A 144179-nucleotide genomic window follows, 5' to 3' on the forward strand; every position below is an offset into this window, starting at 1 on the left:
GAATGTTAATTTGTAGGCATCTTCCTAACAGCCTAAGCTAAAAATTGAATTAATAAGTGAGCCGGCCTCACTATCTTACTTCTTGTTACATGTATCTCATTAACCAGCATTAGGCTTCATTTGTTATTCAATCAAATGAATTTGCATTTATGGATTTCAGAATGTACTGCATGACCTGATGATGGTGTATGTATATATTAATTAGATTTTTCACTTAGAGTATTATGAATAATCGTGTGCCCTGATCTGATTTACATCTTTCCTATGGTGTAGTTACTATATTCAGAATATTTTTTTTAAAAAAAACATAATATTTTGATATTAATAAAAGCTGTTGTCATCTTCCAACATATTTCCACACTATGGAAAGAAACATGGTTATTAATATTATTAAAATATCAAATAGTCAGCATGCAAGGATGTGCTTAATTTCAAAACTAATACAGTAGCAACGATTTTTATATTATACTCTGGACCATTGATTCTCAACTTTGGAAACTTTCAGATGGGTGAATTTAAACTGCCAGAATTCTGGCGTTGCTGGCTGGGGAATTCTGGTAGTTGAAGTCCTCAAAAGTTAAAGTTGCCAGGGTTGAAAAATACTGCCCTGAAATAATTAATCAATGTCCAGAAGTTGTGGATACTCCAACACTGGAAGCTTTTAAGAAAAGTTTCCTGCCTGAGCAAGGGGCTCAACTAGAAGACCTCCAAGGTCCCTTCCAACTTTGTTATTTTGTTATTATGCTTTCCTTGGAATTTTTCAGTTTTCAGTTTTACTATCATTTATTGACCATTTCTTCTTCTTTGCAATTTGAGCCAAATAGATATCTCCATCTCTGTCCATTGCAATTGTTAGAGGCAATATCCCATCAAGCAGTGATTCCGTTCCATATCTACTCTTCTAAGATCTAATCTTAGTAAAAATTGTAACTGGGTATTTCTCTCTGCAGACAGATATCTTTTATAATGAATGCACAAAATATATTTTATTAATTCTGTTTTTTGTAGATCGCTGTTTGCATTTTTCCCCCCCTTCTTTCTCAGAGATGCCTTGCTAGGAAATGTGGCTGATGAAAGATGAAAGAGATAAAAGAAACCTACGTTGAGAATACAGGACATGAAAAACAGGAACAGTAATCAGTCTTACGTTTAAGCTGCTCCTTAAAAATATTCAAAAGGTTTGATGTGATATCCAAACTGGTCCTGCTGCTAGGGAATTTAAGAACCATTCATGATAGGTTTAATTATTGTTTTAAGAATGTCTCTATGTTATGTTGAATTTGTAGGTATTATTTTTCCTATTCAATTGTATTTGACTTTTGGAGACTGCTTACCCCCCAAAAGGGGGTAAAAATTTAGGTGCGTCTTATACACCGAATGTAGCCCTGCCCACCCACTGGCCCCCACCCTTTGGCCTGTGCCTCACAGCAGTTACCTCATTGCAAGCAAACAGCAAGAAAAAACAGCCCCTTTCAGCTTCAGCATAAGTTAATTAGCACAAGTTGATTAGATCGGCCTCCTGACTCTCAGCTGATTTGCTCTCAGCTGTTTTGTGCAGGGCTCTGCTGCTAGCTGCAAAGTGCTGGAGCAGATTTTTTTCCCCTAGCTATGCTGAAAAAACGAAACTGAAAGTAAAGCAGGCTCTTTGCTGCAACGTGACAAAATGAGGCAGGGAGAGATTTCTTTTTCTTTTTGCTCACCAAAAAAGGTAGATGCAAATTTAGGGCAAAAGAGGAGAGTTCAAGATTTTAAAACACAAAAGAAAAAAAAGCTCTATTTAACTAGGGAATTGTAATAATTGAGATACTATTAATTGTATATTGTGTTGAAAGTAGAAATGGTTAAGTTGTGGTTTGGAGGAATATATGGGGAAAATTATTTGGTTTATTATTATTGGTAAATATAATTAATTGATTTGTAAGAAATTGGATTGAATGCAAATAATTGGAATATTCATGTTCATATTGATTAATATACAAAAAGATAGTTATATAGCTAATTGATTTATATTAAAATGTTGAATTTGTATTAAACAATTGTAATATTAAATAATTAACCAATGTGAGGATGGATATAAAAATAGATGACAATGGGAAGGGGTATAATATAGAATAGAAGGGAAAAATTGAATTTGATTAAGATTAGAGCTGAGGATGAAGGGTAATATTGGTTTTTTTAAAAAAATAGATGAGGAATAAATATGGCAAAAAGGAAATATAGAAATTGTAAATTTAATTGAAACACTGTTTAAATTTGTGAACCAGCCAAATACTCTGTTCAAAGAAAATACATTGTATATTTGTATATGTGTTTGTCTAAAAAATAAAAAAAACAAAACTTTTTTTTTAAAAAAGAACCAAAAATGGTAGGTGCGTCTTATACTCCAGTGCGTCTTTTACTCCGAAAAATATGGTAGTTTGACATTGCCTCGTTCCTAGGGCTGAGAGAAAGTGGCTGGCCCAAAATCCCCCAGCTGACTTTGTGCAGAAGTAGAACTCATACTCTCTCTGTTTCTAGCCTGATGTCTTAACCTACACCAAAATGGCTCACATTTGTAGGCATTCTTTTTTACTTATAGGTAAAGGTAAAGGTTCCCCTCGCACATATGTGCTACTTGTTCCCAACTCTAGGGGGCAGTGCTCATCTCCATTTCAAAGCCGAAGAGCCAGTGTTGTCTGAAGATGTGTCCGTGGTCATGTGGCTGGTGCACATGAAATGCTGTTACCTTCCCACCAAAGATGGTCCCTATTTTTCTACTTGTATTTTTTTTGTGCTTTCGAACTGCTAGGTTGGCAGAAGCTGGGACAAGTAACGGGAGTTCACCCCATTAAGCGGCACTAGGGATTCGAACTGCTGAACTGCCGACCTTTCGATCAACAAGCTCAGTGTCTTAGCCGCTGAGCCACCGTGTCCCTCATTTTTTATTTATAGATTTTGGCTAATAGCAAGAAATGAATTGAGCAAAAATTCCCATGTCAAGATATTTCTGCTGCAGGCTGTATTCCCAAGAATTTTTCCCAGTAGTCTCAGATACTTGTTTTATTCCCAAGAAACAAAAGCAATTTTAAACCTCTAGCACATTAAATACTAATGATTCTAATTAATTCATAATTTGCAATAAGTGGACCACTTCTTCCAATTCTGCTCCAACACACCATTTGACTGATTGAGTGATTGATTATGTGCCATCAGGTTGTTTTAAACTATTAACAACCACACTGACATGTTTTCTTCACAATAATCTGTCCCTAAACTCATCCATTAGGCCTTCCAATGATGCACCCATTATGGCAGTAACTACCTCCATCCACCCTGCTCCTGGTAATCCAATTCTCCGTCCTTCCATCTTTTCCACTCTTACAGTCTTCTCCAAACTCCCAAGTCTTTGCAAAATGTATGAAATGTAGGATAATTCCAGTCAGGTCCTTTATACTTCAAGTGAGAATACATGAATTAAACCTTAGGGTATCAGAGATATTCTTCAGGTATCATGAAGCCTTTTTTGGAGCCTTTTTTATCGTGATGAATTAAACATTTACTATCATTTTATTTCTAGTATATGACTATATATTGTTTTCTGCCAACATTCTCTTTAGTTAAGGCCAGTAGTGGGTTTCAAATTTTTTTACTACCGTTTCTGTGGGCATGGCTTGGTGGATGTGGCATGGCTTGGTGGGTGTGGCTTGTGGGCGTGGCAGGGGAAGGATACTGTAAAATCTCCATTCCCTCCCCAATCCCCATTTCCTCTCGATCAGCTGGGACTTGAGAGCCAGAGAATAGATGTTGGCGGGACCAGTCAGAATTTTTACTACCGGTTCTCGGAACTACTCAAAATTTCCGCTACCGGGTCTCCAGAACTGGTCAGAACCTGCTGAAACCCACCTCTCATTAAGGCATTTTGTAATTCAATCTAAATCTGGTTTACTTATGATGGGTAAACCACAAAGATTGTTACAACAGGTAATATCTGGAAATCAGCAGCCAAATATCTGATTGGTATTGCATACAATATTTTGTATTCAAGCTTATTTTTGTGATCAAGGTATCTCCCCTTGCCAGGTAAGTGGTTTTTGAATGTGTGCATTAATTTATTGGTTCTCTTTTGCTTTTTAATTGGGGATAATGGTGAAGCAGTTTATTTTTCTGTAGTATGCATATTCAGTGTCCAAAGTGATTAACACAGAAGATGGGGAAAGTATTAATACTGTGGAATGATGTTGCAACTAGATTCATACACAGGCTGCTATTGAGATTATGCTCCATAATTTTATCGCCATATGTGGGGGTTGTTTTGTAATTTTAGGAATGATCCATTCTCTCACACAAATTTGGTTGCAGAAAACATAATGTATAACAATTTCTTAATACAAATATTTGAGCAAGAATTAATTTTGATTAATTTCAGAATGGATTAATAGGTGTTTTGCATCAATCACAACTTCTATTTGTTTAGAAAACACAGCTTCAACGATAACATCAATCAATGATTCAAAACTTTATTATGATTACAGACTAGCATAAATGATAACACGTTTGTCTAAACCAGTGTTTTTCAAACTTGGCAACTTTGAACTTCATGAGTACACTTCAATTTCCAGAATGATTTATTTAAATTGACCAAGAGCCAATTAGAACTTTTAGAAAGAAAGAAAGAATAGCAGAAAGAAAGAATAGCAGTATATGATCAAGATGCTCGTGCAAACTGTGAATGCAATGAATTAATTAATTACTGCCTTCTGACTTCATATGCAAGTCAAAGTGTAATTCAACACCTACGCATCTTTGATCAAAAATGTCTTGTAACAGTGTTTATGCAAAAATGGGATTTAACACAACAATTCAAATAAATGTTTGTGAACTGCTGTGTTGTCTTAAAATCCAAAGGTTCACATGAAATGGGTTGGAAGACACTAAAGAGAAAATATGCACAAAGATAAGAAGCACTGAAACTAAACTGATTCATCCATTTCTTGACCAGGTTACTTGGCTCCCATTTTGAAAGTTTGAACAAAGAAATATTTTTAGAGATGGCTGACCTTCCTACTGGACAAAAATAGAACTATTATTGATGTCCCACTTTTATATCATCCAGATAAAACAAACAAAATGCAATTAAAATGCAATTTAAAAAAAATCATTAAAGGTCTAGTTGAAGAGATGAACTTCTCTTTTTCTAAAAATGGAAAGCAAGGAATGTGGGCACTCACAGCTCTGTCTGTTTCCATCTGAATTATGGAAGTGGTATTATGGTGTTGTGTGGCAAACGCCGCCCCCCCCTCTTGACACATAGTATACATACAAAAGGGGTAGGACTTGCATAGAAACAGCATCTTTGAAAGGGCCTCAGCTATTGAATGGAATGCAATTCCCTTCTTTGGACTATGGCAAACTTATTTCTTCTTCTTGATGTTGTGAAAGCAATTAAATTAATACAGAATTCTTGTAGCGACAATGAGCAGAAATAGATCATGTTTCTTCTAGGTAAAAAGACAACCTCACTCAATTGACAAATAATGATGGTGCAGTTGATCTGTGACATTGTGTACATGGTGGGGAAGGACGGCAACAATAAATATATTATTGTGTAGCAGATCACCCTCTCCATTAGAATGAACTTAATCATCTGAAAATATATGGCAATTGTTCATTAAGTGAAACCTGATTTCCTTTCCTTTTGTTAAGGCTAGTCACACCTAGTATGGGTTTGCGGGTCAGATTAATCAGTTTCCTGCTCTTCTATTCCTATTATGTAGGTTCATTACTTGTCTCGGCTCAGAAAAAAATGTGCTGTAAGAAGAACAATGGCATAACCATTACCAGATGCTATATTATAACTGCCCACCTTTCTATTAATAAGTCTGCAAAACACACACAGCTGATTTCAAAGCAATCTTTCCTTTATTCATGTAAAAATGCTAAAATTAAAACAAAATAAGGTTGACAACATCTTTTAAGAACATTTAATTCTTTTCCAAACAGCTTAAACCTCTTCACATATTTTTCTCCATAAGAGAAATAAAGGGGTATCAAACAGAAATATTTCAGCAGACAAGTAATAGTAAGATCACTTATTAACAAAATACTCTTATCTCTTCTAGTTTTTAGGTAGTGAACATGAAAAATTACCAGCTAAAGAAATCAGTAATACTATATGTAATATGGTAGACCTCAACCTATGACCACAATAGGGACCAGAATTTTGGTTGCTAATTGATGTGGTTATTGAGTGAGTCATCACATGACCAGACCCAATTTTATGAGCATTTTTACTACAGTCATTAAATGAATAATATGATCATTAAATGATTATATTGTGGTCATTGTGATTATATGATCACAATGACCTTAAGCAAACCTGGCTTTCCCAATTGATTCTGCTAGTCAAAAACCTGGGAAGGTCATAAATTTTGATCAGATGACTGCAAAATGCTATGTTTTAAAGATAAGCTGGTTGCGAAACATAAGGTGTTGGGCTGACCATTTCAGGAGAAGGGTAATAATGTGGTACAGATCCTTCCTTCTAGCCACTAACATCTGTCCTATGACTATCAGGCATGGCTGCCTGCAAGAATAATACGACATACGTCTATATCCATTCACTGAGATGAGTAGATGAGCAGACTGGTATACATAAAAAAGTCTGATTGGGTAGGCATAAGAGATATTACTCTTTCTAAGATCATTCCCCATGGGTATCAAGTACTTCACAACAGCCATAACAGTGAGTGCAAATGGGACATAATGACAATTCTTTGAGAGATATTGGTTGTAACCAGATATATTGCTCCATGGGTAACCTGATTTCAGTAACTGCATATGAAGTAGGGCCATAGAATCAAATTAAAGGTACCACTGCTGTACCAAGTACCCTTCTGCAGATCTGACTAAACTTTTGGGTTTCATAGCTAAGTTGCTGTAGGAGTCTCCCAGGCTTTTAGTACATATGTCTGGGATCTGGAAGGGTTTATACTTTCAAGTCCTCTATAGATATGATGGACTTGCCCCTAATCTGTGGCCTGATACATATAGGCAGTCATATGTTAAATCCAGTTAGGAAATGAAATCACAACATCTTAAAATCAACTAGCTTTCAGCTTTCAGCTTAACAGAAGAGGAGCCAAAAATAAATTGCCTCAGCTCTTCAGCATTAGACGTCTGGAACTACTTTCAACTGGCACAAAATCCTTGAGTAGAAGTGTCCTTATCCTTGTTCATAAAGACTGGCTGTGTCCATTTTTATTCCTTTGGTGCTCGCCCTCACCCCTGGAACCAATCTTTAAAAGAAAACAGAAAGAATTAGAAATTACTTTTTGATTAGTGCAGCTGATTATAGGATTTTCCAGTTAAATTAATTCATGATTTACCTTTATCCTCCAGTTATTAATTTAATTAAAACTGCCGGAAACAAATTGTGTATTTAGTTGAATTCAAAAGACCTCTAATCTTTTTAACTTTTAGGTACATATTGCACTATGTGATTTTTTTTTAAAAAAAATAACTTAATGTACTTAGCTAGAGAGGATTATTGGATATACTATACAATACTATATAGTATACTATAAAAAGGGGATTCAGGATTAGTGCATAGTTTCATGTGTGTATATATAGACACACATATACCACTAAAATTTTCCTGTTTGTCAGTTATTAATCTTCCATTGGGGAAAAACAGCGTGTCAGAGGGCTCCAATTTTTGAATCAATGTATCTCAAATGGACTAGCTTAAGAAATACATCCAAAACACAGAACTCATTACTCTGGTGGCACTGAAATTTGGCTAAGTAGTGGCTGCTTCAAAGCTGTTCCACTGTTGCAATCAACACAGTAAGGTGATCATCATTTCTAACACTCTCTGCCAGGCTCTCTCATGGCCAAGCAGCTTCTTCAGAATCTGAAGAAGCTGCTTCAGCTGACGGTGTGGAATGTCAGACTCAGGAAGGACAAAGCCAGATATCGTACGAGGCTAATCAATCACAAACACCACCTGAGAAGCTAGATCTGTCAGAAGAAGATGACATAAGGCCTCCCAGTTCCCAGACCAGACAAGTAGAAATTTTTCAGCCAATTTTATTATACTTCCTTTTACTTGTTCTTCTTCTGTTTCAAATTTCTATAAAAGTTTGTATGTTTTAGCAATAACATGTTCATCATTTCTGCAGAGTTCCATTTCAAACCCAGTCTTACAGTGTTCAAAACCAAATATTCTTTTATCTACTTTAAATCTTTTTGATAATTATACATAAGAAAACCACTGACATATATATCCTGCCACCAAGTTTTCTCTCGATTTTAGTTTATATTCTACTTTTAAAAAAGCTAATAAATCAGACTAAGTTAACCATTTATGCTTAGGTATACCATTGCCACAAAGATATTTTCTGGCACATCCTAGGTTTATATCTGTTCCATATTCTCAGTATAGCATATCTAACAAGACGATTTTTAAAGTCTGCATTAACCTTAGCTTTATGGTACCATAAACATCTATGCCACCCAAATCATAAATCATATTCTTCTAATTCCTAAAGCCTCTGTTTTTCAGCAACAGTCATTCTTTCATCCATTGTACCTTCTGTGAAATATAAATCAATTTTATCTATTTTATAGAATTCTCCCCAAAGTTCATATCTCTTAAGATTTTAAATAAAAATGTCCAGTTCAAATTGTCAAAGGCTTTCTCTATAGCTAAAAAAAAAATTAAGGCAATATGTTTTTCATTGTGCTGTCCAAAGTATCCAACACAGTTTCAACACTATCTTTTAATTGACTTTTAGGTTAAAACCCAGATTGATCTTCGTGGATAAATTCTTGCAAAGTTATTTAACATCTATCACTTAGGAGCATTGTGAACAATTTATAATCATTATTAAGTAGTTATCTTGTTTTAAATTTCCTGTCAAAGTCAAATGACGTCTTCTTTAGATGTTAATATTCTATTTGCATCTTAGGCAGATTTCTGCCCTTTAAAATAAAATGGCATCTCCATGATTATGGCTACTTAGGGAATTTTATACACCTTTGAATGCCTATTGTGCAGAATGTTTTTTTTTAGCACATAGCATTCTAATTATTGGTTGAATGGCTAGCTGCACAGATTTTGAAATGCTGATAGAATGTCTAAGAGAATATGCCGACAATACTGTCAAATAATTGTCTCATTTCTAACAAACTACTCCAGAATCCCAAGCTCGTTTTATTTAGAGCTTTGATTTTACTGTAGATTATGTAGGATTTTTATATAGGTGGTCCTTAATTTACAACCACAATTGGAATCACAATTTCCACTGCTAGGCAAGGCAGTTAAGCCACACCCGATTTTCCATCCTTCATTGCCACCATTGTTAAATGAGTCACCGTTGTTAAATGAGTCAATGAATCATGTGACAGTTAAGCAAATCCAGCTTCCCTGGTGATGGCACAGTGGTTAGAATGCGGTATGTCAGGCTAGGTCAGGCTAGGTTCAATCCTGCCCGTCTCGGCATTCCATCCTTCCGAGGTTGGTAAAATGAAGACCCAATATACTGACATTTTTAAACTGTTCAGAGTGCTGCAAAGAACTATAGAGAGGTATATAAGTCTAAGTGCTATCGCTATTGCTATTTTGCTTGTTGGAAGCCAGCTGGGAAGGTTGCAGATGGTGATGACATGACCCCAGGATACTGCAATAATCATAAACACGTTAGTTGCCCAGTTCCTAAATTATGATCCTGTGACCATGATCACATGATCAATATCATGTAGGAATGGATGTAAGTGTGAGGACTGGTTGTCACTATTTTCAGTGTCATTGTAACTTTGAATGGTCACTAAATGAATGGTTGTGATTCGAGGACTACCTGTACTGTGTAAAAAGACCTTGAGCAATAGAGTAAAATATAAATCTATATATAAGGTTGACTCAGTTTTCCATCCTTCCGAGGTCAGTAAAATAAGGACCCAGATTGTTGGGGCCAATATGCTGAATCTGTAAAACTGCTTAGAGAGGGCTGCAAAGCTATGTGAAGCGGTATATAAGTCTAAGTGCTATCACTAAGTGCTATATGACTTTGTATGTGATTTGTTCCTTTGTACTCAACTACTTACATGCACATCACAGAAATGAAATTGAAATGCCAAATACTAATCTGTGAATTCTGCATTCTGTTTAAATTAACATTTTTTTGGGTCATGTTTTTTGTATACATTATTAGTCAAATCTTAATGAGATATCACATCAAATATTGGTGGGCAGCTTATTGCTCAAGCCTAACTCCTCAAGGAAAAGTCACATCACAGCAATTTCTGAATGTAAGGTAATAGGAAATTGACATTAAGGCTCTAATTCTATACTTACCTTACAGTAAATCTCCGTGGACTTAGTGGGACTAACTTCTAATTATACATGAAGAGCAAAGTTAAATTCTTAGCAAAAATTGGACGCAGAAAAGTTGTCTATTCAGGATCTGTACTTTAGAGAACCTGACACTTGTCAAATGTAAGTGAATTTTTCTTCCAACACTTAGTAAACATTCCTCATCTTCTATTCAGTATTACAAGGTACTAGAAAAGGGGCACAGTTTGACACAACAAATAGTTATGCCAACCCCCTCAACCATTTGCAAAAGTCAGGCAGTCATTGGAGACCTGGTTATGGATCAAAATGTCCTGCTTATACAAACAAGATGCTTAATCTTCCTTTTTAATCTTGATTTTGACTTTCAATATAAATTACTTAGTCTCAGGTGTCACCTTAAATTGATTTGTTATGCTAAATACCTGCCAAATAAATAATGAACTTCTGAATTAGTCTATATTCAATAAAACAAGAAGTGAGTTATTTCTAAAAATTCCTTTTATCAGGTGAGGATTAAATTATTTTTATGCTATGATGCTTGGGGCTGGGCCCCCTCTGAGATTCTGCTAGAGATACTTAACAATTCAAGTTTTCTCTGAATACATTTTCTGTTATTAAATGTCACTCACTTCAGCATTTTATCATGTTACTGTAGCTGCCTAAGTTAGAATAATATACATCAAGAGAGACAAAAGAAATCCCATTATAGGCAGAGAGTTCTCTCTTGGTGTTTCTTTACATTCACTTATGTGCTCTGAGATGACACTGTGCAGACTACGAGAAACTTCTTTTTCCTTTCCTATAAAACAAGAACTTGGTGTTTTCCAATGAAATATGTGGGTAGTACGACATAAAGAGAATAACTTCTTTCTAGACAGTGTATGGTTACATTTTGGGAATGTTAACATATGATGGTTTAGATGGATGATTCATGAAGGATAAGTCTATTGATGCCTATTTAAATATTAGACTAAAGTTTTCAGGACAAAAATCATAATGTCTTCTGTGAGCATCTATCTATCTATCTATCTATCTATCTATCTATCTCTATCTCTATCTCTATCTCTATCTCTTTATATCTATATCTATATCTATATCTATATCTATATCTATATCTATATCTATATCTATATCTATATCTATCTACAGTATCTATCTCTATATCCTATACATCTATCTATCTATCTATCTATCTATCTATCTATCTATCTATCTATCTATCTATCTATCTATCTATCTATCTATCTATCTATCTATCTATCTGAAAGTTGGACCATAAGAAAGGCTGAGCACCAAAGAATTGAGGGCTTTGAACTATGGTGCTGGGGAAGACTCCTGCGAGTCCCTTGGACTGCAAGGTGATGAAACTGGTCAGTCCTAGAGGAGATCAACCCTGACTGCTCTTTAGAAGGCCAGATCCTGAAGATGAAACTTTTCGCTACCAAATGAGAAGGAAGGAGTCACTGGAGAAGAGTCTAATGCTGGGAAAGATTGAGGGGATGACAGAGAATGAGGTGGCTGGATGGAGTCACTGAAGCAGTAGGCGTGAGCTTAAATGGACGCCAGAGGATAGTAGAGGACAGGAAGGCCTGAAGGAACATTGTCCATGGGGTCGCAATGGGTCACGACTTTGCAACTAACAACAAAAATCTATCTGTCTGTCTGTCTGTCTGTCTGTCTATCTATCTATCTATCTATCTATCTATCTATCTATCTATCTATCTATCATCCATCCATCCATCCATCTATCCATCCATCTATCCATCCATCCATCATCTATATATTTTCAAAATTTAGAGACCACCTCATCCTTTGATGACTCTGGATAGCTTACAAATAAAAATGGCAAATGACATAGGGAGGTGTAAGTAAAACAAGGGATCCTGGCTGATCAGAAAAACAATTCAGCAGACATATCAAATATAACAGTGTGAAAGCCACACACCTCCATCCATTCTCCTCCCACCCCCAGCTGCCAAACCAACCTATGGCAAGGCCTGGGGAAAAAACAGGCAGTTAATAGTTTTCTGAATGTTACAACTGCACAAATCTCTGTGGGGATATTGTTTCAACAGAGAAGGCCTGCTTCCTAGGTTCCCCAGAATGATGCTGCATAATCAATGGGATTTGGAGCATAGGCTTTTTCCTTGATTGTATTGAATGGGCATAAAGAATTGGAGATAGGCAGTCTCTCAGAAAACCAGGCTCTATGCCATGAAGGACTTTAAAGGTAATAACTAACACTTGTATTTGTACCTAGAAACCAACTGGCAACCAGTGCAGCCTACAAAGCAATGGAAGCAAGTGACCATTGCACAACACTCCCAACACTGCCACATTCTGGACCTGCTGTAGTTTACAGATATTCTTCTAGAAGAGCTCCACATAGAGTATATTACACTAATTCAATTATAAAATGACCAGGATAATTGAGAGACACCCCATCTCCCATTTAGGCAGTTAAATGAAGTGATAACACTGTTTTCCAAATTTAGCTATTGTTTATGGCAGATGAGCATAGTTCAAAGTGGAAATTGTGTTGATATTATTATATCTGTTCAGGTAGCCTCTGAGGCACTATATCACAAGAATTGTCAAAGGGGAAAAGCTAATGAAATCCCAATAGCCAGGAGACCGTACCCAAAACTTCTGTAATATAAAAAAATACTTAATTTCTTAATAGATAACATGCAAATTAAAAAAATTAACTTCAGTTCCAGGGGCAGGAAGGAATTTAAGAATATATTAGGAAATATATGAGATATCCACTTTGTACCTGCCAGTCTGTTTCCAGGGAGGGAGGGAGGGAGGGAGGGAGGGAGGAAAGAAGGAAGGGTTTATAGATTACCTCATAATAGCATGCAATCCCAAGAAAAATCAGTTTATTTAAGGCTTTAAATGTGTACCTCACCTGTTCAAAAATACATCTTGCCCTTGAAATCAGGATTTCTGTACAGCCATGCCCCATATACTGGTATCTTCTATGGTTAAATATCCTTTTTTAGTAGCAGAAGTCAACAGATCACAGCTAATTTTCTTTCCAGCTATGTCTCTTCTTTTCTGAAGTTTTATATCAAGATTAGAGGCAAACTTCCATTTTTTTAAAAAAAAATTTTTTGTGGTGGTGGTGTTGGTAAACTTAATTTTTATCCTGATTGGTCACTATAGAATAAATAACAATAATAGAAGATATTAAGGAATGATTTGTGGCCAGCCATTCTCTCTGTCAGGCTCAGGCAACAAGCTGGTCAGTTAATTCCTATTGTGACCAATGGATCAACACATGGTTAATTCAAACAAAAAGGCAGACCCTGCATTTGCAGGAAAACACTAGGAAAGAAAAAAATGGAAAATATAAAAAGTTATCTTTGTAGTGGTGGTGCCTTTGAGGCATTGTTCACTCCTGGAGACTGCCTAACAAGCCCCTGCAATTTATTTATTTTTTTGCAATTTTTTTTTTTAAAACACACAGACAAACATACAATACATCTTTTCGAAACAGAGCATTGATCCGGTCATAAATTTGTTCGGCTTTTTGTTCCATCTCTAACACAATTTTATTGTGCAAGTGATTTTCAGAACAGTCACTTCAAGTGTAAGTTGGTATGCAGCTGTATTCTTCTCCCAGGCGGGTGACCTTGAAAAAACATTCCGTGGAGATACAAGAACAGTGTCCTGGGGGGGGGGGGAATACAGCAGTTGCACTTGCTTTCCCCAAGCAGTAGTTACTTTTGCTTTCCCTCAAGCCACCCTCCCTCCCATGTTTTAGCCTCCATCTTTGTTGCTTTTCTCTGCACTCTTTCTAGAACAGTGATGGCGAACCTTTTCGGCACCGAGTGCCCAAACTGGAACTTGTGTGCGCACAAGTGTGTGCACCACAGCCCTGAAAACTCAAAGACCTTCTGGTTTCTGGTGCATACATGCACGCTGGCAGCTGAACTTCACATGTGCAGGAGCCCCAGAAATCTGAAGACCAGCTGGCTGGTGCACATGCGCGCACCGGCCACCTGGTCTTCAGGTTTGCAGTTCGTGCATGTGCGCTGGCCAGCTGATCTTCACATGTGCCAGAGAGCTGGAAACCCGAAGATCAGGTGGCTGGTGCCACATGCACACTGGTCAGCTGGTCCTTGGGTTTCCAGGCCTCCAGCATGTGCGAAAATCAGCTGGCTGGTGCGCATGTGTGCGCTGGAAACCAGAAGAGCAGCTGGCAATGGCAAGCATGCCACAGAGAGGACTTGGCATGCCACCTCTGGCATGTGTCATAGGTTCGCCATCACAGTTCTAGAGTCTCAATATCTTTTTTAAATAATGGCAACCAAAACTGGATGGAATATTCCAAGTGCAATCTTAGAACAGAACCTTGATTCTATCCCTCTGTTAATGCAACCTAGAACTGCATTGGCTCTTTTGGCACTGCTGGCTCATATTTAAGTGATTGTCAGCTAGGACTCCAAGTTTCCTCTCACAATTACTACTACTGAGCCAGGTGAACACACCTGTATTGGGCTCCACTTACAACCGAGCTTCAACACCTGAGCAAAAAGCCATGTTATTATCAAAGTCTATTCCAGAAGCCAACAGAATAAGGCTCATCAAGATCTCCATAGTGATGGGGGATGAAATGACACTGTTCCATACTGGAAATCTTTTATGGATGTTTACTTAGTTATTCTTCTGAGCCCTATCCTTAGTCCAAGGGATCTTATTATATTGCTGCCATAGCAATGTATCTCAAAATAGCAATTCTTTATTACTAGGTGAGGAAGTAAAATTATATTACTGATTGATAGAATACATTTTGTCTTTTTTTCTGGAAGAACCAAGTGGACCTCGAATCTCTAATTTGATAACACTCCCCCCCCACCCCATGAGGTAAGTGGGTTAGATTGAAAGATAGTAACTCATTCACTGAATTGCATGGGTCACTCAATCAAGTTCTTACTGGCAATAAGACTGCCCTAGATCAGGTAGGTATCCGGGTATCCTGCAGATATGTTCTGTTATTTACTCAATTGATAGCTCGCTAGACAATTTAAGGCAACTTACTTCCCAAAATAAACAAACAAATGATACAAAAGAGTAAAACAATAATTGAAATGTAATAATTATGTGCTTTATAAGAACTGGTGGGTCCATAAAATAGAAAAAGTAATATAAAATGATGAAGTTAAAATGTTCTGGGTCTTAGAATTCAAACAGATGGGTACATCGCATAACACCTCACCCTTAACAATTGTCAATAAGAAAGGCAAAAAAAAATCTGGATAATAGAAATGGCAGAACCTGGAGAGAACAAAATAGAATAGAAAGAGCTGGAGAAGATAACAAAATACAAAGACCTACAAATAGAAATAGAACAACAGTTGCAAAAGAAAACAAAGATAGTATGAATAGTAATAGGCACCTTGGTTGTAATCCTTAAAACAACTGTAGCATCACTTGGACACCATTGGCAAAATCACCATCAATCAATTGTAAAAAGGCAGCTTTACTTGGAATGATACTTTTAACACATTTATCTGCCCAGTGGTGGGATTCAAGTAATTTAACAATCGGTTCTCTGCCCTAATGATTTCTTCCAATAACCAGTTTGCCAAACTGCTCAGAAAGTTAACAACCAGTTCTCCCAAAGTGTTGCGAACTGGCTGAATCCCACCACTGCATCTGCCGATCTAAGATTTTTGGGTGGACTCAACAGGTGGATGTCAAATCTAGTCTAAACATCAGACTGACTGTGCAACGAACCATAATAATGATGATAATAATAATAATAATAATAATAATAATAATAATAATAATAATAATAATAATAACCATTCTCTGAATAGTTCAGTATTCCTTTACTCTGAAGTAACATGGTGAAGTGAAGGAATCCAGAGTCTTTTGAGACTGTTCAATTCTCACTGAAAATTTGTTTAGCATTTGAGTAGGGCAGTTGTGAGGAGGAGGAGGAGGAGGAGGAGGAGGAGGAGAGGAGGAGGAGGAGGAGGAAACCTTTAAGTTCCTAGCAATTAGTTCCAAAAAGAAATAACTTGATAGAAGTAATATCTTATAGCAAATACAGATCTTTCCACTGCTTTATCCTGTGGGTTGAATATGAAATACATTTAATAAAAAACTGGAGAAGGGATTTCTATATTATCCACTTGGGTTGTGCCAAACACACACACACAACACTCTTGATCTGGCAGATCTTCATATCTTGAAAGCATAAATATCTAGTGGGTGGTCAAGGGAGAAATGTTATTTAATGCCTTCTCAGTTTAATGATTTGTGTGTGAGAGAATAGCTACGTAATATTTTGAACTATATAGTCATTGAGTTGTATCTATCAGATTCATCTTATGCTCTTCTAACTTAAGAAGAAATGTGCATCCCCAGAGATTTCTTTGAGTTTACAGCCAAGCTAGAGCTGCAATACTGGTGAAAAAAAATCCAGAATATATATATATTTTACAGAAATATGACAAATGAGTTCCCATATTTCTGCAAAAAGTTGAATGCTAGACTGTACATACTTGCTTTGAAGCAAAAAGTCCTTGGTGCTCTGAGCTTGGCTGTTTTCTTGCAGACATTTCATTACCCAAACTAGGTTACATTACACTAGTCTAGTCTACAAGGAGAAAGCCTCAGAAAGTTTCAGAAAGTAGCTTAATTTTACTAGAATTGAGTCACTAATAAAGGAAAATTAAGTCCTGAGTATTAATTGGCTCCAGTTTCCAAGATACAGCTTCAGGTCAAAAATGCATCAAAATAATTCAAAATTATAAGGGGGATGTGCAATTATGCCTCATAACTTTTCTGCAAAATGTGATATAGCAATGAGAATGGTGCCACACCAATCATTATAAATTTATCTTTTTATTGATACCAATAACATAACTTTCCATTCATTTATTGGTTTTTCATGTAACATTTTCATGCTTTTTGCATGAAGTTCTAGCAGATTAAATGAGGAGGTTCCATCTTTATTCGGTATCTAAACTGTGCTTTTTGGCTTTTCTCTTGTGAACTGCAGTAGGATCATCCCTGGGGAAATTCCAGCACTAACTGGCAAGCATGGATGGACTCCATGTCCCTTGGTATCTTTTCTCTATTCCTGCAATATCCTGGTGGAATCTCTCCCCATGCTCACTGCCCCACAGTTCAAAGGGAAATAGTTTAAATGTAGACTATTTGTCTATATTAGACGAGTGTAAGAAGTGGTGAAATCCAATTTTTTTTACTACCGATTCTGTGGGTGTGGCTTGGTGGGCATAGTGTGGCTTGCTGGGTGTGGCAGGGGAAGGATACTGCAAAATCTCCATTCCCACCCCACTCCAGAGGAAGGATACTGCAAAATTTTCATTCCCACCCCACTCCAGGGGAAGGATACTGCAAAATCCCCATTTTCACCCCACTCTGGGGCCAGCCAGAGGTGATATTTGCTGGTTCTCTGAACTACTCAAAATTTCCGCTACCGGTTCTCTGAACTGCTCAAAATTTCCGCTATCGGTTCTCCAGAACCTGTCAGAACCTGCTGGATTTCACCTCTGGTTTGCACCAGGTGCTTTACAGGACCCACACAAATTTTCCACATGTTCTTCATAGTCATCTGCCTTGCTGTTGCAAAGGGAGGATAAATGGTACCATTTTCATTGTTCTATTGTACTTTGTTGAGAAGTTATGAGGCATCATGATAATTAGACACCTCCCTCTCTTGCAGGCAAATATGTTCACCTGTCTATATATCTTTAAAATGAAATATCTCGAAACCCCTCTATGGCAAGGCACTGGGTTATCTGCAGGATGGCACGTCCCTATTAGAATCTGCCTGAGCTGAGGTTTTACACAGAGCTTTCCCAGAGGTCTTTTGCAGCCTGACACCATGTATTATTCTAGCATGTTTTAATGTATTTGTAAGATTTTTGTTTGTTTGATTGATTATTGCATTTTTCTTCTTATCGTGAGCCTCCAAGAATCTTCTATGACTGCAGTGGGATATAAATTTTGTAAAGAAATAAATAAACCACACCTGCTCCCTCATAAAGAAGAAATATTTTATTTCATTAGCAAAGATGATGACAAATAGTTGAAAATGAGGCAGAGAAATGGTGCACTCCTAATAGTTGCAGTAAAGGGGTCTAAGAGGTTATTAGGCTCACCAAAGACCAAAACAGTTTCTCAGTAAATTTTAAATGAAACTTGAATGAACCCTGTCTAAGTGTACATTTCTGCATCTATCATGCACCATTTCTCTTGTTTTCCTGACAATCAATATTTTTAATCAAAATCTTATGAAGAAAATATTTAAACTTTCCTGTAAGCTATTCATTCTTATTCTGAGGCATAATATTGTTCAGATCAGAAAAATATATGAATTCTCAAATTTTAATCATAATAGAAATATTATTGCATTCTTTGATCAAAGGCAGCTAGCAAAGCTCTATATTCATTAATGATACAAAGAGAAATTTGTTTTTTTAAATCATGTTTGAAAAATGTGTTGAAATATGATTTTAAAATGCTTGAGATCTAATTACATTAATGAGTAGGTCTCTAAATGTAATTGTCTTTTAGAAGTCAGCCTCAGAAGGATTAAGGGAGAAGCAAGTGGAAGTTTGCTTATTTTCCTTGTTTCCATAGGGCAGATCCTAGAAGTTTGTAGAAAGTTTCTGAAATTGTCCCAACATGGTGATTGCACATGTTCAGAATACATATGGATATGTATAGGCAATCTTATATGTTATTTATATAAATCATATTGCCTCATTTTTATCTATTAGCAGAATGGGTTACAAATAGACAAGAGAATTCCTGCCTTTAGGTTTATGACCTAAATATATGCATTAAATGAAAGAAGAAGGGAAAAAAAGAAACAGCTTGGTAACAGTGGGGATGGGATGGGAACAAAATAAATCAAGATGGTGGATATGGCTGAACAAAGTAGCTTGTACTTTGTATACATGTGTACAAAGAGATGATGCTTTGGTCTCCCTTTTTTGATTGCCATCTTGATTTATTTTACTCCATCTATTGGTACAGCTAAGCTGTTCAGGGACCAAGTTACAGTTCTTCATATAACTAGCTAAGTTCTTCATATAAGAACTAGTTCTTCATATAACCAACTAGTCTTTGGACATGTGATGCGACATCCAGAAAAATACGGCATCCTTCATTTAATCCTCCAAGGAAAGATTGAAGGCAAGCAAGGTCCAGGCAGAAGAAGAACATTATGGCTTCAAAACCTAAGGGACTGCTTTGGACAAAACTCAGCAACACTTTTTCATGCAGCTGTTGACAAAAATAGAATTGCAACATGGTTGCCAATGTCCGATGACGGATATGGCCAAGAAGAAGAAGAAGAATATAACTAGCTGGGATGAAAACAATCCAACTTATATGATGGATAGCAGAAAGCAGAAGCTTCCTTCTCAGCAGAAGCCTAGTGGCACTACTATGGCAAAAATGGCTGTTGTGGAGGTATATGTGATCCCACTTGGAGTACAAATAGAGGTGGGCAGAGGAACAAATTATGTAATGGATTTCATTAGATGTTGCATTTGTTTTCTGCTCTACTTTTATAAATCCAACATTTTGAATTTTTAAAAAGGAATTTTTGAAACAGTTTTAGCTATATTTGAATATGTCTTAATAGATGTGCTGGCTTCATTCATTCTTTTCCATTTGGGCATTTTTTTGCATGTGTGCATGCCACCTTGTTAATCCAGTTTAGTGGAAAGGCAAACTATAAATAGAGTAACAATAACTGAATGACTGACTAAGCAGGTGTGAAAATTCATGGTTCTTCCACTTGTTGCTTGAGCACTTACTTCCAGTTATCCCATGATACTTTTACTCTCTCATAGCTTTCATGATTAAAGTTGGGGGGGGGGAAAACCCTTCAATTAAAGTGTGTGAACTTCATGACCCTCCAAATAAAACATCTCTCAGAGGAGGTTTGTTTTTTTATTTTTCTGGGTGGAGAATGTCAGTTTGGAGGAGCTGTCAACTTGTAAATAGTAAGAATAATAAATATGCAAGAGGCTAGAGAGGAAAAGGGGTTTTTTTTCTTTTCTTTTCTATTATCACAGACTTAAGAACAGGGGTCAGTGAATAAGAATGGCTTTGGTTGCAAAAGTGAATGAGCTGCTTTTCATTTTGTGTTGTCCTGAAGCCTGAGACGAGACCAGCTCTGTGTACTCAGTTAGCTACTCTCAGAACACTTGATTAGATTGTGCTAATTATGGCACTGGAATGAGGCAAAGAGTCACAGTTAAGCTGCTGTAGTTAAATATCACAGCATTCACCTTCTGCTCTGAAATTCCCAATGAATTTAGAAAGCATTAACTGAACTTTACTGCTTGCTAAAAGATTAACCACCCATCTTTGAGACACCAAAGGAAAAGAAAAGTAGAGAATGGTTCTGTTTTGTATATTAAACAGTAGGAATACTGGTTTTGTTGTGAGATATAAACCAAATCTGTTGTCTATGACAAATACCACCTGTATTTGTTAGCACAAGTAGCATAAAAACATTTTAAATTATTTTTAAAACTCAGGATTGCAACAGAGTTTAGAAATTTATTAAAATTTATTTATTTACCGTTAGTCATTAGTCACATGTTTCAGAGCATTTTCTCTGAAATAAAAAAATGAAGCTTTGCATTCCTAAAATATTTTTCCTGAACGCCATCACTCTGCTAAACAAATAATTACCTTAACATTGTCAAACTATTCACTAAGTCTGCATTACTATCCTTCCTATCACCCATCTCCTCCCACTTATGACTGCATGACTGCAACTTTGTTGCTTGTATCCTTATGATTTATATTGACTGTTTCCTAATATGATTTGATTGCTTATTTGTACCCTATGACTATCATTAAGTGTTGTACCTTATGATTCTTGATGAATGCATCTTTTCTTTTATGTATGCTGAGAGCATATGCCCCAAAGACAAATTCCTTGTGTGTCCAGTCACACTTGGCCAATAAAGAATTCTATTCTATTCTATTCTATTCTATTCTATTCTATTCTATTCTATTCTATTCTATTCTATTCTATTCTATTCTATTCTATTTTATCACTAATTGTGCAATGAATGTTATTATTTAAAATACATAGTTGAAAAATTAACCAATTAATTATTTAGAAGAACATTGAAGTCCAGCCATCTTTACAGTGTAATGCCTTGTCTTATCCCTTGTTTGTTATTCTGTCCTCTCTTGATTTGCACATTTTCTTGAGTCTTATTTATTAAAGTAAGCTTAGGGAAGAAAGACATCTTAAAAGAATCTTTGGACTATAATCATGTAATTCAACTGTATCTGAAGTATATGAAAACTTGATTTTCTTTTTAAAATCTTATCTCCACGCTTTAGCCGCAGAGGTCCAGAACAACTTATAAATATTGATCCTTCACATCCTGATTTTGGTTAAACTACATAATGTAAAAGGAGGGAAAGACAAGAAAATTCAGACACTATTTTTTAAAAGTTACAGTCCAGTTATAATAAAAATCAGCTGGGAGAGAAACAAGTCAGGATGCAGCCTGGAATGATCGACAGTTCTCTGGAAAGACACCAACTGACTGAAATGGAATGACCCTGGTCTTATTTTCTGTCACCGTTGTACTATCTGTTGCAATAGTTGCCACCGAATATCAGACAATATCAGACTATAAGATGCACTTACCTTTTTTGGTGAGGAAAACAAGAAAAAGAAATCTGCCTCTGCCTCCCAGCAATTTTGCCTCGTTGCAGCAAACAGCAAATAGCCTGCTTTACTTTCATTTTTGTTTTCAGCATAGCTTGATTAGCACAAGAGAAAAAAAAATCTGGTCTCAGCAATTTACCTCCTTGGAGCAAGCAGCAGAGGTCTGCGCAAAACAGCTGAGCAAAACAGCTAAGAGTCGGGAGGCCAATCCAATCAACTTGTGTTAATTAAGCTGTGCTGAAGCTGAAACGAGCTGTTTCTTCTTGTGCTTGCTGCAAGGAGGTAAACTGCTGGGAGGCAGAGGCCAAAGGGTGGGGGCCAGTGGGTGGGCGGAACTACATTCGTTGTATAAGATGCACTTGAATTTTCACCCCCCTTTAGGGGGGAAAAAGATGCATCTTATACTCTGAAAAATTCAGTAAGTTTCTTGTGCATTTGTTAATTTAGAGAAAGTGGATGATGAACTGGGTGCTTATTTTTGTGACAAGGCAAAGCTATCATTTCATAGTGTAGGGGGGAAGGATGCTTGACTTACTACTTCTTCCTCTTTTTCTGTATTCTACCTAAATAATTCTTACACCAAAAGGGATGAGTTTAGGATTTAATACAAATCATGATAGGCAATCTGTAGCAGCTGATACGTTATGAACTGCAACTTACAGCATCCTTCAGAAGTAGGGCAGCAAACAGAAAGCTGCTTGGAGATATTATTCAGCAATATATCAAGAGCTCTGATGTGGACTGTTGAATTTGCTATAATTTTAATATATTGTGATGGGAAAAGTCAAGCAAATGTCCAATCCAAAACTCTGGTTTAATGCAACATTTAATTAGAAGAAAGAAATTGATCCACAAAAGTGAGACTTATAAGAGGCTAATGTTATGATTATTAATTAGTTTCTTCAGGGCTGAACAAATAGTTCTTTAACTTTTAGTTGTAGTTTTTAGATTTCAGCTTCTGTTTAGGTTGGAACCTTACTAAACTATCAACGTGAAAAGTCAAGAATGAAAGGTAGTAAAAATACATAGTGCCAAGAATACCAGGGAACTGAACTTCATTAGAAAATATAGCTTTCAAAAGCCCAAAATTTTAAAAAGCACCCTTTATTAAACTACCAGCTAAAGACTAGTTAGAACATTTGTAATCAGTTGCAATGGATAGGAGCACTCAGCATAGTTGAAGAAGGTATGATGTTTATGACTGATTTGCAAGTGCACGTTGTTGTGGTAAAGAAGAAGCTATGAAGGTTTATTTAGCATTTTTGACATTTTGAAATTGTAATGAGAGTTGATATTATTTTCTTTTTTTAAAGGGTAACAATTTAAATAAATTGAAAATGGCATTTGTGTGTCACGTGTGCTATGTTGCAAGATTTATTTAACTGTTGACTCACTTTAATTTCAGTGCCTTATGAACCATCAGAAAAGTATCCTTCCGTAAAGGTCTACTCCAACACTCAGCATAGCTCAGTTACTATATTTGCTGACATTCTTTCTTTCCTTTAACTAGAGATATCAGAATAACGCCAAAAGAAAGAAAACATTTTTCCCTTCCTGTTACCTAAAAGTACTGCCTTTGATGCTTTTCTTTTCTCTATAGCCAGTTGCTGCTCCAGGAAATTCAGCCTAAAAAGACTTTAGCAAACTCCTCCCTTGCTATTTAACATTAAGAAAGGGAAAGTTATTTTTTGTTCAGTAATTTAGTCAGCCATCTCTCCAGCTCAATTTATCTGACTAATTAGATAAAAGAGGCTGGTCTATAGGCCAGCTGTGGATGCATTAGGAAAAAAAAGTATTAAAGATGATTTTTTTTTTCTTTAAGTCAAGCTCAATTCCTGGTGGCTAGATAGAAATATCCATATTGTTTATTTGGAACAATAGAAATTTTGTTTTTATTTTTTGCTTCCCAGTCTAATCAACAGCTCTGGAATTTCCTTGAGGTCTGCTTTCCAAGTCCTATCCAGATCACACTCATGTTTTAAATATTCCTTTATAATGGAATAAATGTACTTAAAAAGACATTGTGTAAGGAATTGAGTTCCTTTAAGATAAGAAAATAAATATATTGTGTAAGGAAAGCTAAGCATCAGTTAAGACAAAAAATTAAAATGATGAAAAATAGCCCCTTAAGAGACTTAATGACTCTATGAGATTGTGGATTCCAGATTCCATTCTCTTAAGTTTTTTAAAACAAAAAGGATCAGGTTGTGAAAAAAACAAAGGGATATGAAAAGATGTAATAGTTTAGATATAGCACTATATCTAGCCTACACTGACCATATTTGGGTACTTCATACTAATGGTAAAGCCGATTAAATGTTGTCCCCAATTTGGGTCTGAGCCTGGTGCCAAAGCCAATGAAGAATGTTAGACATAGGTTTTGTTTCTTTTTATTGAAGCGCTTTAGCAAAAGGGGCCCTGGCCAGCAACATGCCAGGACCCAGAACAAAGGATTCAATCCAGTGGTGGGGTTCAAGTAATTTAACAACCGGTTCTCTGCCCTAATGATTTCTTCCAACAACCAGTTTGCAAAACTGCTCAGAAAGTTAACAACCGGTTCTCCAGAACTGGTGCGAACTGGCTGAATCCCACCACTGATTCAACCTTAACCCTAAAATATTCTGCTGGCTCTATTTCAATCCTATTCCTAAAAGTTAAGTAACAGGCATCCTATAAGACTTTTAGCAAGTCTTCTATTGGCTCTGTCTTAATCATATTCCTTACCTTAGCAATAGGTCTTGTATGATGTCCCTAACAGTCAACTCTTGTTTTCTACATTGAAAGGAGCCCCGTCCACACTCCCTTTACCTTTATCTTTGTTATGCAGGTCTTGCAAATACATATCTCTTCCCTTTCTTCTGAGTTCATGCCATAACCTTGCATTTTTACAGCAAATGGCCCTATAGCAAATGTCCCATCAAATACATTTCAAATAAGTTCTCTATATTAATTTATGTATTCAATTGATTTAAGTTTATATCTTAATATTTAATAGTTAATAATGCTATAGGTAAGGTGGTTGTGTAAAACTAAAAACCACATTCCCCGATGCTTTAAAGCAATTATTTCATTTAAGACCTTATTCAGTCTGTTGTCAAACATCCAGGATTGTACAGTGATAAAATTCTTTAGAAACTCTAAAATGAAACTTGAGTTTCATTTTAAAGCTTGCTCATGCACCTCTTTGTCTGTAGTGTTGTTTTTATCTTGGAAGGCAAGTATTTCTATTTTTTCTGGTTCCTCTCTTGTGAATATGGGCTATCAACTGGTTAAATCAGTCATTTAAGAATAACCAGGTTTTCACACACAGAGTCCCAGTCACTTGAGTAGTGTAAATTGATTTTTAAAATTGTTTATATGACATCAATTGGTGTTACTTTTAGTGAGCATATGGATTTAAAAGTGTTGATACAACTGTGAATGACTGGGCTTAATTTAAAAACATAGTAGATAGAAAAACTGTAATTAAAATGAAAATGTTTTTGCCAAATTTCAAACTAGCAAATTTTGTAAGTCTGGCAAGTTTTACAATTATTTAATTTACAATTAATCAGTGGAATGGCTTGCCTCCAGAAGTTGTGAGTGCTCCATCATTGGGGTTGTTCAAAAAGAGATTGGATAGCCATTTATCCAGAATAGTATAGCATCCCCTACTTAAGCAGGGATTGGATAGAAGAAGTCTGTCAAATTCAAGGTCCGCGGGCTGGATCCGGCCCACAGGGTGTTTAGGTCTGGCCCGCGGGGGCCCCCTGGAAATAGTGAAGGACCAGCCCACGGTAGCTCTGCTAGCTAAAACAGAGCTAGGGAGGGCCGCTTGCTGCACATACCCCCAGGCTCCATTTTCACTGGCAGAGGGCTGCAGGAGGCTGTCACAGCCAAAAATGGAGCTCAGGAGCCCATTTTCACTGACAGAGCTCTCAGGCCACCACAGGCACTCCCGACACAAGGGACATCAACCGCCCTGGTCATGCCCACTCCACCCTCCACCCCCTGAGGTCAAACACAACCCTGATGCGGCCCTCAATGAAATCAAGTTTGACACCCCTGGACTAGAAGACTTCCAAGGTCCCTTCCTACTCTGTTTTTCTAAGTATTCATTTCTTTCTTCCTGCTTTTGCCTCTGAGTTTGCATAGTTCAAGTTATGCAGACTCTCACAGAGTCAAAAGATTCCCTCTTGTTTCTCAGCTATCCCCAAAAATGGCTTAAATAGGTGCATAGGGAAAAACACTATGTGGAATGTGCTACAAAAAGAAAAAAGAGATAATTTTTAATGCTCGTTGACCAATCTAAAGAACAGCTCATTATTATATGCGCCTTGGTGGCACAGCAGACTAAAGCACTGTTAAGTAACACCAGCTGCCTGCAATTACTGCAAGTTCAAATCTCACCAGGCTCAAGGTTGACTCAGCCTTCCATCCTTTCGAGGTAGGTAAAATAAGGACCCGGTTTGTGGGGGCAATAAGCTGACTTTTTATAAAAAAGAACACCGCTTAGGCGAAAGCCCTACTAAGCAGGTATATACAAAAGTATGAAGGCTATTGCTTAACTCATTGTAAGCCACTCTGAGTCTCCAGAAAAGGGCGGCATATAAATCGAACCCAATAAATAAATAAATAAATATGAGAAAAACTGAATGGAAAAGGCAATGTCTAAAGTATAAGGAAATTTTCATTTAGAGTATTTTAAAGTATTTTACCCATGATTTAATTATTGTATTGGTTATAAATAGATGTAAATTATCCAGTGCACCTTAATTAGCAAAGCAAATTAAGCTTAAAAAGCAGACAAGATAAATAGCAGAGGTCCAAAACAGACAGAATATGTACCATGAAGACACCAAGTCAACTCTTGTCTGCATATTTGCATTCTGGTAGCATGATAATTATGAAGGCATATGTGGCAAAGTATCCTACAGAGTGCTATAACTGATTGAAGGTTCTGTAGATGTTCTAATAAGCTTTTTTTTTTTGTCTCTTCTATTTCCATTGAAGAAGGATATGTGCCTACTGTGCTTCCTGATTGTCCATTTAACTGAAAGGAACCATCACAAATCTCCCTTTGCACGTCTATTGCTGAAAACAATATCCAGGGGAATATCCAGGTATAGATGCATACCTGGATATATATCTTAAAATCAGCCCCTATTACTAACCCTGAGATAAACAGATACAATAAGATAAAGGTAAAGGTTCCCCTGGCACATATATGCTAGTCGTTCCCGACTCTAGGCGGCAGTGCTCATCTCTATTTCAAAGACAAAGAGCCAGCGCTGTCTAAAGACTTCTCCATGGTTATGTGGTCAGCATGACTAAATGCTAAAGGCGCACGGAACGCTGTTACCTTCCCACCAAAGGTGGTCCTTATTTTTCTACTTGCATTTTTTACGTGCTTTCAAAATTCTAGGTTGGCAAAGCTGGGATAAGTAACGGGAGCTCACCCTGTTACGCAGCACTAGGGATTCGAACTGCTGAACTGCTGACCTTTCGATCAACAAGCTCAGTGTCTTAGCCACTGAGCCACCACATCCCTCAAAACAGATACAATAGGGATCACTTATAAATTATCTGACCAGGTTCACCAAGCTATTAATTGGTCAATTTGAATGTCCTGTTTGGAAGATATTCTTCTTAGATGAAATTCCTATCATTATTAACTTGGTTTGTCCTTAAGCGGTTGGGACAGAGAAGAATTGGGGACTGGAATTCAATCTTTTGATATAAACTGGAATATACTTTTCCCTATTTCCAATTATTTGGCATTATCTAGTTCTTAAATGATTAATGGCAAAGTATTGAAAGAAGCAGTTACTTCTCTAGGTATACTCCACATTCTTGGGTTATAACTAGTTCAGGGTGAGAATAACTCATTGCTATTAAACATATGAAAGATGATGGCATACTCACCTCTAAAATAAGCAAAGATTACTTGGTTTTTGATATTTGAATGTCTGGAAATGGACCACAGTAATGCAATTTAGATCTTATTAATAAAATGAAAAGAACAGAGAAGAGAAACGGTATTTTTTTTCCAAATAGTATAAATATATTTCACTGTCGCTTTGTCAAACATTTTCTGTTTCTCTGCTTAAAAACATTGGCAAATAAGCACTTCCAAAGAGACAAAGAGAGTAAGGCTCTGTAATTAAAATTGCAAGTGAGGAGCTAAATATGTTGATAGTCCAAAATTCAAGGTTTAAATATAATTTGCCCAAGATAATTTTCAAAGCCAGCAGTGTAAATTAGAGAATCTCCATATAATGACTTTGTGCTTAGCTGCATTTCCCAGTTGCCCTGTTGCCAGAACAGACTAGCAACTATTTTTGGATAGCAGAAACAGAGAACATAATTCTGTATTTACTTGGTCCCATTACAAATGTTGACTCTGGGTACATTTTGTGTTGGGGGTTTAAAATAGTTTTATTCTCTCTGAGATATCACAAAAGATATAACATTAGCATGACCAATAGAAGGCTATTGGTTTGAAGCCTGGAAGGGTGTTTTTTTTTTTTTAATGCAAATTTTCTTTTCCTAAGCTAGCTGCTCTCCCTGGGCTTTTTCTTTTTTAAATACAGAGACACACTCGTTCAACATTTTTCTGATCATTGAGCTCATTCATACTCCCTGGTTGCTCTGTCACAAGAACAAGATGACAACAGGTTCAGGGCAGAAGCAAACAAAGTGATGTTTTCCTCACCACTCTCCCAATGCAAATTTGACTTCAGATATGCTTTTTTTTTTTTTTTTGCTGTAGTTTTCCTCTTCTACTGCCTTGAGTGCTCTTGTCATGTCTGTTTACTTGCATATAAGCTAAAAGCATCAATTTATTAGCTACTTTGCAAAGGAAGCAATGCCTTCTTGGTTGGTTGATACCGTATATTGTATCTATATATCTAGAAGCTCTATAACAATCTATATCAGCACAGAACTTTCCAGAGCCTTTGGAGACAATACTTGGATAATTAACATGGATTATCCGACTAGAATATTGGAAGTTTGCTTAATAAATTTTGTGAGATCCAATTTCACAAATAGATTCCAACTCACAATGATCTTGAGCTTGCTGCAAATTATTTCTATAAGTAAATTAAATGAACACTACCCTTTGAACTTTTCCGTTGTTTAATTGTATCTGCTAATGTACAAGCATAACTATAATAATTAAACCATTGTCTAATTGTATCTGCTAATGTATAAGCATAACTATAAAAAGCAAGACCTTTTTCTGAACTCCAAACTTTTAAAAAATGTTTTATCAATGTGTTCTTAAACTCAGTTAGATTTTCCCTAGACAAGCAAAATTATCAATTTTCTGAGGCTATGCCTGACTACAATCCTTTAAAAGATATCCCTAGTTGTTCAACATATAATGTTATAGACTTAAAATAAGAAAATGGTTTATTAAAGTTACAAATCTTCATGGTCTCGATATCTTTAATAAAACATTTATCTGTTAATAATGGATGCTGTTTCTACAAGCGCTTTCAATAGGCTTGCTAGGAAGTGGAGAAAATGACCACTAAAAAGCTACTGATCGAAGCTATTTCATCCTTTTCCCTACCACCACCTTCCCAACCAAAATCAACACAGAAATATAATTACACTGGTAAATAGCTTATCGCTAAGAAAAGTTTTTTAAAATTAGCATGTTTAAGAAGCCTTCAAGACATGCAGCCAGAAAAAGTAATCTTGTGAGAGCATGAGGAGATATATTATAACTTCTAGCATATTGCATATAATAAATAGTGAACCACAGCCTGTGTTACACCCAAGATGCACACATGTTCTTACCCACACATATACACACAGACATCAGAATAAACTTTTTTTTTTTAATGTATGTAATGTCAGGACACCATAGGGCAGTCTTAATATTTGTTAGCGGAAATGATCCAAACAGAATAATATTGTATTATGGATGGATGGATAACATTAAAAATCTATGCAAAAGTATTCCGATCATGGTGAAATTATAGAGTGGTTGTACAGAAAGAATTCTGGTCCTTGTGCCTGAACTATGTCGCAACTGGAGATGCTTTCTAAGTGATGTCCTCCACCATGGAAAGTTAAGAGGGTGAAAGCTTCCCATACCACCAGGGAAAGGGACTTAATTACCACATTTTTCGGAGTATAAGATGCACCAGAGTATAAAAAGCCCCTTAGTTTTTGAGGAGGAAAATAGGAAAAAAAATTCTGCCTACCAGGTATTCATCTGGCTAGCATCCTTAGTCTGATCAGCTTCAGCACATTAGTTTGCTGGTTTTATCCCCTGGTTGGGGATAAAAAACAGTTTCTAAAGCACAGCTGATTGTTGGAGAGAGAAGCAATGAGAAAAGCAGGAAGATCACTTCACTTGCTAGCGCCTCGTTAGGGCTGGAAAAAAACTTCTAAAGCACAGCTGATTGTCAGGGAGCAGCAATGAGGAAAGCAGGCAAAGCGGAAGATCACTTCACTCACTAGCGCCTCGTTAGGGCTGGAAAAAAGCTTCAAAAAAGCTACATTTGGAGTATAAGACACACCCAAAATGTCAGCCTCTTTTAGGGGGGAAAAGTGTGTCTTATACTCCGCAAAATATGGTACATAAGTGGGAGCTGCAGTGAGAAGGTCTGCTGCCTGGGGCAAGCTGCATTAGGGAAGTGGGGGGTCTTTAACCGAGGCAATCACATGGTCACCTCATTTAATGACCATCACAACTTGGGACTGTAATGGGCAGGCTTTATAATGGTCATAAGGTGAGGACTACATGTAATAGGTTATGATCACCCTGCTTTTGGAAATACAAATCAGGAATTGGATTATTACTATATTTCAGGCTAATACCTACAAGAATTTTGACAAGGCTCACTATCAATCACTGCATGATAAGAATGCATAATATTCCTCTTGGCAACATCCTCAGTATCTATTAAATTATCAAGAACTATAGATTTGGGGGGCATGAGAGCTGTCTAAAGCAATTATGGTAGGAAGGTAGCAACATGGTAGGAAGAAATCCATAGTTGATTGGGAGCAATGGATTGTTTATGTACATGGCTCATCAACATTGCGTTGATCTTTTTTTTTTTTCCAAGCAAAGCGACAAAAAGAAAACTGACCAATACCATCAAAGTTTTCAGGGTATTTTTCTTTTGTTTTCCTTGTTTCCCTCCCTTTTTTATTGCTAGGCTTATTAATTTTACAGTTGTGATCTTTTACTTTTTTAGTCAACTGCTTTAGTATAATTAATTTACATGATTTTATTTCATATTTTTAAAAAATGTTCACTTAAGAGACTGAAAACAAATAACAAGAAGCTTAAAGGCAATCTTAGACTACAATTTCTACTTCATAAATCCTTTCATTTTTGTGATTTAATAGAAACATGGGAAGCTGGGATAACTGCAGAGCACTGGAGAGACGATAGTGCAATGAAAATAAGTTCACACACCCATCTCATAACCAACACAGGTAGTCCTCAATTAATGACCTGCCGGCTTCCCACAAACAAAGTCAATGTGGAGTCAGCTGGTAAAGTCACCAGTTGCTCCCAATCCTGATTGCCTTTTTCTGAAGAGAAAAAAACACTCCCCCCTCCCTATTTTCTGAAGAGGCACTGCTACAGTCCTGCTTACAGAATACAAGATTCTGAAGATCTCATACTCCATAGCATGTCCACACCCACCTACAAGTCACTCTCCATAGTACTCTCCTACCAGACCATACTCATGCTGGGTTGCAGCAACCATCCTCTACCTCCCCCACTCACCTGCTTACCACCTGCTTGTAAGTCACCTAAGAAAAAGCTTGGACAAACTTGCAAATTCCTGCCTGCAATCAGCCAGGAACTTGGTAGGAAATTGCTAGTTGCATTCATGTGACATCCTCACTTAATGATCCATGATCCTCATTTAATGATGGCAACTGCTGGGATTGTCATTGCTAAAAGGTGTAATGGTTAGAGTGCAGTACTTACTTCTACTGATCAGCGGCTGCCAGCAGTTTGGCAGATCGAATCTCACCAGGCTCAAGGTTGACTCAGCCTTCCATCCTTCCGAGGACCCAGATTGTTGGGGGCAATATGCTGACTCTGTAAACTGCTTAGAGGGCTGTAAAGCACTGTGAAGCAGTATATAAGTCTAAGTGCTATTGCTATTGCTAAGCAATGCGATCACGGTCTTCACACTTTATGATTTAACAGTGGAAATTCTGGTCCCAATTACTATCATTAAGTAAAGAGTACTATAATATTAGTACTGTATAGTAGAACATTTTGGGCTTTATTGGCTTCAAAATAATGATTGGGAGTGTGAGCTGTCTTAAGAAGTTCAATCAAGTCTTCCTATAAACCACATCAGGTCTGGACTATCCTCAACCTGAGGCATGGTTATCTGAGTAATGATGGCATGTTTATAGACAGGCCTACAGTTTTATATATCAAAATTGTCATATGCTCAGGATATATAAAAAGGTTTTTCTCAACAGATGTTCACACAGTAAATATCCACATTATGAATGGAAGCTTCCATCACTTGGGAAGAAACCCTGAGACCATGTATTCAAGTCCACCCTCAGCCACGGAGAGTTACTGTGTGATTTTTAGCCAGTCACTCTTTCCCAATCCAGCCCACCAGCAGAATTGTACTTCTGGGAAAAATAGGAGACAGAATCTTTGGTGTAGATCCTGCCCTAAGGTGATGAAAGTTGGGATAAAAATCTAATAAAAAATGAATAAATAACTAGCATTTCCCCTAAACAAAAATTATGGACATTGCCTAACATAATATCCTTCCTATCTCCAGCTTGTTAAAATATTGGATGTTATAGTATTTTTTATAGTATGAAAGTAAGAAGATTAAAAAACCCCAAATTTAAATTCTTTGCCCCTTATATACGCTTATACACCATATTATTCACTATTACTGAATCAAAATAAGGCTGTGTTTTTCAAAAACAATATCCAGGATACTCATTTCAAGGAAAGCTATTTCAGAAAATTAGTTTCTGACCAATTCAGTCTATTAGGTGAATTTTTTATTAGTGGGACTTGGGTTAAGTCAAGTTTTCAGAATATTTTTACATATACATCTCTATCTTTTTACAGATGCTTTAAAGGATCAAATGGAACTCCCTCCTTTCTGCTATTGTTAATGCCTTGGAAGCAGAAGAGAATAAGATAAACGACAAAAAGATAAATAACAAAAACATTTTGATGATAAAAGCATTTATCTGATTGTGGATGTAGTATATAACAAGTACAACAATAAAAACTAGCACTTATGTATGAAAAGGAATAAAAGAAATGTATTTTCAATCCATTGGATAATTACAGTAGGATCATAAATTTGTATTTCCAGTGTTGAAGAAATAATTTCTCGGCAATAATTAGGATGCAGAGAATTTTCCAGCTGTCATTTTCCATACGGTAGATATGCAGTTCAAAAGAATATATGCATCTGAAAATATTAAACTTTGTCTGAAAATGAAATTAATATATGTAATTATTTTTTCCCAGAAAACAGTAATTTTAGGATATTGCAAAGACATATGTTTTAATGAGGAAATATGTTGGTTGCATCTCCAGCTACACAAGGATTTATTTGTTCTTTTTCTGCACAAATGCAATGGAGTCACAAGTATTAGGCTAAATTGACATATAAATCTCTTAATGCATAATTACAACTTGTACATGCTACGCTTTTGTTGAATTCTGTAACTTGTATAATTGCATAGATATTGGATATTGATAGGATTTTTCCTAAGCAGTTTTATCCTGTTGTTGGTACTAATTTGCAAATTAGGAAATTTGCAATGGCTACTGTTTTGCATAATTTACCATCCACTGGTCATCTTCATAACTCTTATACTCTGCCTTAGGCATAAACGCCAGCTGGGTGACTTTGGGCCAGTCGCTCTCTCTCAGCCCAACCCAACCCAACTCGCAGAATTGTTATTGTGGGGGAAAATTGAAGGAGGATGGATGTATTTTTGCCGCCTTGAGTTACTCATAAAAATAACAAAAGCGGGATTTTAAAAGATCTAATAAATGAAATAATTAAAAGCAAAGCTAAGATTCTTAGACAGCTGAACTTTGCCAAAATAGAAGCTTCTCTTTTCTTTCCTTCTCCAGATATATTTATAATTTGAATATTTGAATAAAGTAATAAAGAATAAAGAAATTTGAATAAAGTAAAGTAATAATCTTTTTATTTATCATCATAAATAAGGGCTGATGCTTTACTATTAAATAATAAAACTCTCCATCCTCTAGAGAGAGAGAAAAGATATAAAGGAAACAAACAAGCAACTGTGAAAGCCGGGAAAAACAACAATATAATAATAAAAATATCCAATCATATAAATACTTATTAGGGAGAACTTTCACTTCAAAGTGTTGCAAGTGTAGCTTATTTTAAAACTTATTTCCTCAAGGGAATTTGGATTTCTTTCCAGCAATCAGCTAAAGATGTTGATGTGAAAAGTGAATTAAATATCTACCTGCATTTTGCAGAAATTGCCTTAAATGAGATTCCCCATCCTATCTCCATATTTTTCTCAGGTTGATCTATGCTGGGTGGAATAAAATAAAACAAAGCAGAAAAAAAGACTTAGCTCAAACATAAGCAACCTGTCTGTCTTGCAGCTGTAATGGCTGTCACATCCCAGTGCAAATTAAAAAAGTAATGGCCTTGAGCAAACATTTCCTTTCTATTGGCATAAATACAATGCTTGCACTGAGAAGCAGGGCTATTTCCAAAGCTGAGTATCTCCTAAACAGCTGCTATCTGGTGCCCTGTTTGCATTGTGACTTAATCTTTGGATGGAGGGAAAGAGAAAGAGCTCGTCCAATTTCTTCTGTTATTTTTGGCTGTGTGTTTTAAGGGTTTTCTCCTGCTAAAATGCTGAGAAAATGATGCAATGGTCCTCAGGGTAGCATCAGGGATGAAATGCTACTGGTTCCCTGCGGTTCAGCCAAACCAGTAGTGATAAAAACTACCAGTTCGGGTTCCTCCAAACCGGTATTTTTGATGATCAACTGTGCCGTGTGGTTTAGCTTTGCTAGAAAGCAGGAAATCCTGCTTTCTAGCGAAGCTAAATTACACAACACAGCTGATTCCCCCCCCCTCGCTGTTCTACTTACCTTCCCAAGCCTCCTTTTGGGACGTAAGGTGCATATGTGTGCGCGCACGCAACATGTGTTTGGAGCGTACTGTGCATGCGTGTGCGCGCAGTGCACATTTGGTGTGTACTACGCATACACATGCACAGCACTCATTTGGTGTGCAGTCCGCATGCGCAACCAGCAAACCATTAGCAAACGATTCAGATTTCACCACTGGGTAGCATTCTATAACACTAGTAAGATTTTTTTAAAAAACAAAACAAAACAGCACAGTAAAGCAATAATAAAATTTGTTAATATTTAATATTACTTCTTTCTTTACCCTCTATGTACAGTTTTGCAAAGATTTACTCTTGACACTATCAAAAAGTGTCCCACATTCAGAATCTCATCGCACTTTTATTCTTCACCAAACGTTTCAGTCTTCTATTTGCTAACTAAATATTTCTGATGCTTAGCGAATACATCTGGTTAATTGCATTTGAGCAAGCTAGGATCTATGATCGAGAGACAACCTTACACATCAATATACGGTTGCTCATATTGCACCTACTAGACGATTCATGCAATAGACTGACACATTCTGAATGCTTCTTATAGCATCAAACTTCAACGGCTTGATCACATTCCTTCATCCCAAGAGCAAAATAAGACCTTAATAAAATAGTCCATTTTCTCATCCCACAACTTCATCAGCCTATGTGCTGGTTTCTTTAGGACTTCTATCTACCACTTTCCACAGAAACAAGTAATCAAATTCTAAAACTTTGGCGTCAGAGCAAACACATGAATTTTTTTGACAGGAGTCACTGCTTCTGTGACCCCACACCCTCTAATACAGGGCTGTCAAACTCCCAGCCCACAGGCCGGATGCGTCATGCACTGACCGCGCCCATGCCCGGTTTTCTGAAGAGAAGAAAAGTCACAATACGTCATGTGATGCCATGAGTTTGACCCCCCTGCTCTAACACAAATATTGTTCAGTCCTAGCAATTGGTCATTCTCCTAAACAAATGACAACAGTTCCATAAATAGGATGCCAAAAATGACAGGGCATGGATATACTTTTTATTAATAACATATTTTTTTCTGAATAAAATCACCTATCTGCATCCCATCCAGATTACGTACCCAGGGGTGGGATTCTACTGGTTTGGACCGGTTCGGACGAACTGGTAGCTCTGACAATCAGCTGGGAGCGAACCGGTTTGCTCTGACGATCAGTTGGGCCCACACACCCCTGCGCTTTACTTACCTTTATCTTTGCAGCTGATTAGCGTGGCAGAGCGGATTGCCACGCCTCAGCTGTTTTAATTCCCTAGCACTAACGCGGAAGGTGATTTTTCATTGAACTGCACACACGCGCGTGTGAAGCACGCGATCACCGAACTGGTTATTAAACTGGAAGGATCCCACCACTGTACATACCCATTATATCTAGCTAATAGTTGGCAAACCTTCCTGTTGAAATTTTAGTACGGCTAAAGTACAGCTTTCCATTTTGTAACTTCCCTTACTGTTGCTCTTAATCTTTTCCAAAGCAAGTTTTTACAAGAAGTCTATTGTGCGATATGAATAGAACCCATCTGTGATGAAAAGCCACTGGAAGCCAAATGTTTTAACTGCAGCATTGCAAGACCATCATGTGATGCACTACTGAAAATGCATTTGCTATATAATCCACTCAAAATGAAAATGCAGAGATTTTTGTATGCCCCAAAACCTGATAAATAGGAAGTCACTCTATAATATTTCAACATATGCCTCCTCCCTCCACCTTATTCTTTTGCATACACTGCAACTCTGTGGATTGAATATACTGGAACTAAAAAGAAATACATAATACCTAGATTGGTTGATTGTACTTTTCCTAGCTTTTGCAAAGGTGTAGATTTATTGTACCTTCAAACTAAGAGCTGCACATGTTATCCTATGGTAGAATAACAGGAAAAGCAATAAACCATATACGTAGTACTCCATCATTTCTCTTTCATTCAATGTGAGACAGGTTTCTTCGTACCAATAAATGTGGCTGCAGGATTTCAACACAATTCCCATTACAAAATAGGGATTGCACTTTTGAATGATTCATGTTTTTTTAAAAAAAATGCACTGAACTCCAAAAGCTAGCACAGTCAGGATAATTGCAAGCCTTTTTCAATTTTTTGTCTATATTCATAGTTGTTCATAATGGAAAAATTGTTGGTAGAGGGGAGTCTTTGGCCATATTCATTATCATGCTATTCTATAGGGACAAGTTAAAAACACATGCTAATTAGGAATGTTGCTAGGTGTAAAGGGAAGATGTTCCATAAAATTGGGACAATGACTAAAAAACAGCATCTCCTAGCTTCCCCCCCCCCTTTACAGAAGTGATGAAAAGTGAAAAGCTTGGAAGGAAATGTGGTACAGCAATATGGCCTTTTACATAGTATCAGTAGGAAGTAAAGATATAAAAAATTATATTTATTTATTTATTTATTTATTTATTTATTTATTTATTTATTTATTTATTTATTATCAAATTTATAGACCGCCCTTCTCCCGAAGGACTCAGGGCAGTGTACAGACAAAGTAAAAAACATAGATACAAACATTAAAAACAATTTAAAAAGATATATATATAAGTTTGACCCCAAAGTTAAAAAACAATAACAAAACATATTAAAAACATTTAAAAAGTACTGTATCAAAATTATAATAAATTTTGATAAAATACAAGTTTCCATTGAAAATAATGGCATATTTTTCAAATTGAGATTTTCATCCCTGATTTAAAAAGTGATTTTGGTTTTTCATGCAATTAATCATCAAAATAAAAATTACTTGGGAACTGAGTTGTATTGAGATTAGGAAAATACCTACTGATATGAACCAGTTTGATCCTCTCTTATATTAAGGTGCAAGTTATCATTTAGAAATCCATTGGCTTCCATAATTTCCAAAATACCTGATCATAATTCAGGAACAGTATCTTTTGTATGTAATTCTCTAAACATGATATCATCTTTTAGTTCATATTTTCCTATCTACAAACATATTATAGATATCTTTATCAATAACTTTTCATAAATCAAAATATAACTCAAGGAATAAGTTTAGTTTGGATTGACCTTATTTGTTAAATTAGTAGCTTTTCCAAGATTACCATACAGGACTCTATGATTCAGGTAGGATAAGATGATCCTTCAAGTACCTGGATGCCAAACCAGTTGGTGCTTTATAAGTTAAAACCAGTATATTATCTTACATTTGGAAACTTACTGTATTATTTATTTTTATTTTATTATTCATATTTCTATGCCGCCCACTCTGGGTGGCTTACACCAAAGACAGTATACTAAATAGCATATTGTCCCCAACAATCTGGGTCTTCATTTTATCCACCTCGGAAGGATGGAAGGCTGAGTCAACCTTGAGCCGGTGAGATTTGATCCGCTGATCTGCTGAACTAGCAGTCAGCTGAAGTAGCTGCAGTACTGCACCCTAACCACTGCGCTACCTCGGCTCACTGTAACCAATATAAGGGCTGCAAAATTGGTATGACAAATTCCTCTTGGAAAGATAGACCACAGGACGGTCGCTACTCTCCTACATTTGTAGTAACCCTACTTCTAGCCTGACATCAGAAACATAACTTTGTAATACTCAGAGTTAAGTCTTTTAAGGCTATGCCTTGAGGCTTCTTTTAAATTTTTGAAAATCTTTTGACATTCTGTAATCCATCTGATCCACCTTAATTCTTGTTTTCTGATCTGACCACTAAGAGCACCAGTGGGACAGTGTAGTATAAATCAGCTGTAATACCTAAACAGTCCTAGGAAAGATTTTATTGTTTCAGCTATCTAATCTGAGATAAAGGCAGAAAACTTCTATGGGTTATGTTGTCAGTGAAATGTCTGCCTTGCCTTCATCTTCAGCAGGAGAATACCTTAAATCACTATTTTATGTGTGAAACTGAAAAGCCATCCACTATAATTCCTTCTCAAAGGCAGGGCCATTTAAACACTAGTTCACCAAATTTCACTAAGCCAACCAGTTCACAAGAAGAACTGGGAGGTGTGCAAAATAAGATCTACTTCAAAGGATGGAAGCTAGTAGTTGAAGCCACATACTTCATGCATAGGTGAGGATTAGTTACTTGGAATGTTGCCTTTGACTCACCAGGGTCTAAGCCAGGGGTCTGCAACCTTAAACACTCAAAGAGCCATTTGGACCCATTTCCCACAGAAAAGAAAACACCGGGAGCCACAAAACCCTTCCCGTGCCTGACTATTTCTTGAGCAGTCACAAAACTAGCATATGTAGTTGAATTAAACCTTCTGTTTTCTTCTGAAACTTTTCTTTTCTTGGATTTATCCATGCCTACTGGGGTTGAAAAGCTCAATAAATTGCGTGCTGGCAGGTGTCGCAAATTGGCGGTTGTGACGTATATTTTGAGTGACAGGGAGCCACAGCAGAGGGGTGAAAGAGCCACATGCAGCTCACCCTTGGTCTAAGCCATCAGAGCTAAGCCATCAAGTGCCGGGTCTGATATATATAGTTGATTTAAACAATGAAAGAAAAACACACAAATATTCTAAATGCAGATTGTTGTCTGAGTGTGTTTGAAGAAACTCCAAAATCTAAACTAAAGCAACTTGCTCATAGTTAGCTCTAAAGGCACCCCAGCAATTGCATTTGATTGCATTACAGGCATTTTGATAATAGGCCATGGCTGATGCCACAAATTGCTAATTAATTCTTCTGTAGTCAAATGTGCTGCTTAATTAAAGGGTGCACTGATTTATAAGTACATGTCCCAAAATATTATTCATTCTGCATCTGGTGGGAGAGAAAAGCAGATTGCTGCTGGGTTGCAACATTTCTCTTGAAATTATTTCATTACACCCTGCCACGCTCCTTCAGCACTGATTGTGACAGATTTGAGAATTATGAAGTCATAAATACAAAGAGTATGTCTGGAAAAATGCAGCTAATGGGAAATATTCACAAAACCTTCAGGGGAAAAAGTATTTCTGATTATAGCCAAAGCAAGATGAAAGGAAGAGAACAAACTGCAAAGAATAGATTTATGTGCCATCTATAAGAAATATAGCAAGTGCTACCAGTTACCAAGGATTTGTTAAGAACAAATTGGGTCAATTCAAACTAAACCCATTCCTTGAATTATATTTTGATTTATGAAAGGTTATTGATAAAGATGCCTATAATATGATGTAGATAGGAAAATATGAAGTAAAATATAAAATTGTGTTTAGAAAATTACGTACAAAAATACTGTTTAAAAGATCAGTAAAAGCTTGGAAGGAGATGCAGTCCAGAAAATTGGCCTGATGTTTACATAGTTCCGATAGGGATTAAAGATATAACAGTTTATATAATCTGACACTGCATCTATATTCTAATAAATTCTAATAAATTTTGATAGAATACAGGTTTTCATAAATGTAATGGCATATTTTTCATGTTGAGATTTCCATTCCTGATTTTAAAAACCATTTTGGTTTTTAATTCAATTAATCCTTCAATTTGTAAAAAATTGGGAACTGAGTTATAGTGAAATTAGGAATATACCTATTATATGGACTGCTTTGATCCTCTCTTATATTAAGGTGCAAGTTATCATTTAGAGATCCATTGGCTTCTATACTTTGTAAAATACCCAACCATAATTCAGAAACAAATATATAATCAAAAAACATTTAGAAATGTATATTTGTGAGGTGGGTGGAGAAATGCACTGATTACTATGTATCTTAATGAAGAAATGTGATGAAATGATCTTATGTCTAAAATTGTTCAAAAGCAGGGGAGATTCCCTCATCTCTGAAGCAAATATGAAGGCCTGGCTGCAGCCAATATTTAGGATGTTTTGTCAAGATGCTGCAACCCTACAGCAAATATTTCCCAAAGTCATGACATTCCTTTTAATCTGCATTTTACATTATACTACTTTGCTTACATTGATGGCAATAAGTACTATTGCAGATATCCCACCACCATAAGAATTAACAAATTATTCCATCTTCCTTTGCACGAATGAGTGAAATATTTATTTTAAGGAATATTTTTAGAAAATGTTGAAATCCTAATTTGACATATTTGATACCTCAATAAATACAGTAATTCTGTTAATGCTGTGAGCATTAATTTAAGAATGAAATCAGGCAAAGCAAAAGGTCAGGTTTGTATTTATTTATGTATTTTTACTGAAATGTCATGTCCCCCCCCCCATGTAAATTTGCTTTATATCCAGTCAAGAAATCTTTGTCCTATTATAATGTTTCCCATCTCCTGGATCCAAGATCATATCCTTGAATTACAGTGACATTATAAGCAAAAGTAGTAAGAAGATGTCCATATAGGGGTAAGTAGGCATTTTTAATAAAATATCTGATATTTATGTCAAATCAGCTAGAAATTAAGAGTTAGCATTCGGCCTCGTGAATTTTATATTTTTTTTTAATATGAAAGGCTCAATTTGCTTGATTTGACATGGGGCATATGGTCCCTTTGATATTAAACTTCAATAATGCATAACAATGAGTTTGCAATGACCTCATATGTACTTGGCAAGCTCCTAATCTAATTCCAGAAAGTGTCAATCAGTTAAAAAAAAAACCTTAGAATCTGACAGCATATTATACACCTTTCTACTGAGATATATTTTTCCTGACAACAATTGTATCTTTGATCATAACTGTGTTAAGGAACTTACCTTTCTCTCTCTCTCTCTCTCTCTCTCTCCCTCCCTCCCTCCCTCCCTCCCTCCCTCCCTCTCTCTCTCTCTCTCTCTCTCTCTCTCTCTCTCTCTCTCTCTTTCTCTCGTTGCAGTAGTGGGCACTGAATTATCAATACAAAAGTATTGTATTGTGTTTGGAGGGTTCAGTCCCTAAAACAGTGCAATACATTTGCACTGGTCTGTTCACAAGGTATATTTGTTGACCTCCTCTTTGTTTTCTGCAAAAATCTATTTGTCATAATCAAAGGGCTTTCAGTCTGCCTTTGCAACAAATGCAAAATCCCCTGACTCCAAGCCCAGAATGTTAGATCAGCAACATATCTAATGGAGATCAGAGTGGGTTAAAAAGTTTCATTAATGGTTCCCTACCTATGAACTGTAAACCTCTGCTTTCCCACAAGTCTACTGCAGTTGTTCCCTGAGGGCTATGGAAGATAATACAGATAAAAGTACTTAAGAAGAGCGATACATTTATGAATGAGCCAATATAGTATACCCACATTTTTAATATCTTCTGACATAGTCCAAGTTAAAAAGATTTAAAAGGTGTGCTTATGTGAGAATTCACGGATGCTTTTGATGGCGATGCAATGGTCTGAATCAAAAAAAAAAAAGACTAGGAGCCACTGAACCGGCCCTTTGGGATAGTATTAAGCATTTCATTTCATTTATAGCCGTAAGGTTTGGAATCTGTTCTTTTTTACAGTTCTTTAGATTACAAAAAGTGTATGCTTTTCCAGTGAGATTCAGATCTTGAGGCTTGAAGATACAATTTGATCAAGGCATTATTTCCCATCACTCAGATTTTATTTCCTGTCTCAGGTAGCAGCCTATATCCCTGGCAATCTGAGCAACGATGTGTGACTTCGTATAAATACTAAAGGAATCCATGATAAAGTTGTGTTTTGAATAATTTGGAGTTACATGCATTCTGTATCAAACCTGGCGCAAGCACCCACATACACACTAAGCACAACTGTGTGCTTGAGTTTTCCAGTGTGTCTATTAGCACAGTGTAAGGTCTACAGAGGAGTGACAAATTTGGTCAATGAGAATATTGGATTCATAGTCCATCTCAGCATTGTAAAAAGTGAAAAAGTGACAGCTTTTCAAATTCTGAGATAAGGACAGAGGTTGAAATTTGAAATGATAAAACATTCACCAAAATATGCACAAACCTCAATGAGGAAAAATGCTTGGAAAAGGGTTTACAGAATTTCATAGAAATGCTGACAAGTTTATGAGTAAAATTTACCTATTTAATTAATTAGTTTATGGCAAGTATGAACCGAACTTTCACTTGCTAAAATGAAAAATATGAATCAAATGAAATTTCTTGCTTTAACTCCACTCCAATAAAGACATCCTCTTCCACCATCCTGTTCTCTAGTGCTTAGTGATAAAATTTGATAATCCATGAATAATATGTTGTATGAACTATTGATGTTCATTCGTTATCTTAGTGCAAGGGTGTCAAACTCGATTTCATTGAGGGCTGCATTAGGATTGTGTTTGACCTTGGGGGGCCGGGGTGGGTGTGTCTGGGATAGACGTGACCAGCTCAATGTTACTTGTGTTGGGGGGCCCTGTGATAGCCCAAGTGCTCTGCCAGTGAAAACAGGCTCCCGAGCTCCATTTTTGACTGCCATGGCCTCCTTCAACCCTCACGCAGCCCTCCTGAACTCTGTTTTCACTGGCAGAGGGCTGCAGGAGTCTGTCACAGCCAAAAATGGAGCTCGGGAACCTGTTTTCGCTGGCAGAGATACCATGGGCCAGATCACTGTTTCCAGGGCGGTCTTGTAGGCCAGAACTAAGCACCCCGTGGGCCGAATCTGGCTCTCGGGCCTTGAGTTTAACATCCCTGTCTTAGTGTATAGCCTAAAATTCCATAAATATTATGGAAACCCAAGCTGACCTAACACAGGTATCCTAATTGGAAAATCCCTTCCATATATTTTGCAGAGGTAGTTTGATCTGGCAGTTAAGACTATAGAGCGCAGGTTGTCACTGAGCAAAAAAATAAGAGTTTAATGGTAACTGGTTTCTTCATATTTCTGTTCCATGGCATATACACTGTCCCCTCCAGGAGCATGATAGCATTTCATACATCATTTTGATCTTTTTGTTTTGTTTTTCTGTGAACATGTGCCATTATGCTAAAAAGCAAATTGAGAAAAGAAGAGAAAGGCAGAGGGAAAAATTATAGATTTTTGCTACAGCTGAATAGCAAACTCAAGTTTAATCAAGGTAATGCTGAGAGATGGCTTAAATGTGCTATGCATTCAGAACAAAGAGCTCATTTTAAAAAATTAAAATAAGGAATTTAATGACATGAATCTAGAAATGGATATATCAGTCTTTTTCCAGTGTAGTATAAGCTACCCAGAGATACTTAACAGTGAAATGGGCAGGAAAATAAATAAATGATAGGCAGACAAACAGACAGACGGACGGACGGACGAATAGATAGATAGATAGATAGATAGATAGATAGATAGATAGATAATAGATAGATGATAGATAGATATGTAAACAGACAAATAGACAGCCTCTTGATTGTCTTGGCAGTTGCTCTATAATGTACTGGAGTTTGGGAACAGACTTGGAGGTCAACCATGAAGCACTACAAAGATACCATGATTGTAACATCCAGCCAAAGAAACTAGAAGCTATGGCTGCTGACAGAACCTGATGGTGAGCCTTGTGCTATGAAGCGTTCACCAATTTTGAAGAGAGGAGCTGCCAAAAACTGATAAAAAGCCATGAGTGACTTCACAGAAAAACACCCATGGTTACTATAACAATGGACTTTTAGTTCCCCCATTGTGCTAGATTGGGACTGATAATTTACCTCATCTCACGGCTGTCTTTAGAAGAGCACTTGACGGCCGTAACTGGGAGAATTTTTCATCAGGTTCGCCTGATTCACCAGTTGCGTCCCTTTCTAGATCGGGACTCCCTACGCACAGTCACTCATGCCCTCGTCACCTCTCGTCTGGACTATTGTAATGCTCTCTACATGGGGCTCCCCTTGAGGTGCACTCGGAGGCTCCAACTGGCGCAGAGTGCGGCCACGCGGGTGGTTATGGGAGCGGCATGGAGTTCCCATGTAACACCTCTCTTGCGCGAGCTGCACTGGCTCCCGGTGGTCTTCCGGGTGCGCTTCAAGGTTCTGGTCACCAACTTTAAAGCGCTCCATGGCTTAGGACCTGGGTATTTACAGGACCGCCTGCTACCACCAATAGCCTCCCACCGACCAGTACGCTCCCACAGAGAGGGGCTCCTCCAGGTGCCATCAGCCAAACAATGTCGGCTGTCGGCTCCTAGGGGGAAAGCCTTCTCTGTGGGGGGCCCCTACAATCTGGAACGAGCTCCCCTCAGAGATACGGAGGATCCCGGATCTGCGCACCTTCCACCACGAGTTTAAGACTCTTTTATTTCATCAAGCTGGCCTGGTCTAAATCTTCTCCCTTTTAAGTGCAAATTTTAAATTTTAGTGTGTTTTAAAATATGGGTATTTTAAATTAAGGGTATTTTAAATTCTGCCAAATTCATTTAATTCATTTTATTTGATTTTAAATTTTTTGTATGTATGTGTTTTATTTCATGGCTGTTCACTGCCCTGAGTCCTTCGGGAGTAGGGCGGTATAGAAATTTAATAAATAAATAAATAAATAAAATCTGTGTCCACAGACAATCTGTTCAACAGTGTGTCTTCTTCAAATCTGAAGGTCAATCATGTACATGCTACTTCAGCTATATGTGTGTTTTGTTCAAGTTCCACACCAATCTATAGTTTTTAAATGACATGATGCACAAATTTTGTTAATCTGTACATCTCCTTATTATATGTGTTTTAATTCATTTATTTTGTTTGGTTCATTTAAAATGCAGACAACAATTATTTTCTGTTTCTAGATCAAACAAGTAACTTTGTTAGAGAAGACAATTGCAGTGGATAAGTGGTATGGAATTATATGTGATCAGCTGGAGATATTCTAATCAAAGTCATAAGCAGGTTTGATGTTCAAGAGTACAAAATGTCATTTGTGGAAGAAGCTTTTTGAGGATGGGAAACATATACAACAACTTCAAATGTCAGCTTTTCATACTACAGAAACACATCAGATAAAGTTTACCTTCTGTGGTGTATTTCTCCACAGGATCATCTTACGTGATCTGTTTTCTCTTCAGATTGGCCCAGTAAACTACCCAATTTTACCTGGCTAATGAAGGTAAGCAAGAGGGTGGAACAATCAGCATGACCTCCAATTTCAGTTCTGTACAAGAAATTTAATAGAATGTCAGACTAGGGATAACCAGATGTTTTGAAATTACTTGTAATGAGAAGAACCATTTTCTCTCATCATTTGTCTTGTTAGGTAGATATTTCTCTTTCTGGGCACAATGAGAATATATCTGCTGTGAACTCCGCATTGACGACAGGAAGGGTACCCAGCCAGTAAACACTCAGCTCCATTCAGTTACCCGACTCCACCCTGCAAGGGATTATGGGGTCATTAAAAAACTACAACAACAAAAATTATCTTCTATTATTTAACTCTGATGCTTCAATCTAACCCTAAATCCACTCCAAATCATTGGGTGCTATACCCTGGAACTGTCTGTAGACCAAATCATAAGGCCTGCCCCTCAAAAATCCCAATGCAAATAGCAGGAGACAATTGGGTCTCACTATCAAGAACAAAGTCCCCATTCTATGTGTTCTAAAAAAAAGTATCAGTATTTAGTTATTAATTTCAAAAGAATTCTCATTACTTAGCCCGGTCATAGCAATACCAGTATTTATCCTGTTAATGTAATATGATTAACTAATATGTACTGAATATGTCTCTTACACTTTTAATGAGATGACCAGAACTGTTGGATACCATAACCTTGTTAATAGTCCATCCACATAAGAAAATGTATTTATAATTACTGTTCCCCCTTAGGGACTTGTTGATTTTCTGCAAGAAGCTTTATTTGTGTTTATAATTGTTGATATTGATGCTTCAGATTATCTATATTTTATGCATGTCTTATTTTAGGGAATTCAGACTTGGAATAGGGACAAATGTTAGTGAACATTCTGAATGAAATTGATCAGGCAGCCAGCCAGCCATTTTCTATAAAATAGTTTTGCTGTTTATCAGTATTGAATGCAACTAAGAGGTAAAAGGTAAAGGTTCCCCTCACATATATGTGCTAGTCGTTCCCGACTCCAGGGGGAGGTGCTCATCTTTGTTTCAAAGCCGAAGAGCCAGCGCTGTCCAAAGACGTCTTCGTGGTCATGTGGCCGGCATGACTAAATGCCAAAGGCACATGGAACGCTGTTACCTTCCCACCAAAGGTGGTCCCTATTTTTCTACTTGCATTTTTTACGTGCTTTCAAACTGCTACGTTGGCAGAAGCTGGGACAAGTAATGGGAGCTTACCCCATTATGCAGCACTAGGGATTCGAAATGCTGAATTGCCAACCTTTCGATCGACAACTCAGCGTCTTAACCACTGAGCCACCGTGTCACCGTGCAACTACTCATTAACAATTAACACTATTTTTAAATGGTTAAAAAAAAATAGATCTACCAGCTAAATATTTCTGAGGAACCTCTTCTCTGCAACGATACATTTATCAGAGAAAGCAAGAGAGAGTCAGTGGTGCATTATGCCCGTGTAATTACTTTCTTTTTAATGAAGAGTATATTTAACCTTAGTGCAAAATAAACAAGATCATGCTGGCAAGCTATATTGCTGAACTACAGAATACAGGCTGCTCTCTTCTACATGAAGTATCAGACGTGTCTCATCACAGTTCCTCTGTTAAATCTGGCTTAAATTTTGTCTCTCCTTGTCAAAGCAGCCTTTTATCCGATGTTTTGGATCCTAAAATCCATTATCCCTAGCTGAAATGAAGTCATATGCATATTCTGAATGGATTTGATCTGGGGAAAAGAGAGGTTTGCACAGGGGAGGGCAAGACTTCTGTAAGGGCTGATGAACTTGTAAGTCAGATGCGCAGGTTGCAGTCCACAATAATGATAAGCAGCCTAAGAAAAAGTCTAGCTGGTACCTAAACGTAAGATAATACAATGAAGAAGTAAGACAGTAGAAATAGTTTTGCATAGCAGAAAGGCTGCCAACAACCTTATTTCTAGCAATTCTCATTTAAACTGATGAAAGGTAACTTGTCTTAAAAAATCTCTCAAAAAGAACACAATTTCAGATTGTTAGTGGAGTGTGATTTTGAGGTAGCCAAAATCACTGCATATAGAATCTTTGGCTTTTTACACATCCATTAAATCCCAAAGAAAGACACTATGAGAAAACATTTCTTGATAGCAACAGTACTTTATCCCCACCTAAGAAAGACTCCTTATTTGAAAAAATCCCTCTTGGGCATTTTCTCCCCTCCTGAAAAAACTCAGAGAAATTCCATCCAATTTCTTTGGCCACAGTTTTTCTTTCTGTGTGTGTTTGTGTTGTGTTGTGTGCATGTGTTGTGTGTGAGTGTGTGTGTGTGTGCATGATGCAATACACTTAGTTCTAACACTGAAGGCTGTGGCTCTAGCAATTACTAATACTACTCATCAAATCACTCCTAATAGGGTAACTATGAATGAGCAATCATAAGGTCATAAGTCATATCTCAAGCAATCTGCAGTGGATGGAATTATTCATTCTCTACAATATGTATGTAGTGATGCTGAGTCTCTCTACCAGAATTTTTTTTAAAAAAAATCCTTATAGATTATTGAGATCATTGATGATCAAAGATGGATGATTTAAACAATATTTTTTCATGGTTTTTGTCATGAAGGCATACTTTTAAAACCAATATCCTCCTATAGTGTTACTCTCCAATTCTAACCACTTGAAAATATTTATATATGTGGGGGCTAGATGGGTATGTGTGAGCATCAAACTGAGAAAGTGTGACTCAGTCTCATGCTATCCCTGGAATGGTCTCTTCTGATATTTTGTTTTTTCTGACATCCAAAATACATCAATTTCTCTGATATTTGAACTTAGCAATAACAATAGCATTATAGCACTTAGACTTATATACTGCTTCATAGTGCTTTTACAGCCCTCTCTAAGTGGTTTACAGAGTCAGCATATTGCCCCCAGCAATCTGGGTCCTCATTTTACCCACCTCGGAAGGATGGAAGGCTGAGTCAACCTGGAGCCTGATGAGATTTGAACCGCTGAACTGCAGCTAGCAGCCAGCTGAAGTAGCCTGCAGTACTGCATTCTAACCATTGCACCACCTTGGCTCATCTTAACACCAAACAGTATATACTAGTTTATATTCCTACCATTCTTGAGGATCTGCCTCTTAAAATGGTCACTATAGGAACTCAGATTAACATTTAGATGCCTCTAAAATCCTAGCACTTTTTTCATGGAATATTGCAGGTTGGAGTGCTAAATCCAAAGACTCTGCTTTCATGAATGATGTTGCTGAATTTGGCATGGGTTTACTTCAAGAAACGTGGCTAGATAACAGCTTGCTATAAGTGGCTATAAGTCTTTCTCACTTGCAGCAATTCCTAGAGCAGGACAAAATAGATTTTGTGGTGGCTTAAGTACACAAATCTCAACTAAGCTATATTAAAACATTATATAGTGAGACCCAATGGAGCACTATGCAATGTCTGTGCTGCTAAAATTTAATAATGCTCTATTATTTTTAGTCAATGTCTATCTTCCACCTTCGCAAAATAGGTCTCAATTCAGCAGCTTATGAACCAAATTGAAATTTGGAAGCATACCATAATTACCCTTATGTTAATTCCTCTGCTTGTGTAATAGATTTGGGTGACTTAAACGCAAAGGTTGGAGCAAAAAATAAGGTACTTTTTGCTCAGTTCCAGTAATTTAGTAATAGTAAACCTATGGGTTTTGATTACATGGTCTCGTGAGTCCATTAAAATGGAGTTTGACCTTAATCCATTATTTTTAATTCTTCAACAAGTGTTTTTTTTCTCTAGTACATGGTTTTCAAATAAACATGCTTATGACAATTTTGAAAGAATTCATCAAAAATTTATTTTTGAAATAAAATAATTGTATCTGGCAAAATGGAATCTGTAAGGCCTTGAGGGTAAGAGTTTCTATTTATTTACTAATATGCCAGCCAATCCACAACACACATGGTGTTATGTATGTAGATTTGAGCAGGCAGTTTGAATTAACTGACCGTCAGCTGATTGGCTGACCACCACAGCTGCAAGGTATATAAAGGGAGCTGTTTCCCCTGGTCAGTTGCTGGATTCTCACCCTACAATAAAGAGCTGTTGTCACTCACTGCCTGGCTTGCTGCGTCCTCATTCACCCAATTTAATATTGGCGACAAAGGTGGGATTTTGAGGCCAGAAGCCACGGAAAGAGCTGAAGCCTTGAGCCGATAAGTGAGCTGCAAACCTGAATCCAGCCAGGCGAGCAAGCGGACCACTTGGAGAATCTACCGACGATGTCTACCTACGTGCCGCCAGCACCTTTCAACCCCATGAAAGAGAAGTGGGGATCCTACATGTCCTGCTTCGAATGCTTCCTGGTGGCCAGCGACCTACAGGGGCTGCCCGATGTACAGAAGAAAGCCCTGTTCCTGAGCCATTGTGGAGCCAAGGTGTTCGATATGGCCGAGGCCCTATCGGAACCGAACTTGGTCCACACCATCTCGTGGCAGATGCTTCAGACACTGCCGAAGGACACTACACCCCAACGCCATTGAAGTACATCCAACGGTTCGATTTACAGCAACAGCTGCAGCAGGAGGGAGAATCGATCAACGAGTACATCGCTGCCCTGCACAAGGCCACAAACCAGTGCGAGTACAGAGACCTCGATGAGATGCTGCTAGAGCAACTAATCTGCGGAGTGAGAGATATTCGTTTGCAGAGGAGTTTCCTGCAAAGACAAATCTCATGCTACACATCGCACTGGACGAGGCAAGGGCTCAAGAATCCTCATCCAAGGCAGCCGAGAGACTACAGGGGACGACGCAGAGCAGAACGGCACAGAAGTCAGCCCCGGTTCACCAGGAAACCGTGGGAACGGGGAGCGAGGGAGAGTCAGACGAAGAGATCTGCAGGACTGAACAATACCGGCAGGACCGGCGAGGTCAGCGAGATGCCTGTGCGATTGTGGGGGACCCCATCCGTGCCAGACCTGCAAGTTCCGAGACTCCATTTGCCAGCAATGCGAGCAGAAGGGGCACATCACCAGAGTCTGCAGAGCCAAGCAAAACCACCATTACAAGCCACGGAGCAACACTAGCCAATCAGAGACCGCGCAGCGGACAAGAACCAATCCGAAGGGCGGCTACAGGAAAAGCGCAAAATCCGAGGATCTCGAGGCCTGCACCATCTGAATCGGCTGGACCTGCACATCCCCCGGGGAGAAGACCTACACGACGGTTGACATCGAGGGGCAGGAATGTGTAATGGAGATAGACACCGGATCCCCAATTACCATCATGTCCTGGGACAAGCTAAAGAAGGCCGTCCCCAGCATCCAGAGACAGCAACTGCGGTATCAGTGGCTGGGACTGCGCGATTACCAGGGGAACCGCATCCCCGTGGAAGGAATCAGCGAGTTCCAGGTGGAGTACTGGGAATTCTGGGAGAAGCTTCCCCTCACCATGGTCAGCAGAAAGCTCCCAAGCCTCCTGGGCATGGACTGGTTCAGAGCCTTGGGCATGGGATTCACCTGAGTCCACAACGTGCAAAGCAACCTGAAGGATGACCTGATGCAGGAGTTCCAGGATGTGTTCGACAAGCGGCTCGGCAAGTATGTGGGGACCCCTATTTCATTCAACCTCGACCCCAACATTGCCCCCATCAGGCTGAAACCAAGGAGGGTATCTTTTGCCCTGAAGCCCAAGATCGACGTGGAATTGGACAAATTGATAAAGCAGGGGGTGTTAATGCCAGTTGATCATGCTCGGTGGGAGACCCCAATTGTGACCCCCGTTAAGCCAGATGGGTCTGTGCACATCTGCACAGACTACAAGTGTACTATCAACAAGGCCATGCAGTAGAGTGCCTATCCGGTTCCGATCGTACATCACCTTCTGCATTCCCTAGGGCCAGGCAAGATCTTTGCTAAACTCGATCTTGCACAGGCATACCAGCAGCTGCCGGTAGATGGCACTACTGCAGAGGCACAAACTATAGTAATGCATAGAGGTGCCTTCAAGTGTACCAGACTCCAATTCGGAGTCAGCATAGCTCCAGGACTATTCCAGAGCACCATGGAGCGACTGTTACAGGGGATCCCTGGGGTGGTCCCGTATTTCGATGACATGCTCATCACCGCAGAAGACACACAGCAGCTAGGGGAGAGGCTGAGACAAGTCCTAGGGAAGTTCAGAAGTGCAGGACTCAGGGTCAAACACAACAAGTGCATGATTGCAGTCCCTTCCGTGGAGTTCTTGGGGTACAGGGTAGACAGAACCGGCATACACCCCACCGAAAGCAAGATTAGGGCGATCCAAGAGGCTCCCACCCCCAAAGATAAGGTTCAACTACAAGTGTTCCTGGGACTATTGAACTTTTATGCAATTTTTCTAAGGGACAAGGCAATAGTAGCGGAGCCCCTGCACAGACTGTTGGCCAAAAAGTCCAAATGGGTTTGGGGGAAGGCTGAAGCTACAGCGTTTGCTGCTGTAAAGAAACTCCTGTTGGCCAAGAGTTTCCTAATTCAGTACAATTCTACGCTTCCCTTAGTGCTAGTCTGTGATGCATCCCCTTTTGGCGTGGGGGCTGTCCTGAGTCATAGACTACCAAACGGTCTAGAGGCACCCATCGCCTACTACTCCCAGACTCTTTTAAGCGCCGAACGGACCTACAGTCAACTTGACAAAGAGGCCCTGGCAGCTGTCTCAGGAGTCAAGAAGTTCCACGAATACCTGTTCGGCAGAGACTTCAAACTCATCACAGACCATTGCCCCCTTCTGGGTCTCATCGCAGGGGACCGACCCACCCCAGCAGCCCTATCTCCCAGGATGACACGCTGGGCCATCTTCCTGGCAGCATACTCCTATCGCCTGGTACATCGACCAGGGGTGAGCATGGGCAAAGCCGATGCCCTCAGCCATTGCCCGTTACCGGACAGGATAGAGGACCCCTCACCCAGAGTTCGAGTCCTGCTGATTGACGTCTTGGACTCGGGACCCATCACTTCAGCAGAGGTAGCGAGAGCCTTAACCAGAGACCACGTGATTAGGAAAGTCACGAGTTGGGTCATGAGGAGGTGGCCGGAAAAGACTGAGGGCGGGGAATTCAAACATTTCGCTAACAAAAAGGGTGAGCTGACAATGCAAGGGGATTGTCTTTTGTGGGGCGATCGGGTTATTGTTCCCTTGTGCCTAAGGGAAAAAGTTTTAAAGCTATTGCATGAGGGGCACCCCGGGATTGTAAGGATGAAGGGGTTAGCTAGGAGTTATGTTTGGTGGCCCCTAATGGATAAAGACATCACTGAGTGGGTGGAGAAGTGCCAACCCTGCCAAGAGTCTAGGCCAGACCCCCCCCCACAGCACTGGTCAGGGAATGGGAACGGCCCCAGGGTCCCTGGTCCAGGATCCACATAGACTTTGTTGGCCCATTCCATGGGCAGTTATTTATGGTGGTAGTGGACGCCTTCTCGAAGTGGTTGGAGATCAGACTCATGAAAACCACTACCACCGACACCGTCAGTAGGGAGCTGTGGCAGTTGTTCACCACCCATGGCCTATCGGACACCTTAGTCTCTGATAACGGGCTCCAGTTCACGGCCACGTAGTTTGAGGGGTACCTAGCAGAATTGGGGATCAGACACGTCCTCTCCGCCCCGTTTCATCCGGCTAGTAATGGATTGGCAGAGAGATTTGTGAGAACAGCTAAGGAAGCCATCTCACGCCTAGGCCCCGGGGACTGGCAGGAAAGGATAGATAAATTCTTAACGGCCCAACACGCCACACCATGCACCGCCACAGGCAGGAGCCTGGCAGAACTTCTGATGGGGAGGAAGCTCTGAGGAGTCCTAGACAGGCTACACCCCAGTTATTCACCTGACAGCTTCAGAGGGGCAGAAAAAAGGCTGAGGGAGTTCACAATAGGGATGCCAATATTCGCTAGGAATTACGGGAATGGGCCCCTCTGAGAAACCGGGACAATCACGGAGGTAACAGGGCCCAAGTCGTATAGGATAGACATGGGAGATGGGAGGATTTGGCACCGACACATTGACCAGCTACGGAAGCGTTGGGCCGCCAACACAGAAGACGCATTCGACGAACCGCTCCCTAGCTACCAACAGGACTCTTGAACTAACTCAAACCCGAGTCTAGCGGAGGACTTAGCTGTCGGCCCCGAGATCCAGTGCTGCCCCATCGCGGAAGATCGACCAGCCGCAGAAGTCGCCGCCCACAATGAATTCTCGGAGGTTCCATTGGCAGAGCAGGGAGAAACAGGGAGTTCTTCCAACCTGCTCGATGCCACACCTCCTACTGAACTGCGCAGGTCAACTAAGGTGCGGACACACCCTGATCACCTGAGAGACTTTGTATGCTAATGTCCGCCCCAAGTGACTTCTGGGAGGGGAGGAGTGTTATGTATGTAGATTTGGGTGGGCAGTTTGAATTAACTGACCTTCAGCTGATTGGCTGACCACCACAGCTGCAAGGTATATAAAGGGAGCTGTTTCCCCTGGTCAGCTGCTGGGTTCTCACCCTACAATAAAGAGCTGTTGTCACTCACTGCCTGGCTAGCTGTGTCCTCATTCACCCAACTTAACACATGGTGACTTACAACATTAAAAATCCACAGTATAAACCCCCTACCCTCTACCTATACACAAGCATCCATCTCAAAATATTTCTCAGCATGGAGGGAGGGAGGGAGGGAGGGGGTAGGAAGGGATGGGTAAATGAATATTTAGCAAGGGTTTATACAAAAAATTCTATAATGATGGAAGTTGTGTGAAGTCTGTTATTTGTGGAACTCTGCCCAGCTGTACAAAAAAAAAAAATCATATATATCAGGTTTTCATTATTAGGTAGGAATTCCTAGAATGGAAATACAGTTAATATAAACAGGCCACTCCTACTTGCAAGTATATATAAGAAACAAAAGTCTAGATTATCATTATACAGAGGTATATGAGGAATGAAAGGTACTAGATTTAGACCCAATCAAAATACCAGTTTGGGAATTAATCTAAATGGTTCATTGCCTGGTATTGATTGTATTAACAATGTTCCTGAATTATGAAAATGATTTAGTCCTTGTCATTTCATATAGAATCCCTGGAAAACTTTAGGAAACTTTCTGCTTCTCTTGGAGGAGCCTAACAAAATATTTGGGAATGCTATTTATAAGAATACGCATTTTAAGAAACATTGCAAATCTAAAAGAAGTCATATAGAGAAACATGTAGATCATTAATTGAATGGATTAACAATTAAATATCTGTAATTCTGGAGGACCATATAAACCGATGCTAATTATTAATATTACCAAGAAATTTCTTCTTTCTGATAACTTCAGTGTCCACCACTTTAACTCATAATATAGATCCCTCTTTTTTAAATAGTTAAAAGTTGCTGATCCTTCAGAGGTGTGCTATTAGTATTCTGGCAGAGCATCATTTTCCCCCCATTTATAATTTAACCTGAGCCAAAGGGTTTTTTTTCATCAAATGTAAAAAAATGGGCATTATAAAAATGCATAGGTTTTAAATTGCTCAATGTTGGAATAGTTGTAAGAACTTGCCAAGGGAATAAATGTATATTTCTAACATTTTTCTCCCCATACAAGTTAAAACCAAATGCATTTATGCTCCTGTTCTATGGAATTGTTTTACTTCCTCATATTTAATTTTCAATCTCTCTCTCTCTCTCTCTCTCTCTCTCTCTCCCTCCCTCCCTCCCTCCCTCTTCCCCCCCCTTGTCATCCCTTTTAAAATGCAATCCTATGTTACGCTTAGCCATCTATTGACTATGGTTTATTGACATTAAGTGGAAAGCAAATCTTGTTTTATTTGGTAATGAGTAACAATTCTCTGAAAACATAGTTGCAGTTTCAATTTATATGGATACTATTTTGGCAGTCTACTAGCAATCTGATTTTTCCAAGGAAGAAAGAAATTAGTTGTTAAAACCTTAGCCCACTTCACTTTGAAAACTGAAATCCTAGGAGAGTTTCTTACATTCTGAAGGAAGCACAGTTAAACAGAAACGGACCAAAAAATCTCTGAAGAATCAAATTATCTTTATAGACAATTTAAAATTCCACTTGTTCTACTTAAAGACTTTTCTGCATCACAGCCTTAAAGCTGCTTCGTTTTAAAGCAAGCTGCTGGAAATAAAGTCAGTTTAAGAAATCCCTTTTTCGTTTTCAATTTGCTTTGGCCTAATGGCCTAAGGGATGGCCTAATGTTCTCCTGCACCATATGGATCAAAGCCTCTGATTTTGGTAAACATGTTTCTTTGCCTCTCCCACCTATGACAGGAAAAGTAGCAGCATTCTACTGGATAGCTCTCTTTCAAAGTGAAGTGGAACGAGGGGTGAAATCCAGCAGATTCTAACAGGGTCTGGAGAACCAGTAGCGGAAATTTTGAGCAGTTCAGAGAACCGGCAGCAGAAATTTTGAGTAGTTTGGAAAACCAGAAAATACCATCTCTGGCTGGCCCCAGAGTGGGGTGGGAATGGAGATTTTGCAATATCCTTCCCCTGGAGTGGGGTGGCAATGGAGATTTTGCAGTATCCTTCCCCTGCCATGCCCACCAAGCCATGCCCACCAAGCCACGCCCTCAGAACTGATAGTAAAAAAAATTGGATTTCACCACTGAGTGGAACCGTTAATAAGTATTTCTTGATTGTGGTTATTCACCCAATGGTGAGTCTGTAAGTATTAACTAGCCCATATTTCATAATTTTATGAAGGAAAATGCCATGAGACACTTGATCAAAGACTTTGCTAAGGTGTACAAATGCTATGTCTACAGCAGGGCTGTCAAACTCTCAGTGCGCGGGCTGGCTAAGTCATGCGCTGACCATGCCCAAGTTTAGAGAAAGGGGGGAAAGTCCTGATATGTCACGTGATACCGCTGTGACAACATGAGTTTGACACCGTTGATCTACAGCATTCTACTGATATGTTAAGTTAACAACTCTGTTAAAGGAAAAGTTGTGGTCAGTCTGGCACAATTTGCTTGCGACAAACCTGTGCTGGTTCCTGTTAATTTATAGCATGCTTTTCCAAGTTCTCACAAACATGATGCTTGGTAATCTGTTTAAAGGCCTTGCCCAGTGTAGATAGCCTCCTTCTTCCATTTTTTTGAAGATAGGAATAACAATTGTTCTCTTCATCTTTGGATATCTCACAGGACTTGTCAAAAATTATTGAGAGTGGTTCTGTTTTTTTAAAATATATCTTTATTGAACACAAGAATAAAAGATGAATGAGCAAGAAGAAAAAGAACTGAAGAAAGAAAAAGGAAGAAAATAAAGCAAGATAAGAATGCAAAAAAAGAGAAAATAATATAGAAAAAATGATTTCCTGCTTTCTTTTTTACAGGTACACATAAAAAAATAGATCAAACACTTACGCTGGAGTTCACCATAGTCTACATTATTTCTGTAATCCTACATAATTCTGATCATCAAATGCCAAAATCCAAAATTTTATTCAATTTCTTGCAAAAAGTTCAAAAGTGGTTTCCATGTAGAAGTAAATTTCATCAGTCTCTTTTGTTTTAATCAAAGCTGTGAATTTCACCAGCTCCCCACATCAGCGTCATCTTCTATTCTTCCATTGTAAATATTTGTAAGTCCTTCTATGTTGTATATATGGAAACTTTTGGGCTGTTATCATATATAAAAGCAAAATTCCCCCCAAAAACTTTTAACCTGTTTGTCCATTAATCCCCCCTCCCAAAAAATAAAAATTACTGAAAAAGATCACCTTCCACTATTTTCTTCAGTATGTGGGAAATAATCCATCTAGCTCTAAGGATTACAGTTTTTTAAAATTATCAAAGTTTCCATCCCTTTGGCTATATTAAAGTACAGTTCTTTTCTTTCCTAGAAGCATAACCATGTTCAGTTATGGTGCCCTTTTTCTTCTAGAAGAGGACAAAAAAATGAGTTCTGTGTTTTTATCTTCACCCATTACCACTTTATCACTTCCTCATTGTAATCTATTTATCCTTTCTTAGGATTCCATCTAGTTCTAACATATTTAAATAATGCTTTTTGGGATGGGTTTTTTTTTTTTTAAAAAAATCTAGCTGTCTTGTTCATTCTGAACTGCAAATTTTCTTCTTAATGATAATTTTATTTAAAGTTTAAATCACAATGATAAAACCTAATGCAAAGTAAACAAAGGGGGGGGGGATAAAAAAATAAGATGCAAAAAAAATAGAAAAATGGGGGGAAAAGAAAATTTGAATGTAGTAAAGAAAAGAAACCAAACATAGATTTCCCCCTTCATCACAACCTTACACAACCTCATTCTTCTTCAAGTACTAAAGTTACCTTTTAGATATCTCATCTAATTTCTGTAGCCTTCTGACTTAATAGTGATCAGTGCTGATCCAACTAATAGTAGAAGTTTTTGTAAATAGGGAATATCGTTTAAAATGTCTTGGATGTTGACATACCTGCTATCCAGATTTTTAAGAAATATTTTTTATTAAAAATTTTAATAGGAGCCATTGTGGCACAGAGGTTAGAATGTAGTATTGGTGGTTAACTTTGCCCACTGCTAGGAGTTCGATCCTGACTCGGTTCAAGGTGGCCTTCCATCCTTACGAGGTTGATAAAATGAGGTCCCAGATTGCTGGGGACACTATGCTGACCTTGTAAACCACTCACTGTGGTTGAGTGCTGTAAAGCATTATAGAGTAGTATATAAGTTTAAGTGCTATTGCTATTACTTCTAATAACAATAAGAAGAACTAATACAAATTAAATTAAAACAGAGAAAATGAAAAGCAAATAACAGGGAAAGCTACAAGTGTAATAAAAAAAAGAAAAAAGTAGAAAAAAGAAAGAGTTATAAAGAAAGTTATAAAGGTATAAAAAAAATCAACTTCTGATATTCTTCGCAGTACCCTACTATACAGAATTTCAATTTCCATCTTTCTTTCCAGTCTCTTAAGCAGAATTAATACTTAACTCTAAGCTCCCTAGACAATTCTTCTCTTTTACCAAAATTATCTTAAAAGATCAAGCATAATCAATGACCTCACTAATTCAGAGAGACGGATCCACAGCTACTATTATAATTCTGAATTATACAATGTGTCTTTTTAGGCACATGCTTGAATAGTTTCTACTGAATCAGACTAATCCAATAGAGTACCCACATCTATTCCTCCATAAATATTGGGACTTCAATTTCCATAATCCCAAGAAATTATAGGAATTGTGATCCAACTCATTTTGAAATCATTAGGTTAATTAAATAAGGCTGGTCTGCACCTTCCCAGATTTCAGGTAGTAATATTCCCAATTCTAGTTGGAAATGACTTAAACAAACCCTTCAAGCAGTAGGTTTCGTCACTGAGTAATGACTATTCTTTATTCTAATGAGGACTGCACTCAAATTATTATGACTACAGCTAAAGCTGTAAAAATCTGAACAAACAATACATTATGACAAACTTTACATATTGTATGGTGGCATAGGAGTTTGTTCAACAATATATTTGCCAACATCCAATACTGAGATGGAGCAAATACTATGTCCATTATCTATGTCTCCCATTTTTCAATCAGCTACGCAAGATTATAAAGAAGGAATATGAAAAAAGATTCTATGGAACTATTATACTTTTTTTTAAAAAAAACAGTAAATTGACAAAGAATAAGTGGCATATTTAGCTCTCATATCAAAGTTTGTATCACCTCTGGAGTGCCTTATACTGTATGATTCAATGATGTTCAGTGAGTGTTTTACCTCCATTAAAATATTCTACCTTATGTCTCAAGCATTTAATATATGGGGTGGATTTTTTAAATAAACTATCAGAGTTAAACAGCCACATTCACCTAGTCCTAAATCTGTCAAACTGACTTGGAAAAAAGTACCCTAAGAGAATTAATAAGCCTGGATTCAGGCCTAATTAGCTGCTCTGACACCCTTTGAATTAATAATTATAAATATACATTAGATCCACTCACAATATTATGAATATTTATCATGATTGGAAACCAAAAAGGCAAAAATTTAGCACCAAAGCAGAAGATGACAGCCATATCTCTCTTCCTCAATTCATTTATTGTAATTAGCCCTTCAAATCACAACTCATAGGATTTATGTATATTCCCAATTTTGCATAGGAAGCTATTTTCTACATGTCAACTTTTATTCTGTTCTTTGTTGAATGTTGTACTTTTAGATTTTCAGCAAATAATTAAATGTTAGCAAAGCAGTCTAAAAATACTATTTCATGCCAATTCCTCAGTGTGGGCCAAAAAAAATAATTTAGAGAGCTACACTTTTCTTTGGGAGGGGGCGGGGGTATGTGTAGTTTATTCCATCATTGTCCTTCACTTTCGTGGAGAATAATTTGCTTTCAAAAATTATTTTCAAAGGAGAGTTTCAGTGAAAAATGAAATAAAAATAATTTAATAAATATATACAAACTGGTCATATGTAACCATATATGCTTCATGAAGATATGGTAAAAAGTAGAAAGGATGCTTCAGAGATCAGTATTTGCTATGGTAATTGTTGGAATACTCAAGATTGACATCAGATACTGGATATCTGCTTTCCCCCATTGAATCCCACTCCCTGATGGGTCTGTTCCCCATGCAAAGCAGGGGTGAAATCCAGCAGGTTCTGACAGGTTCTGGAGAACCGGTAGCGGAAATTTGGAGTAGTTCAGAGAACCGTCAAATACCATCTCTGGCTGGCCCCAGAGTGGGGTGGGAATGGAGATTTTGCAATATCCTTCCCCAGTAGTGGGGAGAGAATGGGGATTTTGCAGTATCCTTCCCCTGCCACGCCCACAAAGCCACGCCCACAAAGCCAAACCCATAGAACTGGTAGTAAAAAAAAAATAGATTTCACCTCTGATGCAAACTGTGAAGTTCTGGGCTTGGAACCTGATATCCAGCCTGTTGTATATAAGATCAAAAGTTGGGGACATGTAGGTCTTTTACACAATCCATTTCATTCAAAAAAGATTTAGGAAAAAAAGTTCATCTAACTCAAAACTCCCCAGAACAGATCCATATAGGTTTCTGGATAAAATAGGAAGACTTTATTTTGCTACTTGAGTGGTATTCTACAGAATAAATACATGATAAAACAATAGAATATGATCCATAGGATTAAAACTAGATTCTGTATATAAAGAATGCAACCGCCCCTATCTTTGTGTGTGGTCTCCTGTCTAAGTACTAACCAGGACCAATGCTGCTTAGATTCTTGAGATCAGCCAACATCATCATCTTTTGAAATTAAACAGCAGTGAAAAAGACTTTTACTTACCATATATCAAGATTAAAGCATTTGGAAAAGACCCAGAGAAATTTCATTGCACTCTTCTTCAGAAATGATAACAGCTTCTTCCTCAGAGTAAAAGATGCTTCCTTTCAGTTAGTAAGGATAGCAAACTAATAAAATAAACTTTCAAAATCAAGTTATTACTATGCTTATGTACCACCCAGCAGATGTTGTTCTTACCCAAAGAGAAGCTGTTTCAATTATTAATGGTTTCCAACAGCTCAGCTTGAAACAATTTACCATTTGAAAGAGAAAAGTCGCTTTCATTATTCAAACTGCAGAAACATTTCAGTTATTAAAAATAGTCTTCCATTTGGAAAAAAAAAATCTGCACAATCTATCTTTTTCTTCAGATACCAGCAGGAGAATAAGAGTGGGAGAAACCTGTGTATTTGCTGGAGGTTAATTGATAACATACATAGAAAGGATAAGTCTACAAGAGATTTAAACTCAAGATCTGCTCACCGGCTCCAATACAATGTTTACAAGGTACTTTAACATTTGCAATGGAGCATTGCTTAATTTGCCCTGAAGTTGGAGAATACATCTGGTCAGATTTTTCATAGTAAATGAATTATACATTAAAGTAGCACACTAGCAAGATTTGGTCTGGATTTTCTCAGTGGTGTTAGCTCACTGGAAAAATCTTATTACCACAAGGGAATTTAGCTACACCTTGACTTCACATAATAGCAATTTCAGTTGAGCTAACTGCCGTGGAGAGGAGATGCTGACAAGTATTAAAATTCTGCTCCATAAAATTAATGGTCCATTACCACTAAAGAGAAACTTCTATTGGTAAACATATTAATGAATGGAGTATTAAATCTGACATGTTCCTAACTTTTTAAATACTGTCTGGTTCAGCTTAAAGTTGGGTTAGTGTCAACACTATTATTTCTTTTGCTATACAGCGCTTCTTGACCATTTTCTAGCAAACAGATCTTCTTTTCACTGTTAATTTGTTTGTTTTTAAATTAAAAAAAAAAACCAAGGTATGAATGAAGCCATGTGGTTGTATTCCTGTCTATACAGCACACTTCTATAAGTTTACTCTGTTGATTGTGGGAACTTAAATGTTATTGTCTAGATGTATTTTTGCCATGTTTTTTGAATGAAAGGCTGGTCATTGAGTGTCCTGGGACAATTACATACCAAACATAGTAAGAATGTTATCTAAATTAAGCAACAACTGATTCCAAGACCCAGTTCCAGTTTCTATCTACTCTCCTCTTTGCAATACTTCACTTAAGTGAGCATCTACACTCCTCTTTAAACCTGTTCTTTTTGTTAAACACAGAAAACTAGTTCTAGAATTTATTCCTTTCAGCCCATGTCCTATACATTACAAAGGGATGGAAATGTCATCTCCACCTTAAGCCTTGGTAGTACAGTGGTCTAAAGCACCCTGTTATTAACACAGCTGCCTGCAATTTCTGCTGGTTCGAATCTCGCCAGGCTCAAGGTTGACTCAGCCTTCCATCCTTTCTAAGGTAGGTGAAATGAGGAGCCAGATTGTGGGGGCAATAAGCTGACTTTGTATAAATATACAAAAGGATGAAGGCTATTGCTTAACGCATTGTAAGCCGCCCTGAGTCTCCGGAGAAGGGCGGCATATAAATCAAATTTTAAAAAAAAACATGATTACTCAAAGTTACACAATTGGTTAATCACCGTAGAAGCCCGGGAAAGTTGGGGTTCCTAGAGAACGCCTACAGGGTTAAATCAACTACATGTTGCTGGTTTACAAATTAAAAAAGCAACCTGTGCTATGATTAGCAGAGGCAGATGAAGTATGATTAACACAAATAAGTTTTTATCTTTAATGAAAAAAGACCCAGTGATTATATGTGCTATAATTGACCCAAAACTCTTGGTTACAAGTAATAACACTATAAATTACAACTGTATGCTTAGGGACAGTAGTTTCATACCTTAGTTGTGAACTGAGTACTGAAACCTCTGGCTATCTGCTCATAGAAAGAGACTGTTGGACTAATTATATCTGGGCTGATTTATTGGACTCTCAAGATGCTCCCAGGTTGTGTAGTACAGAACACATTCTAGGCTCTATAAGACAATTGCAGTCATGGAATCCTTCCCTGGGCTATGGAAGTCCACCCTGAATAGAAATATCTAACCATTCCTCATTAATGAGAGTTGTTATGAATATCACACTTTGCTTTCTTTTGTTGACTTATCTATTTGTTCTATGTTGCAACCAATTAAATACTCATTTTTATTTACATGTTACAGCTCTTTATAGCTGTAAATTTTCTGATCATTTATTAGGACAGACATTAAAGTGTTTGATATGCTATACACGTTTGTCAGGCTCTGCTACTTATTTTGAACCAACTAAACAAGATTACAAGTTATATCTTGCATGAAGTAAGGGATATAGTGCCACTTGCTTGTACTTCACAAAATTAACTAAGAGGAGCTGAGCCAGATAATCTGTGGATAATTAAGATTACTAACAGCAGATGTTGGGAAAAGTAGGTGCTCAGCTGCACAATGCTGCTTTGGGGTAGAAACATTTAATGGAGGCTGATTGGATTTTATATCATTTGATGCTAGACTGAAGAGAGTATATCTGTAATTGTGCTGACTTCTTTTATAATGCTAGGTTTTTTTTTTTTAAGTTTGCAGTTCAGCTCTGGTATTGTAAAAGTTGTCAATTTCTTAATTAGTAATGGATGGAAGCTTATCAAAAAGATATCCAACATAGAATTAAGGAGAAATTTCCTGTCAATGAGAATAATTAATGGAATGGCTTGGCTTCAGAAGTTGTGGATACTCCATCACTGGAGGTTTTTAACATTAGATTGTCATTTGATTATATTACAAATTATATTATATACATATGATTATATTACTTTGTTGTTTGTATGTACCCTACACTGAGAGCTTATGCACTGGAGACAAATTCTTATATGTCCAATCACACTTGGCCAATAAAGTTTTCTATTCTATTTGTCTAAAATGGGATTATAGGAATATGGGATTAGACTATAAATATCCAAGGTCCTTTCCAACTCTATTATTCTGTTAATTGATTGATAGGCTCCTACCCCCGCTTAACTTTTGTATTTAAATAAAAGCCAGTATTTATATATTCATAGGTATCATTTGGTTCTTGTTGATATGACATTTAAACCCTATATCCTCTTCAATAGGATTTAGAAAATGAGCAATCTGATAAAATAAACCATTTTAACCTAAGAGATGATTTGAACACATGGTTGTACTTTTGCAACACAACTAATTGAATTTCTGGGATCATGTAGTTTTCTGCAATTTATTTCAAATAATCTTTATAGTGTATGTACTCGAACTTTTCCATGCTTTGTGGCATGAATTAAGCTCTTTATGCTTTTTACCTGTTTGCATTTATGGTATTACTTCATGAGTGTCTCAGATTGAAACAATTGTGCACTCAATCCACAGAATGTTTTAAAGCTGTTAGTTGGATATATGCGCTTATATATGACAGTATTTTTAAAAATTTTCTTTGAATTCATATTATTCCTTTAGAACTTCTTTCAGTTCATGTAATCATTTTTTTAAAAAATGAAGCTCTGCTATTATCAGGCATAAACAAGGTAAATAAAATATTTATTATTACCATTATCAGTGTCTATAAAGAGAAATGTATCTCTGTCCTTGGGTTGCTTATCAGTATTTCTGTATCAAGAACAATTTCTATGGACAGCCACAATAGACAGTCAAGTACAAGATGGAAAACAAGGAATATCAACATCTCTTTTCATCTGAAAGGTCATTGGCCTTGTCTGGTGCTTGGAAGGGCTAATTCATCTTCCAGAGTAAATGCAGATCTATTCCTCAACTTAATCCTTAACATTACCTCCTTCAGTATGTTTTATTTCAGTTCTGTCAATGGGAAAATGCCCTGGCTAAAGCATATTTTACTTAACCTTGGTTTGTCTTGCTGTCCTTTATTTATTCATTTACTCTTAAAACTCTTAAAAACTAGATCTTTGTCTCTAAAGGCTCTCAAAGTCTCTCACAGTTAACCACTACAAAGAGATGGAAGACAAGAATATAAATTAGAACACAATGGCATGGTTAATTTAGTTTAAAAAAAATGTCAACCTATATTGCGAAGCTTAATTGTAAGTGTTCTGATCGGAAAGATAATAAATATTTATTGGACCTTATTCTCTCTGCTGGGCTCCATTAACCTTGGTTCATTGCAGGAGTCAGTTTTGCATCGGATTATGTAAACATAGCTTGGCCAATCTATGAATGTGGAAAGAGCAGTTTGAAGGTCACCGGCATGCAAACCCAGTCTGCTTTGGGAGTTCTGACTCAATCGTATCTTGGGAAGATAATTTCTGTTCTTTTTCTTTTTTAAAAAAAAAATTTGATTTATATGCCGCCCTTCTCCAGAGACTCAGGGCGGCTTACAATGCGTTAAGCAATAGCCTTCATACTTTTGTATATTTTATACAAAGTCATCTTATTGCCCCCACAAACCGGGTCCTCATTTCACCTACCTTAGAAAGGATGGAAGGCTGAGTCAACCTTGAGCCTTGGAGAGATTCGAACCAGCAGAAATTGCAGGCAGCTGTGTTAATAACAGGGTGCACTAAACCACTGTACTATCAAGGCTCTTTGTATGAGCCTTCCATATAATCCAGGAGGACAGTCTCCATAGGGTGCCTGCAACCCTCCAGCATAGTCTGTGTACCCTGAAGTTCACTCACAAACAATAAGAAAAAAGTAGTACCAACATCATGACCCTTAAGCAGACAAGAAAGTGACGCACAGATTTCATGTCCTTGGAGCTAGTGGAAGAGCAATGATTTGATTGCTTGGTATGTAAGGCAACCAACAAAATTAGGGTTGGGATCTTCTCCTACTCCAGCAAGCCTTGCTCCTCGTTTTTACAGAGATGCATAGCTCTACATTTAGATGGTGAGCTGATAGGTCCCAGGACAGTGCTTCATTAAGAGATTAGGAATGAGGAAGCACCTCTGCCTGTTCTGACAAGTTGTGGAGTCATTTTTCTCAAACTATAGCAAGAACAATCTGTGGTGGCAGTGGAGGCTGCAAGTCCCAGACCCTGATCTATGTTGGCTTTGTTCCCTTTGTACTTCTAGGTAATGGACAGTTGTGTGCTTGTTGTTGCCTTCTCTCCAGTGGATCCAGTCTAAACTGCTGTTTAGCAGCTTTTGTCTTCTTATTTGACATTTTGGGACAAATCCTGGCAATCAGTCATCATGTATTCCCAGATCACCTTCTTCTCCTTTCCTGGCACCTTTGCTGTTCTAAATGCTGTTCCAAATAAGAGCAATTCATGTCAACTGAACAGCTGTACTTCTGACTACTTACCTTAATTGTTGTGCATATATGGCCCTTAGGCTAATAAATTAGTCCCCATGCCATTACAACCATTTGAATCTGAAATCCCTGATTTCAAATCTCATTTATTTATTTTTATGTCGTGTGACCAACCTTTATGAAAGGTATACAGAACAGTGCCTGAAGGACAATTGAACCAAACAACAGTTATTTGGATACTCCTCTAGGATTATTTGACCAAAGAATCAACTTTTGTACCACTGCCTGATGTCTATTTATTACTTGGCATTCAGTGTTGCTCTTTAGGAATTGATTGTTTTCCTAAGCCTTGAATGGTAAGTTTTATTCACATAGTACATATACCTAATTTTCTAAAGAAAAGAGCTCTGAATGCCAATATAGTATTTTACTTAAATATGAAGTTATCATAAGTCACTTCAATAGCAATAATTCAGTGAAAGGGTTTACAACAATAACAAAGCTTGAAGAAAAGAAAAATACTTAATATTGCTTAGTGCAAAGGCCAGCATTTCTACCCAATATTACAGATTAAGGGATATTTTATTAGCACAGTTCAGTTTTCCCACTGAGAAAAATTTAAGCTTTTTTCTTTTTTGTCTACAGAGGAACAACATTTTCTTCCAAGAAAAAAACTTCAGTACATATGTCTATATAGTTGTTTTGAACTTGTAACTAATAGTAGGTTCCTTTCTTTTCTTTTAACAATTTTATGAAATATAGCTGCCATATACAATATTGATAATACATAATATAAAATAAAAAGCAATTTTGATTTATATCAGATATAGCAAAACTCCAGTTAAGATGCATAAAAGCAGTACATAAAGGTCCTGGATATGCCTTATGGCATGCTGAAATACATTAAAGATGCTGTAGAAGGGGGTTTTTTTTATATAAAGATGCTGACTTAGCACAGAGGTGAAAATTTATTTTTAACCTCTCTGTGAACTGGGGACATCTGCTTTGTCAGCTATTCTTTCAAACCAATTGGACAGAATTTATTACTATAGTCCTATACAAGCTATAAGTGACCTGCCACCTACAACAGCAAAGTTTTCTGGCCTCCTGATGTACTTAGTTCGAAAAAGGCATCAGCTATACTGAGTCAGCCTTGCTGATTAGCTGATCAAAGGAACCAGGTATATTGTTCCCCGGCCATATTTAAATTTAATTGAATTTAAATAGGATTAATTTAGCTTTCAAAAACTTAAATTCCCTGTAAAAATTAACTTAACATCCTTATTTCCAGACTCAAAGAAGTTCTGTAAAATCCAGCAAAAACAAAAACAAAAAAACCTCTGTAGTCATACATGCTGTTGCTCTTTGCTGGACACTTTAGATATGTTATGCTAAGCTTTCATTTTGAAAAGGTGAAGTGGTGTACTTAAAAATGTTACTGCGATGAACCCTTAAAGCCATTGTGCTGAAATAAATGTTAATCTTAATATTCCATTCCATTCCATGACCATGTGCATAACACTGCAGCAGTCATAAATGCCAGCTGTTTGAAAAACACCAAAATTTCAATCACACAACCCTGGGGATGCTACAATGGTCATAAGTCCAACGACCAGTCATAAAGCTACTTTTTTTGCCATGTGATAACTTCAAATGATTGCTAAACAGGGCAGTTGTTAAGTGAGGACTATCTGTAATTGGAAAACAGCCCAAGTCAGTTGATCTAATTTAATATTCCCATTATCAGATCACGTAGTAATAAATAATGCTATATTATTATTATGGAAAATTGAAATAGACACTAATTATAGATAATCTATACACTGGTTTTACTCAATGTTAAGTCTGCACAAAGTGGGTGTAATCTGTGCTTCTAGCACAAAGAACTGTGCAATTCACCTCAACACTCCGTGTGAAACTCTGTTTCATAAGGTGAGAGAGGAACAGTTTGCTTTGACCAGACTCTTCTGTTGGAAACAAGTGGCTTCCACATACACATGTACATTCAAGAGCCATGGTGGTACAATGGTTAGAGTGTAGTACTGCAGGCTACTTCTGCTGATCACCAGCTGCCAGCAGTTTGGGAGATCGAATCTCACCAGGCTCAAGGTTGACTTAGCCTTCCATTCTTCCAAGGTTGGTAAAATGAAGACCCAGATTGTTGGGGGCAATATGCTGACTCTGTAAAACTGCTTAGAAAGGGCTTTAAAGCACTGTGAAGCAGTATATAAGCCTAAGTACTATTGCTATTGCTACATTGTGCATTGCCAGAAAAACTGCTGAAAAATTAGAAAAGTGAAACAGTTCAATTTGTATTTAGAAATGTTGCTTCATACATCAGGTTATTAAAGTGAGTCCATCAGATCACTTTTCAATTTAATTATCTCAGCAAAGTTTTGCACAGTTCTAGTCAATATATTTCAGTAACTGTTAGAATACAGGCCAAAAATAGTTTGAGATCTGTTACTGAAATGCACTAAGGACTCAAGAGTGTGCATCATATCTAATAATGGGAAAGTCACATTGAAAGTTTCATATAGACCTTGAAATACTAGTTTTCATTTTGCCAGCTGTTTTCTCTATACATTGGAAATAATCCTTTCAGTTGCCCCCATGTGTACAAATGAAAACAACGGAGTGCTAAAACAGAAGCTCCTTGGAGAGATGGGTGTTTGAAGTATGTTCAACAGTTTAATAGTTGCATGCCTCCTGCTAGATTTAGAGAACTTCATTCCCAGCCTCACAAACTATTGGTTTTGCATTATTACCTTTTGTATATACCCCGGGAAAAAAGGGATGCTTTATCTGTAGAGTGGCAGATGTCCCAATTTTCCCCATTCTGCCCAATCAACTACTGTATATTCCAGTGGCTGCTGTTTGCCTGGCATACCTCTGAAATTGTAAAGTTGTGGTAATCATTCAAAGTGGCCATGGATAGAATGTGCTTCTCAGGACTGTTGCCTGTAAATACCGTCTATGAATTGGCATTCAAGCTGTTACTCCAAAGGAGTACTACTGTCAGTGCTTTGGAGATTGAATTACAGAACATTATTCCATGCCAGTGGTGTGCAGAATTTCCTGAGGCTGAAGACAGACATAAAATAAAAAGACCAGGTGTTCACAGCATGTTCACACCTGCCTCCAGAGCCTAACCTCACAACAAAATTGTCAAATGAGCCCGTCAATCTAATCTTCACCTGCCTATTCACTCATTCTTGTTCCTACTGCTTCCTCATCGTCTGCTACCTGGGGAAATCTGACAAAACATCCCCTACCGATTTCCAAATATGGGAAGAAGATTTGTTGCTTTCCCACCTGCAAGATATTTCATTCATCCTTGCCAGTGGAGGAAAAGTACTGATTGACTGAGACTTTGGCTGGCAAGCTTTTTATTTTGGTTCAATAGTGACACCAGACTGAAAAATTTGCAATGACCCTCTTATACTACATCAATCTTCAATCCTTACATGCTTCTGAAGTGAGCCAGTGATTTGTATAAGGCTGCCCATATAGAATGCAATTTTGCAATCTTTCATGGTAGTCATTGCAATCTACGTGGCACCTGAAAACTTCCCCATTGGATTTGAGTCCATCATTCCCTTTCTATTAAAAATAATAACAGCCCCAAAACTCTCTTTCTTGATTTCTTCCTAGCCTATGAGCAAAATAATTTGATTCAGAATCTTGATTGTTATGAGAGTATGCAATGCACAATTTGGCCTATAAAATTCAGTATCTCTCCTGGCTCTAGCCACACAATTAAGCTAGCTGAAACAATTGAATTCTGAAGAACATGAGGCATTTCACAATGATGTAATGTCAAGAAGCTGATATCAAGTGGTAATATTTTTTTCACAAAATATATGAAGTGTAGGAAAATCACAACTTAATATATACATATAAGATAATATTATATATACTGGTTTCAGGAGATGGGAAGAATGTAAATTACTGTTCGTAGTAAAAAAAACAAAAAACAAATGAAAGTTACTGCAATTGCAGGAATTTAAAAGTTAACACTGACAACAAGTAGAAAGTGAGATTACTTTCTTCCTAAATACCTGATTACACTATTCTCTAGTCAGGTTCAGTTCTAAGAAGAAATATGGTCTTTTTTGTCTCCATCATTAATAGTTGTCTTTGTTAACAAACCATCCTTATAAAGTACATTTTTCCCCATTACCATCACATCAGGTAGAAAAGCAAGCTAAGTTAATTCTTTCAGTCAGTCCCCTCCATTGACTTCTTTCAATATTGTCACATTCTTCAATGGGCTGGAAGATTCAGTCATAAAATTTCATGCAAGATTTAGAACCCTGGAAGATTAAGCTTGTAAATTGCATTTAGCACTGTTTCTCAACCTCAGAATTTGTGGAACAAAAGTATTTGAAGTCATACTAATATTCAGGTCAATTTTTTTAAAATGTTTTTAAAAAACAATTTAATGCAAAAATTGAGCCAGAGTTATAAAGAGATACTTATGAAACTGACATGAACCAAAAATAGAATTATTCATTCATTAACAGGGTCTAATATCAGTGTATAATCATCTTTAGAATATTATTAATGGCAAAGTTGTAAACTGCAATGCATTATGTATGAGTATTCTAGCATCTCTTCAGAAAGTTTCTGAATATGTTTAAATCTTGCATGTTTAGTAAGAATCAGAAGACAGGAAAGAGAGGGAGAGAGCAAGTACATAATATAAACTCCTTCTCTTTCTTGACAGTGTTGGTAGAAACAATAATAAACACCACAACATTTCTACACCTGCACATGCTAAATTATTGATCTCCTCTTGAAGATTTGACAAACACCATTTTGAAGGAACAACTTTGGTTTCTTGACAATTCTTTAGAATTATGACCCAATTTATGCTTTCTGTAATAATCACCACAGCAGAGCAGTAAAACTGTCTTTGCTGAGTATAGCAGATTTATATGATATCACTGCAATATAATCAATACAATAAGAAACAAATAACACACCTCCACGTCCCCATCTCAAGACATCTACTCAATGTATTTCTTGGGCTCTGCAGCCCCTTATGCTGGTTTTGAAGAAGGTTTATGTACATATTAGCCATTTTTATTACCACTCTATGATGCTGGCTTTCTCCCTTCCATTACAGTTTGAAATATCAGCCACTATGCTGTACAGTAATCAAAAAGCATTTTCCTTACTAGCACTTTTATAGCTAGGGGGAAAGGGATTTTAAGTAAATAAAGAAACCATTATTTTACCTGACTTCACAAAGGAATTGAGAAGTAAACATATGATTGTATATTATTGTACTAATTTACTTTCTCAAACATTAGATCAATAATAACTAATTCTGAAATGTGAGCATCCGTGCCTCAAAGATAATGTCTCATTGGATGAGTTTCATAAAAAGGAGAGGTGGCAGGTTTTTTTTAAAAAAAGTCTACTTCCTAATTTTAATAACTGGATGAAAAAAATCTTGCATTTCTTTCAGGTAGGACTTGACACTAAAAGAGTATTCTTCATACAAGGGGCACAGAGCAATTACATAAGGAAAGGAAATGTTCTTCCTTAAATGGTTCTTGTTTTCTCCTAAAATGTAATGGAAGCCGGCTTTATTTTATTTTTTATTTGGGGTTTGGGTGTTATTGATTTTTTTTTTTGTTCCCAGCTAGGTGGGAGCACTTAGCTTGACTGATCTTGACTGATCACAAAAGCTCAATCTCAGTTGGATTGATTCATATCTGGATTGGGAAATTCCACATTGTAGGTTAATTTAGAAAAAGAATCTTAGAAGATGTCAGTAGCTAACTACCTCCTTATTCATGCCAAGAATATTGCATCAATATATCCCTGGTGTCACTAGCAATTGAACCAAACTTGAAGGGGCCTTGTTGACTTATCGCAGTATTGTCAAACTTCAAAAACCGCTTTTTGCTGTTGCAAGTATTATCACTTCTCAGCTTGCCAACAAACTATGGAGGGAGGGAAGGGGGAGATAGAACGTAGGTTTCAGGCATCAAGATGCCAGGCGTGAGAACCAAGGATGTTTCGGCAGGTGTTTATCAGAGCCAGAAAGACTTTCTCACAACAATTGAGGAGACTCAGTTGAGCAATGTGACCTGCTCTAGTTGTGGGGGAGACAGAACCTGAACTTTGTCATTGGATTTGTGTGGGAAACAGCCAGATCTAGTTTTGTCCTCATCAATGCCAAAATGATGTACTCAGTAAACTTTTGTATTAAGAGATTTTGTATTAAGAGATGAGGGATGTGGTGGCTCAGTGATAAGACACTGAGCTTGTCGATCAGAAAGGTCGGCAGGTTGGCGGTTCGAATCCCTAGTGCTGCATAACGGGGTGAGCTCCTGTTACTTCTCCCAGCTTCTGCCAACCTAGCAGTTTGAAAGCATGTAAAAATGCAAGTAGAAAAATAGGGACCACCTTTGGTGGGAAGGTAACAGCGTTCCATGTGCCTTTGGCAGTTAGTCATGCCGGCCACATGACCACAGAGACATCTTCAGACAGTGCTGGCTCTCCAGCATTGTAACAGAGATGAGCACTGCCACCTAGAATCGGGAACAACTTGCACATATGTGTGAGGGTAACGTTTACCTTTTACCTTTATTAAGAGATTGGATCATCTCAGCCCTGCTTGGTTTGGTTGGGTTCATCAGTCAGAACTTTGACAAGTATGTCTCAACCTCAGCAACTGGCTAGAGAATTATGTAAGTTGAATGCCATACATCTTAAAATAGCTGATATTGAGAAACCCTGGTCTACAGCGGGGAAGAACCCAAACCCTTAGAGGCTATAAATGTATTAGGCCAAGTGATAGTTTACAAAGTCTCGGGCATTTAGGTGCCAAACTTTTTCATCAGACAAATTGTCTGACTCATGGCGTACATGGGTCATCTTAGAATACATTTGAACCAAGTCTCTTATATGGAGTCCATCTAATCGAATCCATCAACTAATATGAGTAGACTACCAAAGTCAGCCACATTTTTTCCTCTTCTCCAAAAATTCTTTAAAACTGGTTTGGTTGGTATTTTTGAGTCTATTTTATAATAGTGAGATAGTTGGAAGTACAAATACTGTTGTTTCTTTTACTCATCCATCTCTTTGCAATTTCCCCCACTTCCTAATCTCACAAAAGTTCAACATGAGTACTTTTGCGATATCTTTCTCTTGAATTTAACTGAAATAAAGGAGGGGAGAGGAAGCCACAGACTTCAAGAGAGATGATTATAACATGAAAGACTGAAAACGGTCAGATGGTTGCTTGTCTGTTAAAATTAATGAAAGAATCCTGCCTCCACATCTAAAATAATTTCATCAAAATTTTAATTCACTTCCTAATTAATTCATTTAAACTTCCTTAATATGTAGAAATGAAACATTCATGATTTAAAGGAGGACTGTGATAAAAATTGCACTTTGAAATAAAGCAGTGGTGAAATCCAATTTTTTTTAGTACCGGTTCTGTGGGCATGGCTTGGTGGGCGTGGCTTGGTGGGCATGGCAGAGGAAGATACTGCAAAATCTCCATTCCCTTCCCACTCCTGGGGGAAGGATATTACAAAATCTCCATTCCCACCCCACTCTGGGACCAGCCAGAGGTGATATTTGCCGGTTCTCTGAACTGCTCAAAATTTCCGCTACCAGTTCTCCAGAACCTGTCAGAACCTACTAGATTTCACCCCTGAAATAAAGGTTAGTATTGTGGTTGTGGAGTGGAGACCAATATGGAAACCAGACAACTGTCCTTCCTTCCACTGTAAACAGAATGGCATGAAAGAGGTAAGTATGTGGATAAAATAATAACTATAATTTACAGAACAGGATGACGTTAGCTAGCAGGATAGAATTCTTGTAGTGTGAAGAATTGCAGAGGCATCACAGTTAGGCTCCCCCCCCCCACCATTTCTTATCAAAATCATTCCAGGGTAAGGATCACACTGTGATTTTTAAAAATATATATTTTTTATCTTTCTTATGCAGTGCAACACCTGTAACCTTGCTTTGTTTTCAACTCTTCTGCAATTGCTTGGTGAGGAGCCCAGGGATCACTGTAATTTGTGCATGCCAATAATACATACTTTCTCCAATTGCTTTGGCTCCTTATTTAAGTAGGCATTTTTTTCCCAACACTAAGTAAATAAGTGCTGTTACCTTTCCATCAAATTAAATGAGAATGGTAAAAATCATGCAGAAAAGTGCAGAGGAACAATGAATAAATATTTGTTTTACCCTGCATGGTGGTGGCTATGATGCTTTGTTGAAAGGGTTGTTTCCAGTGAGTTTTTTTTTTTTTTAACACTACTTGGAGTGTGGTGATATGGCCAGTATACAAATATTGTAAGTAAACAAATAACACCAATCAAGTTTTTTTTTTTAAATGGGAAAGACTGCAGAGGAAACCAATACATATGTACACACAACATACACATAACCCAACACAAACGCAGGAAGATCTGAGAATAACAAACATATCACAGAAAGGAAATAGAAGTCCAGTTTATTAAAGAAGATTGCAGACAGCCGAAGTGATTTTAAAGAAGAATGCTAAGAATAATAAAATAAGGCTTTGTTATATATGTTCAAAAGAAAAAAACCTAATATATCAGAGGTGCTCCATGATGGTAATATGATTACAGGTAATGAAGAAACAGCAGAACTACTGTCCAATTAAGAAAGATCTATATATTTCACAAATATCTTGTGAAAAACAGGACGTGTGTTGGTTTCCTCTATAGTCTTTCCCATTTTTGAAGGAGTGGAATTGAAACTCGAGACAGATAGAAACATGGTCAGGGAATACGTATTTACTTGGAATGAGTTAAAATCTCCAGGATCAAAGAAATCACATCATAAGGCTAGCTATATATTCTCTTTGAGAAATCCTGGAGAAGTATTGAAGTCCCTGATGATTGGAGAACAAATATTGTCTGTTATCTTCTCAATAAATAAAAAGAAAAATTCAGAATAAAAAGAAGACATATTAAGATATGGGCCATTCAGTACAACAGATCCTAAAGACACATACTATAAGCATTTTGACAAGAATGTAGTCATTACAAGTGGTCAACATGGATTTGTCGAGAACAAATCATGCCAAAAGTATCTTAACTCATAATTCTAGTTCAGATAAATTGTTTAATAGAATATAGAAATGCTATAGACATCATGTATGTTGAGCATCAAATAATTTGAGAAACTACTCCATGACTTGCTCAGTGGCAAGCTAGATAAGAGTGAATTGGATGGCATGAAAATTAAATGACTATAAAAAAGGCTCAAAAGTGATATTCAGAGTGCTCATCAAGGGATGTTATCACATTGGAAAGAAGTATCAAGGAATAATGCCACAAAGAACAATCATAAAACTTCTGTTTCCCAATATTTTATTCATCACATGGATGAAATCAAGTCAAAGATGTTGATGGAGATGTGTTCAGAACTTAAAGAATGAATCCTTTTTAATTTAAAAGAGATTTATTTGTTTATAATATTCATATGGCTGTCACATCACAAACAATAAAAATGGTTAAACAAAAGCTAAGAAAAACTATGCACATAATCCATCATCTGCATCATTCATCCCCAGACTCTAACCTTACAACTTTTTATAGCTTTCTGAAAGACTAAGAGGGTGGGTGCTTACCAGATCTCAAAGGGAAGTACGGTATGTTCCACAATACAGGAGCTGCTTTGAAAGTGGGTCCCACTAGATAGTAAGATTTAAGGGAAGGGCCTGAAGCATATCCACACTCTCTGATCTGGTGGAATGTGCAGATACTCTCAGGAAGAGGTGGTCCCAAAAAAATAACTTGGTTATAACTTCGTCCCATGTAAGGCTTTAAAAGGTGGTAACCAGCATAGTGATATTGGTATTGTTAAAATGTGTACATTGCCTGACTTCTAGTGTGATTCTGCGCCATTCACAAATTTCAATAAAAGAAAAACAGGAAAAATAACCACATAATTGAAACAAAGGAGCAAAAAAATAGCAAACCCAAGCAATAATAAAAACCTACATATACTGTCAGTAGGGGCTTTAAGTATGCTAATCAAAGGTTGAAATGCTACCTTAGTTTTGCCAAACCATTTTCAGCCTGTGAAACCAAGTCTAAATTTCAGTGCAGCTGTCTATAGAAAAAAAATTACTGAAAAAATGTGAAGATATACCATAAAAGGGAAGGAATGTCTTGGAACCTGTTCCTTTGGTAACAAACTGGTCTAATGTTACTTGTAGTAAGAGAGATCAAACTGGAGTCCCGAGAACTGTCATGCCTTCTTTAAATGCCCTAGAAATAATTTTTCATAGATAGCCATAGCATAGCATAGCATAGACAGCATAGATGTTATTTTTTTTCCCTGCAGCTGAAATTAGTAAGGATTTTTATATGTCTTTCAAAATAATAATGGGCTAATGAGGCTAGCCTTGATTTTTCATTGTTACTTTCAATTGCACTCTTTAAGCTAGTCAAGTAAAATAACCCCAACATTTCAGTTCAACGTCAATTAAAATCTGAGACATATTTAAATATGTATGATACAATATTCAGTCCACCAGCCAAGGGGAAAAGAGAGGCCATTTTTCTTTAATTCACAAAAGAGTAACATAGAAGGTAGATTTTAACTTCGCTACAGTGCCATGGCAACTGCCTAGAGGAGAGGGATGCCAAGTGACAGCACACAAATCCTGACATCATTACCCAAATGATATCATAATATTCATGGCAACATGATGGCTGCGATCAAAAGCCTAGCACATATAGTGTTACAAAGTGGAAGAAGCTAGGTTTTTTTAGATTTTTGGTTCACATCACCTTTGCATGCCTTTTCCCATAAACCACTTCCATCTTAATTGTGGTGCTTACGTTTAAGTTCTTTGCTCTCAAATGCACAATTCTAAATGCATTTTTCCTTTACGTTTTATATCTTCGTGGCATGGGAATATTTGGGAAGTTGTAGCTGGGAATCTGGGGAGCAGCTGTATAACATTTCTAGATAACACTAGCTTGGGAATTTATCATTCATCTGCAAACCTGTAGCACTAAAGCTACTCTAACTGAACTGCATACAATAACATTGGTAGTGAGAGGTGAAGTAGTGCAGTTGAAATACCCAGTAAAAAGGAAGGGGATAAGTTATAAAACATAGAGATTTTATGTTCAAGAAGCAAAAGAAAAGAATTACTTTGTTTGATTACCTCTAACAACCATTTCACTTTTCCTACAGCAAATTGTAGGTATTTTATTATTTCACCCTTGTGCCTGTGTTCTTTTGCTCCTTCTTCATTGTAATGAGCAACAAAGACAACTGATGAAATTGTATTCATAGCTCACAGAAAAGTGAAAAGTGCAATATGCAGCAGCATCTCGGAGACGACTGTTCTGCCTCTGTGTCTTTTGCAGAGTAGACTCTCAGACTTCAGAGCATGTTGGGGAAAGGCTGGCCCTGCTGTGGCTAAGATAAAATGATATGCTTCAGGCAATACAATGAGCAGGATAATGCATGAAAGTAAGATTTGGTAACTGAACAGTGGAATGCTTTCTAAAGTATTGGTCCTACCAAAAAGACACAGGTGAGGCTCTTGGAGAGCACAATTTGTGTGTTATTATGTTAGCTTTCAAGGAGTCAATAGCCTATAAGTTGTTAGTACGGTAGTACATATTATTATAATTTACATAAAAATTGTAAATTTCTTATCTATCATTGTAATTTTAACATCTAGATTGTAATTTAAACTTCTGTCACCTGACCTGCTAGCAAATAGCTAGGAGTAGACTATATGGAATATTTTCCCATTGTTATAAGGAATTGTCTTTTTATTGTATTTTATGTGGAAGGGGGAAATTTCCGAATGGGTGGGGGTGAATACTATCTTTCAAGTTGATCCCCAACTTATATAAAGAGAAAGCCACATTACTGCCAAGAGCCAGGGAAGAAAATTAGTGATTTGAAAAAAAAATGGCCATTTCACAATACCTGTTTTGACAATGGTTGTACCATTTAAACAATAGCAAAAAGAGATAGCTAAATATATATATGACAAGAGGGAAAAACACAAATGAGATATAAAGTGTAGCAAGATTGAAACAAAATAGGACTGGGTTTACTAGAGTTGAAATTGTATTTCACTGCTTGATGTTTGATTTGGACAAAAGAATGGATTCGCTAATAAATAAGAGACTTTTACAGTCCCAACCTGAGCTTTGAATGACATGGATACTTATGGTATGGCATAACCAGTTGGGGGAGTGGTTAAGAAATCAGGCTACAACTAGGAGACCATGAGATCTAGTTAGGCACAAAACCATGTTGGTGACCTTGGCCAGTCACTTTCACTCAGCTCTGGGAAGGAGGCAATGGCAAATCACTTCTGAAAAACCTTGCCAAGAAAACTGCAGGGATTTTTCCAGGTGGTGTCTGAGAATCGGACAGAATTGAACAAAAGAATAAAAAATTAAAATTAATGTGGACTTTAAAAATAATTGTATTAGACATGCCATATTGCAAATATGGAATAGTTACAAACCCAAGTTGTGCCAAAAATATTTTTATAAATCTTATCTTGAAACATATCATAGAAGAGAACTGGCAGATAGAAATATGGGTGACATACCATGACTAATTGGAAAACTATCAAGGGAAATTTAAAATTTACTAACAGAGGCATATAATTGTCAATGCTTTTCCCATTTGGGGATTAAAAGATGGCCTAACTCCCATCTTTTAAATTTTTAAATCTTTTAATTCGTGATTTTATAAATTGGGTGTTTTAATCTGTGTTTCGGCCGAAATATTTAATAATTTTAAGGGATTTTTTAATATTTGTATTATCTTTATTTTATCTTGGCTGTTCACCGCCCTGAGTCCTTCGGGAGTATGGCGGTATAGAAATTTGATTAATAAATAAATAATAAATTTACAGTTATCTGAAACATTTAAAATGGATAAAAAGATATATGTTATGGAGCAAAGAAAACCAGAATATGAAATACAATTATATAATGATAAACATGTAATTGCTAAAATTTTGTTGACAAGTCAAATTTTTGGTTTAAATACATAGATGGATCAATGGAAAAGATGTAGTTAAAATGAATTTACATTGAATTTACATTACATCGATGAAATTTACATTGTGTTTGATCTCGATGGAAATTTTTATAAAATGATGTATTGGTACATGATGCCAGAGAAATTATCTAGAATGTATAAAGGTGTTTCAATATACTGAATATTGGAAATGTGATTTTAAAGATCAATATTCAATTGAAGCTGGAACTTTTCTTTTAGAAAATAAATAAAATAATAAATAATATTGAAGATTATTTCAATATATCATGATTGTGACATGATTACTTATGCCCAGTGATGGAAAGATTCAACATTACCAAGTATGGTTGGTGTAGTTTCAATGTTTAGATAGGATAGTTTATAGAAATAAGAGTAATATAATGTAACTTTAGAGAGAGGAGATAAAAAAACTTGTACTTACAGTATAACTGCTGTAAAGAATATTAGAAGCCACTTTTTCACTCCTTACTTTATATTAGTTTGATTAATTTTTATTTTCTTGTTTAAAGATTTTGATTAAAATTATACAAGAAATATGGCCATATCAATAATGAGACAATTTACTTCTTTCAACCAGCCACAACATCCTTATCAAGACTGCTTTTCTTTCTAAAAGTTCAATAGTATTTTTATATCAAGGTTGGATTTTTATGTATATTGTCACTTGAAACCCATGGAACCAGGATTCATTCATTAAGTATAGAAAGCACGGAATGCCAGAAGCACACAATTGCTTTTGCAGTCCCTACCTGTAAATAACATACTAGCAAAAGATACTATGTCAATGCCTGGGAGAGTTTTGATTGATCTAGTAGATTCCCACACATACTCAAATTCATTGCAAATTCTGAAATGGAGGTTTTATACCTCACGTCTTGAATTGTTTGTTTCCAGTTTCACAGAATGTCGCTGAAATTTATTCTGCTTTTGTTCTTGGTTATTCTCACACAATTTGTCAGGAAAAATGCTTTTAAATGAATCAAAAACAGAAAAATGCAAAGATTTTATGCTTGGTTCATCTGTTTATCATAATTAGGCTCTGTGTGTGTGTGTGTGTGTCTGTCTGTGTGTGTGTGTGTGTGTCTGTGTGTGTGTTTCCTTATTTTCAATATGAAATCATATGTCTGGTAATCTTCAGACTCCCAGCTTTTCCAGATTGAATTAATATGCAAAAGAGGATATCATCATATAACTATTTGTCTGGGTCTTTTCCATATCTGAAAACTTTGACAACCAGAAAAGCTGAGGAATGTTGGAAAGATGTGTAAGAAAAGGAGAACGTGGACCACTTAAATACCTTCTAAGAACAAAGTAAATTTTTAAAAATTAACACAAGAAATGTGAAAGCTCCCTGAGAAGATGGAGGGAAACAAGAGAGCCTTGTGGAGAGAATCAATTTTTGTGAAATTCAAGGACAGATTTCAGCACCCTTCCTTTCTTCTTTTGATTAAAGTAATGTAAGATTACCACAGATTCTACGTTAATGTTTGCTTTTATTCTGATTTCATCTCAAAATTTGTAAAAACTATAATTCAATAAAATTGTTTTGCATTAACATCATTAATATATTTCCATGCATTTTGACTGGAGATGGGATGGGCTTCCAAACTTCATGGCCAAGTCCACACACTGTAGCTTTCTTAGCAACATTTTCAGAAGAGGATTGCCGGTGCCTTCCTCCATGATATTTTGTTATTTCCTATCCTTAAGGAAAGACTGGAACCCCAGAATGTTCAATCTATCTTCTTAATAAATAAATACTGTTCAGTGTACAGTATTTATTTATTAAGAAGATAGATTGGGTGTCAAACTCAAGGCCTTGGGGCCAGATCCAGCTCGCAGGTGCTGAGATCTGGCTTGTGGTCCTGGCCTGGAAAAATCAAACGACTGGCCTACGGTGCCTTTGCCAGCAAAAACGGAGCTTGGGAGGGTCACGTGGGGCCTCCCAGACCCTATTTTCAGCCACAATAGCCTCCTGCAGCCCTCTGCTGTGAAAAAATGGAGCTCCATTTTCTCTGGCAGAAGGCTGAAGCAGGTCATTGCAGCCAAAAATGGGGCATGGGGGGCATGCGTGGCCCACCAAAACTCCATTTTCACTGGCAGAGGGCTGCAGGAGGCCATCATGCCCAAAAATGGAGCTCGGCAGAGCACTCAGGCCACCACAGACACCCGTGACACGAGTGACATCAAGATGGCCACGCCCATCCTGGCCATGCCCACCCAGGCCCCCGAGATCAAACACAACGCTGATGCGGCCCTCAATGAAATCGAGTTTGACATCCCTACTGTACACCATGCTGGCTCTCATTCATAAATAATCAGATTAAATCAAATTCTAGGTTTTTTTTTCCCATCTCCAGAAAGTTCATCGGTATAAATCTAGCCATTTTTGCTCTAATTTGGTTTCACATAAACTGCACCAATTTCTTTTACCTTGTGGAAAGCAGTAAACTCTTCTCAGTGAACTAGCTGAACATGCTGATTATCTGTGTGGCAGCAAAAAAAAAAAAAAAAAAAAAAGATTATTCATCCCTGTTCTTGCTGGATTGGGATTATTCAGTATTTATAGTAATAACTTTATTGTCATTGTACATGTATACACAGTATACCCATACAACGAAATTCACTTAATATCCAAAGACCAGGTCCAACACATATAACAATCACCAAACACACCCCCACCCATCACCAACAATAAAATAAATAAATAAATAAATAAATAAATAAATAAATAAATAAATAAATAAATAACTTTATTGTCATTATACATGTATACACAGTATACCCATACAATGAAATTCATTTAACACCCAAAGACCAGGTCCAACACACATAACAATCCCAAACACATTCCCACCGACCACAATTCTCCACCCCTAAACCACCCAAACATCCACACAACAGACCAAGTAATACTGTCCAACAGCTCACTGTTGGTGGCCCTTTAGTTCATTGTTGAGTGCAATTATAGCTCTGGGATAAAAACTATTCAGAAAATGTGTGGTCTGAGTTTTAATTGTTCTGTATCTTCTGCCAGAAGGCAACAGTTCAAAAAGATTGTAAGCAGGATGGGAAGAGTCTTTGAGAATATTATGCAACTTTCTCAAACAGCGAGATTCAAAGATGTCATCCGGGGCTGGTAGCTGGAATCCGATGATATTCTGGGCAGTTTTAATGATTCTCTGTAGAGCTTTTTTGTCCGCTATAGAGCTGCTCCCATACCATGCAAGAATGCTGTATGTCAGAACACTCTCAATGGTGCTGCGATAGTAGGACAGAAGATAGATTTATCTTCCTGAGCATTCTCATGAAGTACAGCCTCTTCTGAGCCTTCTTCACAATATATTATATTTTATATTATATTTTATATTATATAAAATACATTATATTTTAGATGTAACTACATGTTTCTGAGCCGTTGTATGCAGTATTGCAGGCTAACTCACTGCTCGTTGCCAGGAGTTCGATTCTCACTGGCTCAAGGTTGGCTCAGCTCTTCTGTCCTTCTGAGGTTGGTAAAATGAGGACCCAGATTGTTGGGGGCAATATGTGTAAACCATTTAGAGAGTGCTGTAAAGCACTATGAAGCAGTATATAAGTCTAAGTGCTATTGCTAAGCATTGTAAATCCTCTGATCTAAGCTTTAATTTCTATCTATCTATCTAAAGTCTATTCATTTACACAGTTTAGTTTTTATTAACATTATAGACAGAGACATATATAGGGGGACAAGGGGGACAGTGTAACCATGCAAATTCCACCCCGTATGTACTTACTAGTGATATCTCAGAGCAAGTTTGAAAGAATGACATTTATATAGTGATATCACAATCCAACTTTTGTCATCTGGGGAGTAATCATGGCTAGATATAGGTTCCTATGTGTCTATGTAATATGTATGTATGCATGTATGTACATTCATATACATATATGCTCACCTACAGGAAAAGTCACATCCACTTCCAACTAGCTAATTCACTTCTTTCAAGATCCAACAATCTACTGAGGAAAATTAAATAGAAAAAAAAATAAATTGAATAAGATATAAGTGAATTTAGGAGACCTGTTTTTGAAAAACCAGATAAGAATATCCATTCCTATTAGAAAAAAGAAATAAAATGGTGGGGATTATTTAGCTAAACAATGGAAAAGGAAAGAAAAGCCATATACAGTATACAAATAGGAAAACCTCCTGTTCCAAATTCACCAACAGGTTGTTTGTTTTTTTAATGGTGAACCTAAACCTGTGTAATAATAAACTAGAGAATTTTCTAGAGAATTCTTTCAAACATTTGTGTTAAATGAAAATGAGCCATTTGTGCCTGTTTTCTTAAATAAAGTAATATTTAAACAAAAACAACGCAACTACTTCCTTAAAGGTCTGTAAACAAAAGGCCACTGTTAATCTAATAACCTGCTTCTCTCTCTCTTTTCCTCTCTCCTTGTACTAACAAACTGAACTGAGAAGGTTCCTAATTGCTAAGAGATAAGGTAATTGAGTGGTCTCCAGGGTTCCATTCAGTATAACAAACTTCAATATAGGTGACAAATGTCGATCCATACCACAGGATTAATATGGTTGTGCTTGGCTTCCTCTTTAGCTATCCATTTGCTCTTTGGGTCTAAGTAACATTTTGATTACTTGGAAAGAACTGATGGAGTTTTGCAGTTAATGAGGCTGTCAGGTAATTTATCAAATGGAGCTTCCATGTTTGAAGGCAGGAAAGAAAGAAGGTTATGTGCAAGTTAGCAAAGTCTACCTAACTGCTCTGAATTTAAAAGAAAAGTGCACCTCTTGTATGGCTTCTGTTTTAACACAGTAGCTGGTCCTGAGTTCAGATGCTTCGTGTTAAAGAGCTCCTCAGTGAACCAAGAGGTAATACCGATTATCGTTTTCATCCTGTCTAAGCAATTAATTTGTCACCCACTGTACTATCTGCCAGATTGTTGGTAAACTTTCCAAATGACCACAGGAAACCGATAGCATCTCATAGGCTCCTGGGTAGGATCATTGTACAGTAGTGGCCAAAATTGTGGAAACCTTTTGGGAAAAGTGTATTTTCTAAAACTAGCTCTCTCTCTTTTTTTTTTTTTTTAGTAATACCATAAAATTATATATCAATGGGAAGATAATTTAATCAATAATGTAATGCAATAACTTTTATGAAGGATTTGCTATTAGAATAGGAGTTACAGTATAAAGAAGAAAAGTGAAACACATAGAAAAAATGAGATATACAAAAATTATCACCATAGAAAAAATGAGATATACAACAATTATCATGTCAGTTAATACTTAGTTGGATAACCTTTAGCATGAATTACGGCCTTACAACATCTTCCCATGGAGTGAACCAAGTCTTTTAGTTCTGGAGCTGTTATAATGTGAAACCAAGATTGAATGACTGTTTCTATTAACTGGGCTTTATTGCTGCGTCGCTTCTGACTAACAAGTTTCTTTAGTTGGCTCCATAGATTTTCAATTGGGTTAAGGTCTGGGCTATTCCCAGTCCAGTCCAGTAGTGGAATATGATTATCTTGATACTCCCAAAAAAAAAAAGTGGTGTTATTAGCCATAAAACCTCAAAACTACACTTCTCCCAAAAGGTTTCCACAATTTTGCCTACTACTGTACAGTAGCCTGCTTAAATAAATGTAACTTAGAAATCTTGGAGTGGATTTACATATGAAATATACTCTGAGATCAGATCTGCTATTGAAATTTCTTGAGCCTCCTCTTGGCATCAGGATGGTAAAATTCAAGGTTTTTGTAAAATAAGCATTACTTCAGCCACAAATTTTGCTTCTGCTCAGCAATTGATCAGAGTGCTTAGTGCTGCAAACATTCCCATATTCATAAGATATTCGTTTGAATGCATCTGCCCTCTACAGCTGCACATTATAAAAATTTGATTCTTTCCAGAATAAAATTAAACAGTAAGAATCACAGATGGCAATAAGATGGCAGTTTCATGGACAAATTATTGCGATTGTTGGGTTTTGTTGTATTTTTCACCTAAAAATACAAGTATGGGATGTTTGTAAGCCTCTCTGTATTTCGTATGTCTAATAATTTTATTAAACATATCAAAATATAAAATACAAATGAAAATAGTGGCAAAATGAGGAAGGGAAAAGTGGAGAGAGAGAAGTATTGTGTAAAGGGGAGAAAATAGAGAAAAACATCAACCCTGGCTCTTTTTAGCAGAGTAGAATAAAATAATAACATTTTATTTTTATATAAAATATTATTATTCAATCAATAATACTTTTTTTTTAACTTTTACATCTCAGGTACAAAATTTAAAAAACAGTTTCCAAATAGAAACATCATTGGGTGTATTCTTTTTTGATTATTAGAGAAATTAATTTGGTTCCATCATTTTTTCCAGCCATTCCTCCATTATGGAATTTAACATATCTTTCCATTTTTGTGTATAAAGCCTTCTTTCTGCTGTCAACATAAACATATGTTGTTCAAGTTCTTTATCCATTAAACCTAAAAGAGGTTAATGTTTAATTTTTATATTCATTTTCAGAATCTTATGTATGAAAATATGAATCTTATTCTAGTATTTCTTTGCTTTATCACAAGTCCTCCAAACACTCCCTGCACTTTATCAAAGGGCCACGTGTCTTCTTGGAGTGTTGAATTACACATGACACATCTGACTGATGGTCAAACGTAGCCATAAATCTCTACTTCAGGTTGAGGATTAGAAAATTGCTAGTTTTATTCATTCAGTTTAAACTACTCATCCAGCTGCTGGCCCAGAAATACAGCTTCCTCCCTTGAAACAGATTTATGAATTCTATAAAATAAAGAAATCCCTATCTCACTAAAAGGTGGAGAGGGGTAGAAGTATTGAATGGGGTGAAGCCTTCTAGGCAAAAACTCATATTAATCATTGGAAAGAGATGATCGGTCAGACCGAACTTTATTTCAGTCATTGACCAATAATGATAGGTCATTCCTCAGTTTTCAAATAAAACCATCAAATGTCTTGCACTTTTCATTTAAAAGTTCTAATAGCTTATCATGTGGCCACCTGTCATCAACAAATCCAAAAATAGGAACTGGAACATAATAGTATACATGCTGAAACTGTATCATTTAGCAGGGAAAGATTAAATAGATGTATGAAAATTATGAAATTATATTTCTTACTAGACTGTACTTTATGAAGCAGCTAAACATGAATATATTGTTCCACAACCTTTATGACAGACTCTATTTCTCAATCAAAAAATGCAGCAGAGGGAGAATTCCTTCATGATATTTTCCTTTGGGAGTTAACTGACACAACAATGGCAACTAAGACTGCTGTAGTTCACAGAAGAGGAACATCATACATAAGTACAGTATATCAGAGCCATTTACAGTTCTTTTTTAGGGAGTGATCTCATCAAATTCTGTTTTTCTCTAAATTTTAAATTTACAGCCCAGAGAAATTAATCAGACCAAGATGGAGGCAAACAATTTAATTTCTGAAATGGAAGAAAGGTCATTTTCATTTTTGGTTTTCTGGTAAAGGAAAGGTAAATAGCTAAAAATCATTCTACTTAAGGTCCTTGTATCCCAGGATTCATTATAAATGAAATACTCAAATTTACTTTTACCAGCATTCAATATATTTACTCAATACTATTAAGATGTTACTGTTGGGTCAGGCACAGTGGTGAAATCCAATTATTTTTACTACTGGTTCTGTGGGCGTGGCTTGGTGGGTGTGGTGTGGCTTGGTGGGCATGGCAGGGGGAGGATACTGCAAAATCTCCATTCCCACCCCACTCCAGGGGAAGGATACTGCAAAATCCCCATTCCTTCCCCACTCCTGGAGGAAGGATATTGCAAATCTCCATTCCCATCCCACTCTGGGACCAGCCAGAGGTGGTATTTGCCGGTTTTCCAAACTACTCAAAATTTCCACTACCAGTTCTCCAGAACTGCTGGATTTCACCCCTGGTCAGGCACCCTTAGCCTTTCTAAATCCTCTTTCACTTGAGAGGGCATAAAAATGGATGGCCTAGAATTTCTTCAGGGAAAATAAAAATTCATTCTACAAATTTCTCAGTTAGCAGAGCTCACTTTTAGTGCTGATGGTTGATCAAGTACTAGGAACGACTCATGTGGTGTTTTCTTAAAATGTCTTCTGTCAGGATTGAATTAGACCAAAGAAAGTCAAGAAGGAAGCAAACCTGTGAGATTATTATTATTATAAGGTTTGAAATCTGAATTGGAAAAATACAAATGGCCATTAAATGGAATCAAATAATTTTCATATCTGTTTGCTATAATCAAATCATTCAGGCTTTTGCAGGTCAGATATAGTGGGCCTAAATTATTGTATAATCTAGGGATAAAGAAGATATTCATACATATCTCTTGGCTACCTCATGCTCTGTCCATGAGAATTTAACTGAACTCGTGTTCTTTGAAAGAAAAAATGAAAATAAGTTATCTTATATCAAACACAATGAGAACTAATATAAGGGGGGAGGGACAATTATGTTTTTAAATCTGACACTAGTATCCCATCTCATGATCACCTCATTAAAAAATAAGATAAGCTCAAGAAGTCTCACTCCAAGAAATTTCATCATGATTTTCTTTTCTTTTGAAGTAGAAAAATAAAAATAAAAAAATAAAACTTTTCCACCCAGAAGAATGGATAAATACCCAAATGCTACAGACAGCATTATTTCAGATAGTGGCTATAGTCATAAATATTCAATGCTCTTTCTATAGCATTTTCTTTTTATTCCAATGGAATCCAACTTTTCAAGGTTTTAGCACTATCTAGTGCTAAAGAGTGATTTCTTTATTTGGGTTTATTTTTTTCCTCAGGATTTTTTCTTTCACTCTGTTAGCATGAAACAGTGGTAGAGCAGTAATTTATAGCAGCTTTCCAAACCTGGAACTTCCTGGATTTATGTGGACTATAGTTTCCAGATTTATAATTACTGTTGGTGCTCTTTTCTTGATTGTGAGTTTCTTCAGACAGTTGCTTACAGGCTGATCACTTCATGACTGGATTACTGCAATGTGATCTAGAGTCGACCCTGAAGACCACCCAGAAACTATAGCAGATTCAAAATGCAGCGGCACAAGCAAGCTATGTCAGTTGCCAATCAGCTTCCAAGTGCAATTCAGAATGTTGGTTATTATCTATAAAGCCCTGTCTGACATAGACCTGGATATCTGAGGGACCACTTACAGGTAGTCTTTGACTTACAACCAGTTGCTTAGCAAACATTCAAAGTTACAATAAACCTTGAAAAAGAGACTTACAACCAGATTCAAAGTTCTGACATCTACCCTCCCCTGGTCATGTGACTACATTTGGGTGCTCAGCAACCCGTCCATATTTATGGCCATTTGCAGCATCCTGCAGTCATATGGCTGTGATTTACAAGTGTTTTGCCAAAAACTGCTGAATACTTCTTGTTTCCACCAAGAAACATTCCACAGGAACTACATTTTGCTTAATGTTTGATACAAAAAAAGAGTAATAAAATCGGGCATGGCCATCTGGTGGCCATCTTTACAACTGTCATGACTTATAACCAAAATTGCAGGCACAATTACAGTCATAAGTCAAGGACTATCTGTATTCTAATTGTTTCTGCCTGTTTCGTATATTCCACTAGAGTGGGTGTCTTCAGGTTTCTTCTATTAAATATTGTCATCCTGTATTGTCATCCAAGGAAGTGTGCCTTCTCTGTGATAGCCCCCACACTCCAGAGTTAAGAGCAGGGACCCCAAAAACCTCTTAAAATGTAGCTTTCAGTCCAAGTCTGTAGTTAATATGTTGTTGCATTTTTGGCAGCCGTGTTTGGTTGGATTTGTATCACTTTTAAATCATTTCTGTCTGAACTGTCTGTGTCATTTTATGTTTTATCTGTTTTTATGGATTCTTTGCATGACTAAAGTCAATAGCAATTGGGAGGTTAAATAAATTTTAGTCATCATCTTCCTCATCAGGACCAACTGATCTGGAATTCTGTGCATTGAGGTTCTAACTACATTTGGAGGCCCTGGATAGGAATGCTGACCTATTTTATCACACAGAATTGTTGTGAAAATAAAACTGAGGGGAGAAAGGTCATTTACAGGGATGTTAGGACATAAATGCAGTTAATAATGAATGGCATATTTTTCCTCCCTAATTCATTTGCAGTTGCAGCTGCAGATATTTGTAATCTATCTTCCTTATCTGCTGTTATTATTGTAAAAGCCACCATTTAGATTAAATTTAACATTATCTAAGTGGCTAAGACAAATGTAGGATTACTGACTTTGTGACTAATTGTAGTATAATTCTATTTATTTGCAATTATGCTTGGAACCACCAATAATATGTGTCATGTGTTTCTCCATGACTGGCTGTTTATGATGCAATTATTCTAGATTGTTCTAGTAGCCAATTAAATAAACAATAAACATAAAATTTAGTTTGGCAAAAGAGAGTATCTAATATTCTCTTCATTAGACCTGCTATTACATTACAAAAAGTCCATTGTTTCCGATAGATAATCCAGTCTTGAACCTAATATAGATTCCACTGGACTTCTTTATATAAGTACAAATAACATGTACATACAGTATGCAACTGTAGTTCACACAATATTATCGGATTCACTTTTGATAGGACAATAAAAAGACCGAGAGGTGCAGTCTGGTAGCCTGTGAATCAATAGCATCCACAGGATAAAAACAAAATATCGAAATGGCAATCATGACTGCACAGTTAAAGCCTGACACTCTTGCATGTGTGTTAACTTCACACATAGGTACACTAGGCGTGTGGCTTCAATTGCAATCATGGCTGTCATCTTTAATTTTGTTTTGGGTTTTTTTTTTAACTCCTCACCCTGCTGCTATGTGTTGTCCATTATCATACTAAACAAATCAGTGTTATAAAAAGCAGCTTTTTCTGTTCTTAGAGAGAGATAGCAGCTCAAATTGGCACCCAGTGAAGAGTTCACATTTTAGTTCAGCATTATTAGAAGTAGGCAGCAATTCTTGAGAAAGTCACCATATTTAGTAAAGAGATAAAGAATTGCTCCCAACGAATGGCCTTTAGATTGCTGCTGCCCAGATATGCTAACACTGATTTATTTACTGCAGTCATTCCTCATATGCAAAGAACGAAATCATACACACAGATACACAGAAGCCACAATGAGACTATTATACCATAAATCTTAAAATTGTCAGAATCCAACACTATTTAGTTAAAGCTTGATTTATCAGATTTCTTGATTTATGTCTCCTACTGGGAGTTATTTAACTACAATTTTATAGAAATAGTGTCATACAGAATTTGGTCAGCCTATGTAATCAGAAAATGTATCTATCAGTGTCAGTACAACCCATTCTTCATAATGGCCATGATTTTAAAAGGAAGGGATATTGTCGTAAAGGGATGATACAAAAGCATTTCCCACTGTCATAGTCTGTTAACACAAGAGTCAACACACCATTCATTTTCAAAAATTGCAAATATTTTCTTGGTAACGCTTCCAACAGCAAGTCATTAAATCTTGCTTATTGCAGCTGTATTAAATTAATAAGCAACTGAGATAAAACTGAGAAGGAAAGAAGGAATTCCAGACAATTATTCCAACTTGTCTGAAAATTAAGATCCCACGTTTGTTCTGGTATGAACTCTGGAATTCCGTACAGCTTCTAACTGATATCTCGTTCTATTACTTACAATATTCAAAAGCAAAAAAAAAAAAAATGGATTAGATTTTTTTTTTTTTGAAAGGCTAAAGAAAGTGAATTGTGGATAAAACACTGCCTACTTGAAGCAGACTCAAATGAAGTGCAAATCCCATGATAACCTTAAACCTACACAAAGATTTCATATCTGTAAGTAAAGTAAAAGAAAAAGAAAAAGAAACTAGTACACAGAAGAACACAAATCCTTAAAAATATCCCAGTGCTCATCAATAAAACATCCCAAGATTGCCTTTGCTAAATCACCTAAATGGAATTGTACCTCACAGAAATTTCTGTTCAAGCCTGTAGACTGGATAATACATTATTGTAACTTTCTTTATCACTATGATAAAACTCTGCACCATACTTTTTCTGAATGAAAAACAGATGAGCACTGACAGCAACCTCTTTTGTCCTCTTTTCCTTCATTATTATTCTCTCCTTTTTCATTAGAGATAAAATTCCAAGCAGATAAAGAACAGAATATAACTCCAGTGATTGAAACTGACTTGAAACACCAATATTTTTAAATAAATATGCATTGTAAATGCAGTTTGCTTTTTTTTTTCCCTCCACCATTGGGGAACTTTTAACTTTTAGCTGTTATTTGGATTCATATTTCTGAAGCTTCCATCTACAGTTGTAAACCTGGAATGGAAAGAAACAGAGAAGAACATTTGCAATTCACATCATGGCTGTCTGACAGGAAAAACTTTCCCTTTTCTAAATTCATTGTGAAGTTATTTTTTAAAAATTAAATTGTGGGCAAAGTTTTGAAGTTGTTGACCTGGGAGCTGATACCTCTTTTAAAATGCTGTTAACTGGACATAGTCTGTAAAGTAAGTTTGAAACTGATGGACAGTAAATCTGAAGCTGAGATTAAAATGTTCCAATTTTACCTGCTTTTCTGTAAATAAGTGTGGAAATTGTGCAAAAGTGGCAATTGGAAAAGCAGGGAAGCAGAAGAAAAAGTAGGTTTAGAACTTCTATAGAAATACTGTTAATTTTTAAATATATTTTTGTTAAGGATTTTAATTATAATAGTGAAATCTAACACAAACTAAACTTAAAGAAAAGCATAGAAGTCTAAAGTTCTTTATTCTAGAATAAAAATACAAGAAAAAAGGTGTCCATGGAGTCATCCACGTCATAGTTGTTTCAAAGGTGGGCTTTTTTTTTTTCTTCTTCTTCTTCAGAAGGCATCTGGACTATTTTTTTCCTTGAGGAAGAAGAAGAAAAACATTTTTCTTCTCATCCAAGGAGCTTCATTAATTCCGATGGCACGGGGGGTGGGAAAGGAAAAAGAAAAAATAGTGGAAGACTATACTAAAGAAAGAGAAAAGAAATATATAAAGAAGAGACTGCCAACTTTCGTCACGACAAATATAAACAAAATTAGTGACTTTTTAGCCTCTATAAGGTTACAAACATTTATCTCTTCATTTGATATCCCACCTCTTTATTTATAAACATACCCATACACCATCTATTCTGGTTTGGTATCAGCAAAAAGTCCATAAAGGGTTGTCAGAAGTAACAACATATTTTGCTTTAACCTTGATCAAATAAATCAACTTCATGTATTTTTTATTTTATTTTTAACAGTCTTAATCTTTAGTTCATTCCAATAGGATTTGATTTCTCTTGATTTCTTTTTTGTTCCATTTGCAAAGAGTTCCTCAAAGCTTTAACAAGCTTCTTTTGTAAACCCAATAGGAAGAAATTATTCAGATCATTATTTGTTTGTTTAATACAATGCCCATCTTGGCCGTTAGATGACTTTTAGTTTGTCATTTATATTTCTCTTTTAAATTTGAAAAACTCAGCTAGTTTCTTTTGTAGATCCAGCACAACATCTTTAGGCATACTTTAGATATAAATATTAATGAAGACTGCAGCTTTTTTAAAAAAAAGATATTATGGACAAACCAATCAAAAATCAATTTGGGGTTCTATCCCTTCACATGGTGATCACAGGGAGAATTTTACATGCCAAGCACTGGAAAGGAAAAGAGATGCTGACCATCGAAGAATGGATTTTAAAACTGACTCAATTAGCAGAGATGGTCAAATTAACTCCTTTGATTAGAGATAATGGACTAGATAGCTTTATAATAGACTAGAAGCTGTTTGGGGACTTTCTATGTGTTAAATACAATAACAGATGGTTCAATTGCTACTCTTTCTTTTGGCCCAGAAATAGTTAATGAGCAATTTCCAAAAATGATTAGAAAATTAGCTTTATTATTTGCTGTCCTAATGTCCTTTAAAAATCTCTACCATCTAACAAAATGGCTAATCCCATTGTCTCTTGATGCTCAAACCCATGAAAAGCAATTTATCCTGTGGTCTTCTTGTGAAGAGCAGCCATCTGGAGCACATGTGGGTGGTCTCCCATCCCCTTCTTATCCAAAGACATTCCAAGGAACCAAAGACATTCCAAGTCTAGACAACAGTTCCTTGTTTTTTCCCATGGTCATTGGTTCTACTTTCACAGAACCATTTTCAGTTCACTATACCTCCCCCAAAAGTCCACTAGAAATTATGTTAATCTGGCAAAGATGGTGTTGTGATGGTGTGGGAATATACTGTAGGGAGAAATTTCTGGGGTTTTGAAGTTATCCCACTGGTATGAAATTGACCCAAGGCACAACTGGTTTCCGTGCATTCGTTGTAGGGATGCTCAACATTTCTGAGCTTTGTATTATGTGATAATTTTAGTAGTCCCTTTAGAAGCTTCTTGGACCACTGGAAAGTTTTATAACAATAGCAATAGCACTTAGACTTTATATAACACTTCATAGTGCTTTACAGCCCTCTCTAAGTGTTTCACAGAGTCAGCATATTGTCCTGAACAATCTGGGTTCCCATTTAACCAAACTTGGAAGAATGGAAGGCTGAATCAACCTTGAGCCAGTCAGGATTAAACTCCTGGCAGTGGGCAGAGTTAGCCTGCAATACTACATTATAACCACAGCACCACCATTAACTTGAGCCAAAAAAAAGAGCAGCAATTGATCCTAACAGTGTTTCAAACTATCCAAAATCTGCATGAAGTGCTATAACAAATCATGTTCAAGCTGTAGTCATATTATAAACCCACCTCATTTATTGAGATCATCTAATCTCCTTTTCCAGTTTTTTGCAATCTGTAGCCTCTAATCCTGCTGCAAAATTTCCTTCGTCTTTTCTATCTGTTCTCCTAATTATTCAGTGTCTCATCAATCTTTGATCTTTCAACTATGCATTTCCCATCACTTCGTCTCATTGCCATGTTGCTCCAGTCCTAACTTGGATATCAACTATTCCCACAAAGGATCACCTGTTACATAATCAATACATGCTTTATCCTAAACCTCATTAAATTGTCTTCTTCTAATTACTCTTCTCCGAATTTTCTACCAAAATTGACTATAAAGCATAAATCAATAATTTTGATTTCCAGGAATCTGTCTTTTTTTTTTAATCTCTTACTGATATATATTTTTTCTCTTGTCAATTTTATCTTCCAACCACTGAAACCAGAGGGGAAAAGGGAAGCAGCTAATGTTGAGTATTTTTCAAGCTCTTGATTAGGATGAACAATTAAGATTCATCAGGGGAAAAGATAAAAAGGGACAAGAATTGCTCCTGCTAAATAATGTGACTAGAAACGACCTTGAAAGCAGCAATAGATAATTAAGTATAAACACAACTTGCCAAAATGGGTATGTTAGATGTGACCAGATAATGTTGAGTACTCACTTTAATATATTTAAAAAGTAAGGATGCCCTAGCTTTTAAACATAGAGGATAATGTTTTTAAACATTTTCATCTCACTATTTATTTATATGTAGTGTAGCTTCATGGAACTGATTTTATGCTATCCTTTAAAATCCCCCTCTTTCTTTCTTTTTTCTTTTTAGTCTGTCTTGATGTATTCCTTCAACTATTGACATTTCTATGAAATACTTTGCTTTGGGGAAAGCTGGGAATCTCGGAGGTTGAGATTTTGTGAACTGCAGCAAAATAGGGAAACAATATGTCTTATTAGAGGTTTATTTAGATTCAGGAAACTTACATTTGTAAAAGTATTCTGAGTATTAGAAAAAGAAAAAATACTGTTTTGATGAATTGTAAGATATAATTTTTACTAAAACTTTTTTTAAAAGAAGATAAAAAAAACTAGTATAAAGTAAAGAAGAGAAGAAAAATAAAGAAATCCAAGAGAAAGCAAAAAGTGAAAGAAAAGAAGAAAAAGTTAAATATAGAAAAAGGAAAAAAAGATACTAAGAAGTGGCTTTCAATAGTCTTTCAAGCAGTTGTCAGTACGTATTTCTTTCTATGTGTGATGAAATGCCTAACAGACCTTGGAAACACAGAGGAGGAAGTAAAACAGGCAAGGAAGGAAACTGGGCATTATTAAAGCAGTTCTTGAGATCAAGGAGGAAGCAAACATGAGAGGGTAATTTCTTGCTCAGTATTATTTGCAATTTGGGTAAAGCTCTCTGGTCTTAGCTGGCACTTTTCCACATCCTTCTATGACAGGGATGTCAAACTCACGACGACATGTCATCATGTGACATATCGCAACTTTTTCCCCCTTCGCTAAACTGGGGGTGGGGGTGGCCAGCGGGTGACATATCTGGCCTGTAGGCAGCAAGTTTGACACCCCTGTTCTATGAGGGGGAATTGAAATTGTGTCTGTTTCAACAGATGGGTGAAGAATTATCTTCCAGAGTTTATAATCTTCAAAGAGAAACACAGACTTTCAAGATAAGTGAGGAAAAACAATTCCATTCCAATGCAGGTCTGAAATTATAAAATCTCATTATATAAAGGTATTATACAAGCTTATTCTTTAAAGCTATGATTGATTTAATTACATGAAATGGATATGCAGTAATAAACAAACACATGCAGTGGTACACAATGCCAGATAATTGTAATTTGTATTGTAAATTGTAATTGTATGGATATTTCTCTTGGCTACCTCCAGGCTCTCTCGCTTAACTTTCTTATTTTGTAATTTGTGTCCACAATATGTTCTTCAGTTTCTAGATGTGCTCACCAGCCAAAGAAGCTCAAGAACTCCATCCCATAATGGAAACCTACAATTTCTATGGTGTCTCTGCATAAATATTGTGGAAAACATTGGAAAACCAGGATCTTTAGTTATGTTGGAAGTTTCCATGGGCAGAGAAAACTTGAATATTATCATCCACAAGCTGCTCCTTTAACATCTAAAGAGTTACACTAGAATATAACAACAACAACAACAAAATATTCTTTACCATTCTGTTTCTCTAGTGAAAGTGTCAATGTTCCATAAGATTTGCTTCTACATTTGCTGTTTCCTCTTGAGTGGATCATTTAGTTATTATTGACCATGTACATATATTATGGAAAATACAGGTGGTGGTGCATTTAAATCACTGCATTCCGGTGTTATGGCCTCCTGTTTACAGCAGTCTTTCTGATTTTCAATGAAATTTTGCTGCCAGCCTCTCTAGTACAGTTTGGCAAGCTCTACTTATCAGTCTGACAGGATGAGAAGTTCATTAGACATTTGGATATATGCAGTAGTGGGTTTCAAAACCCAGTGCTATCAGTTTGCTATGGGTTGCGCACAGGTGTGCACGCTCGCTTTGTGAGCGCGCGGCACTTCTGTGCATGCACAGAAGTTATTGCGCATGCACAGATAATTTTTGATGACATCTGGGCAGGTGGGCAGAGCCTCCCACCACCGCCACTACCGGTTTGCCTGAACCAGGGTGAACTGGGAGCAACCCACCACTGGATATATGATTGGCAGTGACCCACATTACAGGATTTCTTGCTATTGGGATTCTAATAGAGATGACTTCGATCTTGACTTAGGGTCTCTTCCTGATTTCAAGATTGAGAACATGCTTCCTTTGTTCTGTCATATTTATTATGAAGTCAGAATCTAAAACTGTATAGTTGTCATGTTCTGAGAAAGCAACAAATGGCTATAGCTATTGTCCATTAATAATCCCTCATGAGTGAATATATTGGAACAAATTTCATGTTTGAAAGATACTAAAATCTTCATCATCTCTTGGCAAATTCTATTAATTATTTTAGGAAATGTTAAGTTTTCTGAGTATAAAAATGATGACTCTCATCTGCTTTGGGCGAGTTATGCAATAAAAATACTTCCTGTTAAAAATTTCTGTAAATTGTTTGTGTGTGTGTGAGTGAGAGAGAGAGGGAGAGAGAGAGAGAGAGACCATATAAATGGGCAGATGCTTAAGCAACTATTATAAAGTGACAAATAAAGTATTAGGGGTGATTTGTTTCCCTTTCTTCTATATGATGCTTACTTATTTATTTGACAAATTGTATGTACCTGCATTTTTCAGAGTATAATATACTCCAGAGTATAACACACCTTATTTTGGGGGGAGAAAAATAAGAAAAAAAAATCTGCTTGAGAGGCTCTCCGTTTGGGAGGCTGCATTTGTAGCCTCCAAAAGCTCTAAAAGGGTGGGGGCCGGTGGGTGAGCGGGGCTACATTCGGTGTATAAGACGCATCCAAATTTTCACCCTCTTTTGGGGGGGGGAGTGTGTCTTATTCTCTGAAAAATACGATATCTTGTATTCATGATAAAAAAAACGAAAAGCCCTGAATTTTCAGATGGCAAAAGAAAAGACTAAGGAGTTACAATGAAAGAAAAACAATTTAAATTTATGTATTGTGTTCTTCTACCTATAACTGCAGCTAAAATAGATCAAGAGTGACGGATGCAAAATTTTTAGCAAATAGAGTGGTAGAAGCAAAAGTTTCTAGATTTCCAGCATTTAGCAAGTAAGCACAAGTGGTACATTCTTTTAGAAACCTATGATAATGCCATAGAATAATTTTTGCTGCTGTGGGAGCTATGACGCATTGCTATGTGATGGTCTAACAAACATAGTAATTGAAGACACCTGAAAAAATGATTTTTTTCGATTGGAAGCTAGAACTTCCATTCATAAAACTGTATCATCTTCTCTCTCTCCTTAACTTATAGGGGGCCTTGTAAAGTATGTACAGTATATTGTGGGTCTCTGGGAACAAAATGTTAAGACATGGAGTTACATTCTTCCAGATTTCAAAAAGGCAAATATAGAGGTCTATTCACTATTCAATTATTTTGATTAGAATCTTTCTGTCCAATAATTCTATTCTACTTTTCTTCCTCCTCCAGGATAGGGATGTGTGAAGCAGTGCTGAAATTCAAATTCTTTTACTACCAGTTCTGTAGGCGTGGCTTGGTGGACATGGTGTGGCTTGGTGGGTGTGGCTTGGTGGGCGTGGCAGGGGAAGGATACTGCAAAATCCCCATTCCCTCCCCACTCATGGGGAAAGGTTATTGCAAAATCTCCATTCCCACTCCACTCTGGGGCCAGCCAGAGGTGGTATTTATCGGTTCTCTGAACTACTCAAAATTTCCACTACCGGTTCTCCAGAACCTGTCAGAACCTGCTGGATTTCACCCCTGGTATAAAGTCTTCTAAGCACATGTTTTCTGAATTGCCATAGGATCACAGTTACAGTTTAGTTCAGATGAGTCTGTAAGAGTCCTACATGGACTTACAAAATTGGTTGAAGCAGTATGATTCAGTTTGAGATACAGCCCAATCCAATAAATCCTCCTAGTTCAGTCCAAGCAATGTGTGTGTCTTGCATATGTGTATTCATGCACATGGAAGTTTGTTTGTTTTTTACTGAAATTTGGGAAGAGAATTATAGACTCAAAAACATTCAATCTGGCAGTTGAACAGTTAAGGCCAGGCAGAAACAAGAAATTGTATAATCTTTCAAGGTTGGGAGTATTACAAAAGTAAATTGCAATATATAGAAAGACAAGACACTCGGCAGAATGAGTGTTTTGAAACAAATATCAAGCCTTTTGAGATTACTGAATCCCTACTTCAAACTTGAGACTGTTTTTTGGGGACAGGGCCCTCCTTACCGTGTCTATTATTTTTCAGTTTATATTCTTTTTCAGTGATGCAGCTTGTGTTGTCATATTTGCATTAATTGTCCCAAGATCTAGACTGGTTCTTTTCTTTAGATAAGTGATAAAAGAAAATCAGACATGAAGGTTAAAGTTGGTTGAATGTATGCATGTATACAATGTATGAATGGCTGAACTATAATTTTGTATAGAAAGGATTTTAAGGCATTTTTTCCCAAAAACACATTAATAACACTTTTCATTTTGGTAAAAGTTAATGATGTTGCTAATGTGAAGCAGGATTCTGAAAATAACAAACTTTATATTGAACACCTCCAATTTGTGAAGGTTTACTTAATTTCTAGATAGAAATGACAATACCTGGAAAAGCTCAAAGCATCCATTCAAACAGTAAAATTGTAAAGTCTTACGAGCCTTGGACAAGGCCACTGAAGGATTTTTTTTATTTCTATATTCTTGTATACATAGTACGATTATTTCACTCAGGATTGCCCACAATTAAACTCTGTTAGTAGATTTCTCTGAGGGTGTTAAACATATAAACAAAAGGGAAATATACTCTTCACACACTTAGATTCAGATTTCAGAAAAACTATAATTTGATCCATATGAAAAAGAAAAAAAACATCTGACTGATTTTAACATTTGCATAAAATATGAATAACAGGAATGCCTTTTGGATTATCTTCATGATATATATGATGAATCATATCACTAATGGTAAAAATCTGATTGTTTATATGGATGACTTGCTAACTTATTTATGTTTATTTATTTATTTGTCAAATATGTATAAGATAACAGATATAAGAATAAACATGATTATGAATACAGGTTAAGGATATAAATAAATGGGGACAGGGACAGTAGGCACGTTGGTGCACTTATGCACGCCCCTTACAGACCTCTTAGGAATGGGGTGAGGTCAACAGTAGACAGTCTAAGGTTAAAGTTTTGGGGGTTTGGGGAAGAAACCATAGAGTCAGGTTGTGCATTCCAGGCATTGACCACTCTGTTGCTAAAGTCAGATTTTCTGCAATAGAGTTTGGAGCGGTTTACCTTGAGTTTGTATCTATTGTGTGCTTGTGTATTATTGCAATTGAAGCTGAAGTAGTCATTGACAGGTCAGACAGGTTCTGACAGGTACCAAGCTGTCCATTTAATTTTGTTTATTACGCTTAGGTCAGACCGAAGGCAGAGTAGTTCTAAATTGTCTAATCCCAAAATTTCAAGCCTGGTGGCATAAGGTATTCTGTTGTGAGCAGAGGAGTTATTCCTCTTATATTATTCCGAGGATCCAATTACTCACATGGAACAGGTTCAGACTGTTTTGCAACTTTATCAATATAAGCTATAAGAAAGGTACATTTGATTTATTTCTTTTGGATTATTTAGGCTACTACATTTTTCCCAAGGTTTTCAAGAAGGATCTTACTAAAGTAGAATCCATTCTGTTGCATCCCAGGTTTGTCATTCTCTACTCCCTCCCCCACCTCTATGTCTCAAGGACATTCAATATTTTGAATTTTGGGATTTGCAAGCTTTCTTCCTTGCACAAAGGCTGTCATCCAATTTACCAAGAAAGGAGTTCTTTTGAAGTATGATTCTGATGCTCAACAGGCTTTTCCTTATTCAGACAGACATTTGTTTCACAGACCCTCCCCCGCCCCCACCCACCCACCAGATCCCTCGCACTCCTTTGCTATTCAAATGAATACATTTAATTTTGCATTAGGAACTGCTGTCTTACGGATAGTTAAACATTTGGGAAATAGCTTATTGCTCTTTCTTGTTTTTTCATGACAACTCCTGCCAGCTGAAAAGAACTACGATGTTTTTAACAAGATGCTAGTGATCAGAGACACATTTCAATATTAGCACCCTCTCCAAAGGAGCTTTGATTCCTATCAACATTTGAATAGACTACAAGAATTTGTACATCTACATATTTCTCGCAAGTTCACACGATACCATTTCAGGTAGATACTTTTTTTCCTTTCATTTTAACTTTCATATTGCCTACATTCATAATTCAACGTATAAGCAGGCTAATACTCTATTATACTTTCCTCATATGTTGCCTACTACAATTTACCTTCACCTCCTATGGCCTAAAAACTTTATGCTTGCCAATCCCACAACATAATATTCGTCCTCTCACATAGTAAATCTGTATCTAACAGTATTCTCTTCATCCACCACCACCACCTCTCCTCCTCCTCCTCCTCCTCCTCTTCTTCTCCATGTCAGCATTTCAGGCCTTAAACAACCCTAAATGTACATTAAAATTCACTAAGGCATACATTTTCCAGCATATTAAGAGCTAGTTTACATCTCAAAAACACATATATTAGAAAAAAGTGTGCATGAACATTTTTACTGTTGAAAAATACCTATGTATAACCTAGGAAGAGGATATTGTATATTTGGAAAAAAATGTTAACAAAAAATCAGATTAATAATTATGGAGGCTTCTTGCACCAGACATATGAGGTCAAACAGAACATGCATTTCTATTTGGTAAAACCAACATTTAAGTAAAAATGAAAATAACTCAGTCACCCTTTAGTACTTTTTCCCTAGCAGGTATGTTAGATAGCTTTTCCAACTGAGAATTAGAAATGGCATCTCAGTTGTGCATTGAACATTTCAAGGAGAGAGCAACATTGTCTTCAAACAAATAATGACTAGAAATTCCTTATTATTGGAAAAAGAAAGTTTCCATGTAGGAGGAACATGTTCCAAGATATAAATCACTATCATTGGTCTTGCCAGGTATGTAATGAGTTCAGAGAAGAAATGTTTTACACCTGAGATTTTTTTTTTTAAAGCATCTTTTACTCCTGTCAACAACAATTAATCTATTTGGCTTAGAAGCAATTACTGAAAACTATTTAGTTGACATTATACATATTTGCTCTGTAGACTCAAAGGCAACTAAAAAGCTGGAGCTTCATGTTTTGGCTGCCACTTGTTTTTAATTGTGGACTGGATTCATTTTATTGCTGTGGTTTCTAAAGTGTGAAGCAGGCAGAATGCCTTAATGAGTTTGGACACTTGCCAGGAAGACACAAAATTCTCAGTAATCCTTCTCTGTGTATTTCTTTCTTGCATCAGACTCATTCATGAAGTTAGCAAATAAAGTAAGGATTGCTAGAGAATGCACAATGGTCCTAATGCAACACAGTAAATCAATCTTAATGCTATTAAGCTGGGCCTGAACTGTTGGATAACATACCTCAAAAAACAACTTAACTCTATAATGTGTCTGAAGATGTCTCTCTTGATACCCTCCATGCTCACTTCCCTACCTGACATTTAATTAACTTTTTTTTTAATCATGGTAAACTATAATGGAGAGAGGCATAGTACAAAGCAAAGTGTAAGTCTATAGCATCATTTTGCATTGCAAGCATGCATTCAGGCTCAACGGAAGCCCCATGGGCCTTATTAGAAAAGAAGAATGATGAATGACTCTAGTACACTTATTTATTTCTTTATTTGTTTACTGTGGAGTCTTTGCAGATTTATCCTACTTGTTCTATCTAAGCATATAGACGGGGACGGGGGTGGGGGGGGTGTCTCTTCTAATTTCATCCTCAAAGCAGCATACTTTGAAGTAAGAGAATGATTGACTTGAATACTCCAGTGAGCTTTGTGGTTGCAAGGGGACAATAAAACCTGGATTTTCCCATTCCAGAGCCTAGTTTCCACTATATTAGATTGCTATAACAAAACATCCTGGGGTAGGAGGGATGTCCTGAAACAATCTCTCCAATGTTCCTTCCAATTGTCTGTGCATGTTTGCTCATGTGTGCACTTTGTGTGTGTGTGTGTATGAGTGTGAGTGAGTGTGTGTGTGCGTGTGCGTGAGAGAGAGGGAGGGAGGGAGGGAGGGAGAGAGGGAGAGAGAGAGAGAGAGATTGGCCACGCCTCTGATGACAGTCATTTTGCCAATTGCATGGAACTCATAATAGCTGTTTTATAATAATACTACAATATTTCTGGAGCATTACCTCTGCCGTATAATTCACAAGATCAAGCAAAAGGGACCATTTTAAAACTAGAAAGACAAAATGGTTGAAAACTGTGTTATTCACATCTATGTTACCAAAATCCAATTTGACTTCCAGCAAAACCTTCTTTGACCCTGTAGGTCTTCAGATCTAAAAACAAAACCAAATCAATAGAAGCTTTCCTTACCAAGCTGTCCATTTACTGTCTTCAGTACAGTCACACTGATTTGTCAAATTTGGGGGACTTAACTCCAACATCTGTTCATGCTTTATAGCACGTTCTAAAATGCCTGAGAACCAGATAGCTTTAAGTCATCACTTGTCAGCATTAATCAAGCATAAAAGCAAGTGACAAGCAGATTTTGCTGGTTTAATGAATAATTCCAGCTCATTTGGTCCATCTCATTCAAACTATTATAATCGAATAGGAACTGACTACTGACTGTCCCAGCTCATCTTTGTCAATATATCTAAATACAGGTCAGTGCAGGTAATCAAATTTAGAGTGTTGCTGAGCCTTTCTTATATCTATGGATGCATGCATTATATACTTTGCTTCACATTTTGCACTTGTCATTATTGTGAAGCAGCTCTGTTGGACAACAATCCTTTCATCTCTACTGGCTATGCATAAAAGCAGTCCTTTTGTCATTTTTATGCTACCTTCAGTGAACATCAGGTCACCGGAGGAGATGCATTCAACAATAAACCATGTAATAAGCAAAACCAATCATATCAGTGTAGTTTGAAATGGCCTTCCAAGTGATCCTTTTCAATGTATTTATTTCCTGGAAGTTAAAAATTAGAAATTATTATCACATGCCTTTTAAAGCTATAGAGATATAAGATCCCAAGTCTTGCAAATGCTACATATTTACAAACAAACAGGAACCACAGCTCAAGAATAGGAAGTAAAAATATATATAATCTTTGCCATAGGATTTAATTAATCAACAGAAAGGCACTTAAAATTATCAGTCTTTCCCAACATAGAGATTATTGCCCCTGAAAATTAAATACATTGAATAACTCAGGAAGGAGGAATTGAAAGTTGACATTTCTCAATATGGCATATTTAATAAAATGAAGCAGAAGCAGCCTTGGAGGTTGGTTATTGTTTTTTTCCAGAGCAACAAATGTTTATTGCCACTATAAATTATCTGAATAGAATATACAGGCTCAAAAAATTACTTGGACATAATTAGGCCATCTTTGTGGCTAAACATGCTTATGTTTTGAGTGATTTACATGTAAAGTGAGAAATAGGAGATACAAAGGTCAAATGGTCCCAGGCTTTATCTTCCTGCAGTTAATACAGATAATCCTCGACTTACAACAGTTTATTTACTAACTGTTTGAAGTTATAATGGCACTGAAGTGACTTATGACTATTTTTCATACTTTTCACACAACCGTTGTAGCATTCCCATGGTCACATGATCAAAATTCAGATGCTTGGCAGTTAATTCACATTTATGACCTGGGATGATGTCCTGGGGTCATATGATCACCTTTTGTGACCTTCTGACAAGCAAAGTCAATGGCAAAGCCATTGTATTAATTGAGTGTTATTATACACTTAACAATTGTATTGACAATTTAACAACTGCAGTGATTCACTTAACATGAGTGGCAAGAAATGTTATAAAATGGGGTGAAATTAACTTAAACTGTCTTGCTTAGTAATAGAAATTTGGGGCTCAATTGTGGTCATAAGTCAAGGACTACCTGTACTTTTAAGTCAAGGGTAAGCAGCCTGAGTTCTGAGTAATGTATTTGATGTGTGGGTCTCTGGAGTAACTACTTGAACACAATTGCTAAAAATGAGTTAGTGTAGTCTTCTTCCATTTTGATGTGGAAGCACTGAGAAATGATTATATAAGCTTAACCATTAGATAAAGATTTTCCTCAAAGTTAAATTAAAAGGACTCAAAAAATATCTGTCTTGCCTGCTCTATATCATACACCATCATACACTCATACACAGGGGCCCCTGAACATAAGGCCTGTGGGAAGAAGCTGAGGTCTACTTTGACAAACAATTTCATGTGTGAGGAAGGCAAAAAGGCAAAATGATTTGCCTCAGTGGAGTATATTAATTGCCTCCAACCTTTCCATTGTCTCCTCATATCTATCCCTTGCAAAAGCAGGAAAAGGCTTTTGCATATTTGCTAGGTAAGTGCTTCAGCCTCATCCAGGTTATCTTCAGATCTCCTCTTAGCATCTAGCGTTCAGCTTTTGCAAGTATTGAAGAAGCAGCAAGGAGGGGTTAGGATGCCAAACAAAGCATAGCAACATGACCACTGTTCTGAGAATGAAGGGACACCATGCTCTGTGAAGCAGCTTCAAGTGGAGGCTTCACTTGGACTTTAAATCAAAGCAGCTTTCAGAAGATCTTCAAACTGTACTGGATACCCCCAAAATATGCTCTATCAAATCGCTGCCCACTCTTGATTTGTATAATAGCAAGTGAAAGTGTAGCCTTTTAGGTCTTGAAGTGTAATTTGCTACACTTCCATCCAATTGTGAATGATGTTTGAGGTGTAGCTGAATAATATCTGAGAACTATAGGCTCCTTTCTCTAGTATTTCTTTCTAGGAAGTAGTCTGAAAAATGGATAAACTGCCTGGATGAATGGATGAACACACAAAATGTATTCATGCCATGGTAAACACTTTACTCCTCTTCATAGTTTCTTTCACATATGCACCAGTGGTGGGATTCAAAATTTTTAACTACTGGTTCTGTGGACGTGGCTTGGTGGGCGTGGGGTGGCTTGGCTTGGAGTGGCTTGGCGTGGCTTGGTGGGCATGTCAGGGGAAGGTTACTGCAAAATCTCCATTCCCTCCTGATCAGCTGGGACTCGGGAGGCAGAGAATAGATGGGGGCGGGGCCAGTCAGAGGTGGTATTTACCGGTTCTCTGAACTACTCAAAATTTCTGCTACTGGTTCTACCAGAACTGGTCAGAACCTGCTGAATACCACTTCTGATATGCACAGGCCACATGTAAAGGAGTGTAGAGATGCCCTCTGGGTTAGAGAAAGAATGAACAATCTTGTTTCATTCGAGAGATTAATCAAGCTTTTTTTCCCCAAGCATCAATTCAAACAGCACAGAAATTGCTGCCTAATTACTTCTTAAAAGTCAGAATTATTATGGTTGTTGTGGATTTTAAATGCTGATGTTGATTCTTGTCTTTAGCTCTTAGCATTTTACTGATCTCAGATTGAAATATTCTGCTTTCTATATATACTGTCTTGATGGTGATTGTGTGCTAAGCGTGACATCACATTGTCCTGCTTTGCACCCTTGGTAAGGCATTTCTTTCAGTAATAATGATGATGATGACTGAAATCTTACCATGAATATACGCAGGGAAGCTGTCAAGACATCTCTTCCCTTCTTTGCTCCATCTCCAGGCAACTGCTCAGGAATGACAAGACTGACTAAACAAAGCTGAACAGCCCATGAATATGTTTTGCCACATAAATCTGATTAAGGCACTCTGGAAGAGAGAAGGAGAGAGAGAGATGACAGTTTTGACATTAAGAGGCAAAGATGGCTTAATCTCCATCTGTGTTACAGTCTTGATGCTTTTCTGTTACTCCAAGCATTCCATATCACCTGAAACATTCATTTTTTCAGGATTGCTATTCTAAAGAGTCAGGAAGCTTTCATAAGATGATACTGTATTGCATTCAGTAGTAGAGACAATTTATATTCACCCAAGAGGGCACATTTAGTTTCTCCAATTCCATTACTGTAAAGTTCTCTGTATGGCTCTGAGCAACCTTCAGTTTCCACAAGAAGCTTTTTAAAGGACATTTAAATATCCAATTAAGCATTATAGGTTGGAAATGTGGCAAATATGCAAGCCAAAACACCCCCATATCCCTAGTTGGTAGCTGTGGAGCCCCCAAATTAAATTCATTTGAAAAAGAATAACCCAAATCTCATAAGGTCATCAAAATGAAACAGAGTTTAATATTCTCATGTGAGATCTTACAAGTAAGATGTGATTTTACCAATTTAATTTTTAATTTTGTTTCTTTTGTAACTGGCTTCTGAAAAGATTGTCATTTCCTGATCTAAATACATGGAATGAATTTATCACTCTCAGCATGAAAGAAATAGAATGAAATTTAATACAGAAAGTGAAACCTAGGTGGAAACCAAAATAAAGCTTGATGAATTACTACAATGAAGCAATCTTCAGATTTTGAAGTCCTTTTAAAAGGTAAAGTATAGTTGAATATATTGTTTGCTTGTTTTTATCAATACATGACCAATGAGTATTGTCATTTTTTAATATTTAATTTTGAAAAAAATAAACCCTTACTATATTAAATACTTTGGGCAGTTTTATTCCAATGAGGTCTCTATTAAATAAGAGATTTGATTAAGCCGATTAGGCTGCTAATGGCCTGGATCTTGACAGTCTGATATGATCTATGTATATTTCTCAGATTAGTATAAAATAGCACACTAAATCTCTTATCAGCTGTCAAAGATCATACAAATTCTAGGTCATGTCAACTCAGTAACGCACCCAAATAGAGATCCCGTTTGTTTATTGGTTAAAGCATCAAGCTAGAAACCAGGAGATTGTGAGTTCTAATCCTGCCTTAGGAATAATGTCAGCTGGAAGGCCTTGGACTCTTAGCCCTAAGAAGAAGGCAATGGCAAGTCACTTCCAAAAATCTTGCCAAGGAAATTGCAAGAACCAGTCTAGGTAGATACTAAGGGTCAATACTGACTTGATGGCAACAAAACACAAATAAACATTTTCCCAGATAATATGATAAACTCCTTTACTGGCTGAAATACATCCATTAGGGATATGAATATGAATACTGTTGCATTTCAATAAGCACATTTTATATTATATCTGTGTCTTTTGGGGAGGGGGTATGTTACCTAGCCTACCATTCTTTAGAATCAGAGCATCTCAATCTACTCAACCAGAATTTTTCATGCCTACCTCTATTGCAGGGGTATAAAATTATGTAACTATAATTTTCTTTCCTCTATTACAATCTATGTTTTTATATTTCACTTCTTAAACTTCTGTTTTTTGTTTAGCATTGGGGAGATACCAGACTGAGAATATAAAACTCTTTCTCAGCTAAATCTTAAAAAAAAAATTACAGAAAAACCATTTGTTGTGATGATGGAAAGGCTTTTTTGTGATGAATTACCATGTTCTTTCACAAATGTGACCAAATTATATTAGCTGTTTCCTTCAGCCAAATACTAAAACAAATGCCTTTATTTTGCAAACTAATCAGTTCTATTTAAACAACCCATTCAACACATAGCATCATGTATGACAGTTTCTTAATTATCAAAATTAAAAAAGAATATGTGGTTGTGAAGAAAACCTTGGAAAGACTTTGCAAAGTTGCTGGACTGTGATAGTTGATCAATGATATCCAGTTAAGTATCTTATCACAGCATCTATTTATTGATTCTCACCACCAATTTCAATATATAAGATAATACCTACAACTAAATTTAGAAAACCTGATGCAAACAATGTCCAATTGATTGGTGAAAAATGTTGTTAACACTTATATCAACTGTGTACCAGGTCTGTCAAAAACTATTTATAAATACAAATGATGTATTCAACTGTTTGTAGCCTTGCTAGAATTGCTTATGTCATAACATCACTAGCCTGAGAAGTTTAGTGGACAACAAAAGGAGCCTTGGTGACGCAGCAGACTAAAGCACTGTTAAGTAACACCAGCTGCCTGCAATTACTGCAAGTTCAAATCTTACCAGGCTCAAGGTTGACTCAGCCTTCCATCCTTTCGAGGTAGGTAAAATGAGGACCCGGTTTGTGGGGGCAATAAGCTGACTTTGTATAAAAAAGAACACCGCTTTGGGGCGGGGGGCAAAAGCCCTACTAAGCAGGTATATACAAAAGTATGAAGGCTATTGCTTAACGCATTGTAAGCCGCCCTGAGTCTCCGGAAAAGGGCGGCATATAAATCGAACTAATAAATAAATAAATAAATAAATAAATAAATAAATAAATAAATAAATAAATAAATAAATAAATAAACAAGATCATCACTGAGAATGTAGGAAAAATTGTCTCTTAATTTATTTTCAATAGAAATGATTTAATCTGCCGAAGCAAAAGCTGTCACAGCACAAATAAATATATAATTCATGGCACCCATATCTATCTAGGTCCAAAATGATGTGGAAAACAAAGGTATGTGTTTAAAGATATTTAGCTATCTGGGAATGTTAAATAGAGACAGCATATTAGGCAGGGCCTAATAGAGAAGCTTGTTAATCAAAAGGTCAGCAGTCTAGTTCGAATCCCTAGTGCCATGTAACAGGGTGAGCTCCCGTTACTTGTCCCAGTTTCTTCCAACCTAGCAGTTCGAAAGCACGTAAAAAATGCAAGTAGAAAAATATGGACCACCTTTGGTGGGAAGGTAACAGCGTTGCATGTGCCTTTGGCATTTAGTCATACCGACCACATGACCATGGAGACGTCTTCGGACAGTGCTGGCTCTTCAGCTTTGAAAGAGAGATGAGCACCACCCCCTAGAGTTGGGAACGACTAGCACATATGTGTGAGGGGAACCTTTACCTTTAATAGAAGAGCATATATTGGAGAATAATGAATTAATCAATAATACTTTAAGGGAAAAGAATAGAACATAAGAATATATTCTGATGCAACACTATTATGGGTAGGATATGCATAAATCTGCACATCATTGCTATGATGAGACATAAATCACAGGTACACTATCTGTAGCACAGTAATTAAGTGTACTCCTCATCCAAGAAGTCTTTTTGCATTCCTCCTCCTCCCATGCTACTGATTTTCAGTAAATAAGTTCAAGCTAACTTATTAATTTCAAGACTGAATAAAATGAAATGTAGCAGAATTGGTAGCAGTAATTATATCGAAGACCTGGAATATTTGCATGATATATTAAAATACTAGCAACAGCCACTTTTTCCTGGCTATAGTTTTTTTTTATAATAACTACTTCATTCACAAATTGTCAGACTGTATCTGTTAATGTAGTTTTCATGCATGTTGTTAAGGGTGTCCATGGTGGCAGGGGTGGGTTCTAAATTTTTTTACTACCGGTTCTGTGGGCGTGGCTTTTTTGTGGGCATGGCTTATTTTGTGGGTATGGCTTGATGGTCATGTGACAATTATTTAGGATTTAGCAGAGGTACTGGTCTACCAGGCTGCACTGATCTATTCATGTATTTTTGCAGGCACTGATCTACTCCTGTATTTTTGCAGGCACCGGTCTACTACTTGTTTTCTTTTAACACTGATCAGCTGTAGGGCAGCCCCTTGAAGCCCTGCGGTAAGAGTTTAAACAGTTTTTTCCCCTCTAGCCATCAGCTGGGACTCAGGAGGCAGCAATAGATGGGGGTGGGACCAAATAAAAGGTAAGAATAACGTGGGGGTGGGGGGTAGGGGGGCCGGATAGGGAGGAACCCACCACTAAAAACTAAAGACAATTGATGCAATTGTAAGATTGAAACTCTACCCCTATTATTTACAAAAAAGGGGCTCCGGTTTGTGATTGTGGTCATAGTCATCATCTTCACTTTTTGGCCATCTGCAGATGGTCCTGGATTCTGATTTACAACTTTTTAAAATATATATATAATATCCCCCCCCCGCAAATAATTTGAGATTACAACTTTGAGAATTCCCTTGCAACATCACTGGATATTCTAGGGTTCCAGTACATCTAAGAGGGTATGACACCGGGAACAGTAAACATAGAATAAATTATCTCCAATTCTAGTTATTTGCATATTTCACTCCAGATAATTTATCCTTTGGGAACTGGAAAGCTGATGCTTAGGCATACTGCAAATACAGCTAAAACTTGTTATTGACTTTTAAGGCTAATAAACTATGTGAGCAATCACAGAATGTTCTCCATGTCAATTTAATTTGACTCCTGAAAATATTCTTCTTAGATTCCTTTTCAATATCTATTTCCTTTTTGTGTATTCTTCACAGGTTTTACTGACCTAAAGTGTGAATGAACTGAACATGTTTGTATTATTAATTAGAACGGAGGGTCACAGTCTAATTTGGACATGGTTAGTAATTTGACTTGCTGGGTTATTTGGCCTTGGCTTGTTACTGAATTTGCATACTTGTCCTACTGAGGTACTACTGAGTTGGCAAGACTGATAGGATCATATGATTTTTCTTGATCACTTGTACAAGGCAGAAAAGATGGAACAAGTCACACCAATTACTCTTTCTGACTTTACACTATTCAAATTTATGAGCAGCTGTCAGATACTATGGTTTAATTTTTTTTCTGCTGGAAAGGGATAAACTGTTCTGTTTTTATATATACTGGCTGCATCAATCATACAAAAATCTTGTCTCTCCACCCAAGTTTTCAAAAATTACTATGCCTATGTATTCATTTATTATATTTATAATCGGCCGAATAATGGGAATATGCATGCGAGACAAAGAGAATGAGGGTGATGTTGTAAACAGCCCTTTTATATGCAAATAACACAATTAAATATAACAGATTAATGTGGCAACTCTGATTAGTCACATAGATATCATACTATGAAAAATTATGCTTCAGAACTTTTATTTTAAAGATAAGTGAGAAAGAAAAAAAATAACAATCTATTCAAATCACCTACATAATGACAAAACTATCTGGCAATTTTTAAAGATCAGCTGAAAGAAATTGTGATAATTGTAAAATAATGCAAAGTTATACACTGACTTGGAGCAATGAATTCAGTTTTGCTGGCTTCAGTGAATACATTTATGGGATTGTATGGTAATGGCTAAAATATAACAGGGCCCTTTCCCAGGGTCCTTCTCTGGGGTCCATGAAATTCAAAACTATTTACCTATTTACCTGATACTGATACCTGTACACCATTACATTGGTGTTTGGCATTGTACATTTCATTGTCTTAATATTTTGGAAATCACATTGAACATTCTAATGCAAGAAGAGATAAATTGAATGGAGACATTTACCATATTTTTCGGAGTATAAGACGGAGTATTTTTCCCCAAAAAAGAGGGTGAAAATCTGGGTGCGTCTTGTACTCCGAATGTAGCTCTGCCCAGCTTCTCAAACGGATGTTTCAGAGGCTGAAAAAAGCATCAGAAACGAAGCTTCAGAAAAAAAGCCCCCAAACAGAGCTTCAGAAAAGAAGCCCCCAAACAGAACTTCAGAAAAGAAGCCCCCAAACAGAGCTTCAGAGACTTTTTTTTCTGAAGCTGTTTCGGAGGCTTTCAGAGGCAGAAAAAAAAGCAAAAAAAAAAGCAAGGCACAATGCTCACAACCAAGGAACCTGTTGCTAAAATTCACCTCTGGGAACAGCTGATTGAGGGTATTCCAGGAGGGCAATCCACCTGCCAATCAGCTTTTTTCTTATTTTCCTCCACAAAAACTAAGATGCATCTTATACTCCGGTGCGTCTTATACTCCGAAAAATATGGCATCACAAACCATTCTTAAGTCTAAAAGTATGTTTTGAAAAATTTAGTTTTCTGTTGCAATTCATTACTATTGTTGTGTTCATTGTGAAAACTTTAACAGTTTGAATTTCCCTCTTGTAACCTATGACATGCCATGATTTCTTCTGAAGAGAAAAGTGCCAGAAAGTCAGAGCAACTTGCCAAAGCTTCATTGCTAAGCTAATGGACTCAGACTTTTCTTTATATTATCATATTTACGTAGATCATTCTACATCATTTAACCTTCCTGGAGGTTACAGCGAAAAACAGCTCTATGGCCTAAGGTTTGTTTTCTATTCTCAGAATACTTTCAGCCCCAGTTATCATAAATGCTAATTTGAAATGGCAGCACTGTCTAAATGCCTCTGTTAATTTTCATGCATCATGCAGAATATCAGCTCTGCCACCTCTCCTTGCAACACCATCTTGACACTTAATGAGCTACACATAGGCTTTAAACCACCAAGTTGTAACTGTATAAATATGATAAACAATCTGTTTCCAGATGGCTTTTTATGTAAAACAGTTTATACAACATTGATAGATGGTAAATTTCATGCCAATAAATCCTTGTATTTTTATAACATTTGCCTTCTTAATTGGCGAGTTTACACATAAAATATGTTTCTGTGCATTGCTTTAAGTCAAAAATGTGACATGGAAGTATTATCAGGGTAAGCAGGCATCACATATATCATGGATTACCTGTCAGATTTCACAGAAGGAGGGGAAGGCAAGCTTTTGCTCCTATGGAAGATAATGTGGAAGAATGCTGCTCACTGTTTTATTAGGATCAGTTCATATCAGTTTTGGGTCTGTGACTCTTTGGCAGACTTTTCCTAAACTTCAAGTTGTTGACTACCAGTGGTGGGTTGCCCCCAGTTCAGATCAGTTGTATAGAACCGGTAGTAAAACGAGAGGGAGATTCCACCCACCGACGCCAATGTCATCAGAATGCTTCTGCACATGTGCAAAAGAGCGTGCGCGCAGGAGCAAAGCAAAAAAGCGCACATGGCCCCATTGCGAATCGGTAGTAAAGGTAAGTAGAACCCACCCCTGTTGACTACAGTTCTTAACTGTCCAAGTGATAAATTTTGTGGCTGTGAATAGTGAATGATGGTTGCAAAAGGCCAAGCATTACCACCTCACATCTGAGGGAAAGTTGCATCAGAAACCTTAACTGAATGACTTTTCACATTGCTATAAGGTTTCTAAAAGAAAAGGTGAAGAATTGTGGAGCATAAATTATAAAGGTAGCATAAATATTCAGTAAGGTGTACATTCACATCCAATTAACTAATAGACAAATTCAACTGAAAGTAATTCCACCTCACACACTGATATTTATGTCCTTAATCTGATGGAAAATTAAGAGGAACATATGCCAGATTATCTCCATTTTTATACTTCTCTATCAGATACTCTGTTGTCATCTTCCTAACCTATTATTATCCCAGCTAGGTTAATACCTTAGCCTTCTTTGGGTATGTTGAATTGAAGGTCACAAGAACTTTGAAAAAGCTGTGATTTTAGGGCTAGTTATTGGCATACTAATGCACATGCCCTTTGTACTATAATTTTCCAGAGAGAACCAATTATTTGATCTTATAAGATTCTTTTTAATCTGTTAAAAGACTGGGGGGCAAAAAAAATAGGCATCGTACTCAGATGTCCATCAGATGTTGATCATTATGAAGGCGTGAAACATGAGCTAAATTGCTATTGCGGTTGTAAAGATATCCTGGATCTTCCAGAAATCGGCCATGAAAGCTGGATTCAAAACTGTAGATAAGTCACTGACAAATTTACAGCAAGAATAGGTATTAGATTAATAACACTGTTGTAATTATGGGTGACAGAGAGAAAGAGAATGATTGCATTCTATTAAATGGAGCACCTATAATACAAATTTCTTTTTATATTTTAGTGCTCATTTGTTCTAATAAGCTGTATCATGTGCAGCATTAACATGAATTGATACCATAGAGTTTTGATCTTTTCAATATGTTTAGTCATTTAGGAGTTGTTACAAACTAAACAGGCTATACAGTACATAATGTATTTTATTTAGCTTTTAATGCAGTGATCAGATGTTTATAGAAGCAGTTGCCTCCAAATTACTAAACTAGTGATCTTTAAGGTATCATAAATATGACCCTTTGGCAGTTTTATCTAGTATTCTTCTTTTGTTAAGTGCAATGTTCATTTCACTTGATGTTTTAAAGCCTGTACCAAGCTTATTGCCAGTTGGTACCATTTTAAAATATTCGTTCCTTTCTTTCATATTAAATGAAAACAGTTTTTCCCAGTTTGTTTAACTATCACATCAGTTACTTTATTTAGAAACTGTTGGAAAAGCAGAAGGACCACGTTGTTGACTTATTGTAATATTAACAGCCAGTCTACATAAAGGCCTTAATAAACTGTACTAAATATGGTGAAATACTTTATTTTGGTTATTAACCAGAACAAACATAACCTGTATTAAATATAATAATTGCTCCATTAGGCCATAATATAGAGCTGTCTTAAGCATTATCTTTCAGCTTTCTCCAACCTAGTGCCATGTATTTTTTCCCCTGATTATCAAATAGAATTGGGTCCTTCTGAGAGCTACAATCATGTTCAATCAAATATAAAATCTGGTCATAAAGTGATATTTCATTGTTCACCAACCAATTTTGTAGACAGATGACTCTGATATTTAGATATTTAGAGAGAACAATGGTTGAAGTAGGCAGGATATTTAGAAATTCTGAATGATTATATTGCCTATCTGAATTCTACTGATGATTCAGATTGAATTGCTGAATGAAACTGGATGCATCCAGAATGATTTGACGACCGAAAAGGATTTTAATGGGTTCAGAAAATGAAGTTGATCCAATGTAGTACCTCCAATCATAATATTACATTGATTCAAATTTAACCGAAACCAAATATGTAAATTAAAGGTCAGGGAAAACAAGGGAAGCAATAACAAATGCATGAGAAGAAATTGTCACTTGTAATGTTACATTATTAAGATATTTATCCCGAAGAATTTTTTTAATTTTTTTTAAAATTTGATTTATATGCCGCCCTTCTCCGGAGACTCAGGGCGGCTTACAATGTGTAATGTTGGAAATTAGAGTATGATTTGTAACATTGAAGGAGGATTGGTGCTGCAGTTATTAAGGCATGTGTCTCTGACTCAAATCTTCTGTAAAATGCAAATGTAATTTTTGGCCTGGTTGTACTGGCGCAATAAAGGGTGCCTTTTTTCTTTTTACAAAGGCTATATTAACAAATGTATTTTTTTCCTGAACATTTTCCCAAACACCTATTTTTGAGCAAACCAGGGGTGGGTTCTACTTACCTTTACTACTGGTTTGCAGTGGGGCCGCACAGGTGTGCTTGCTTTGCTCGCGCGCGCGCTCATCTGCGCATGCGCAGAGCATTTTGATGACATCATCAGTTTTCACATTGAAAACTGAACCTCTGACATCAGCTACCTTTTCCACAACTACATAACTACCGATAGTGAAAACTAAACTGCCACTATAATCTATCAATAGTTCTTACTATAAAAGTGGATTTAACACCTAAACCATTTGTGATTTTGTTGCTAGGTCCAGGAAGTTATAGATGGAGAACTATTCTTGACTGGGTTGATTCAATCATGTGAACTACAGGAAGACTAGCCTTCATTTAATTGTTAACATTTAATTGAGGGTAAAAGTTCAACACAAGGGAAAATAGAAAGAAAAATAACGGCCCTTTCTACCAACAAATAGCCGGCGATTCCTCTCTGCAACAAGGAAGATCTTACTCAAGGAAGGAATATGTGATCAGTTCAGCTTGGCTGATTGCATTGATTTTATTTGGAGATCTGTCTCTGTAATGGTTCTATTCCATTATTTTTATGTTTCCATCATTTTTTCATAATTTCCTTTTCCCCAAGAAACTCTTTTTAATATACCTAAAGACGTTGGTTTCCTTGTTTTCAAGGAGTATATTATTACAAATTTTAATATATGCAACATCGACTGTTATAATTAACTCTTGTATATCAGGATTGACACCAGATTTCTTAAGGTCTATATGTCTGGGCTAGGAACAGGAAGACTCAAAGCTCCTTTTGCTGTATTTTGCTAGAGCTGAACTAAAGGCAGAATTTCTGGTTAGAAAGGCTAAGAGCTCTCCATCTTGATGAACTATAGGCATCAAGAGATTCAGGCTGACCTCAGCCTAATGGTCAAGAAGGGGTGGTTCAACCAACCATCAGTATGTTTTACAGCAGGAGAAGAGTCTACACTTCCAGAGAGCTTTAACTTAAACCTTCCCTCACTTTGTACCAGATTGTAATATACAATTCTATTCATAATTTACACCTGCTACCTCACCATGTAAGAACTTAAACACATGCCAATGGAGTAGATTTGTTCTGCCCAAGAATAGTTCCCCATCTATCATTTCCTGGGTCTAGCTACAACTCTGGAATTCTACATTAGTCACCCATCCAAGTACTAATCAAGCCTGGCCCTGCTTAGCTTCCAAAAATCAGCCATGTTCAAGCAGGTGCAGCAAATATATTTGCATGCACACAAATGAAAATTTTCCCTACAGGGAGCATCATAATACTGATTGGCAAATTGTTACAAAATATATATTGTTGCACTAGAAACTTGACTCCCTCATAGCTACAGTATTCCCAGCAGTTTACCAATCATCAAATTAATAACTATCACAATTGGGAAAAGAGTTCTCTCACAACAATCAAGCTTTCTAACTGCTTGCCAGTTAGCTGATTGGCAGACTGCCAGGTAATATGAAACAGTTCCCAGTGTAAACTATAGCCCCACTCTTATCTAATTATGCTAGCTACTAGTTTTAAACCAGATGCAAGCAAAAAAGAAAAAATCCAAAAGTCAGGATAACCTGTGATCAATGTATAGACTCACAGGAGTGATATAATTGTCAATATATTAGATAGTACCAGATATGCAGTATCTACCTGAGAATAAGAAACTTCTTGCTTTACTCCCCAAAGAACAGGAAATGGATGGCATTCCCTTAGGTAGCATAGGAACTGCTTGCACTTCCCTTAGCTACAGAGTTGGGGGGGGAGAAATCAGGGGTGGGCTGCTGGGGGTTCGCAGGGGTTCAGGAGAACCTCTAGCTAAGATTCTGTGCAGTTCAGAGAACCCCAAATCCCACTCCTGGCTGGCCCCTCCCACCCCCTCCCGCCCCTACCAGGAGTCCCCATGTGGCCCGTTTTGGATGCAGGTAAGTGCAGGCCACGTGTGGAGGCTCAGGGAGGGTGAAAATCGGGACTACTAGAAATTCAGGAAGGCCAGAAATGGGCCTGTATCCAGCCTCCAGAGGGCTTCTAGAGCCTGGGGAGGCTGTTTTCACCCTCCTGGAGGTTTGAGGAAAGCCTCTGGAGCCCGGGGAGGGCAAAAACGTCCCCCCACCATGGTGCAGAAGGCTGACTAGGCCACGCTTACCATGTCCACACCCACCCAGCAACCAGGCAGAGAACCCCTTGCTAAAATTTTTGAAGCCCACTGCTGGGGGGAATGTGTGCATTTCCTGTATTTCAGTATGCAGTCATCTAAGATCTTCAACTTCTCTGTTTCCTTTATCTCAATTAAAGCCTGAAAAAAACCTCAGAAAGTGAAGGCAGCTAAAGCAGCTACAAATGATGGAAAAATAAATAATAGAAAAGGAGGAAGGAACATCACAAATGTTTCATCAACTAATAACAAAAAAATAAAAAGCAAAGTATCAACAAAAGAAAATTTGAAATAAATTCTAAAATATTAGGAACATGAGGATATAAGAAATAGAATCTATTTGGCAATGGAAGAAAAAAAATTAAGGAATGAGAAAAGAGATTTCATCAAAACATTATCTTGGATAATGTGTGATGTGTCATGGCATTTCTCTCATATTATTTTTGAAAAGCTAAATTAATTTTGATGGCCCATCATTTGAACTACAGTTGGTTTTCATGTCTAGAAATACCGGGTATAACAAACAACATTGTTTTCCCCTTCACACTGCCATGAAACAAACATCTTCATTTTGGACTTTTTGTTCCTTCATCCCATCCCATCCCATTCCTTTCCTCTTTTCTTTTGTTCAGTTCCTTGAGTTTATCTTATACTTTTAAAAATGGATGCTACCTCTAAAATTCACTGTTCAGATTAGCCATTTTTCAAAAGAATTTATTTGACATTACAAGAGGAGATATTTCTAGAGGAATATATATACAACTATAATCAAAGCAACAACAAAAATGATTTTTCCAGAGAAATCCAGAGAAATCCTCACAGGTCACTAAGAAAAAAGAAAAGCTAAACCACTGATTCATACATTCTCAATTTAATTATGGATATACAGAGTTAAAATGAGCTGAGGTGGCGCAGTGGTTAGGATGCAGTACTGCAGCTACTTCAGCTGACTGCTAGTTCAGCAGATCAGTGGATCAAATCTCACCGGCTCAAGGTTGACTCAGCCTTCCATCCTTCCGAGGTGGGTAAAATGAGGACCCAGATTGTTGAGGGCAATATGCCATTTAGTATACTGTCTTTGGTGTAAGCCGCCCAGAGTCCTCAGAGAGTGGGCGGCATAGAAATATGAATAATAAATAATAAATAAATAAATAAATAATAGCATAAAAATGATGTCACCATTATACAAATTCCACAGAGCATTATTTTCAAATGAGAATGTTAGTTTAAGGAGTAATTCCTGAAGCAAGTTACAAAGGAAAAAAAATAACAGAAAGCTTTTGTAAGATTAATATCCTAGCACCATTTTGATCTGAATGACTTTATATTTTAAAAATTTGGAAGGGGAGGGAAGGTGTAGGGAAGAAAAGAAGTTGATTTTGAATAGTGATCATGATAATATTGTGACAGATATGAAATATCATTTCTTCTTTTGTAGATAAGGAAGGAAAATTACTTATTTTAAATAGTTGGCTTGCCATTCTTCAAATCAAAATTTCCTCAGGTTTACAATAGAGTAACAATCCTATTATCTATATAAATATGGCAAGTAATAGAAGAAGATTCTAACCAAGCTATATCAGCTAAACTGGAAAATGACACAGGGATCAGCAGTTTGAAAGATATTAATATCTACATATCATTAGCAAAAGACACTTAACAAACTATCATATAAGATTCTTAATTGTACAATCTAGCAAAATAATGCATAAAATCATCCAATGTAAATTGCAATCCTCTTTGGAAAAAGAGATGCCAGATGTTCATGCTGTCTTAAGAAAAGGTTGAGGAACAAGAGATGCTGTAGCTAATTGAAAAAGCCAAAGAGTAAAAATTAAATCAATATCTGCTTAATTGATTATTGGGAGGTCTCTCAAACCATGAAATGTCCTTATGAAGATTGGAATCCCAGTATATCTCAATGACCCCATGCAAAACTCATACACAATTCAGGAAGTCTCGGTCTGGATGGAAATGGTGAAACAGATTTACTACAGGTTGGTAAAAGAGTGAGGCAAGGCTGTATACTCTCCCTTTTTTTTCTTTCTTTTACAACCCTATAATCCCTTGATTCAGGGTAGAGTTGAGCGACTGAATGGAGCTGAGCATTACTGGTCGGAGGCCCTTCCTGATGCCTACATGGAGTTTGCAGCAGATACTTTCTATTTGTGCCCTAGAGAGAAACATCTGCCACTACCTAGGATTGAACTCTCAACCTTCCAAGTAGGAGGAAAACATCTTTATCACTAGGCCATCACACAACTCATTCTACCTTATTCATTTATATACTACTAGAACTCTTGTGTCTATAACCTTTAACTGGGCAAAAGAGTACATCACAGGGCAAAAGCTTTTCAAGTGTTTTATAACATAATATAAACTGTCATTAAACATTTTCTGTGGTCAACTCCTGATGTTTGACTGTGCTATCAAGTTCAACATCTCCCTGAATTTTTAAGGGCTTTTCAAGAAAAGTCAGTGTTGAAGATACTGAAAAATCTGGTAGAGAAATATCTCTGAAGTGATATCCCAAAGGTAACTAGTTTCTCTAGTTTAACCTATACGCTGAACCAGGAGTGAAATGCTCCCGGATTGGACCGCATTGCCCAATCCGGTAGCAATTTTTCCCTGTGGTTTGGCGATCCGGTAGCAATCACCACCCGGGTGCCATTACTTCCCAGTTTAACCATCAACCATCATGTAATGATGTGCGTGCACACGAGCGAAGCGAGCACGGGCACACGGCACGGGCACTTCCAAATCAGTAAAGAAGGTAAGTAGATTTCACCCCTGTGCTGAACATATATTAAGGGAGGCTGGAATGGAACAAGATTAGCATGGTTTTAATATTGAGGAAAGAAACACCAATAATCCATCCTATGCATTTTGTTTAATATAATTTTATTAGATGTTTTAAAAACGAGTAAAAATTAATGCAAATTTAAATAAAGTAAGAAGGAAAAAGTAAAAGGGGGCAAATAAAAGAAAAAACTAGTGTATAAGGTAGAATAAAAAAAGAAAAGAAGGAAAAATCGTCTTCCAATCTTCTTACAGAAGTTATAAATACAATTATAGATTTACCTATTTTTCTAAAGGCACCCTGACTGTTTCCTTTCTATACCATCAAAACTACAGGTAATACATTCATTTTTTTTCTGTTTGGCATACAAAATCCATCAGGGATTTCCAATTGCAATAAACATAGTTATCTTTTCTCTAATCAACCAGATTAACTTGGCCATCTTAACAAATTCTATCAGGGTATTGATGTTTCTGAAATTTAGTGTTAGAGAACACTGCTGTGAACCATGGAGTGAACAGTCAAGAAAACAAATGAATCATAGAATGAATAAATTTAGAATTCTCATTTGTGAACCCAAATGACTAAGCTCACTTCATCAGATTTTGGAAACATTATGTGAAAACCTTGCTTTTGTCTATGATTGTGAGAAAAGAAGAGGAGACCAAAAGAAAATGAATGGACGAAATTACAGAAATGATGGGTACACTGTGGCTGCTAAGAGTCAACACCAACTTGATGTTACATAATCAAACATATAGATATATAGATCTTTGGATTTAATTTTTTTAATTTTTGGAAAATTGGGATGAAAGCTGTGATTCATATTTGGAATTAATTTGTAAACAAATTTTTATCTCTCTTTCCTCCAAAAGATAAATATTATTTGCCTAATATAGCTCAGTAGCAAGATTTACAGTTGCAACATCTATTGACTTCTTAATTTGTACTTATGTAATTTTCAGCTTCAGAAACACTTAATCTACTACAAGTGATTATTAAATTCTATGACAGAAAAAAGCCTACAATTTAATCTTTATAAAATTCTGTTGATAATCAATTTGCTATGCAAACTTTAAAGGTTGGATGGAATAAAAATTAAAGGTTCCTATTTTGCCTAGGTGATGAGATAAAATGCTAACATTAATACTCAAAATGTCAATAGATCTTAGATTATATCTTATTCAACAACAAATGGTATTTTGCATTTATTGGATTTCATTTCATTTACTGTATATAAAAAAGGCTTGAGTAAATTGTCATTCTGCTGAAGTTGTAATGAGATCAATGCTTCATTTAAACATACATTTGTTCAATGTCCTATAATTGTTCCTTGTCAAGAGCTAGTTATTACATATATTAACACAACTGTGATTTAATATTTTCAGATGTTCATGTTCTTTTGCACTGTATCTCTAGCAAATGGAAATTGGCATTTGGACAAAGAAAGTAGATTCTCTGTGCCATACTTATCCTGAAAAGATTTATTCTTCAACACTAGAAAATCAAATATACGGCTGTAACTACTAATTGCTTTCAGAGTTAAAATTATTAGCAAGTTAAAAATGGATTGCTTCAATGCAGATTAGTTATATGATTATATTGTAAAATGACTATAACATACTGAAATGGTTATGTAAAGTTTTCACATAGATGTAGATAAATAGATAAACATATACATATATTCCCTTTATCCCTTTTCTTTCTTCATAAATTTTATATGCTTTTTCTTTTTCCTTCTATTTAATTAAAAGAAAAACTGAAACAAAACAGCATCACAATTCTGAACTTTACATTGGATTTAAAAAGCCAATGCATTTTTTAAAAAAAGCTTTTAAAGCATACAGTAGGTTAAGAGAGTATTTTTTTTTCACTCAGCTTTTTCAGGTGTACACTTCTTCCAAATACTTTTCTCAAACACAAAATTACTTTGAGGTAGTTGAAAATATAAAAAACATTAATATTTAATATTAAACTATTAAAAAGTTGAGATTTATGTTTTATGAAATAAATGAATATGTATTTAAATGTATATTTGTAGCTTCTCCCGGATGCACATTTTAATCCAAATGAACAACAGTTAAAGATGTCACTTATTGATGGACATTGTGTTTCTACTTCTGGGCAGTTCCTGCTCTCCAGATTAGGCAATAGTTTAACCAAGTGATAAATCCGAAGAAAAGTGGGATGAAGAAAAAAACATTTAAGGCTTAAATAATCCCTCACAATGGGACAAGATTTAAAATGAACATTTTGTAAGATTATTCAGAATAATTTCAAATAATATGCAAACTGTTGCTATTCATTTGTAGAATGAATCTACTTGTAATCAGTAAAACAAGACAGTCATTCACCAGTTTAGTGCAACCATCTGAATATTACATAATCATGTTTCGTGCTACTGATGTTCTTGGATTTACTGTTCTCCTAAGGATAGCATGTTGGTTTTATGCCTCCTACTGTCTTCTAATCATATTAGGAGATTTGTCTATGCTGACAATAGACAATGGAAGATGGCAAGGATACTCATTGGGTGAGTGTGCACAATTTAAATTTAACAGGTCCAAGTTCCAATCCCTGGCTTCTCCTTAGAGCAGCGTTTCTCAGCCTTGGCAACTTGAATGCTAGCTGGGGAATTCAGGGAGTTGAAGTCCACACATCTTCAAGCTGTCCCAGTTGAAAAAAATGCTGCCTTGGAGACTCACTGCTAGCTAATGCAACTGCTAAGTGAGATGAATCAGTGGTCTAGCTTCTTGTAAGACAACTCCTGTTACATAGAAAATGAATGTTTTCAGCAGCCTCTCAACTTCTGTAAATTGCTTTTCATTTTTTTCATACACCATGAATTATGTTGCAAAGGATTATACTCTTATGTTATTTTTCAAATCCATTCATATATATTTAGATTCTTAAATTCAATGAATATTTCTACTGAAATTCCAATTCTCTAATTTGTATTTCCCAACATGACTCTCCCTTCCCCACTTCATTTTCATTCTCAAAAAGGGGATGCTAGAATGCTTAAGAGGAAGGTTCTTTTAACCAACCTCTGAATGATTAGCATTTGCATCTTATCTCAAGGCCCAATAAATTGGTTAAGATTGTCAGCAATTATATCTTGAGTTGCACTGACATGCTTAAATGCATTAGAAATAAGTAGCTTTTTTTTCATTAGAAGCAAACATAGTCCAGAGCATACAAAACTAAGGTGACCAGATTTTAACATTGGTAAAGAGGGACATTGTGGGCGTGGCTTATTTTGTGGGCGTGGATATCTGGTCATGTGACTGGGTGGGCGTGGCTAGCTGGTCAGGTGACTGGGTGGGCGTGGCTAGCTGGTCAGGTGACCGGGTGGCCATGGCTATGTGTATAGGGTAAGGTGAACAGATTTTAACATTGGTAAGAAGGACACCATTGTGGGCGTGACTTATTGTGTGGGCGTGGCTTGGAGGCCATGTGACTGGGTGGGCGTGGCTAGCTGGTCATGTGACCGGGTGGCCATGGCTATGTGTATAGGGACTACTCAGAGGGCTGAAAAGTCATTTCTGACAGGTCCTCACACTTTTGACTGGTCCTCACACTTATGACCATCCTCACATTTATGCCCGTGCAGTATTCTTAACAACCATGTCACTCATTTCACAACTGCTTCTCTTCACCATGGTGACAAGATAGGGCAAAAATGTAAAATGTGAGGACAGTCGTAAGTTCGAGGACTGGTCAAAAGTGTGAGGACCAGTCAAAGATACCTTTTTCAGCCCTCTGAGTAGTCCATATGCATTAAAGGATACAGCAATAGAGAGGGATGAAGGAATGGAAATTAGAGTAGGAGTGAGGGTAAGAGAGGGAGGAAGAGAGGAGGAGAAGGAGAAAGGAAGAGAAAAAGAGGGTGGGGGGAAGAGAAAGTAAGAAGGAAAGAAAAGAGAGTGGTGGTAGGTTTGAGGAGAAAGATTGCTGTACAATAAAAAAGATGAAAGGGAAGAAAGCCAACCCCAAGCAAATATAAAGATATTAAGATTAAGAATGAATTGTTAAACTTTAAAGAATAAAAGAGAACAAATATGAATAAATGGCAATAATTAGAAACACACATACAAACATACAATGTATTTTCTTTGAACAGAATATTTGGCTGGTTCACAAATTTAAACAGCGTTTAGTCATTTCAATTAAATTTACAATTTCTATATTTCCTTTTTGCCATATTTATTCCTCATCTATTTTTTTAAAAAAAACAATATTACCCTTCATCCTCATCTCTAATCTTAATCAAATTCAATTTTTCCCTTCTATTCTATATTATACCCCTTCCCATTGTCATCTATTTTTATATCCATCCTCACATTGGTTAATTATGTAATTATGTAATACAGTTGTTTAATACAAATTCAACATTTTAATATAAATCAATTAGTTATATAACTATCTTTTTTGTATATTAATCAATATGAACATGAATAGTCCAATTATTTCCATGCAATCCAATTTCTTACAAATCAATTAATTATATTTACCAATAATAATAAACCAAATAATTTCCCCCATATATTCCTCCAAACCACAACTTAACCATTTCTGCTTTCAACACAATATACAATTATTAATAGTATCTCAATTATTACAATTCCCTAGTTAAATAGAGCTTTTTTTCTTTTGTGTTTTAAAATCTTGAACTCTCCTCTTTTGCCCAAAATTTCCCATTGTTTGCAGTTTTGTACCTACCTTTTTTGGTGAGGAAAAAGAAAAAGAAAGAAATCTCTCTCTGCCTCATTTTGTCACGTTGCAGGTTTAGTTTCGCTTTCGCCTTTGTTTTCAGTATAGCTAGGGGGAAAAAAATCTGCTCCAGGAACTTTTTGCAGCTTTTTGCAGCTAATTAACCTAGCGGAAGCTGTTAACAGGGGCTGTTTTTTCTATTTTTGCAGGCATGGGTCTATTCATTTTTTTTTAACACTGATCAGCTGTAGGTCGGCCCTTTGAAGCCCCGCGGCAAGAGTTTAAAGAGTTTTTTTTCCCTCTAGCCATCAGCGGGGATTCAGGAGGCAGCCGGGACTCAGGAGGCAGAATGAAAAATCGGGACTTTTTTAAAACGCCGCGGGACGCGGGACAAATTGCTCAAAAGCGGGACTGTCCCGCCAAAAGCGGGACATCTGGTCACCTTATACAAAACCCAAGTAAAGCTGACACCACAAATGTAGATTGCATTTAATAATCCTACCCTGGGTATTTTTTTGGCTATAATATTCCATTGCACAAACTGAACAGATCTTCTGTTTCTAGATTAATGGAGTACAACCAGCAAAACTCCCTAGATAAATCACTCAGGATTATTAAGTGTTAGCTGCATACTGTACTAACTGCTCCTCTATTAATGGTTGCAATCAACCATTTGGCTGGGGAAATATCAAGTGAGGTGATAAGAGATATATATAAATATCTCATTACCTAGAAATGTAAGAAACAAATTAGATTTTCATAAAGATCTCTGAATAAATGCTAACCTCAATGACCATATTTACTTGTAACTATTGTTTTGTGTGTGTGTGTGTGTGTGTGTGTGTGTGTGTGTGTGTGTGTGTGTGTATTTCACCCTTTATTTTCCCTCTTTTTTAATGGAATAGATTAAGCTAAAAGAGAGTTCTTTGCATATGGCCATCACTACAGCATATGAAACACGAAGGATTTTGGCCTGCACTTCGTTTTGTATTTATTCACTTATCCTTTGGTACTTAAGGCTTCTCAGAATTTCACATTGCATATTTTTATTTTAAAATGTGCATTTAAAAGAATGCATGAGGGAAATTAACACATAAATATGTATACTGGGGGAAATGTGGATTAAAAAAAATCAGCAAATAAAATACAAAATTTTACAAAAAGTAGCACGATAGATAAAATATTCAAAAGATCAGCTCTGCATGATATGTAGGAGATACCAAACAGGAAAAGGATTGATACTATACTTTGACTGAGTAGTGGATAACAGATGAAGTTTTATATAGGAGAAATAGAAAGTCAATTTGATGTAGTGGTTAAGACATCAGGCTAGAATCCAGGAATCTGTGAGTTCTGGTCCCACCTTAATTCCAAATGTCAGCTAGATAGCTTTCTCAGGCTGTCTAAGCCCTAGGAACGAGGCAATGGCAAACCACTTCTGAAAAACCTTGCCAAGTAAACTGCAGGGAAGAAAAAAAACAGAGAAATTAGAGGTTGTTGTGCACATAATAAGAATTAACTTTGGAATGGAAAATACAGTGAAACAATGTTAAAGTCTTATGTACTCACACCTTTACTGAAGTTCTTGCATGAGAATATAATTTGATTCCACTGCTTGAGACAAAGTGGAGTTTTTTAAAAAAGTAACCTTGCACAGAATCTTCAACTGGGCGAATGAGAAAAGCAAGTATTAGATTAGAAGGAAAAATAACACATGGCCATACAAATATAATGCCAGTATGCAAAGGACTTTAGTCTTTTAGTTAAGCTTCACTGCATTATAAGCATTAGCATGACCCCTATTGACCAGCAGAGAGAAAGTGATAGAAAGAGTCTGAAACAGATGGGATAAAGCAAAACTCTCCTGCTGCTACCTGGATTAAGATATTAATTTAAAAGTTAACTTCAAAGATGAATGTGAAGAAAGGGCCTATTCTTGAACACCTAGCATGTTCTACTCTGTGCTATAAAAAGAAGAGCAATAAAGTTCTGATTTATCAAATAAATCACTGGTTTAGGGATAGAATAGAATAGAATAACAGAGTTGAAAGGGACCTTGGTGGCCTTCTATTAGGCAGGAAACCTAATAATTTTGTAGATTATAAACTACAAAAATTATATTTATTTATTTATTTATATTTATTTGAATACCACTTTCCAGCAAGAAAGCTGCCCCATCTACTAGGTCTGGGCATTTTATCCCTTCCCCACCCAGAGTCATATCTGGCCCTTTGGCTGTCCCTCTCCAAGCCTCATAAGGACAATTGGAAATTAGAAACCAAATGTAAAAGGATAGTAATAGCAATAGCACTTAGACTTATATACCACTTTACCGTGCTTTACAGCCCTCTCTAAGCAGTTTACAGAGTCAGCATATTGCCCCCAACCATCAGGGTCCTCATTTTACCCACCTCAGAAGGATGGAAGGCTGAGTCAACCTTGAGCCTGGTGAGATTTGAACTGCCAAATTGCAGGCAGCCAGCAGTCAGCAAAAGTAGTCTGTAGTGCTGCACTCTAACCACTGCTCCACCTTGGCTCATGGGAGAATAAGCCCAGTCAGCTCTGCCTGCCCATAGCCATGCACTCCTTCAGTTGACTGGTAGCTGTAGGAGGATGAGGAGAGAAAGCACTTTTTTGCACCTGTGCCTGAGGAGGCGGCAGCAGCAGCAGTCATCATGTGAGGCTTCCCAGGCTCAGCCACCTATACTTGTCTTGGTTGAAGCATGGTCCAAGTGGGCAGAGCACAGCCAAGAACTATTGGTTCATCCCTCCACAACAGTCTCAGTTCCTCATGTGGCCCCTTGGAAAAATTAGTTGCCCACCTACCATATACAATACAAAGCATGCTTATACCAGGGGTGTCAAACTCAAGGCCCAAAAGCCAGATCCATCCCATGGGGTGCTTAGCTCTGGCCCGCAGGACCATCCTGGAAACAGCAAAGGACTGGCAGTGCCTCTGCCAGCAAAAATGGAGCCAAGGGGACCTCATAGACCCCCCCCCCGAGTTCCATTTTCACTTGCAGATGGCTGAAGGAGGCCGTCCTTTTCAAAGAAAAGGAAGGAAGGAAGGAAGGGAGGGAGGAAGGGAGGGAGGGAGGGAGGGAGATTCTAATGAGAGTGAGGGAGGGTCTGAGGGAACTCCTGCCTTAGCACTTGGCACAGGTGCCCCCGACACCTGTGCCTGATGTTGAGCTGGCCATGGTCACGCCCACCCTGGCCACACACACCCTGCCCCCCCAAGTCAAACACAACCCTGATGCAGCCCTCAATGAAATCAAGCTTGACACCTCTGCTTTAAACCATAAGAGATTATGAAGAACATGCAAATATGATGTGCCTTCATTCATCAAACCCAAACAATAGAAACACAATACAAAGATCTGCTGTGTGGGGTTGCAATAAGTAAGCAAGTACCAATATGAGCTTTAAAGGACTCAGCTTTGATTAAATTTGTAGTGATGCTTCAAATTACTGTTATTTCCCATCTTATATTATCCCCAATGCAATAAATAACCTACAGAGTTCATTAACGGTTTCAGTTGTAGCAATCTACACATCAGCTCCCATTCAAAAATATAACTGCCTGCCATTGCAGCCACTACCAACAATATATTTGTAGCTCAGGGTTGAACTGTGGGATTCTTGTTGCTCTCTGAGCTGGGTTGTTTTCTTGCAGACATTTCATTACCAATATAGATAACATCATCAGTGTTAGCAGGGAGTGGGGTTTGCTCTCATTTTATATACTGCAGCCACTATCTCCATAATTGGTTTACTTCATTTTAGATTATCCCAAGTGGAGCGCTTGACAACTCAAGGACTGTATTTGGAATAATTTAATACATTAGATGGCTTATACTGAACTGAACAGTAATTGAGCTCTTATTTCAAAGCAACACTGCTGCAAATGAAGAAGAAGTAGCAGTTCCAAAGATGAAATCAGCCTATAGGACCTGATTGGAAAAAAAATAATAATAAATCAGGAGTTGTGGAACAGTCCTGTTAACTAAGACAAAAGTAACAATAGTATTCTGGGGAGGAGACATTATAGTATTACTGTCCAAGGGCTTCTTGACACTTAGCACTAAAATTGACAAAATATCTGTGCAATATATTAAATTAGCTGATAGTTGATAAGAAAATGTATGCTACTTTATATTACAGTGGATCAGATAAAGGGGTTATACAGCTATTTTTATATAACAACACACAAAAGGTAGGCAATAAAAAAAAACACACTGATATGTATGTCTGGTAATCAAGCATCTTTATTTATTTGTGTTGAGTCAGTGTTCACGCCTGGTAATTGCTTGCCTACAGTTTCCTTGGCAAGTTTTTTTGGAAGTCTTTGCCCCAGTGGTGGGTTGCTCCCGGTTCGGTCCGGTTCTATAGAACTGGTAGTAAAACCGGCGAGAGGTTCTGCCCACCCACCACGTCATCATCATGGGTGATCTGCGCATGCGGTCCCGTTGCGAACCGATAGTAAAGGTAGGTAAGTAGAACCCACTCCTACTTTGCCCCCTTCCAAGGACTGGGGAGAGTAACAAGGTCTCACAGTCCATTCTTTGTAACATTTCCCAGTTTTTAGTGTGATGCCTTAAGCATTACACCAAACTGATTCTCAGCATCTTTATAACATGTAAATAAAACAAAATAAGGGGAGTTAAGCCATGGCACTATTTTTATTCTTTCTACATTTTTATTGCTCTATTTTTTATTTAACAAAAAAACACTATATAATATTTTAGGGTTTTTTGGTGAGAGCAACAGACACTTTATTCTGTGAACCACGATACACTATTCAGTCTTTTATTACTAATAGGGATAGCTGTCAATGTCTATTATTAGACATTGAAAAGCTAGATACAAATGCCCTTGGCTATGTACGACAATGAATTTTCCATCCTTAATTGGAAGATTTTCTTTTCTATGAATTAGTTTATATATTATTGTGTGCTTTTTCCCCATTAGTGATGGCTGGAAGCAAAGTTACTCAAGGAGGGTGTTAGCTTGCAAGGTAGTTCAGACAAGTAGCAGAGCCAGGAAAACTGGGTTTAATTTATTGTAAAGTTAAGCAACAGAATCCCGCAAATCTAAAAGTAAATTTCACCTCCCACTACTTTTACAGCTCAATAAACTAGGGAGGATCTCTTTTAAGATGTTTGCCCTGTCCACTTTCCTTCTGAGGGCTAAGCTGCCTCTTATCTGATTGTTATCTAGCTGTGGTTCCTCCTCTTCTTCCAAGTCATTCCCACATAACTTTACAGAGGGACAATTACCCAGACATATTACCCAGGTGTTGCTTGTTCATTCACTGCAATAATACTATATCTTTAATTAATCATCATCTAATCATTGAAATCACTTCTGGTTAAACCAAGGATGCTGGCTACCAGAAAAAGCAAGGTGCAAAAGCTGGAACCTTCTATCAATTGTAAACATTTCTTCAGAAGCAAAAATTCAGCATATACCTTGTCTGATGACATCACTATGTTAGTATCATGCAACCTGCTAAAAGAAAAAAAAAGAAAAGAAAGAGAGAGAGAGAGAGAGAGAGAGAGAGAGAGAGAGAGAGAGAGAGAGAGAGAAAAAAGAAAGAAAGAGGAAGGAAGGAAGGAAGGAAGGAAAAGAGAAAGGAAGGAAGGAAGGAAAGAAGAAAGAAAGAAAGAAAGAAAGAAAGAAAGAAAGAAAGAAAGAAAGAAAGAAAGAAAGAAAGAAAGAAAGAAAGAAAGAAAGAAAGAAAGAAAGAAAGAAAAGTTTTATTCGGTTCATTTTATAGTTATTATTAAAACTGAATACATGTTTATAAATAGGATAGAAAGAAACTAAGATTTTAAGAAAAATTTTGATGAGTTAAATGCTTGTGCATTCAATTATGCTTAAAACAAATTGTGGGGAAATTAATTGTTGAAAAATGATTTAATTGAACTAATATTTGATTCATAGGATCCACCAAGATCTCCTGTAATTTTCTGGCATATTTAAAAATAATTTGCAGAATTATGTGGAAATACAATGGGATAGATTTAATGTTCCAATACATTTGATGCCGCACAAACTAGATATCTAGATTCAAAGGGGGAAAGGTGATTTGAAGTACATGCAGCATAATAAAGCATCTGTCAGCAATGCCTTAAATGAGATGTGTCTTTTCCTATGACTGCACTCCAGCTTTCAAGTCCAAGAAAAGATGTATTTTCTTTAAGGAGTTGTTGACAGGTGCTACAGGCACACATCTGTGAGCTTCAAATCATCTTCTTCCCTTCAAATTTGGGTCTCCGCAAAGCCCTGCTAGATACTAACTGATTCATACAACTGTAGTGATTGGCATCATTTTTTTTGTCAGGGCTTTCATCTCTAACAGTTACATGTCATGCAAGTGTGAAATGTACTGTCTACGTAATTGACCAGAACAGATGGGTAAGAATTTTGCTTCTTTTGTTTACTTTTAAAAATTACCAAAGTGGAAAGAAGAAGTTGTTTAAAATACAAATGTGGAGAGATAGTGAAGTTGGCAGATTCATGCATCCCTAGTCCTGCTTGAAATTGCTAGTTTTCACTAGAAATCAAAAAGGGGAAATAATTGGTGTGGACCTCTTGTCCTCACATGGAGACTGTAGTCATCACACATCTACATAATCTGTTTCGGTTCAGCAGGGGGAAACTTCGAGATACACATCTTACATCTCAACGTTCCTCCCACTGCCTTGTGATTGGAGAAACCACAGAAGAAACAAATCAGTGGGGTTCACAGAACTCTTCCAGCCCTTGATTAAATTGTCTATATAAATATGTGTAGTAATATTACCAAAATTATTTATGCACCTTTACTACATTATCTGTAATCCGTTACACATAAAAATCTAATACTTTGAAGCAGTGGTGAAATGTAAAATTTGTTACTACCGGTTCTGTGGGCATGGCTTGGTGGGGGGGTAATGTGATTGAGTGGGCATGGCCAACTTCTTTAAAAAAAACTTTTAAAAGCATTTTTTCTACAATTTCTTCATCCGAAGAGGTTCTAAAAATAATGCTTTTGAATGTCTCTGACAATCCCAGCTGAGTTGCCTGATCATCAGAGGCTTTTTTTTCTTTTAAAACCATTTTTTCTACAACCTTTTCGGCCAAAGAGGTTGTAAAAAAAAATGCTTTTAAAAGCCTCTAACGATCAGGCAACTCAGCTGAGATTGTCAGAGACATTTAAAAGCATTTTTTTCTTTTAAAAGTTTTTTTCTTTTAAAAGTAAAAAGCATTTTTTACTTTTAGAAGCATGTTTTCGGCCAAAGAGGTTGTAGAAAAAATGTTTTTTAATTTTTTTTTAAAAGCCTCTGATGATTGTGTGGCTCAGCTAGGCATGGAGTGGGCAGGGATTTTTGCTATCGGTTCTCTGAACCACCTGCATCCATCTCTACCAAATCAGGCAATCTGGTCCAAACCAGGAGCATTTCACCCCTGCTTTGAAGAGAAGAGAAAGCCTATTGTATCACAGGAACACTGTGCTTTCCCAATCATTTGACATGCAAGTAGTCCTCATTTAATAATTATTCGTTCAATGAGCGTTCAAAATTGTGATGATGCTAAAGGGAGCTGTGAACAGTGTCCTGTTGTAGCACTCCCAAATCATTTAATAAAAATTTGAGTGTTTGGCAGTGCACCCACCCTTATGACTGCAGGGGTGCTGCAACTGCCTCATCTGCCAATCTCCCACAATCTAGGACAAAATCAGAGACTATTGAAAACCTCAGGCCTTTATTTCACACCCACACTGAGTGCCATTGTGCAGGATAGCCTAGATTAGGTGGAGATTGTTAGAGGAATATTGGAATATTGGATATTGGAATATAGGAATATAGGAATATTGTTAGAGCATTAATTCATCCAGCCCAGAACTGTTAAAAGTTGACTAGCAGCTCTTCATCAGGGCTTCATACAGTTTTTCCAAATTTGCCTAAAAATGGCATGGCTGAACAAGAGGTTCTGGTATTATGCTTTCTGATAAACAATGATATATATATGAGTATGGTATCACTTTCTTTTCCTTCGTTGTCTATGGCTCCTTCTGGCTTTTCTTTTGTACTTTACTGGTTGGGACATGGTCACCCATTCTCTGATGTTATATGTTAACAGACTGTGCTGGACAAAACAGAGGCCTTTGATGTCAGCCCTTTTAAAATGATAACTATAGCAGATTTTTACTACAGTGCTGAGCCTGATATCAGAAGATGTTCTCTTATTCTAAAATAGAATAAAATCCATATTTGGCTCTAATTATTATTATTATTATCTAGTTTTCTTATTTTTTTATTTTCTGTATTATTATTATTATTGTTATTCTTTAGCTAAAATGAAAAAGAAAACAACAAGGAGGTCAACTTCCATATTCTTAATATGTAATATAGTAATATCATAACTACAATTTATGTTGCCCAGATTTTCTGCTATGAGGTGAGCGGCAAATAAATTCAATCAATCAATTAATCAATCAATAAGCAAACTTCCATGTATGTTGGGGGATGGGAAACAGGAACAGAAATTTTCTAAATGCTGCTAGCCAAGTTACAGTGTTTCTAATTATGCTACTTTTAGATAGACCACTTGTATATATGATGAGGATGAGAAGAAGGAGTTTTTCCCCCCTTGCTTCTTGAATACTAGCACATTGTACAGTTAATGTTGATGTCCTCCCAAAGTTATAGTTCTTTCCATCAGCCAATCTACTCTGCAGATCTCTCTCTCTCTCTTTTCAGCCTGTTCATTTCTGTTGGGTTTTCAGTTCATCTTCAGTTCATGCTTCGTAATACACACAGTATCTCCAGGCCATGCTTTACAAAAATAACACTGGTAATGCCCAATAACTTCCTATCAGGCGCAAAGAATCAGGACCATACATTGACTTGCAGTTAAGAAAATTTATGGCTTAAGCCCATACATAACAATCTAGTCAACTAAAGTTCAGTACTAAATTGGAATGAGACAAGGGTCAATTCAAGAGCAATTGGACTTAGATCACTTTTGGGAATGTAATGACTCCAGGCTGCTGACTTGCTTAACTCCGTCCCCCAACTCTGCCTGCTCTTCTATACCTCCTTTCCTATTGCTTAATGACTTTGCTTATCTTTTATATATATGTTATCTTATCTATATATTTTATATATATATTGCTTATCTTTTATATATATGTTATCTATAAAGGCTGACATGCCTGCATCAAGTGTTTTCATTAGGTGCAAGGTCTATGTGACCCTGAGCTCAGTTTTGAAATAGAGAAAAAAAAATAACTTTGAGATTATCAGGGCAGCTTACCCTGCCACAATATAAATTACATCTTCAATTAGTTATAAATAAAAGATTTAATAGAGAAAATATAGCCTTGTCTTTGTTGATTGTCAAGCTGTATTCATTTAAGAAAAAAAATCAGAAAGCACATTTTCTGAAATTATCTCATCTATAATATGATATTTGTGTAACTCAGTGAGGGGGTCACATTATGAATCATCAAGTAAAGTTAAGAAGTATTTTTTTTAAAAAAAATGTAGTTTATATAAATTCATATGCAAACATTTGCATTGTTAACCTGATCTTTTTTAAAAAAAACTTTTCATATTTGTTTGATTAAATACTTCCTAAACTGCCCATCAGTAATTGGGAGAAGGGAAGTGGGAAACTGCTTTGTTAAATTCCTTTTCCAAGATAGGTTTTCACAGAAAAAAAGACAACTTAATAAAATTATTGGCAGTTACGCAGAAATATCCCCCAATGACAGTTACTAATAGGAAAAGGATAGTTTTGGAGACAATGATTCCATTACAATGCAGTAAATTAAAAGACTGTGAAGTAAGAAAAACCATTTCAGAAGTTATTTAAATGAAGAAACAGTAACTCAGAAAGACAGTGACTATTTTTCTTAAATTAGGGTTTGCTTGCAGAAAGATTTGCACTTAGAATCCAGTTAGATTTATAGTTTTGAAAAGAATTAGACCTGGAAAGCATGGAGAATTCAAAGAGCTTTGCCTTACTAAATACCGTAAACCTATTGGAATCTTCCTACCTCTCTTTGTAACATAAACCAAAGCTAAAATGCTCAAATGGTAACTCCTGCTTTTCTGCAGCATCTTGACACTAAGTTCTTTGTTTATTTAATAAATTTATGATGTGCCATCAAGTATTTTTCAACTACTAGCAACTATATATTCCCCATGCTTTTTCAGGTGTACTGATCTCTAAGGCCATCCAGCTTGGTATTGGTCATCCTTGTCTCCCTTTTTCTTTCACCATTCCCAGCATCAGAAACTTCTCTAGAGAGCTACATCTTTGTATAACGTGTCTTAAGTAAGATAATTTGAGCCCATGTTAAACTAATAGCCATCGAATATCCAAAATTCTCTGTGCAGTTTACATTTATTTGTGGCAAAAGGTTTCTCACAGATTGTAGTCTTATATTCAGTTATACATAGGTTATTGAAAAAAACCACATTTTTTTCAATGATACAAGTGATACATAATTTCTCAATGAAAGAAATAAAAGATAATATATAATCCACACCATTACTTTTGAAATGAAGTTTCCAGGGATTTGTGAGTAAAGGGTGTATGCATTTGTCAAAATGTCAGGATGGTAGCCAGAAATGCATGATCAAGGTGCCACCCATTTTTTGTTTTGTTTTGCACCTGTCATACAGTTATTTACACCACTGATCACTAGGAAGAGATATCTTGTTTCTTGCAGCATACTGAAAATATCACATTTTGACATAGTTGAATGTGGAGAACCCACAACTCAAAACCAGCATATATCTTACATGCAAAAAGTATTGAATATCTTCCATTAAAGAAAGATCAGGTATGAAATTGTAAACTTCTGCCAGAGCATAGACTGAATCAGGTAGACAAATAACCCTGATATGGAATAAAAGCAGCCATACCTGTACATGTATAACTAGGTAACTCAGAATTTGGCAAACCAAAGTGATGTAAATATAAGCCACTGGATCTTTTAACATTAAAGGTAAAGGTTTCCCTCACAGGTATGTGCTAGTCATTCCCAACTTTAGGGGGCGGTGCTCATCTCCGTTTCAAAGCCGAAGAGCCAGCGTTGTCCAAAGACATCTCTGTGGTCATGTGGCCAGCATGACTAAATGCCAAAGGCACATGGAATGCTGTTACCTTCCCACCAAAGGTGGTCCCTATTTTTCTACTTGCATTTTTTACGTGATTTCGAACTGCTAGGTTGGCAGAAGCTGGGACAAGTAACAGGAGCTCACCCCGTAACGCGGCACTAGGGAGTCAAACCACAGAACTATTGACCTTTTGATTGACAAGCTCAGCATCTTAGCCACTGAGCCACTGCATCCCACTTTTAACATTACAAGCCCTTAAATATCTCGAGCGAAACTCATCTTGTAGTCCAGAACAAATACTCTGTTTAAGATAGAAAACATACTTTTAAAACCATTTTTGTTTTCATCAGAGAAGAGCCATGGAATAAGACATCATGTGATGATATCACTGAGGAACCTGGCCTAGAATTTTAAACTCCATTTTGCATGAGTTTCAGGGCTTTAAAAACAACATAAACTGCATTCATTCTACTTCTGCCATCATTTTTGTAATCTGAGTGTATACCAGTGGTGAAATCTAAAATTTGTTGCTACCAGTTCTGTGGGCGTGGCTTGGTAGGGGGGGGTATGTGACTGGGTGGGCGTGGCCAATTCGGCAAAGAGGTTGTTAAAAAATGCTTTCAAAAGGCTCTGACGATCCCAGCTGAGCTGCCTGATCATCAGATCAGATTTTTTTTAAAAAAACCCTCTGCCGATCAGGCAACTCAGCTTGGATTGTCAGAGTTTGGATCATCAGAGCCATTTAAAAGAAAAAAAGCCTCTGATGATCGCATGGCTCAGCTGGGCATGGGGGGGGCAGGGATTTTTGCTACCGGTTCTCCGAACCACCCGCCTCCATTGCTACCGGATCGGGCGATTCAGTCTGAACCAGGAGCATTTCACCCCTGGTGTATACGCTATAGGTTTAAAGCTATTTGTTAAGAACTTACTATTCATACACAACATACATACACAAACTCACAAACAGGGATATCTTTTGAGTAGTCATAAAAATCAGGGTGTTAGTCATGACCACATAAATGAAGCCTCTTTCTTTTTTTACATGTGTTGGGCAAGTACAATTTTTCTTTTAAAAAAAGGAAATTTCATCACATAATCCTAGCTACCATCTTGACATTTTGACACCCACACAAGCACATGCACACATTCTTGGGCAAATCCCTGAAATTCGTACTGTAAAAGTAATAATATGAACTATGTACTATATTCTTACATTTTGCAATAATCTGTAACACGACTGTAAGTCTAGAGTCTATGTGATTTCCTATACAATGTGTATATCAACAAGCTAATGCTATTGCAATTGCAGGTTAGAATCTCCTTCCTAGTATTTTCCCACAGGTGCCCAGTATGCTTTCAGATGAACGAATAACATTTCCCATGACCGAACGTAACTGGGTCCAATTAGATGATCTTCATGTCTGTATTAATTGTGCCTAGCACTACAATGCAGTACTATAAGTAATGTAAGTTTTATTACAACAAATGAGGTGGCATCAATTTTTTTTAAGGATCCTTTCTTCTTTTATAACTGTTCTACTGAAGTCAATAGTTTACTTGATAACCTGAAGTTAAATTATTGAAAATTACTGAAAACTTCCTAATTGGGCCTCCTCTGATTGGCACAATTGAAGAATGATTACTATGTATATCCTAAGTGCAGAGAAACTACTACATGCTGTGTATTTTAAACTGGCTATTTAATGGAACACTTTTTCCTCCTATTGTTACATTATATCATTTTTAAAAAGCTAATTCCAAGAAATGCTAACTGAAGTCACACTTAAACAAGGCAAATTAAAAATTAGAGTTACTATGGAATCTTACTTCCTTGAGCCTTCATGAAAGATAAATGCAGGTTATTCATCAAATTTGCCATGATGGTGTCAGCCACATTAATTTGAATACATGAAAAGAGTAAGTAAAAAGGGATATTAGGACAGGGACGGTAGGCATGCTGGTGCACTTATGCATGCCCCTTACAGACCTCTTAGGAATGGGGTGAGGTCAACAGTAGACAGTTTAAGGTTAAAGTTTTGGGGGTTTGGGGAAGAAACTACAAAGTCAGGTAGTGCATTCCAGGCATTGACCACTCTGTTACTGAAGTCATATTTTCTGCAATCGAGTTTGGAACGGTTTACCTTGAGTTTGTATCTATTATTTGCTCGTGTATTGTTGTGGTTGAAGCTACATTCATCTACTTCTCATCAGCACTGGTGCTGTACCTAACAGACCATCTCTGGCCAGGAAAATCTGAATATGTTAAGAAAAATTCTTCAAATATATCAAGAATATAGCTACAAACTCTAATCTGTTTCTTGACACAATTAAAAAAATAGTCATTATATTTAAAACTCTAAATCAGTGTTTTTCAACCTTGGCAACTTTAAGATGGGTGAGCTTCAACTCCCAGAATGCCTGCCAGCCATGTTGGCTGGGGAATTCTGAGAGTTGAAGCTCACCCTTCTTAAATGTAACCAGGTTAAGAAACGCTGCCCTCAATACGCTAAGACGATACTAGTCAGTCTGCACTGAAGCTCTTCTGTAGATATCTTTTTCTGCAGCTTCCCAACAGGTGACTTGCAGCTAGGACTGATCTTTTTGATAGTTACCTCTTTAAGTTATCTTGCCCCAATACAGTAAGAAGGCATGTGACAAAAAGAAATAAAACAGGATAAATAGCATTTTTTTCACAGTTTTATCACCGTAAAATTAAGACATATATTTCTCTGACCTATCTCAATGTTTAAATTTATTTATTTAATATTTATATATTTCACTAGGAGCTCTGGAAGTACCTTTCTAGCTTGGGTCATCCACTGATATTCTACTTTCTTTTTCTCTTCCCCTTTCACTTTTCTTTTCTTTCTTTCTTTTTTTTTTTGTAATTTTTTTTTATTTTTTCCAACATAAACATAAAAAAATTTTTTTTCACAAGAACGAAGTCTTGGTCCAGTCACAAATGGGTATACTAGTTAAATTCAATTATAAATCAAAATTCAATACCGCTCTAATTTTTTTTTCCATTGCTCCTTTTAACATCAACATTAAACACAAAAACAGTCTAATCTATTAATCTATATATTTACCTTACAATTTTATCACCACAAATCCTAATTTCTAAATGTATGCAACTTAATTTTTATTTTAATTTATTAATCAAAATTTCTTTCTATTTTTCTCGTTTTCTAGAGCCAATTCATCCTATCTTAATCTTAAACTTTTACACAGACATCTCAAAATTTTCATTTTAATTATCGCCCAACATTTTCTTTTTCACCCTTTATTAATAATTATTCTTCAATGTATTCTCCTCATTCTCCTCCATCACTCCCCCTATTATTTGGCTGATTTCCAGCATAACATATTTTGGCTGAGTTTTCAGCATATTCTCCTCCATAACTCCAACTATTATTTGGCTGATTTCCGCATTTTCTCTTATTTTGGCTGATTACCAGCATGCTTTATTTTGGCTGATTTCCAGCATTCTCCTCCATAGCTCCACCTATTATTTGGCTGATTTCCAGCATTACTTATTTTAGCTGAGTTTTCAGCATATTCTCCTCCATAACTCCAACTATTATTTGGCTGATTACCAGCATTTTCCATTGTTTTGGCTGATTTCCAGCATGCTTTATTTTGGCTGATTAACAGCATTCTCCTCCATAACTCCACTTATTATTTGGCTAATTTCCAGCATTACATTATTTTGGCTGAGTTTTCAGCTTATTCTCCTTCTTAACTCCAACTACTATTCTGCTAACTTATTTTAAAAATTTCTTCTTCAATATGTTGTTTATTAATCCACCGTTTCCAACTATACTCTTCCAGGGTGTATCCCCATCTATTTCTTAATATTAATCATTTCCAACATGTGTTAAATTCAATCTCAATTATAACTTCCATCTGTGTACCTTAGTATATCATCTATAATCATTAACAATTAATCATAATTATCATCCACCACTTAATCAACTTAAAACTAAAACATGTTAAATCAAATTATGCTTTTATGAAAATATCACTTTTAGTCACCTTAACTTCCCACTTCTATTTTAATTATCTTTTATTTTTAATTTTCTATCTTTATTTTACCATAAGCACTTCTTGTTTTTATTTAAAGCTCACTTAAACTTTGAACCATTTAAACAATTAAGCATTCAAACATTGCTGTCTAATTTATCTATTTTGCTTCTTCATTTCTTTATCTGTCCATAAGCATTTCAATTCAAAGTCAATACTTCCACGCTTAGAACTCTGCATATCCTTTTTAATTCTATTGTAGAATCTGTTTCCAGTAAAATCCATCAGCTTCTTCACTTCTGTTCCTGCGCCAAACCTTTTGTTGCTGCGCCAGTCAGTTAAAAGTTTATCAGTCATTGTGTTTCTTTTTTCTTTATAAAGCCATTAGAAGACAGAATAGGAATCTCCAAAGTTCAAAAAACCAAAGTTCTTTTCAAAGTAATCCACAATATGTAACAAGTCAAATAGGTTCTTTTCAGAAAAAAAAAAAAGTTTCCACAATCAACACTTTCACTTAATAACAGCTTCAATCGCCATTTTGAAACATTTATGTAACAATCCGTTTAATCTCTTTGTCTGGCTTTTAAAGATGACAAATCCTTAATTATCGCTTTTCTCTTTTCCAAAAGTTAAGTCCATTTCAATTTTAACAAGAAAATTCGAATATCCAACTCTATTTGATTAATAAGCAATTCATTCCAATCAATCAGTGTTAAAGTAAAAATTTTAAAGGGTCTTCAACTCCTTTCTTTTCCATCCTGAATAAGAAATGAATGACATGAGGGCTGTAGAAATGTATAGTGTCCATAAAACTATAAAACTGAACTAGCACAATAAGGCTTTGTCATACTATAACATATCTGAGTTCAAGCATTTCCACTGACTGCAAATCTGTAGTAGATTATAAAAATATAGATTAGGACAAAATTATAAAAAAATAAATACCAGATATTGTAATCAATAATAAGAAGGGAGGGGAGAGGAAGAACTACCAATGACAAGTTATTTTTAATTTTTTTATCCCACCTTTATTATTTTTATAAATAACTCAAGATTGCAAACATATCTAATAGTCCTTCCTCCTCTTATTTTCCTATTTCCTACTTTCCCCTAAATAACAACCCTATGAGGTGAGTTGGGATATGAGAGTGAGAGAGTGGCTGACAGAAAATTACTCAGCTGGCTTTCATGCCTAAGGACTAGAACTCACAGTCTCCTGGTTTCTACTCTGGTGACTTCACCAGGTATTTTGCAACCTCACAGAGACTTTATCAATTTATATTCACCAAGCCTCTGCCAACTTCATCATACTGTTCCAATAGTTGGCCTAAAGTGAATTGTTAGGCTCTAAAATCTGAAGGAGAAACAAGGATTATCGATTGTACACATTGTTACATTGTCCTTCTCACTGAAATGCATGGAGTCCCTCAGCAAGTGTTTACTTTTTACTCTGCCATAATGGAAGTGGGTTGTTAAAGAGCTATTTTTATAACTCAAAGCTTTTCCTTTTTTTTTTTTCATGTAGTGTTCCTTTGTATTGGAAGGAACAACCGGGCAACTCAATTTGCTATAGAATGAAAATTTGCAAAGGCCACTTATTCCTTCCTTGTAGGGTATTTACTTCCCCATCCAGTTGTGTAGCAGCTACAAACTTGATAAGTTTGACTCAAGTAATTAATAAAAACGTTGAATAGTACAGAGTCCAAGACCCTCCCGCCTGGTATCTTCTCAATACCTTTCCAATTTGGTCAAGTTTCTTTGATTAGCACTGTTTGAATTTGATTGCAGGGTCAGCTATGTCTCCAACTAATGTTATACCATGAGACTCACACATTAACAGCCTGCTGACCAAAGTATCATGGGACACTTTGTGAAGTGTTTTGCTTTGTACAGTATCTATAATATCCCCGCGTTCTATTTAGAATGTTACCCAATCAAAAATAAAATAAGAGTAGAGTAGAGTAGAGTAGAGTAGAATAGAATAGAATAGAATAGAATAGAATAGAATAGAATAGAATAGAATAGAATAGAATAGAATAGAATAGAATAGAATAGAATAGAATAGAATAGAATAGAATAGAATAGAATTCTTTATTGGCCAAGTGTGATTGGACACACAAGGAATTTGTCTTTGGTGTATATGCTCTCAGTGTACATAAAAGAAAAGATACATTCATCAAGAATCATAAGGTACAACACTTAATGATAGTCATAGGGTACAAATAAGCAATCAAACCATACTAGGAAACAATCAATATAAATCGTAAGGATGCAAGCAACAAAGTTACAGTCATACAGTCATAAGTGGGAGGAGATGGGTGATAGAAACGATGAGAAGATTAATAGTAATGCAGACTTTTTGCTTGTCAAATTTATTTAGATGAATATTTCTTACCCAATATTTATGAATCAACAAACAGGAAATGCTCCCAGCATGAAGCATAATAAAAACACAAAATACAATGAATACTAAAATAAAAAACATAAAAACTAAAATGAATTGAAACAGTTAAAAGTAGAGGTCAAAAATAGTAGTGGGATAGAAGCATAGCAGAAGTGCAGGGGAAAAAAAAGGGCTAAAAGATGCCAGGAAGCTATACATACTGTAGATGAGTTTATTTATCTACATAAATTTCATTTATTTATTTATTAAATAAATTACACATAAATGACTCTGGGAGGCTTACAACATTAAAAACAGTTTTCACTTCCACGTTGCCTATCTACATTTCAGTCTTTTGTCTTTTTCCTTTTGTGGCTTGTACTAGTGCTTTCATAAACCATCACTTTTGTATAAATTGTTCTATTATTTTTCAACAAGATTGTAGTGAAAACAAAAGTTGTAGTGCAAAGTATTCCTGTTCAAGGTTTCCATCAGCTTCTTTCTTTCAATAGACTCTATTTTACAAAGATCCTTGCATTATCATTAGCTATTTTCTCTGTGTCTATGAAAGAAAGACCATAGAACATGACAACTGCACTATAAGAAATTAATCTGGCTCTAGTGATAATGCGAGAATGGCTGCTAAGAATCAAATCTGGCCA

The 144179-nt window shown here is 36.7% G+C and overlaps 2 long non-coding RNA genes across 2 annotated transcripts; both read right to left on the reverse strand.

Annotated features, from left to right (window-relative positions):
* Positions 1 to 5879: 5879 nt before the first annotated feature.
* LOC148114539 (uncharacterized) lies at positions 5880 to 61583 on the reverse strand. Its single transcript, XR_015732853.1, has 2 exons — positions 61364 to 61583; positions 5880 to 7274 (listed from the first exon to the last, which is right to left on the reverse strand). It is a non-coding gene; the product is annotated as an uncharacterized LOC148114539 (long non-coding RNA).
* A 16504-nt stretch (positions 61584 to 78087) lies between these two features.
* LOC117664372 (uncharacterized) lies at positions 78088 to 106894 on the reverse strand. Its single transcript, XR_004591013.2, has 3 exons — positions 106830 to 106894; positions 82190 to 82242; positions 78088 to 78139 (listed from the first exon to the last, which is right to left on the reverse strand). It is a non-coding gene; the product is annotated as an uncharacterized LOC117664372 (long non-coding RNA).
* Between the last annotated feature and the right edge of the window lie 37285 nt (positions 106895 to 144179).

The sequence above is a fragment of the Pantherophis guttatus genome, chromosome 3 (genome assembly GCF_059756535.1).
Source record: "Pantherophis guttatus breed Tessera chromosome 3, ASM5975653v1, whole genome shotgun sequence".
NCBI lineage: Eukaryota > Metazoa > Chordata > Lepidosauria > Squamata > Colubridae > Pantherophis > Pantherophis guttatus.